Genomic DNA, 140169 nt, shown 5'->3' on the forward strand with positions numbered 1-140169 from the left:
ATTTATCTTATCCTGGAGGTTGCAATCAGTGGTGGTTCTTTCTCAGGGATCTGTACTTGGACCAGTGCTCTTTAATATCTTTGTTAGTGACATTGCAAATGGTATTGAAGGGAAAGTATGCCTTTTTGCAGATGACACAAAGATATGCAACAGAGTAGACACACCAGGAGGGGTAAATCAAATGACTGATGATCTAAGTAAACTTGAGAATTGGTCAAGAGAATGGCAACTACAGTTTAATGCTAAAAAATGCAAAATTATGCACTTGGGACTCAAAAAACCAAAAGCTCAATATAGTATCAAGGGTACTATAATGGAAACTACTGAGGAGGAAATGGGTCTAGGAGTCACTATTTCAAGTGACTTAAAGGCAGGAAAGCAATGTAGCAAAGCAATGAGGAAGGCTCAGAAAAAAAAGAAGTAATAATGCCACTTTATAGGTCATTGGTGCGGCCTCATCCGGAATACTGTGTCCAGTTCTGGAGACCATATCTTCAGAAGGATATAAATACATTAGAGACTGTACAAAGAAGGGCAACTAAAATGTATAGTTTGGAGCAGAGAAGGGAAAGGGGGGACATGATAGAAATCTTCAAATATATGAAGGATTTTAACATAGTACAGGAGGGAAAGAAGTAATAGAACACGAGGACATGCACTGAAACTGGAGGGAGGTAGGTTCAGGGGAAATGTTAGAAAAAATTTCTTCACAGAAAGGGTAGTGGATAAGTGGAATAGCCTCCCATCAGAGGTGGTAGAGGCTTTGATAGTAGAACAATGTAAACATGCTTGGGATAGGCATATTGTTGTCCTTTCAAAGAAATAAGGATCAAAAAGGGTTGAGATTACCTGAAGGGTAAAAAAGGGGCAGACTAGATGGGCCAAATGGTTCTCATCTGCCGTCACATTCTATGTTTCTATGTAAGGGTGATGCCGCTGACCACGATGCTCGCTCCCCCTCTTCACTGCTGCCTCTGCTGGTCCCCGCCGCCCGCCGGTCTCCACCGCCGCCACCGGTGCCTGCTCATACCTCCCAACATGACCCATTCCAGGAGGGACAAGATGCTCTGTTTCTGGACATCCATGTCAGTGGCAGTTGCAGAGTTACAGGGCTGCAGCACAGTCCTATATTCAGATAGGGGAGACCCACCAACTGACACCTCAAACACCTCAGTCCGGACTCACTGGCAGGTGTAGCTCCCCTATTTGAACTTGCGACAGTGGTGCAGTCCCACCTCTGTAACTACCACTGGCAAGGAAGTCCAGGAGCAGAGCATTTTGTCCCTCCTGGAATGGGTCATGTTGGGAGGTATGCCTGCTGGTCCCCGCTGCCGGACCTGACCCCCCCATCGCGGGACCGGCACATGCGCAGTAGCTTCTTTGGTACTACGCATGCGCTAGCTCCCAGTCTCCATGAGCTGATTCGGCAGAAGTCCATAGAAGTTTATTCATGGATCCAGGACCAGCGCATACACAGGAGGGAATGACTTCCAATGGGGACTGCCTTGAGTGACTGGCAGGTCGGACTTCCAGTAGGAAGTCACTCCCAGTTACAGTGAAGCCAGTGCAGTGTCACAGACTGCATCTGGCTTCACACAGTTATGGATTTCACCTAGGGCAGCTGCAGTCCTGCAGCCCATAGGTAAAAACCGCCACTGGTTGCAGTGGTTTCAGCTGTTCCAGTGCCCTCACCATTTGGGATAGGAAACCAGGCCATTTGGTGGTGTATGCTGCCTTGAAAGGAGAAGTGGAATCCAAATCCTCTTCAACAGAATGTAGATAGGCCGTACACATGCGCAGTCTAGCAATAATCACCAGTACAATCAAATCTGAATTAGGCCCATACTGTGATATATTTACCTTGAGATTTGGGATTTTAATGATCAGAAAAGTGGGCTACAGTCACATAAGACCAGTTTATGTTAAACTGATATATGTTTGCATGAATGTCGTCTTTGCCTGTGGTTTTGAATGATGCCCTCATTTAGAGCTACCACGAATGCAAAATAAAACCCAAAACTTTGGTTAGCATTGAACCTCCAGCTTCACATTAAGATTGTAAGTACTTTACCGCTTAACCAAAGCCACATCCTTACCAGGTCTGTGTAGTGTATTAAAAATGAAACTGTTAATATGGACGTCGAAATGACTTAACTACGCAGCATGGACTAAAGCTCCGTACACACTAGACTATATACCATTAACTATATGAATGATTAAGATATTGATATATCAATCATATCATCCAGTTGTTAACGATGCGCGCTCCCGCTGATTGTTAATGACATTTAATGCTGTCTGTGCATACAGGTCTCTGTTGACTATATCATCAATGACCGATGTTCAAGCGGATGCCGGGTGATGTCACTGAATTATATCGTTCAGTGTGTAGGAGGCTCAATATCGCTTGCAGTGCATGTCGTCCAATATGTAGGAGGCTTTATTGAGATCAGCCTCTCCTAATGCATTTTCTGCATTTCTGTCAGTAGCCGTATTCATACCTCTCAATCAGTGGCGGTTTTTGCCTATGGGCTGCAGGGCTGCAGCCCCCCCAGGTGAAATCCGCCACGGTAGTGAAGTCAGATGCTGTCTGTTAGACTGTACTGGCTTCACTGTGACTGGCAGTGACTTCCTATTGGAAGTCCGACCTGCCAGGCACCGAAGGCAGTCCCATTGGGAGGTGTTCCCTCCCTACGGGATGCCTCTCTATGGGCTGCTGAGCAGCTGCCTATAAAATCCGGTGTCTGCATAGGAGCAGTACCTACGTCGGTACTGGGCATGCGCTGGTCTCGGTGCCTGTCATCTGTATTGGACATTGATTTCCCTTGTCTGGGCTGCAGCCGAAGCAGCCTATAGAAGTTAGGGTCCAGCGCATGCGCAGTACAGAGGTCGATACTGCACATGTGCTGGTGCCTGTCATCAGGCGAGTGCCGTGACCGTATGGGGGGGGGGGCAGGGACTGCCTGGGAACATCGGCGGCATGGATTGCCCAGAAGCTGCAGCGGTGTGGATCGCCAGGAGCAACAGCAGCGGTGGCAGGGGGGGCATCATGGCTGCCCTCCTCCTACTATAAGGTAGGAGCTGCCACTGCTCCCAACTGTCCCGATTTTCATGGTACCATCCTGTTTTTTGAGGGGCCGGCCCCACATCCTGCCCGGGGCCGGCTGTGTCCCCCAGAGGGGGAGGAGGGGAATCCCCCTGCTTTCCACTGCTCTTCTTAGCAGAGCAGCGGGAAATAGATGCTGTGCGCATGCAAGTGCCCCCATTCTTTAGGCCACATCCCCAAAATTTTGGGCATGCACAGACGTCCCTCCTTCCGTTAAGGCAGGGGTTCCCAATCTTTTTTGAATCACGGCACCCTAGAGTATCAAAATTTTTTCACGGCACCCCTAGGCCAAAAATACATTTATTAGATTGGGTTTATATGTGATTCTTTGGGTCAGGTATGTGGTAAAGGACAGGATTTTCTTCTGTTTGTACACATTTTATTAATGGCAGCCACCAGCATTGCTTTTGCTTATAAATAATTAACCATTAATAATTTGAGTTGGTCCTGGACTACCAACCCAGGGCACCCCTGCATGTGTCCCGAGGCACCCCAGGGAGCCACGGCACACAGTTTGGGAACCACTGCGTTAAGGCAAAGTTGGGCGGTATGTTATTGTATACATAATTCTGAAAGGTTCACTTTTTGACCCTAGGTGCTACTATCGTGTGCAGATTGCAATGACACCTACGCATGATTGTAACTTTGTGGTATTTCTATATATATATATATATATGTGTGTGTGTGTACACCATAACTCCCAACTTTTGCGTCATTTAAATACATATATATAATATATATATACTTGGTGGATTTGGCCGAGCACAGCTGCCCTTGGTGCTTTGCTGGTCGGGTGCCTCGTCGAAGAGTATGTAGACTGTTGTAGGGGTAGACGTAGCACTCCAGACACATGGATAATCCAAAATAGAAAAACTTTATTGAAGACAAGCAACGTTTCAATACTTGCGTATTTTCGTCAGGCTCCTGACGAAAATACGCAAGTATTGAAACGTTGCTTGGTGCTTTATATATATCTATTTGGGATGGTGCGGGCGGCACTCTCGGACTTAAATACGGCAATGGCTGTAACAAATTGAGCCGATTGCCAGATTGTGATACAACGTTTCGATTTTAATATAGTCTTCGTGTACCTGAAGACGATATTAAAATCGAAACGTTGTATCACAATCTGGCAGTCGGCTCAATTTGTTACAGCCAACACCGTATTTAAGTCTGAGAGTGCCGCCCGCACCATCCCAAATATCCATCCTAAACCAGGAGAAGGCACCCGGCAACATACAAGAAATTACATCTCAGTACCTGGAGTGCCGAGTCTCCATCTAAATATATATATATATATATATATATATATATATATATATATATATATATATCCAAACAATGAATGGGCACTCAGGGACTCCATAGATGCTGGTGAAAACACGGACCAAAATTTATTCCATATGTGGTCTCACAGGCGTCAACGTTTTCGGGGGCCGGACCCCCGTCGTCAGGACAAAATGCAGACAAAGTATAATACAGAATAAAGTGCAAGTGCAGTGATATATATAGGACATAGAAGATGAAACGCTAACTTACCCCCTCCCTGTAGCCGTCCCCCACGAGTGTCCACGGGCCGGTTTCCGGAGTCCTGCGCACAGCAGTGACGTCACCAGGTTCGTCGGCGTCCAGCTGAGAGCGCGTCATCGCGGCCGTCATCCCGCGGTCACGTGGGAGGGCTGTGAAGAGGCATGCAGCTCACATTAGTGTGCCTATTTTTATGCTCGTTTTCACTTCTGCATCCTCCGATGAATGTACTGATTATGGATGCCTTATTGTTATATGACTTTTTGTATTGCACTGTTTTTATGCTAAATGTGAGCTGCATGCCTCTTCACAGCCCTCCCACGTGACCGCGGGATGACGGCCGCGATGACGTGCTCTTAGCTGGACGCCGCCGAACGTGGTGACGTCACTGCTGTGCGCAGGACTCCGGAAACCGGCCTGTGGACACTCGTGGGGGACGGCTACAGGGAGGGGGTAAGTTAGCGCTTCATCTTCTATGTCCTATATATATCACTGCACTTGCACTTTATTCTGTATTATACTTTGTCTGCATTTTGTCCTGACGACGGGGGTCCGGCCCCCGAAACGTTGACGCCTGTGAGACCACATATGAAATAAATTTTGGTCCGTGTTTTCACCAGCATCTTTGGAGTCCCTGAGTGCCCATTCATTGTTTGGTTATATACTGTGGGCAGTACCACGCTGCTGCCTTCTGTTAGCTGGCACCGGGGCAAGCTATTATTTATTGCAGCTCATTTTAGTCCTGAGTGACGGCCCTTCCTGCTCTCTCTCTCTCTCTCTCTCTCTCTTTCTCTCTCTATCTCTATATATAATATACACAATACCCTTAACCGCGGTGAATAAAACGATACAGCTTATTTCTACTCAGAAGCTCATGGGATAAGTATTGATTAGTATTAGTATTAGTATTGATTAGTATTCATAGGTCTCCATCTTTCTCGAGGTTTAACTCCTAGACATAGCCAGTCCAAGCATTATTTCAATTAGATTAATTTCTATCTGCTCGGGAGAAAAATGAACAAGGGAGATAATTAATTCCATACTTGGGCCAAACCTTTGAACCTGTATTCATTTCAGGGTGTGTTTGTGCGTTTTCAAAGATATGTCCCTGATGAAGTCTCTATGGGACGAAACGTGTCCGGTTATGTTGTATGCAGGTGACCCCTAATTCATAAGGGGGTGAAGATTTCCTATATTTTTTTAATAAAATTGTAAAGATTTGACATTTATTTGATTTCAATACATTACTGGTGTATCATATATATATATAGATATATATATATATATATAGATATATATATATATATATCTATATATATCTATACATATATGTTTTACACACATACACACGGTACAACTTTAGGATTTCCACATTAAACCATGTAAATGGCCGGGCACAATCAACCCCGGAACGCTTTAGTGGTTGCCCGGGGAAGGGGGAAGTATATGTTGGCCGGACCGTTGCTATGGGGACGCGGTTCTCTCTCGACCCTCTCTCGCTTCCGTGCTGCCGGTAATATGGTGGGCAAAATAAAGCGTGCTCGGCAGAAACTGCATCATGCAGCTGTCCGAGTCCCTTCCCCGGCGGAGAATGCGCTCAGTACCCCGGATTGCAGGGCGCCGAGCCCCGTGGATCTGCCGGGATCCATGGCGTGGACCAAGCCGCTGGGTGGGAAGGTGAGTGAGAGCAAGCCGGGCCGTAGCGATGTCTTTGTCTGTGCCAGTACCAGGGTATATGGAGCATATGGTGTGTATGGGCATACCCCCTGCCACAGCCACCCGTGTCCAGGCTGTGCCCTCTTACCTGCAATGTACTGAGCCCATGATGCAGCCTAAGTGCCCCCAGCCTGGGCTCCCATATGCAAGCAATCAGGGTACACCTGAGCAGTAACACAGAAATGGAATGTCGTCCACAAGTTGCTATGAACCCCGGACGTCTCCTCCGGCCCCTAGCTCTGTCCTGCTTTAAGCTCAGATTTTTGCCGCAATTACAGAGGAGTCTGAGACCAATAGATGAAGCAATGATCACAAAAAAAATGTGTCGTTCTTAAGCCCCATACACACTATGCGATGCTGGTCATGGCCGATATCGATGCGGGTCTCTGAGTATACACACTGAACGATATTGGTAAACAATGTTGTTCAGAGACGTCACTGATACCTGCTGAATATGCAGGTTATTGGCTACATAGCCAAATTGACCTGCATATTCAGTAGATGGGAGGCGTAGGTTTGATCTTCTGCATATTAAACCAAGCAACATCGCTAGCAACACCATGCATGTTATTAAGGGACGGAACCGTGATCATTCCGGCCTTCATTAGCATCGTTCCAGTATGCACGGGTGATCTGGGATGCCGTGGATGTCTGATCAACTCCCCATCGCTCCAGTGTCTACCCGAGTTTCTATCGCTATGATATACACACACACATACACACACAGTTTACATACAAAATGTTGATGTTCACTCTGGTTGTAGTGGGTAAAAGGAACATTGCAGCTTGCCTGTTCACACGTTCAGTGAACTGGACCGCTGCAAACAAATACTAAAAGTATAAAAAATAAAGAGAAAGTATTATAGAGTAACATTGTTATTTTTATTATCATTATTTAATAGGATTGGACGTTTTCATCCTCTGATATATTCGCCTCAACAAATATTGACCCTAAAGTTTTAACACAGAAATTGGAAGTGGACACACAAAGTTCGGTGTCTGTTAAAAAAGGTATGTGATCTACTAAACTCAGTATAAGTTGTTCTAATGAACATTATATATGTGTGTGTGTATAAATAGAGAGGCATAAAAGTATTGGATGATTTTGGAAATGTTGGTACTTAAATTATTTACTATATGGAAATACGTTTTTACAAGCAACTGGTCGGGGACAGCGATGGGCTCGAATCTCGCACCGGCATATGCTAACATTTACATGCATCAATATGAGACGACATATATACTTTCTAAATTTGAAGCAGATATATTAAAATACTATAGACTTATAGACAATGTATTTGTATTGTGGTGTGGCACAGAGATTAAATTCTGGGAGATGGTATCCTACTTAACCTGGAAACACAAGTTAAGTTTACATCAAAGATTGAGAAAGAAATCATCTGGATGTAACAGTGTACAAAAAAGATGATACACTACAGACAACACTTAACAGAAAGACAACAGACCGCAACACTTTATTATATACCAGTCACCGTCCACCAACTCTGAAATCAAGTAATCCGATTCATTTGAGTACTAAGTCAATAGTGATCCTGAAATGGCAGAGCAGCAGATCGATGAAATAAGAAATCGTTTCAGTGAATGTGGGTACAGTCGTCATAAATTGAAAATTGCTTATCTAAAGCCAGAAAAAGGGTAATACAACAGTCTGCATCTACAAAAGAGAAAAACAGAATAATCTATACCAGCTGCTGTGATGACAAAGCGGCAGTCGTTAAGCGGTCATATCAGTGCAGTTGGCCTATTATAGCCACCGACCATAAATTGAAGAATGTGGTACATCATGTACCAATGATGGCTTATCATCGTAGTCCCAACTTACAATAAAACCTTATGCGTCCTTTGTGGATGCCTATTGAACAGACACAAACCAAGAATACTTACAACACGAGAAAAGGCTGTTTTAAATGTAGCAACTGTATGACTTGCCGGTCAATGATTACAGGGGCACAATTTCCCCATCCACATAGTGGAAAACCGATTACAATACCTCTTTATTTACATTGTCAAATGGATTTCGTGATCTACTTGGTAACCTGCCCTTGTGGACTGGCATACTGTATGTTGGGTTTACTAAGCGCAACTTCAGAGACGGGATGGCTAACCACAAAAGTTCAATACGTGCTGCCATTGAAACCGGGGGTTCAGACAAACCAGTGGATAGACACTAGCAACAAGCAGGACATAACCTGTCAATGTTGAGACGTAGACTAATTGATTGGATACTGCTATTGAATCGAGGTGGCAATATAGAATTATCACTTCATTGGAAAGAGGCTGAATGGATTTTTAGCTTGGATACGGCCTTGCCTAGTGGCCTAAGTACAACACATTGAAATATTTTTTTGGGCTAAGTGATACATGACGCACTACACCATATATGGTTTATATTTAGTCGTCTTGTATGTTTGTATAGTCTTCTGTTTTTATTCCTATTTAGTGTCTTATGGTGTTTAATATTAGGGATAATGGTTCTTTAAATGCTGTGTACTTTGCACATATATACAAAAAAAATTGTAAAAACTTTTTGAAAGGTGTTCTCCTGTGACACAGGGGGGTTCCCTTGGTATGTAAAAAAAAACAATAAAAAAAAAAAGAAAATAAATCATATATAGGTATACAAAGTATTATAAATGTCTAATTTAATATCTGGAAGGTAATACACTGATTGATGACACTGGGTGGTCCTTGTGTACAGGGCAATATGGCTCCCAAGCCGCCAATAACACTTTATATTAATATCTATACTCAAACTTATTATAACAATTAAATATATAGCTAAAGTAAGACTAAGTATTTTGTAGATACAGATAATAATTGGGTAGAACTCCTATGTGCGTTCCAGTTGCCATTATCAGTAGCGAGGCCGCTGGACCACAAGTTACTGAGTGGAAGGAGGAAGTATGACATTTTCCGGCTATGTGTTCCACGGCTGTTAAACGCACGCCGTACATATGCGCGCTTTGGGAACGCTGTGCTGATACTTAAGGGCCGCCTGGGGGACATGTCATGTACAGCCTGTGATGGTAATTCTTCTGCACTGATGACCGTGGAGCAGTATGTCATTTAAAAATTCTGGCTTGACGAAGTTCTTAAAGCCCAAAACGTTGCTGCTAATTGTGAATACTGTACCCAATCACTGTTCTGATTTAAACCATTGATGAACTTCTTTTAAAGTTGTGTCTACTTCTATGAAATTTTTATGCATATAAATATATATTTTTATAATTGATCCCCTCTAGTTCTACCTTCTGTTGTAGTTTTTCGGATATTGTAGGAGTATTTTGCACTAACATTGCGTTCCTTATTCTACATTTAATAATTCTTGCACAAACCCTACAGGCTTGTGTAATCACAACTCTATACTTGCAAGTCCTTGTGGGACCCCTTTATGTGGACATGATTAGTGTGAGACTGATCTAATTGATGTGTGCTCAGAGTGTAGTAATAATTGTGGTCCTTGGATCTTCGCAGGGCAAAAAAACCCCAAAAATATAATCTATAGCAGGTGGGGGCAGATGTAGCATGTGCAGAGAGAGTAAGTTTTGAGTGAGTTATTTTGTTTCTGTGCAGGGTAAATACTGGCGCATCGAGCCCGCAAGGGGTGCGATCCACGCCCCCCCCCAACCCCCTTGTAGGGATTTCGGCGGCTGGGATTTAGTACCAATCCCCCTTATTTCTGTTCCCACTTTTAAATTGTTTTGTGCACTTTTTACGCTTGTTTTGAATGTTAACCATTTACATTTGAAGAACAAGTGAGATGTTGTCATTGATTCATTCTCTGTTCCTGTGAAACTGTGGATGGAAGTTATTTGTTCTGCTTCTGTAAATATATGTTGCCCACTGTTTCACACTCCTATTTTTGATACGCCTTAAAACACAGTAAGAGATAAATATCAATGTACAAAAAGGGTTACACTGTTGGTCTGTAGATTACAAAAACTAAATAGGTTACTGGTGTCATGAAGTGACTTTGATCTGCGAGACGCTGGTTTTGACAGAGGTTGTTGTGCAGAAAGGATACAGCAAGGCCAAAAGAAGAGGTCATCATCTTTGTATCCAAAAACGTAATAGACTACAGATTTTAATTGTTTGTTCAAAATTGTCGGAAGATTGGTGAATAATGGAAAGTAATTAGAAATATCCCACACAGCAGAATGGCCAGTGGCTGTTTGTCAGAATCCCTGGCCATTTTCGCTCCACTCGACAAGCGGAATTCAATGTTCCGCCTGTCGAGTGTCAAAGTGAACGTTTTAGTGAAAACGACCACAGATTGATGCAAAACGGCCGTGAATTCAACAATATGCTCCCGTTTCCGACAAAACAGGTCCGACTTGTTTTTTAAAGTCAAATCTGTTTTGAATCGGATCTGTTTTGTCGGAATCCGCCTTCAATGCTGTCTGAAACGGAATAGGTGGCGGTGCTGTTTCCCCAGGCGGAAATAGCAGTCTAGATTGAATACCCTCCCTTATGCTGTATAACATATGTGGGTTACATGCAAATGCAGCCAGTATTCACCCTGCACAGAACCAAAATAACCCACCCAAATCTAAATCTCTCACACCTCTGGCATTCTCTGACCTATTACATTTCCCTGAAAGGAAGTGATCACTGGAAGAGCGATAAGAATAGATTGGATACCTTGAGAAGTTCTAGACTCAGAAGATAACGTGTCAGCCCAACCTGCTTGCTTTCTATTATGTACTACGCATAACTGAATTCTTTGCTGTCCCTTTACCTTGTGTAAACTTTTTATAACCTTCAGTATGAATTAGATGTTCTTTTATACAGTGCTATAAAAATCAGGAGCACAACATAAATACTGCTGATCACATGAACAATAGGTATTGTGGGTGCCACAATTCTCGGATCCCTTAAATCCAAATTCAAAGAAAAGGAGACCAAAATGTTTACACTGGTTTTGTGAATCATTAAATCAGTGAATACAGTTTAGAAATCTATTCTGTATATACAACAGTTTGCTCTTAAATACAGAAAGCAATAATAAATAGACAGAAATTAAAGTACCAAGGATGTGCTAACTGCTGCAAAATGCAAATTAAATGACTCTTCATAACCACTGTATGGGTATATTAGTGTTATAGGTGAATGCAAAACAAACTTAACGAGCTGGCAGTGGGGCCACACTCTGACACTAATCAGTAAATCTGTATGCAGACAAGTACTTGGCACGGTGAGTTCTCACCGTCAGCATTAACCCTTCATGGCATATTTTGATTAATATGGAGCCAAGTTTACTAGGTGCTGAATAGGACATGCAGCAGTCAGGCTTTTGGCAAATGGGACTAAAGCAAAGTTTTTGGCTTATGCAGAAACGAGTGATCTAGGATATTTGTAGGTGCAGGATGGAAGTTTGTTTTCTAAAACTCCCAGACCTGGCACGAATCCACCCATCCGAGAATCTCCAATCCAATTTAAACTGCTTGTTGGGGGTATTTGCATCAAGAGTGTGGGACTAGTCTGCTGAAGTGGATGAAAATGTGGGGAGACCTTCCTAGACACCCCCCCCAAAAAAAAAAAAAAACCCTTTCCGCTTGCAAAGGTATACTGTAGGCTTTTAGTGTACATGAAGACAGTACGGAAGGTCTTTTAAATGGTGTTTAAATGGCTGAATTCTGTGGTTGTTTTTTTTCTGTATCTGTTTCTATAACTTTCATGCGGGAAGAAAAAATAAAGAAAAAGGAGGAAAAATATTTTTGGGGGGTAAAACAGAAAATAAAAAGCGGTACTTTGTGTATTATCACGGCGCCCACGATATTAAGTCGCACGACATATCATCGCATCACATGCCATACACCCAATGCACAGCGATGCGATTTTTAATTGTATAAGCACCCTAATGGGGGCTTACAATGTTAAATGCACCCCCACGCCACCCCCACTATGAACGCCAACCCGAAGCGTGGCGAGCACAGCGGCACGCATCCTCCGACCTTTTCATACCCCACTCTCCACGTCGGCGTGGAGTTGATTTTATATAGTGTGGCGAGCGCAGCGAGCCACCGAGCCCGAAGCGTGGCGAGCGGTTGTGTATCGCTTTAATGTATTCTGCGTCCCCTCACGGGGCTCGCTGTGCTCGCCATGCTTCGGGCTCGGAGGCTCGCTGCGCTCGCCACACTATATAGAATAAACTCCACGCCGACGTGGATAGTGGGGGTATGAAAAGGTTGGAGGACGCGTACCGCTGCCCCACACGGGCTCGCTGCGCTCGCCACGCTTCGGGTTGGCGTTGATAGTGGGGGTGCCGTTGGGTGTTCTTTTAACATACTAAACACCCATCACGTTTAATTATGTTATAGGGGGCACTTTTAACATTGAGAAACCCATTAGGGTGCTTATACAATTTTAAATAACATACCATTGTATGGTAACATACAATGCGATGGTATACGATTTAAAATTGTATAACATCGCCTGCCATCGTATGCCTTATGGTCTGCGATGCGATGGGCGCCGTGCTAGTACACAAGTACCTAAAAGGCAATTTAAAGCAAAAAATAATCTAAGTAATTTAGGGTGAATAAAACAATGAAAAAGTTGCTCTTTGAGGCCGTTTCTTAAATCCACAAAAATTACCTTTTAATTATTAGTATAATTAAGCCGTTTGGAGACTTCCAATTGCCTATTTAGTCAATGGGTGGCTGGGGGGTTAGGCGGGGGTTTCAATGGGTTATGCTTGGTGTTCTGACTTTTTAACCTTTTTAAAACAACGTCTTTCCCTACCATTTCTCACACCGAACAGGTAAAGGCACGATACCCAGTCTGGTTCAGTGTGAGGTTCCAATTTAAATTGCAAAATGAATTCATAAATCACATAGTTGGCTTGACCCCCTGTATCTGATGCAGTTCGGAATGATTGAGTGTCATTTTGGAAGAAGCTTCTAGAGATGTCATACACTCCAGAATGTTTCTGTTCCATGAATACTGTTTCCCTTTTTTTGAGTCTTATCTGCAGTTCTTGAGCATTTTATAGACCTTAAAACCATGGTTTTGTCTTTTTAAAAATGGTTAAAATGTTCTTTATTGATATGCCTGAGTATTGGTTGGTCCAGGAGACTGAGATACGGGTTTCTCTCCAGGGATTCGCAGGGCAGCGGCATCCTGTTACATGGTATCTGTGTGTGCAGTATGGATGTGTGATTTCCTAGCTCCTCTGGGAGACAGAAGCAGATCCGTATCTTCCCTTGTGCTGCAGTCTGTCATTTCTCATTTCCCACAGAAGGGCTGAATATTGCTGGTCAGACTGGCTTCTGTGTTCGCAGGCAAAATTGTCTTTATACATGCCTACATTTTATGATTTAATTTACAACCTTTCTCGGCAAACCTGAAGTGGCCGGTATATCTCATTGATTGTCGTTGTATCATTATAGGGTTTGTGGTCTTCCCCTGACGTAAGGTAACGTAAATAAAAAAAAAGAAGTAATATAATATAAATGAATGCTCTCTGACTTGTATTTACTTACTGGAGAGATGTGGTGACACCACTAGAACCTTAGTGGGGCCCAGTGTAATGTTTAATACTTGGTTTCAGCGGTGTTCCGAAAGTTATATTGGTCAGTTGGAACCGGAAGTGGGGATATTGGATTTCACATTTCCTTTTACCTCCACCTGAAAACTGATTTTATTGATTATGTGCATCTGATGTTGGCTAACGCAGAGCTGCACAATAAATACTCAAAATATTACAAGACAAACATCAAGGTTATAGTGTTCATTCTAGCACCCACTATCTTTGAAAACCCATGCAGTTCCCCTTCCCTGCCTGGGGTGTCGCTGTCTGCTGTAGTGCTTCTAGCCCAGTGTGGTCTGTTATATCAGCACTGATATGCAAACCATACCTGTGCTAGAAACACCACCAGACGACACCACAGGCAGGGAAGAGGGACTGCATGGGTTTTCAAAGATAGCGGGTGCTAGAATGAACACTAAAGCCCCGTACACACGAGGGGAGATATATTGCTTGCAATATATTGCTCAGTGTCTCCTTTTCATCAGCGACCAGAGATGGTCGCTGATGAAAAGGAACCTCTGCTGGGGGAGCCACAGAGGTAATTAGCTGGTCGCAGGACCAGCGATTACAATGGGGCAGAAAACGGGAGCGTGCCGGGGCACACTTCTATCACTGGCAATATGGTCTCCTGCGACCATATTCCCAGCGATTAAAGCCCCTATCGCCCCCGTGTGTACACAGCTTTAGTTCTACATAAATAGCACTAGACTATTTCGAATTTTTCATAACGACCAGTCGATATCAACAAATGTAGTTAAATTGTCTAATGCAGTGGTCGCCAACCCGTTGCTCGCCTGAGCAAAACGGGTGGCTCGACCACTATTGCCCGCCTGCGCCTCCCGTCTGGCCGCCCCTGTGTCCAGCACCCGATGGGCCGTGGCATGCAGAGGGGTATGGCAGCGCAGGGTCGGGTAGCGCTGGCGGGCAGGGGGTCCCTGCAGCATATGGAAGATGCCATCAGCAGCAGGCTGAAGGTCCCCGCAGCGTGTTGGGCATTGCGGTGTGGCATAATGCATTCCTTCCAACTGTATCGATTTTTGCGTGATATCCCAAAAAATGTCGGCGCCTGCTGCTTTATCTACTTTTAACGTTGGGAGGTATGCATTAGGTGTGAGGGGCATTGCAATGTGTGGCATAATGTGGCGGGCATTACAGTGTGCAGCATATTGCGCAGAGGCAGTACGGTGTGGGGCATAGTATCAGGGGCATTGATCAAATTTTTGTAGCTCTCCGGGAGGTTTTTTTGTCGCGAGAAGCTCTCGCTCCTCAATTAAGGTTGGAGACCACTGTTCTAATGTGTACCCGGCTTTAATGGTTTTTATTTTTATAATGGATCATTGTGGTTAAAAAAAAAGGTTTTAAGCCCAACCTGCTCATTTTAAATGGTGTATGCCGTGTGGATTATTTTACATTCTTCAAGTATCGGCATTCAAATCTGGTTTCAAAATACAGGAACATTTTAGGAAGAGTGGGCCGAGCAGAGGAAGACTTGTGCTGTAACTACAGAAAGCCCTGATACCCGATCCTTGTCTTTCCTCTGAAAGTCGCTCGCTATTGCTTGCAGGAGGCTCTATTAGTTTGTTGGGAAGGTGGTAGATCTAAGTGATAGTAACAGGATCTCCGTCCCAAACGTGATACCGTTAAAGAAAACAATCAATGCTTGAAGGTCGTGTTGGTTTGGAAAGCTAACCTATGTGACTTCGGAATCGATGAGATGAATTTCATAAGGTTAATGGGCCAAAACCATTTATTAATTATTCATGGAGTGTGCAGCTCACATTTTGCACATGGTAAGCGCACTGGAATGCTGTGTGTGTACCTCTCTGTATGTGGTATCGTTTTAAAATGGGTTATTTTGTGTTTTTTTCCTGGACGTTGGCCAATCTGGGCTGGATCACATACTACATAATGGGTTAGTAATGGAAAAGTATAGTATTGTAAGTTTTTTTTTTTTTTTATATTTACATGATTTAACCCTTTGGTCCTATCTCTGTTATGTTTTATGCCTGTAACCAAACTATTCTATGGGCGGAACGCTGGACCTTCCTAGATACAAGAACAGGAGGCTTCCAAACCTTTCTTGATGGTAGATGGTTCAATCAATTAATTCAGTTTTTTTTGCCAGTACACTCCAAGCCATAGAGAAAGTCAGATGTCCTACTATAGGTGTGAAAGATGCTTAGTACCACGTTCCGATGATTGCTCACCCACCCTTCAGTCCTCATGCGTGACCACCACTGGTTTCCGTGTCTCCCATTTGGAACACTGTTTTGTGGCCACTCTCACGAAACCGGGAATGATGGACTTATTTGAAGGATGTTTTGATAACCTTAAAGCCTGACTATATAGCCAAATGGGGGACACACGATATGATGGTGGGGATTGCGACACTAATGCTGGGTACACACCAGGACGACTAGGGCCCGATCCCCACAATCTAGATCCAATTCCGATCAATTGGATGTAGATTGTGTGCTGATTGGGCCCTTTTCTGACCTGGTGTGGACCGATACCGATCCGATGCGCGGTCCCGCGGGTCGGTCGGTCGTTATTGAGATCCAACCTGCTGCAGGTAGGATCTCAATGACGACCATACAGCCGGGTGCGGGTCGCCATCGGATCGGACCCGCTCACGGTGCACATCGTGAGCGGGTCGTGCCCCCCCACGTCACCGTGAGCGGGTCGGACGAGACACTGACGACCCGCTCACGATGTGCATCGTGAGCGGGTCGTCCTGGTGTGTACCCTACATAACTGTCACATTTCCCAGATCACCTTGCTGGTGCACAGCTGTAACCATTACTAACTGTCACATTCCCCAGATCACCTAGCTGGTGCACAGCTGTAGTCATTACTAACTGTCACATTCCCCAGATCACCTAGCTGGTGCACAGCTGTAGTCATTACTAACTGTCACATTTCCCAGATCACCTAGCTGGTGCACAGCTGTAGTCATTACTAGCTGTCACATTTCCCAGACCACCTAGCTGGTGCACAGCTGTAGTCATTACTAACTCACATTTCCCAGATCACCTAGCTGGTGCACAGCTGTAGTCATTACTAGCTGTCACATTTCCCAGACCACCTAGCTGGTGCACAGCTGTAGTCATTACTAACTCACATTTCCCAGATCACCTAGCTGGTGCACAGCTGTAGTCATTACTAACTGTTACATTTCCCCGATCACCTAGCTGGTGCACAGCTGTAGTCATTACTAACTGTCACATTCCCCAGACCACCTAGCTGGTGCACAGCTGTAGTCATTACTTGCTGTCACATTCCCCAGATCGCCTAGCTGGTGCACAGCTGTAGTCATTACTAACTGTCACATTCCCCAGATCATCTAGCTGATGCACAGCTGTAGTCATTACTAACTGTCACATTCCCCAGATCACCTAGGTGGTGCACAGTTGTAGTCATTACTAACTGTCACATTTTCATACCTGCTGCAGTCATTCCTACTATAGATCCACAGGTGGCCTGAGACACATGAACTGTTGGTAGATCATGAGGACAGGTTTGGCCACCGCTGACCTAGGTTATGTTCCATAGTTTCCTCTCTTTGACCACGATTTATGGAGGTAGATGTTTTTCCAGATCTTTCAGATTTTTTGCACCATGGTCTAATTTTGTATCCAAACCCAATGATCTTGCCTATGAGAATGCGGAGGCTGAGTTATGTGTATGACAAGGGACAAAGGATAGAAAATACTTTATTAAAAGCTTTGCTAAATATTTATTTTGTCATGCAAACCGGCTTTTTCTACTTTTCCATACTTTCCGGAGTTTTCTTCTGGATACAGGATCTTTCTCTTCCTTCCATGAAAAGCCAATTCTCTGGAATTGATGGATCCTTAATAGCATGATTTTTTTGGGAAACCTGAATCTAGCCATGTTCATTCCAAACACAATCCCTCCTGTGTACTTTTGGATAGATTTATTCCTCTTGTATTTGGGAATGTTGAGGACACTGTTTGTTTTGGACTGCAGTGAAGGCCAAAAGGTCATTTCCCTTCCTCACCATGAATTCCCTGGGCGTTCTCTGAGGTCATTTCGCCAGGCTCCCGTTATTACGCCTGCATCTGTGTAATGATTAGTTTTCCCCGGAGCTTCTTCTACTGCTGCGTCCTGACACTTTGTGTCATCTCTCGCTGTACTCAGCCCTGTCCTGGGTTTTCAAATACATATACATATTTTTTTTTTTTTTTACTTGATGTCATTAACAGGAAAAATCAATTAAGAATTGATTATTTATGTAGTCTGCTCATGGCACCATCAGAGCAAAACTAATGTAGCTTTCCATTTAGGCATGTCCTCTAATGACTCCGCATATGTCGCGTGCATCTCTATCCGCAGTGTGTGTATTATTATTTATATAACCGGTGTATCAAACTCTCTACGTGCTGGAATGAGCACTGCTGAATATATGGCTGACTTCCATTGGCCGCAGAATTTCAGCTGAAAAAAATGGTGGCTATTGCGCACGGTTTTCAATTAACGTTGGTAGGTGTGGTCCCAATAACTGTGTTTTTTATTCTTTTCCTAAAAAAAATCAGAGACCGACATTTTTACCACTGAATTCTATGGAATAAAAAATAAATTAAAAAATCTGACCAGGTAGATCATTATTAAACCATTCGGCAGGCTGGAATCAAGGGCATTAAGCATCTCCCGTTTTGGCAGGAGACTGTTTCTTCCGGCTGTGCCACTGTCCCATGGTCGCCCATACCTAGATGATGGACCGGCAGCTGAGAAGCTTCCCCCGGTCCCTCCCTACAGCCAGGCCTGCTTTATGATGTGTTGAGGTGTACGGTTACCCACCTCGCGTTTACATCAATGGGTGAAGCCCATTCTCCAGACCGCATCATCCTGCGGTCAGTATGGAGGTTAGACGTGGGAGGACACAGCCTCCGCTGCTGTACTGTGCAGGCAGCGGTGGAGGCAGGAAGGAGGTCAATGGATGCCGGTGTGCAGCATTCATTAACCTTGCAGATGGGGGCTGGGGGGTGCACGGGGGCTGGGCGCAGCACAGCAGCTTACTTGGTGCTGGGCTTGCCCCTAATGTGGCGATCGGTGGTCCCGGCGCTTGGAGATTGTCATCTTCAAGCATCACCTCCGTCTACACTGCAGATAGGTACCGCAGTGTAAACCGTGCAAATCCCGGATCCGACCTGGCTTGGATCCGTGTTCCAAATGCCGGGTGGGATCTGGGATCTTTGGTGGAAAAGGGGTATAAGTCACTTTGATTTAACCCTCTGTGCTCATTTGTGACTTTACTTAAAACCTGGACTGTTTAATGTGTCTTAAGGACGGAGTTGGAGAAGCGCCGGCCTGACTGACTGTAAACTAATTCACATAGCTGTGTAGAGAGGTGTGAGCAACCGTACCAAAGGGAGACAGCATGTCAGCCTGGATATACACATTCATTTACAGTATACAGTAGAACATGACAGCATAGAGGAGAGGGTGACCAAGACATATAGATCAGTGACTGACACTTTACAGAGCTTTTCTAACTCTTCCCCACCTTCTACCATTTATTAGGAAAAAGTGGTAAGGATTTATTACATCATATTTACCTCTCTGTCCGCATGCTTAGATCATACCTATGGTGGGTTTATTTTATTTTTTGTGCATATGAAATTTTTATTAAGTGTTATACATATTACATCAAGTAAGCATAGAATAAACCTAAGAGACATTCACCTCCCTTTATACAATTCACCTTAACATAAAATCTATCATCGTGAAAAAGCTAAAGAAAGGACAAGCGAAAAATGGGAGAATCTGACGTGAAACTGGCATCATCATAGAATAATTAGCAGGATGTAATATAAGTGAAATAGAAAGGAGAGATGGAAATAGGGAAAGAAAGAGGGATACAAAAAGGGGTATACAGAGCGGAAATATAGGAAGAGATAAGAATAGGGAAAGAGTCTTACACCCATAGAGATAAAGAGTATAGGGGCCTATAGCATAGGGAGGGAAGAAATCCCTAACATGCTCATCGTATTGTTTTATGATGTTCAGCGTTTTTAAAATTTATCCAAGGGAGCCGAATAGCTGCCATTTTATTTCCTTCTATCCGCCAATGAGGTGGAAAGATCATCCATGTGAAAAGTCTTCAAGTAAATCGGTATCAAAACCTTAGAAGAACTTAGGGGGGTATTCAATCTTGGGCCACGGCTGTCGAGATGGCCCAACAGCCCTGTCCTGAGAATTTGCACGGGGTTCAATGTCCCGCCTGTCGCAGGACGAGAAGTGGGCGTGGCTGAGAATCGGCGAGCTGCAGCCTGGAGTTTGTCAGTTCTCAGCAGAACGACCCCGATTGCTTGTGAAGTTGGGCTCGTTCTGCCAAGTTCCCCTGTTCAATGCTGTCAGGGAAGACCGCATTGAATAGGGCTCTGCAGCCATCTCCTAAGTCGGGAGATGGCTGCGGGAGATTGAAAACCCCCTAAGAATTTGTCTAAAAAGTGACTTCTTAAAATGAGATTGAGGTCGTTTCAAGAAATTAAGTAGCCAATAGCCAGGGCAGAATGGTAATTCCTCTCCTAGTATGAGACTAACCGTCTCCTTATCCCTCCGCCAGTAGGGAGCTATTAGCGAGCAGTTCCACCATATGTGTAGGGGTGTTACCACCCCCCCCTCACACCTCCAGCAGGTATCTGGTACCCTTGCAAGCCATGCAGGACAACGGGATCATACCTATGGTTATCCTATGTACAGTATATTCAACAGAGCTAAACGCTACACTAGGGATTTAATAAGGTTTGTTTGGATATACTGCGTTATTTATGTAAAGTATATATGGCATTAGCTTAATTTCCATTGACCCCTTTTTTTTTTTTTTTAAATTGATCGTTAGATTTAAAACTGACTCTATGGCAATAGGGGGGGGGGGGATGTCCACGTGTATCGCACAAGTTTACACTTTGGCTGTCAAAGTTTTGCCTACCAAGGGCTAATCGTGATATTTGCTATTAGGGAATTCGACCCCCGTCCCCGATGGTTTGGGTCTGCACGTAGTTGTGCATGCGCAAAGCCCAGGAGTGAACGTCTTCGGAGAGTTTCTCACTCGCTGAAGACATTCGCTATATGATGGGCGACCATCTAATAATGCGAGCGAATGTGTAAGCGTACACATCTGCTCACATGGTAGCGCGGGAGGGGGAGATTCAAAATAAGTTCAGAATCCTGATGTGCAGGTCACGCGTGGCTGGATTCACATGACCAGAATAGTGTACAGATAGACCACACCCCACCCCACCCCACCCCACATGATCAGGCCACTGTGTCCAAGCCACCCGGGTCGCTATGGGGGTTAATTTACGAATCCATACAATTTTTTTTTTTTTTTTTGATCCACACCAAGTGCACATTACTCTCTTGTAATGGTGGGAAGGGGCGGTTTCAGTGTGTCCTGAAATAAAGGGGTGTGGGTAGGGTTCCGACAGTCATTAGCCCGACGTCGGGATCCCGACATGCCTGACGGCATGGCGAGCGCAACAAAGCCCCTTGCAAGCACAGTGTCTCGCTACGTTCGGCACCTATTCTATTCTCCTTCTATGGGAGTCGTGGACCCCACGAGGGAGCATAGCCAGTGGCCGTCGGGAACCAGTCTGTCGGTGTTTTAACAGTCGGGATCCCGAAGTCTGGTAAATGACTGTTGGGACCCCGTCCGGCACCCAAATAAAGAATAGTACGTTTAGACCTCATCTACCACTTTTTCTGGTGTCTCCTTTAATAGAAATGACCTTTTACCATGATTGACAAATAGTCATGTGTAATGTAATGTGTATCTTTGTCATTTGGAAACCACGCTCCGCCTTACTCCCACTGTGGTGACTAAACGTTCGCAAATGACCACAGTATCTGCATAGCCGCAGTGCATGCACTCACATACTAGGGCGTAGTATGATTCCGCTGCACATGGTAAAGGATGTGAGAACTGTTCTAAATGTCTGTGTATTTATCTCTGATTGCACATCAGCCCAGGTTAATTCCTCTTTTTGTATGTAATTGTGAGCGCATGTTGAACACCGTGAGGAACCTTCAGTGTTTTCTTGTTGGAATCTGGCGCCAGTGTTTCCACCATACTTATCATGCGGTGCGGTCACGACCTTTGACCTTACAAGTGTCACACGTAGCCGCGACGGAGCGCGGCGGGTACAGTACTCACCCGTCCGCGCCCGCCGCCGGCTAGCGTGTGCAGGCTCCGGTCTGCGGTGTGCGGGTAGCGGCAGCTCTGGGTAGGGATGGCAGCAGTAGTGGTGCCGGGAGGCCGGCGTCGCCATCTTGGTTGAGGGCAGGAGACAGATTGGCCCAGAGTGGAGGTTCCCTCCTCATCCTGTGCTGACAGCCAATGGCAGCCATCCCCTGGGGATATAGGGGATCTGCCTAGGCTGTTCAGTGTCAGTGCAATGAGTCTTTGGAGTCATTCACAACTCCTAGCTGATTCCCGGATCCTGGCTCTTTCTCTCCTGACTCTGGTGCCTTGCTCCCTGCATCTTGCTACAAGGAAGTTTTCTCCTGACACCAATGCTGCAAGTCCTACCTAGTGCTTGTTCCTGCTTGTGTCCCAGAATTACCCTGCACAGCTTTCCGCTGTCCTCCTTCATACAACTCATTCATTCCATCATCTTTCAGTCATCCGGATCCATTTCTTCTGTCATCAAATCAACCTCCTTCCGGATCCTCATCTATGTACTCTGGCTCACCAAGTATACGTTTCCAGATTTCCCTGCCCGTTATTAGTATTGTGCTGGACTCTATTTAATTTATTCCAACTGTCACTTAAAGAAGTATTTGAGTGAAGTTTATCATTTATGAAATCAGTTATTAAACCTGCACGTTTCAATCCTACTCCTCCTGGTCCGTCTCCGGTTCCTGTGCACCGCACGACTCCATCCAGCCCTTTAGCCGTGACAGTTTGCACTGACCCGATGGAATCGGGTGAAGCACAGGCCTCCATGACGGATGTTCTTCAAGGCATCATGGCTCGATTGGAACAAGTAGAGACTACCCAGCGTCAAGTGGCTCAATTTCTCCAGACCTTGTCATCACCTCAGGTGGCTCCCTCAGTTTCAGCAGCACCAACCTCCGGAGCTTCGGCCTCTGCTGCTCCCCCTGGGCCAGCTGCTCCTCACCATCTACACCTGTCAACCCCCAGTAAATATGACGGGTCCCCGAGGGGGTGTCGAGGATTCCTGAATCAATGTGACGTCCATTTTACCCTCCAGCCTTCCAATTTCCCCTCTCCCAAGACTCGGGTGGCTTACATCGTGTCCCTACTGGCGGGTCCAGCCCTGGAGTGGGTGTCCCCCCTTTGGGAGCGTGCGGATCCCATCCTCAATAACTATGAAGAGTTTGTGGCCTCCTTCCGTCGCATCTTCGACGAGCCTGGCAGAGTGTCCTCCGCAGCCACAGAGATCCTAAGGATTCGTCAGGGCAGTCGCCCAGTGGGACAATATGTCGTACAATTTCAAACCCTGGCTTCCGAACTCAGATGGAACGAAGAGGCTCTCGTTTCTGCCTTCTGGAACGGCCTAGCCGGGCGCATCAAGGACGAGTTAGCAACTCGCGATTCTCCTTCCACCCTGGCTGAACTCATTTCATTATGTAACAAAGTCGATCTGCGACTCCAAGAACGCCAACTTGAGAGGAATCGCTCCGATCGCCTTCGCCCTCGATTTCCTTCCAATGTCGCACCAGCCTCCAAACCAACCCCGCCTCCTGCGGTGTCAACAGATGAGCCCATGCAAATCAACCGCTCCCGTCTCTCTCTCGAAGAGAAGTCCCGAAGACGGCGAGAGAATCTATGCATGTACTGTGGCTCCTCAGCTCACTTATTGGCTTCCTGCCCGCTGCGGCCGGGAAACGACCGCTCCTAATCTCCCCGAGGGAGGTCCGATTAGGAGTCTTGCTTCCATCTCCCTCTTCTTCTGATTCCACCATTCCGGTTACCCTTGTGTGTCCCCAAGGGAGAAAAAGAGTTCAGGCCCTATTGGACTCTGGAGCAGCGGGAAACTTCCTTTCTTCTTCTTTAATCACCCATCAGACCACCCCGGTGACACTGCTCATAGGAGCTCTACATCAAGAGACCCTCGAATTCTTCATTCTTCCACAGTCCTCACACCAAATGGTCCTGGGCCTTCCCTGGCTCTCCAAACATAACCCACACATCGATTGGACCAATATGGAGGTCAAGGCCTGGGGAACAGATTGCCAGTCTACTTGCATTCCTCAGATCCTTCCGGTCTACCAGACCCATCCACAACGTGAGGGTAACTATCCTTCATCCTCTTCAGCTCCACCCTTGTCGATACCCGCACCATATCGTTCATTTACAGATGTATTCAGTAAAGGTGGTGCCGACACCCTGCCTCCTCACCGTCCTTGGGACTGCCCGATAGAGCTGGTGGCCGGGAAATTCCCTCCTCGTGGCCGCATCTATCCCCTGTCGCTACCTGAGACTGAGGCCATGTCCTCGTACATTCAAGAGAACTTAAACAAAGGTTTCATTCGACCATCTACTTCTCCGGCCGGGGCCGGGTTTTTCTTTGTGAAAAAGAAGGATGGCGGTCTTCGGCCATGTATCGACTATAGGGGCCTGAACGACATCACCATTAAAAACCGCTATCCCTTACCCCTTATCGCAGAACTATTCGACAAGATCAGAGGGGCAGCAATCTTTACTAAATTGGACCTGCGAGGGGCCTACAATTTGATCCGGATCCGTCCAGGTGACGAGTGGAAGACGGCTTTTAACACGCGCGACGGCCACTATGAATACCTGGTGATGCCCTTCGGCCTTTGTAACGCCCCCGCCGTCTTCCAACAGTTTGTAAATGATATCTTTCGGGACTTGCTGTACCACTCCATCGTAGTCTATCTAGACGATATACTCATCTTCTCTCCAAATCTTCAACTTCACAGACAGACAGTGTCCGAAGTCCTACGACGTCTTCGCCAAAATCAACTGTTCTGCAAGTTGGAGAAGTGCGTTTTTGAGGTCACGTCCATTCCATTCTTGGGTCACATTCTCTCCGCCACTGGGATAGAAATGGACCCAGAGAAGGTGAGAGCCATCCAAGACTGGGCAGCCCCCACAACACTCAAAGGAATTCAGAGATTCCTAGGGTTCTCAAACTATTACCGGCGATTTATCCGGAACTTCTCTACTATCGCTGCTCCCCTCACTGCTCTCACTTGCAAGGGAGCTGATCCAAGCCGATGGTCGCCAGAAGCATCCTCTGCCTTCCAGCAGTTAAAGAGAGCATTCATAACGGCACCAATCCTCCTCCAACCAGACCTCGACAGGCCCTTCATTCTCGAGGTGGACGCATCCTCGGAAGGGATCGGGGCCATCTTGTCACAAAAAGGTGAGGATCAAGAATTACACCCTTGTGCCTTCCTCTCCAAAAAATTCCTCCCGGCAGAGAAGAATTACCCCATCGGGGAACAGGAGTTGCTTGCAGTCAAAACTGCGTTAGAGGAGTGGCGATACCTTCTGGAGGGGGCACGGCATAAGATCACCGTGTATTCAGACCACAAAAATCTGTCCTTTCTTAAACAGGCTCAGTGCCTTACTGCCCGCCAAGCCCGTTGGGCCATGTTTTTTGAACGCTTTGACTTCCAAATTAAATTCCGACCTGGAACCACGAATACTAAGGCAGACGCTCTATCCCGCTCCTTTGAGACGACCTCTGACCTAGAGACACCTCCTCGTCCAATCCTCGATCCGCTGGTCTTCGCCCAAGTAACCGTACAGCCATCTCCTCCTCCAGGTAAAACGTTCGTTCCCCCCGAACTCCGCAAGAAAATATTGTCATGGGCACATTCTTCCCGCTTCGCAGGGCACGCAGGAGCACAAAAGACCTTGATGTTCCTGTCACGTTCTTATTGGTGGCCAACCATCCGCCACGACGTAACCAACTTCGTCGCTTCTTGTGTAAGATGTGCTCAGCATAAGGTGCCCAGAACAACTCCCGCTGGTCCTCTCCGCCCTCTAACCATTCCCACAGAACCATGGACCCATCTGTCAATGGACTTCATTTGCGAACTACCTCCCTCAAAAGGTCATACCGCAATCTGGGTAGTGGTCGACCGATTCTCGAAAATGGTCCATTTTTTCCCACTAAAAGGTCTCCCCTCTGCTCCAGTACTGGCTCAGCTATTTATCTCAACCATTTTTAAACTTCACGGACTGCCCAAAGAGATTGTATCCGACCGCGGAGTACAGTTCGTTGCAAAGTTCTGGAGAGCTCTCTGTGCCGCGGTACAGGTCAAACTCAAGTTTTCCACTGCCTTTCATCCCCAGACCAATGGCCAGACAGAACGGGTGAATCAAGACTTGGAGGCCTTTATCCGACTGTTTGTCTCGTCGTCCCAAGATGACTGGGTGGATCTTCTCCCGTGGGCAGAATATATGCATAACAACTCCTATCACTCTTCCTCCGGAACCACCCCCTTCTTTACAGTATTCGGCAAACATCCACGATCTCCGGATTTCTCAGAATTATCCTCTTCCGAAGTTCCTGCAGCAACCACTTCATTACAACGCTTTGCTAAAATCTGGTCGGATGTCCACACCGCTCTTCTTAAATCTTCCGCCCGATACAAGAGGATGGCAGACAGGAAAAGAAGGGCAGCGCCCAGATTGAAAGTCGGAGACCGGGTATGGCTGTCTACCCGCCATATACGCCTCCGTCTGCCCTCTATGAAGCTGGCTCCCCGGTTCATTGGGCCATACCCTATCATCCAAGTCATTAATCCTGTCGCTTATAGACTTCAACTTCCTCCTTCCCTAAGGATTTCGAATTCCTTCCATGTATCCCTCCTCAAGCCTTTAAGGTTGAACTCTTATCAAAAGAAGATTCCCAAACCGCCCAAGATTAACTCCGAAAGTGGGTCTGAATTCGAGGTAAGACGCATTATAGACTCTCGTTGCCGCAATTCTCGTACCCAGTATCTGGTGGAATGGGTTGGGTTTGGTCCCGAAGAGAACTCTTGGGTGGATTCCATTGATTTGCACGCTCCAAAACTGGTAAAGCAATTTCTCCAGAGAAATCCGCACAAGGCCCATAGGCGCCCTGGGGTCACCCTGAAAAGGGGGGGTACTGTCACACGTAGCCGCGACGGAGCGCGGCGGGTACAGTACTCACCCGTCCGCGCCCGCCGCCGGCTAGCGTGTGCAGGCTCCGGTCTGCGGTGTGCGGGTAGCGGCAGCTCTGGGTAGGGATGGCAGCAGTAGTGGTGCCGGGAGGCCGGCGTCGCCATCTTGGTTGAGGGCAGGAGACAGATTGGCCCAGAGTGGAGGTTCCCTCCTCATCCTGTGCTGACAGCCAATGGCAGCCATCCCCTGGGGATATAGGGGATCTGCCTAGGCTGTTCAGTGTCAGTGCAATGAGTCTTTGGAGTCATTCACAACTCCTAGCTGATTCCCGGATCCTGGCTCTTTCTCTCCTGACTCTGGTGCCTTGCTCCCTGCATCTTGCTACAAGGAAGTTTTCTCCTGACACCAATGCTGCAAGTCCTACCTAGTGCTTGTTCCTGCTTGTGTCCCAGAATTACCCTGCACAGCTTTCCGCTGTCCTCCTTCATACAACTCATTCATTCCATCATCTTTCAGTCATCCGGATCCATTTCTTCTGTCATCAAATCAACCTCCTTCCGGATCCTCATCTATGTACTCTGGCTCACCAAGTATACGTTTCCAGATTTCCCTGCCCGTTATTAGTATTGTGCTGGACTCTATTTAATTTATTCCAACTGTCACTTAAAGAAGTATTTGAGTGAAGTTTATCATTTATGAAATCAGTTATTAAACCTGCACGTTTCAATCCTACTCCTCCTGGTCCGTCTCCGGTTCCTGTGCACCGCACGACTCCATCCAGCCCTTTAGCCGTGACAACAAGTTGTTACTTGGGGGTGCGGAGAATTCACATTCTGCATGTAGAACGTCTTGTTACCCTTATACATATTGCTGTACGCCACCGGTGCTACAATGGAAATAACTTAAAACACTTCTGTACGTTTGAGCATATTAGGAGGTGTTTGAGGTTTGGGAGGGGAAACCATTGTGTGTGTACGCTTGCCGATCACTTCTGCTATCTGTGGTAAGGACGGCTGATCTCAGAATATGCGCCGAGCATGTTCTTGAACACTTGCAGGAAGTATCTTCACGTATATCTCCCATCACCTGGGTAACTGTGGATTAGCTAGGTGCACATTCGGGTGTAATGAGGCGCACTTGCTGTACATGACTGGGAATAAAGCCTCTTGTGTACAGACCTGGGTTCCCTATTTGTGCTCAGGAAACAGATTGTGTATTTACCACTCTTTGAAGTTGGGGTTAGGCTGCGGGAGGGGTGTGGTAAGGCAGGCTTATCTTATGCTGCAGCAGGAGGAAGGATTAGGGTTAGACAGTAATGAGGTTAGGTTGGGCTACGAGAGCTGGTGGTCGGATAGGCAGTAAAGGGGAAGGGTTAGGCTGCGGGGAGGAGGTTAGTGTACATACCTAACAGATGTCTGGATCCTGACCATTGGGATGCTGCAGTTGATCTTCTGATTGCCGACATTCCAATCACCGGGATCCCAGGACCCGATTGATCATTTCAGTAGTCTATAATAGTGTTCATTCTAGCACCCGCCATCTTTGAAAACCCATGCAGTTCCTGTTCCCTGCCTGGGGTGTCGCTGTCTGCTGGGGTGTTTGCAGCACAGGCCTGGTTTGCATATCAGCGCTGATATACAGAGCACACTATGCTAGAAGCACTACAGCAGACAGCGACACCCCAGGCAGGGAAGAGGAACTGCATGGGTTTTCAAAGATACAGTAGGGGGTGCTAGAATGAACACTGTATAATGAATTTTTATAATAAATATCTTACAACTTAAGAGGTACTGCCTGTCCATGTTTTAAATAAATATTATCATGTAATCTCTTTTATTTTATGTTACCCTGAGAAGCGTATGCACACATCTTAGCTATTTATTTTTGGTCCTGCTACGGCCACTACGTCCACAAGTAGGTGGATAACTTTTTAGTTAATCTGGTCATTTTAGCTCTACCTAATGCTAACTTGCCTCTGCATAATCTTAAACTGCCGCCCCCAGACCCGCGATTATACATGCGAGCAGGGACTTAGCCCCGCCCCCATGTGTTTCCGCCAGATCACAGGTGTGTCTTTGGCGCCCTAATAATAACCGCGATATCTGGATGTTTTTATTTGGCGAGAATAGGCCACATCTGTATTTATTGGGTCACCAGAAGACTAATTATTTGTGCCACAGTTTTGCTTGTGTGTGTGTGTGTGGATGTGCCATTTTCAGGTAGTGGTTTCTATGTTTTGGCAAACTTATTAGACCACATTTCAGTTACTTAAGCCTACATAACCCTGGGTGCTTTGTATCCTACTGTGTGTACGCTGATGCATGAGGTAGATATGGGGGTTCATGACTAGAATAAATGTAGGTTATAGGAAATGTAAGTAGAGCAAGCGGCCTTAATGTCCTGTGTAAAGCCTTTTTATTTCAGTGGCTAGATGGAAGATCACAATGACACTATGATGTACGGTGGTGTTGGGGGGGGGGGGGGGGATACATGTTTTACTTCTAAAACAAATAAACAAAAATGTTGACCCTTTTATGGGCTGCAAGCTGGACATAAATGATTAAGCAGGGGAGGTTATTTTTTTGTCTGTAATGTATAAATAAGGGCCAAATGTATGTAAAAACAACTATATTGTGGGGACTAACATCGTTTTCCTTTCGAGAGAGAAAGAGAGAGAATCGGTTGATCAAAAAGTCTAAATCTGTGACAGTGCTTCGTTGCTATTCAATACTGTGACTTGCGTACACAGTGACCCCTAGTCTCATCCATATGTACCCGCCACACTCACCTGTAAGAATACCCATCCTACAGCATACTAGGACAATATTGTCTATTATTTCTTTAATATGCATAATCCCTCTACATATTAACCCCATACCGTAGAGCGCACCACTATATATAATGTGTATGGAGAGTGACTTCGAGGCTTGGCAGAGAGAACATCACTGGTTACTTTGAGGTCTGTTTCATTGGAGAAAGGCAAGAAAGGGATTGGACGAGAATTTAATTAGTTATTTACAAGATTTAGCTCGGAGGTCAAAATAAAAAAATTGTTGTCGAAGAGAGAGTGGTTCAAGAGTGTTTGTTTTTTATTTCTTTTTGAGATTCTGTATAAGAAGCATGGTGAAAGATGATGGTGATGGACTATTTTAAGAGGTAGCCTAGGTGCGGACTTTGGGAGTACAGAAGAGAAGGTGTGAAGGGATGGCATCAAGGGCTTGGCTACACGGGGTAAAACGATGGAAGCGTGTTATCGACCTTGTCCTTGGACAGCGGTTCCCAAATTTTTCTCTCCTGTACCCCGTTTAGGCCACTGCTCATGAGTCTATGTAAAGACGGAGCCGTAATGCCGTTGGCCGAGAATGAGACAGTCCTGACTTTTGTGTTCACAATATTCAGCATCGTCTATGTGAACTGCAGGCCGCAGTTATTATTTGCCTAGGACACTACACGACCCATTTGCTTGTATTGTACAGTACAGTTGGAGCCGCAGCGATGTTCACAGGAATGAGGTGCACGAGTGTCTCATACGTACTCTGTAGTAAGCTCACCCCACTTGGCGAATGGTGTGGTACCATCAGTATATCAATACGCAATAGATTGATGGAGCATTAACCACCCAGCGGTGGTAATATGTACTGCATGGATATTGTATGGCGTGCATACACGCACCTTGGCGCAGAAGAAAAGTGGATCGCCAAAACCTTAGCCATGGAGAGCTGACGGAAACAATGAGAGCTACTCCATCTGTATATGTGTGTGTGTACCGAATATTATTAGTCACCTACAGTATGTTAGGAAACTGCCTACATGGATTGATGATGTCACTTTGCATTTCTGCATGAAGTACACAATAAAGGGCGTTACATATTGAGTGATGTCATTGAATGAGTAAAGCGATTTAGCTATAACGTGTGTGTCTCCCCCTCCCACTGGCATAAGGGATATATAACGGAATGTTTGGGCGTAAGCTTAGAAGCATTGGCCGTAGTGTAGAAGAATGACTCGCATCTCTCACGGGGCCATTGGTGCTCTGTTGCTATAGTAACCCTTTTAAATATTACCAAACCATGAAAGGCTTCCCCTGACTTTGCAGCGCTGTGATCTTCTTTCTACCTCGGCATTATCCTCCTTGTTTCCCACTCCACTCATATTAGTCTGGCATCCACCGTACACAGCCAATCTGCAATTCATTAGTGGGAAACGGCAATCCATTACTGTCGGCAGCTGATAGCGTGTTATTTTCAGAAAACGAGCCAGGAATGACCGAAGCCTGTTTTACGTTAGCTGTGCCCCGGGCAGATCATTGCAAGCAGCACACCAGTGGGAGAGCGCTTGCCTTTTGTGTTCACATGCCGGTATATTACCCAAAAATGGAGTTTATTCATTGGGATCACTGGCATGCAGCCTGGGCTGTAATACGGTTTGTGGTTACAGCAGCCCCAATGTTCTTACAGGGATGTGGTGGACAGATCCTGTGCTCTGTGTGGTCATGAATGCATCCTCCTGCGATGTGCGCTGATTAAGCACCACTGGAGACCTGCAGGAGCCGCAGTGCTTGCTGATAACGGCTCATGGGTTTGGACAAACTATGAAACATTCCCAGGGAAATGCTGAATGACAGCTCGTTTCGTGTTTGTAGCTCCGCAAATAAAGGCGAATTCTGCTCTCCCGAGGCTTCTCTCTCTGGATTTCTTGTTGTCCTCTGCCAGCAATAACTCTGCTGTATACGTTACGCGCACACCTGCATCTTACCAGCAGAGCACAGCTGCCCCAAGGCATCACATAAGTGACAGTTAGCAGCGTAGGTGACATAAGTCTTGCCTAGGTGAAAGGCAACAATTAAAGTGTTACAAAGTGTGACATTAATAAAAATCCCATTTTGGGGGGGGGGGGGGGATTCAATCGTTCAGATGTCAGCAGTTGGAGCCCTATTAATTTGTTGCACTGCTTGGGTGCAATTGGCTTTTTGAGCTGGCATTTAAGCCCCAACCAGGGGGTGGCAAGCTAAAATAAGTGAAAAGTTACCCATTTGATCGCTCATACAGGATTTTGTGTCATGCCTAATAAGATTTAGTCAGGTTTAGTTGCCATAACCGCCAGCCCCCTTCCGACAGAGATGCCCGACTCTTCCCCACAGTTCCCCGTCGATCGCCACCTCCCTACACCCCCCCCCCCCCCCTCTAACCCTGCCTGTCTCCCTGAAGCGGAGATGGGCAGGGTTCACGTACGCTACCACCCGGAAACTGGGACGCACATGCGTGAGAGAAGCTCGGACGTAGCAGTTCAATGGAGCACCTCTCCACCGGCGCTCCCCAGTGGGGGGCATTCTGGCGAGCCCCGGCGCTGACTGAGAGGCGCTCTATCTGTAGTTGGAAGAACCGGGGTGAGTTAACCCTTTCAGGTCCAATGTCTAGTCAGGTTCAACAGCCCTAGCAGATCCAATGGTGAGGAACATTAAAATAAGAACATTAACATTGTTCGACATTCAATGTAGACCATTTTTTAATAAAAAAAATCAAAAATTAATTAATTGAATTGGAAAAAAATTTGGATGCAGGGAGTATGGATTTTAGCGGGCGGGTGCAAGAGGGTGTCTCGCTAGGAACAAAATTGGCTGCATCATTGGTGTAAAGACACTTATAATTAAGGATTTATAATTGTCCATGCACTAGGGTGATTTAACAGTTAATTGGACACTTTTCATCCGGTCCGTTGAAAAGTGACAAAATCGCATGTCGTTGGCATCAAGTTTAATGCGTGGTCCCGTGAGCATCATATCGGAGCCTGGAGGTCGCACTTTTTATCACATCACCAGTCCTCCAGCAGGCTTGGCTGGGATCGCATACGATACATCGTATGCACTCCTGTCGCCCTATTTTGAGGCCACCCTTGTGTATGGCCTCTTGCCATGTTCCTTTACTACGAATGTAGCAAATGTTCAGGAAGGTTCGCAAGCGTGTTAGCGTCTCTGATGTCCTCACAAACAATGTGGTTTCAATTATCTGAAATTGTTATAAAATATTAATATGCATTCCGCACTAATGACTGAAAATTAATTTTCCAAACCGGAAAGTTCTCTGCATAATATGCTCTTAAGTTTAAGAATTCCCATCATTACAGCAAGCAAGCTGAAAACCATTAGTCGTCTGGCATGTAAAATATTTTTCAGCACGGATGGTGTAATGGTTAGCATTACTGCCTCACAGCGCTGAGGTCATGGGTTCTATCACCACCATGTGTTATATATACGGGGCAGTACGGACGGTGTAATGGTTATAGCATTACTGCCTCACAGCACTGAGGTCATGGGTCCTATCCCCACCATGTGTTATATATACGGGGCAGTACGGATGGTGTAATGGTTAGCATTACTGCCTCACAGCGCTGAGGTCATGGGTTCTATCCCCACCATGTGTTATATATATATATACGGGGCAGAACGGATGGTGTAATGGTTAGCATTACTGCCTCACAGCGCTGAGGTCATGGGTTCTATCCCCACCATGTGTTATATATACGGGGCAGTACGGACGGTGTAATGGTTATAGCATTACTGCCTCACAGCGCTGAGGTCATGGGTTCTATCCCCACCATGTGTTATATATACGGGGCAGTATGGACGGTGTAATGGTTAGCATTACTGCCTCACAGCGCTGAGGTCATGGGTTCTATCCCCACCATGTGTTATATATACGGGGCAGTACGGACGTGTAATGGTTAGCATTACTGCCTCACAGTGGGGTCTATTCCCACCATGGCCCTAACTGTGCAGAGTTTGTATGTTCTCCCTGTGTTTGCGTGGGTTTCCTCCGGGCACTCTGGTTTCCTCCCACAATCCAAAAATATACAGGTAGGCTAATTGGCTCCTGACAAATTAACCCTTGAATGTCTGTGTGTGCGTGTACACGTGGTAGGGAATATAGATTGTAAGCTCCACTGGGGCAGGGACTGATGCGAATGTTCAATTTATGTATTTAGCCCACAAACTCTCCAACCTACCCCACCCTCTATCTACACCTACCTACAATCTGTCTTCACAGCTCCCTCCTCTCCTTTTCCAGCAAGTATGATACAGATATGTGTCCCTGCAGAACTTACTTTCACTTTCTGCTATGATGCTTGGTTTTAGACTTTTTGAAGAGGTGGGATTCATGGATATAATCATATTAACATCCCGATCCATTTCGTCATGGAGTCTGCAGGTCTCCTCCCTCAATGTGTTAAACCCGTCTCTGCCTTCTTAAGAAACTCCTTGGAACTCCCCCTCCTACATTTTCCCTCTACCTTTTTATACACCCCCCTCCATTCTCCTGCCCCAGCCTGTTCCCATGTGACTCACCGCTCCTCATCTCATCTCCTATTCAATATACTGAACCCGATCAGTGCTGTTCCAGATGATATTTTCCCTCCAACTTTTTTTGCGCTGTTGCACTTCAGTTTTGTTATTTCATGGTTCCTCATGCCTGCCTGCTTTTGTCTGCTATTGATCTGTTCCACACATTAGCCGAGGGGTGTCCAACATTTAAATCAGAGTTTGCGTCCTTCTGAAAATCAATTAAAACTCGGTATTCTGTCACACGCAGGTTTATAAAAAATGTTTTCTAAATTAGCTTACAGATGTCGTGCACGTGTACGGGTATAGCAACCCAGTCCTTACTATAATACATCAAGGGTTCAGATTTGCTTACATTTTTTAATTATTATTTTTGTATTCTCGTATGATAAATATATCCAAAATATCAGCCCAAATCCAGAGGCTTCTCCTTCTGTGTTTATAACTTGTTGGTTACTTCGCAACCGTGGGCCTCATTCAGACTTGGCTGCAAATTCGCACGCTGAGCAATTATCGATTGTTCGTAGTATAAGGTCGATATGGGCTTTTGGGGATTTTTTATTAAATTTTTTAGAATTTGTGGTACGTTGTCATTATAGACAGGGATTATATGCTCATAAAAAGCCTGAAATATTCATGCAAATATGCATAAAAAATACTTCAAATATGCATGAAAAGCGTTAAAATATGCTACATTAAATAATATATATTTTTTTTTCACTTATTTATTTAAAAATCAGCATACAATTAGTTGCAAATAAACCTCAAAACTAGACCCACAGCATCTGCAGATGTCTAGTGCTGTACACAGGACTTTTTTTCTTCCGGGCTGCTACAGCATACTGTCCAAAAGCTCTTCTTGCATCAACTACACGAACCCTCATCTCCAGCGCCAATGGATCAAATGTCAGCATAGCGTGTGAGGGCGGCGCAGTGGAAGGCTTCCTCCCTGCGCCGCATACTCACTGTGAAACGGCATATCCTCCGTGCCCCGTGATATCACAACCGTTCTGCTGCAGAAGTCTGTCTCTTGGTGTAAAGTCCCAGGCCAGGGGCAGGCAAAGGTTCAGGAGCTTCGTAATGGCATCTGCCCCGACTGACTTTTATCAACATGGATTGGCAGCCTAGAGCAGTGTCAGACATAGCGTACATCCAAGGTTCCCCACACTGCGCACATATTGCCCCAGCCTGCACAGTCTACCACTACCTGGCCAGCAGCAGCAGGGCAAAACAGTGCTGTAACTCGCGGGTGGTAAAAGGACAGGGCCTAAAATATGCACCATGACTAGATTTTAGGTAAAATATGCAATAACCAGTGACAATGGGCAAAATATGCAAATGCATATAATCCTGTCTCTAGTTGTCATACTTTACCATCCACGTGAACTTTGATAAGGAAAGTCAAAATGTGTTGAGCGCAGCGAGCTCCTTGCAAAATGTGTTGAGCGAAGCGGGTCACTAATTCGCACAGTTCACCTGCTTAGCTGTTAACATTGACACAAAAAAGTGACAAACTTGTCTCGAGCTGTTAAATGTTTCCTTTCTGCCTGCGTCGACTTATTATACCACACCCCTTTTCAACAATCTCCGTTGTTTAAGGTTTCAAACTTTTGCCTAATAATCAAGTTTATAATTCTTGAGCACAAACGTTATTTCCACACTGCTTTTAGTTAGTGCATATTTTTTACACAACAGTTTTTATTTGAATTTTATATAACAAATGTGAGGGACGCTGCCATTTTTAGTGGATATTTTGCACATCTCTCACAGAGATCCTCAAAATAGCCACAATATTTAACTACAATTCATTGACTCGGCCGTATTTTGTATTTAATTATACTAAAAAAACAGTCTCCGTGAGCGGCGCTGGCATTCATAGCGGATATTTTGAGGAACTCGAACAACAACGTTGGCACTCAAAATGGTTAATAAACTAGTCCCATTTCTAATAAAAGCTCACCACATTAACGTCAATATCGAGAAGTGTAGAGTGTCGCTCTAAACAAAGAGTGCAAGGTAATTGTATAGGCAGTATCTCCAGTCTAAGAGGAGACCGGACAATCCAATTAGTAATGATCAACTTTTTAAATTTGCCCATATTTACAATTTAAAACCTTTTTTATGATGCTTCCATAAAGCTCGGACCAAGAACAATGGCTTGACTGTAAAAATGCTAGTTAGAGGGCAGTATTCAATGAGAAAGTTCTCCGTGCATGGAGAGCGTTTTATTTCGCTCTCCATGCACTCTCCGTGTTTTAGCGGAGATTCTCCCTGTTCCGGAGCCTCCTGCTCCCACTATTCAATGTATTTAAGACTCGCCGCCACTCGCGGCGAGTCTTAACCCCTGCAGCGGACGAGCGTCCGCGGCAGAGAGCTTTCAGGGAGCCGGGGGACGGAAGCAGCCAGAGAGATTAAAGTCTCCCTGGCTGCTCCAGAGGAATGTGGAGGGTAGGGGGGCTCCCCTGGACCCAGGCAGCACAGGCTGCCCCCCCCCCCCTATAGCCAGCGGGGAACCCAGTATTCACTGCACCCGATCGTGCATATTAACGATCGGGTGCAGTGAATATATGAATATCTAATGAGCGGCTCGAGCGCTCCGGCCCCCTGCTGGCTGCACTGTGTAAAAAAAAAAAAAAAAAAAATTTAAAAAAATATATTTTTTTACATTTTATATATATTCATATGATATAAGCACATGAATAAAAATAACATGCCCCTTCACAGAAAAAAAAAACCTGATTTTTTTACACCAAAATTAAAAAAAAAACCCTTTTAGTTTAAAAGTTCACATTCCAGATCTCCATCAAAAGATGGAGAATTTCTACACGGAGAGAGACGGAGAAAATCACTTAGAAAGACGGAGAATATTTCACATTGAATAGGGTTGCTCGCTTTTGGAGAGCAAAATGCTCCGTCCAAGGCGAACAAAGCACAAATTCTCCATAAAACACAGAGAATTTTTCTCATTGAATACTGCCCAAAGAATGAAAGGCTTTTCCTCTTCCGAAATGGCAGCCAGTAAATGCACAGGCGGTACACCATATACACAAGGTGCTTACTGGGAATCCTGACTCTGGACAGCAGTGTAGAGCGAGTCCTTCACTGTCCTTCCATCGGTAGTAGCTGCTTGGGCCAGTTCCAGCGAAAGGTGCCCTAGATGCCGGTTATATTTGAAAGCCGTAACTGCTGGGCCTTTTTTTTTCTAAATGGCGCTTTATTTTATTTGTGATTGCTTCAGGGCCGATGCTCTGGGCTCGCAGGAAAGATACCGCTATGACCAAGAAATGCTGACCCCTTTGTTTTACTGAGCTGTGTTGCTGAATTGATGGCGACTCCGTGCGAGTTCCCTCCATGACGATTGTACTCAAATAGAACTCGGAATATGGGTGTCAGTGGCGAGGTGCCACAAATTCTTGCACAAAGCGGGTTTTTACTTTGTTATCCGCTCGATCAGTTCTAAAAGGTGCCAACGGGTGACGAAAGAGGCCTCCAAGAAATGTCAGGATGGACTGACGTGTACACTACCACATATCTGAGGCTTGGGGCCCTCTGCAGTGCTTTTCTGTGTGATACTGGATATAAGAATTCTACTTTATACCCAGAGAGATTAATTACTAAAGAATAACACAATTGTTATATAATCAATTTGAATATTTCTAACTGTCCGGTGTTGACCTTTCGATCCTGTCGAATGTTTGACTGCATCATCATTCCGCTTGTTGACCTTTTGGATTCAACCTATTGACTGTCTTATTACTGTAGATCTATTAAACCACGTTCTCCATGATGCCGGTCTCTATATCCATATGACCAGCCCAACTTCGTGCTGGTTGCAACGTTTGTACCAGTGTGCATCATGAGGTCGGCACTGGAAGAAGTTCGACACAAACAAAAGGTTGACATGAGCTTTTTACTTCTTTTTATGACCATGTCGATATCTGAGAATGTGGATCCCCAATTAATGTACCACTGCGCTCTGCACGTTTTACCATCAACGTGGACTCTTGATTTGGGAATAGCAAAGTGTGAAAATCAAAATCTTAAAAAAATTCACGTTGACCTTTGGGACCTTTTTGTCAAACTCAACCTTGTGCTTATTGTGTGGCAGATTGCCACTATGGGCAGTTACATGGTGCAGCGCAGTAAAATGACGACGCGCCAGCAGACTGATGCTCTCTAACTCTGTAGCCGCTATAAAGTCACTCTCCTGAAAGCAGAAGTTGCACAAGTCTTTGCACTGGGTACATGAACCTCTTTGACATTACAAGCTCTGTGTTGCCCAATGATGCTGGCATCCTATATCCGACTTCTCCGCATGTGGCCTATCTGAGGTTAGGAATCAGGGGATACTCTGCTACAATTATGGTCCTGATTTCAGCAACGCTTGATCCCTGGCGTACTCACATCGGGGACCGATGTCTCATATGTGCGGACGTCTTCTGCCACTTGCACTGTCGCCGAGCCATACACACAGGAAGGGTTTGGAGGTGGGCAGGGGGCTGTCACTTGTGGATGCCCAGCGTTTCCTGGGTGTACCCACAAACATGGTGGGTGCGCCCAGGAAAACACTGGGCATCCCCAATGCGAACGGAGGCGGGCCGATGGCTTCTGGGGGTGGGTGGCTGACATTACATCATGTCACCACCCGCCCCTTTCTCTGAGCCGGACACTGCGAAAATAGGTCAGTCAAGACCGACTTATATTTGCGAATGGGAAAAATCATTCGATGGTCAGCAACCATGGTCGCTCGCGTGTGAATGGATGTTAACGCTAAACATCCATTTGCAATGTGGTGGAGATGTTCGCGCGGGGGAGGGCATAAGCTTGCTAATGTGAACGAATGCACCCATTCATACGGATTTGAGCTTCATCACGGACGGGACCTGGGGCTCGGCAAATTTACAAACCGCTGGATTTAGCTTATTTGCAATTTGTTAGAACGGCAAGCTCAGCCGCATTTGGCTGTACGTAGGAAATAGACCATTGGTAGAACTCGGCCTCAAATGGCTAAAGAGTTCTATGAGATCGTCATTCGTATGGCTGAATTCGTTGATGAATTCTGCACCAGATACAATTGGAAAACGGACAATCTCCTCCATTCGTGTTTGATCAAGCCGGCACGGATCAGTGAGATCCGTTTATGCTGCTCTGTGTAAAAAAATAGAATGAATGAAAACAAAAATGCGTGGGGTTCCTGCCCCCCAAGAGTATAACCAGCCCGGGCTATTTGAGCCAGTCCTGGTTCTAGAAATACAGGGACAAAATAACTTTTGTCCCCCTGTATTTACGAAACAAGCACCGGCCTCTTGGACCAGTCCTGGTTACAAAAATGTAGGGGACAAAAAAACTATCAACGGAACCCCTAGGCGGTGAATGCCGGATTGATAGCAGTTAAATCGTAAAGTTAAAGAATTAAAAAGTATTGGGTTCTGCTGTGGAACAAAAAGTTTCAGCGAGCCTCCCCGCATGCAGGAAACCACAAACATTAATGGGCCTACTGTGACTTATAAAAACACCCACACCCACACCATGTAAAAAGTCTGAACATACATGTACACACCATACATACACACTCACCTATTTTGACCCTATATGTGCAGTCCTCTTCTCCAGTAGAATCCATTTTGGACCTGAGAAAAAAAAAATTCTTACGACCTCCAGTATAGATCGCTCCTCTTCGATCCAAAGTAGGCAATCCTGGGGTTAAAAATAATCCACAACAAAGTACCCGGAATGAGCAGACTACTTTGTGGTTGACCCAATTGACTTTGTGGGCAGGTTCATTTGCCGGTTCCCACCATAGACGTCTATGTTAAAGTCTTACCATAGATGTCTATGGTGAGAACTTACCATAGATGTCTATGGTGAGAACTTTCCATAGACGCATATGTTAAATTCATAACATGCGCATCTATGAGGAGCGCACAACCTATCAGGCGTAGAGCTCCACTGGAGCTTGCTCCTGATAGTAGGCTGAGGGAAGTCCCGTTGACTGACGTCATTGGGATTCCCCTCAATCTTGGGTTAGAGCTGCAGCTCCACAGGTCCACTGGTTATGGATACTTTTTATATTTTTTTATTTAGTATTGGTACGGTTAAGGTTCCTAGCAACTCTTTACTCCTCAACAGGGTTCACAAAATCATACGAATTGAAGTGTTACCGCGGTATTTTTCTATTGCAACTTAAGCCCACACTGACTTTTTTGAAATACTAGTTAAAAAGCAATATCCAATGTGTAAGATAAATGCCAGCGGGCAATGATCTGTGACTGTACGCATTTGATAGTAGAATGTCCGAAGGCAAACTACAGATTCTGTGCCAATTCTAAATGTGATCACCCCTGGCAAGTCCTAGGGAGAGAGTGGAACAGTAAGCACCTGTAAATGTAAATACTAGATTCATCGCGCATTGTCTGCCTGGCACACAATGCGTGGGGCTCCCGCGAAAGCCGAGATGTCTGACATCAATACCCGCTGTCCGACTAGATAGTGAGCCAGTTCGGGAAGACATAAGAAAGGCGGATATCAATAATGCAGACGTGACTGTCTACATCTTCTGATGCCAAGTCTGGCTGATGACGGGAAAGCTTTGTGCCTTATCACAATACTCCGGGCACACACCAGTTTGATTGATGTTCCCATGTCTTATTTATCTGTTACCAGTGCACGTTTGGAATTTGGAAGATGAGCGTACTTCTATAAATGTATACCTACTGCCACGTAGGTTTGCTCTAAACTCGTAGAACTTTCAAGTTTTTTATTCTATCCATAAACTTGTTTCCTCCCCCCCCCCCCCACTATATTTTAGTAAGCCTGAGCCTCAGATAAGACATTGGACTGCTTACATTACGTCAACTTAACAAATATTTGCACGCTGTTGCTTGGAGACCTGATAGGGTCTGTGAGATGATCACATCTCTGGTCTCCCAGCTACTGTGGAATGGCAAAAAGAGCAACATAATAAAAAAAACAAAAAAAAAGACAATTAGAATTCAGATTGTCTTGGTGGTTGAGCTGAATTAGATTTATGGGCATGTTTAGATCCAGCTATAGAAGGGCTCAGTGTAAGCTTATGTTTTTGGAGGTTGGGAGAATATGCTCGGTTGAAGGTGAAGTCTTTTCCTTTTGGAGGGATGCAGGTGGGGAGGTTTAAGGGGAGAGGGTTGGGATAATTACCTGCGAGGTGTCTGGATCCTCATCAGGATGCGGCGGCCTTTTTTCTGAATGATGGCATCCTAAGTACCGGTATCCCATATCCAACCCTTTTGAAAAAGGTGAGACCATTTACGAAGTGTCGTTTTTACAAAATATCCAGGATTTTGAAAGTCTGGATGCCTCTTGTCAGCCTTCTGACCCTCAGGATACCCTACCCAACCCATAGTAACTAATGCTAAACCAGGCTGATTACCAACAATTACTGTTGCCCTTCGTAAACACGATGGAGGATAAACCCCAAGGTGTTTGTTGTCCTAGACCGGCGGTTCCCGAACTTATGTCCTCCGGGACCTCCAACAGTGCATGCTCTCCAGGTCTCGTCACAGAATCACAAGTGAAATAAATTTGCTCCACCTGTGGATCTTTAAAATGTGTCAGTGGTTAATGAGTGCACCTGTTTACCTGCCAGGTGACCTGTTGGAAACCACTGTCCTAGACTATTAGGTCTGGATGTCATTCAAAGGTAATAAAAATAAAATGACCCCATACAATTTTTGTATTTTTTTGCTTTGTTTCGGGTTGTCAGACGCATACCGAGCTTAAAGGGTGTTGATCATTCGGTCTACCACAGGAAGGTCGGCATGTGTTAGGCCAACAGGCCTAAAATTGACATGGCTTTAGGTCGACAGAGTCATTAGTTCGACACGAGCGTAAGGTCGACATGAGTTCATGTTTTTTTGTCCCGAATGTCAACTTAGTCGATATGGGCACCGTATTGATGCTCACTGATCTTGCCATGCTTTGGGCACACTATGCTTTTTCCCCTCCATGCCCTAGTGGATAGTAGGGCATGAAATGCCACCTGTCGGTGAAAAATAAAAAACATGCGAAAAACCCATGTTTGACTGTCAGCCTTCACAATGTCGACCTAATGCTTGTCGCCCTAAAGCCATGTGTCGACCTTCAGTGGTCGACTTAATGCATGTTGACCTAGTGATCGTATACCGAGTTTAAAACCGTAGGGTTCATAGCAAGTGTACGTCTTATCTTCTGTCTTTCTATAGTGTGCGTAGTGCAGCATTGTGTCGGTACGTAGTGTACATGAGTAGATTCTGTGGTTGGGAGATAAGCAGAAGGGGAAGTGTAGAATTAGGGAAATGAGTCTCTTACATACATTACAGTCCACTCCTTCTGTAATGTATGTTCCAGGAAAGTGTGCAGTGGGGCTCAGACTGTTGGGTGCGCACACAAGCACAGCGTATGCTGCTCAGTGATGTCACACTAGGGCTTATTCCGCTTGTGCTGGTTCTCCTCCTATTAGAATGCGGAATCGCTCCAGTGATGTAGGGAGATGAACATCATTCGGATGACATCAGCATTGCTGCCGTCATGCGCTTGCTTATATGTGTGTACAATAGTGACTTTACGTGACATTTAATATACAAAATGCAAATAGCCTAGCACGACTGAGACTTTCCCATCGCTTTTTTTCTTATGTATTACATCCTAGTCGCATCACAGACACTGAGAGCACAAAGCGATCCAGGGATGCTAGGCTGTGACTGACTACACAGGAATTGCTATCATACACATACTAAGGGGTAGATGTATGAAGCAGTGATACAGGAGGAGTGGCCCATGGCAACCAATCAGCTGCTCTGTATAATTTTATATTCTTCTGTAAATTATAGATGTTACTTCAGTGCTGATTGGTTGCCATGGGCCTCTGGCTCACTCCTCCTCTTCCTCCTCCTCCTTTATCACTGCTTCATAATATACTGCTCTGTCACCAATAAAGCATATGGGAACTTGTGTGTCTGCCTATTGTCAATGCCAATCTTGTGGTCTAATTGAACCAGGGATGAGGGATCCTTTGGCCCTCTAGCTGTTTTTGAACTACACATCCCAGAATGCCCTGCACATCCCAGAATGCCCTGCTACAGTCTTTGCATGATCAAATTGTAAAACTGTAGCAGGGCATGCTGGGATGTGTAGTTCAACAACAGCTGGAGATCCGAAGGTTCCCCATCCCTGGTCTAGGACACGCACTAGGTCAAAAGTGACAATTTTTTTGTGTTAATGTCGACTCCTGACCACGTGGAACTCTAATGAGTGTACACTCACCCGCAATGCTTTGAGCCAATCGGCATCCATGTGGATGGAAAAGCATGAAAAAAGCGTGAAAAACATGTTGACCATTTGCTTTTGAGGACCTATTGACTGTCAACCTAGACCAGCGATGGACGACTTTGGCCCTACAGCTGTTGTTGAACTACACATCCCAGCATGCACTGCTACAGTTTTGCTCTTTGGCCATGCTGAAACTGTTGCAGGGCATGCTGGGATGTGTAGCTGCACAACAGCTGGAGGGCCAAGGTTCCCTGTTCCTGACCTAGACATTGTCTGTTAGCCATCCGGATACTCTATGGTAAGGAGACGCTGCTGGGGGTTTTTGAGTGCAGCTTTATGTTAAATTTAGATTTCTGTATAAAATAAACTATTGAGTCCCAGGCAAAGAAATGTTGGTTTTTCTGCAATTGCGTAATTGCCTCAGTGAAGTAATACTCCTCCCGATGGCCCTTGCATCACCCTCCGCTGTGTTATCCGGAACTGGGACTATTGCACAGTGCTGATCTGAAGGTCACATCGGTCATGCCAGCATGCCAGGTTCTCTTGTGTGTTTTTTATTTTACAAATATCCTGTTGCTGCATTAGACCGAAGCACGGTTTACGCCACATCGGCCCATCGCCGCCATTAGTACAGCCACAGGGCTGACCAAGGGCACAATGCCTAATCCTTTCATCTCAACGGTCTATTAATGCTCACTGCTACCCCTTCTGTGTCACTCCAGTCTGTCTTACCCTCCCCTTTAGAATTAGGCTCTCACGAGCAGGGCCCTCTCTCCTCATGTGCCTTTCTTAGAATATATAAACCTCTGCCACCCTGATGATTGCTTCAGTGTCCTGTCCCCTGATGCAACTATCCGTATTAACCATGCACTTGTCCTAAACTGTCTTGTACTGTAATTCGTTATTTGATTTTTGCTCATTTATGTATTGTTAGGCGCTGTGGAAACCTTATGGCGCCATATAAATAAACAATAATAATTCTAATAATAATAACAATGCCGGCTTTCCAGAGAGCGGTTTCCAATCTCCTGATTGAGGAACAAACAGAAAACAACAACTTGCAGCATCGATTTGTAACAGATCCTTTTTCTTTTCTACTAAAATGACTATATATACATTTACGTGCAGCTGACTCGCACAACGCTTCTTCATAGCTTTAAGATGCTGTCTAATGGCAAGATGGAACTGTAGCAGGGAATTCAATTGGGCACGAGGTAAAAAATGCGTGCATGCCTTGTTCCGTTTTAGATTACCGTAGGTATGCGTGGTGTCCAATCAAAAAAATTATATTTGGTATCAGGGATTTCGGCGCTGAAACCTGCAGGGGTGGGTTGGTGGGGTGCTGCTGGGTGGTGTTACGGTCAACAGTAAAAAGGATGACAGTCATTAGGTCGACCACTATTGGTCGACATAGACAAAAAAGTTGACATGCGTTTTTTTCCCTTTTTTTTTTTCAAAAGGATTTGTTCGTACTTTACCATCCCAGTGAATGTGGAGGGGGAATATAAAAGTGCTTACATGGTGTCCATGTCAACATTTGTCGACAGACACTCTCCCCCAAAATACCATGCCAACCTTTTTTCGTGTCAACCTAATGCCCCCATTGGCGCTGATGCCCTAGTGAATGTTTCTGCGTTTACTTCTACACTTATGAGTGAGTTGGCGGATCTGTCCCACTTTTGAATATGGAGTATCAGTGAAACGGCGGGTTGTATAGCACTGAACATAAGCAGATAAACACCAGTTTCCAGGCCCAAGTATAGGCCACGGGCAGATGCTCACTGATAATGCTAAAAATAGGTGCGTGACATGGCAAGATGCCTTCAGCTGCGTATATATCTTTCCTTTACACATAGTACAGCAGCATATACCGGATTATGGTCAGCGCTGCGTTAGGCCCATTGTGTTTAACTGTTCACAGGAAAATTAGGGAACGCAGGGCAGTGTGAAATATAGAAATAGTTTTTAATATACTTCCCAATGTTAAATGAGGCAGGCGAGACTGAACATGGGAAAGCAGAATACTCGTGATACAAATGGATCTCTGCATTAGAGATGTAGACGCAAGGACGGGGAGCAGGCAGTGGGAGAGTACGTGGGTGTAAAAGTATTTTTAGCTGGTTGAAGGAAGTTTTCTATTTCCTTGACATAGGTCAGTGAGTCAAGAACCATGCTAAAGTATGACTAGTGTGCCCCCCCCCCGCACGTCTTGAAAATCCAGGTGCTCTTCCCAATCCATCCCCAGTGTCCTGATGGAAGAGGGCGTCCAGCAACTTAGTCACTGTGGCAGCTTCACTGTTCGCTTGGGATATCCAATTGGTTCAGATTAAACATTGAGAGTGAAAAAGTATTTTTCCCAATGTTTAACCAATTATTATTTTTTTTTACAGACTCTATTAGGATTGCTTGTTAAAAAGTAAAAGTCCAGTGAAACCTGTGTGTTTGGGCTGCTCTTGGGGATTTGATGCAGCACTCACTGGCTTATCTGGTCTATTTGGATAGCCGCTTCCCCCCCCCCCCCCCCCCCCCCCAGCAAGACCATTACTCGCGGTTAATGGCTGTAGGTAATTGGATATCCCCCCAGCGAGACCATTACCCCACGGTCAATGACTGTAGGTCAGTGGTTCCCAAACTGTGTGCCGTGGCTCCCTGGGTGCCTCGGGACACTGTCAGGGGTGCCCTGGGTTGGTGGTCCAGGACCAATTCAAAATATTTATGGTTAATTATTTTTGGGCAAAACCAGTGCTGGTGGCTGGCAATCATAAAATGTGTACAAACAGAAGCAAATCCTGCCCTTTACCACATAACTGACCCTAGGGATCACATATAAACCCAATCGAATTTCATTTTTTGGGCCTAGGGGTGCCGTGAAATTTTTCTGATACTCTAGGGTGCTGTGATTCAAAAAAGATTGGGAACCCCTGTTCTAGGTAATTGGATGCCCCTCTCAGACCTTTACTCAGGTGTAGATTGCCGGTATGGAGGGCCGAGCATAGAAACCTAATTTGACGGCAGATGAGAACCACTTGGACCATCTAGTCTACCCTATTAATAGACAAGGGAAGCAATAGCAAAATTCTGGCAGTGACTTTAAACCCCGTACACGCTAGATGATCTGCGCAGCAACCGATATTGTCAACGATATTGGCCACGGGTGAACGAGTTAAGCATACACACTGAACGATGTTGGTGAACTATATTGTTCAGTGTTGTCACCGGGACCCACTGAACATGCAGGTCGTTGGCTATATAACCAAAATTGAGCTTCGTGTGCATGTTCAGCCGACGCAGTGTACGTATGGGGTCAGATATTGCTCAGACGGTCCCCATGTGCTTAAAGGGCATATTTACTGAAGGTCGATTTTCATTGATCTGAAAATCTATATCAATTGATATTGTTTAAGATTCTATTACACACATACCAACATTTCATAAGTCATATAGATAAAAAAATACCACCTGTTAGTAAATGCTTCATGTAGTTCCTGAAACACAATATCCGTCTAACATCACTTAAAAAATGTAGAGAGAAGAAGTAACTTCGGCATGAAAAAAAGGATGTAGTGTGCCCCCTACCTCTTGTGCCTGGTAAGGTTTCGAAACCCTTTGTTGGTTGATACTATGCATACGTATAAAGTCTCATTAACATGACATGGGAGGGGGGGGTGCATCTTTACATTACACAAAGCTCCGAGGGGTGTTCCATAGACTTTCTGCTCACTATTTCATGTGTTGTGTGACTGTGGTTGCCGTGGTACACACTATGCAGAATTATAAATCATTGATTTATCCAAAATCCAAGAGACAAGGTTAACCTATTGAAGATTTATTTTTCTTCACCTTCATTCAGTTAGTTATTTACACAGAAGGTTATGGGTCCAGAATCTAGTCTTCCAAGAACTTGTAGTAGGGACTAATTAAATCGTGCATGGGACTGACATCAATTTTTGATTTTGGTATATATTTTTCAGTGGGTATTCAATCTGTGCAGGATTTTTGGCCAGACAAAAAAAAAATCGTAAATTTTCGCCCGTCTTTAGGGTCAATTAGATTGGGCAAAAACAGATTAAAACATCAGTGATTGAATACTGATTGTGAGTCATTGCTGTTTTTTTTAACCTGGCACAAAAAAGGGCAAATATTGAATTATCCCTCTTAAGTTTAAGGGGAAGAAAGCCCTTTTTCCCCCTCCAATGACAGACGGAATGGACCGTAAAGCAAAAATGAAAATATTTCCTGAATCTTCTAGCTCAGCCAATCAGAGGGCTGCCCAGTATTTAAATAATTCTGCCGCCACCGCTAACTGACCCCCGCTGCCCGCTAGCGCTACAGTTACAACGCCACCCTCTACCCGCAATCACCCACACCGCCAGCTGTCCCTCTGGTCCCCTCTCCCCATCCCCACGCCGCTGAAAAAGCGTTCCCTCCGCCCCCCCACCAGCGAATTGCATTCAAGCATCGATAAATATTATGTGCAACACATAAGATCTTGAGACCCGACATTCGACTGGCGTGCACGCGCATTGCGTTGAATGTCCCCTTAAAAATGCATACAATCATTCGATTTATCGGCCAGATGTGGTCGAATTCGAATGATGCATGCAATATCTCACAATTGTACGGGCAGCATAAAGCTGGCCATACATCTGGACGACCAGCATCAGATCCGAGTCATCTAACGTTTTCCCTGGCAGCTTCCCAGACATGCGAGAGATCTTATGTGTGTAATTTGATATAACATCTATCGCATACCGGTCATTAGAGGCATCTTCAGATCTTACATGCAGCACATAAGATCTGAGTATCGATCTCACGACCCTCAGACCTGCACATCGTACCAAAACAACTCACGATGTTCACTCAAAACACACACACCACGCATCGCACAACCCGTCAAAATCGCACTTTCAGCCTGAATTCGTTCTGAGATATGGTCAGCTTAAGGCTACGCGTCTATCCCAGGATCCGGTCTTTTAAACTCTACGTATCACAGAATGCAGCTTCCATACAGAGATCACTCTGAGCTCTTCTGAATTGATTTAATTAAACTGATCACTTAAATTGGAATTTCCATGACCGATGCTTTCATTAAAATTAGCCATGACTGACAGGCCTGGGGAACTATACAGAGCTGGGGAAGTAGTGTGCACATGGGCGAATCATCTTCTCCCATGAAATCTGCATCTTTGCCACTGGTTAAGTCCATATTCGTGGAACGGCGTTACTAGAAAAGTCTCCAAGCCCCCTATTCGCATCCCCTATACATTGCCGCCAGTCGTTAGTGTTTTTTTTAACAAAAGATTGCCGCTTTAAAAAAAAAAAGTTTGAGGTTGTCGGTCATAAAGATGAACTCTTTTAAAAGCTGCTATTTTTTTTACTTGCATTAGGGATTCCATTTTACAGGTTTAATAACTTAAGCACACTATGGGGGGTATTCAATGTCAGGGGCACGGGCACGGCTGTCGAGCTAGCCCCTGTCCCGTTCTCGTTTTGCTCGCCTGGAGCTCAGCAGTCGGGATTCAATGTCCCGGCCGCCGAGCGGCGAGAAGGGGGCGTGGCCGCGAGCTGAGGACGGAAATAGACGAGCTCCGGCCAGGAGCTCGCCTATTTCCGGCTCGTTCTGCGGTGAAACCCTGTTCAATGCTGTCTGGGAAGACCGCATTGAATAGGGCCCCGCAGCCATCTCCCCCATCGGGAGATGGCTGCGGGAGCACGACACCCATTGAATACCCCCCTATGTAGCACTCCCTACTTTTGCCTAAAGGCAGAACAAAACGCTATTACGAGCTATTGACCCAACTGATAAATGATGTAAGATGCTGGAAGACTTGCTAAATAAACTGTTCCCAATGTAACCAATTTTCAGTATATTTCGCCATTGAAATCTACAGTACCTTGACGTTGCTTCAGAGAAAAGCCTTAAGACCCGCTGAGGAAATACATTCTGTTCCCGTCTTAGAAGAATTAAGGCACACCCGTCGGTGTCTTGTGCAAATCGTAGCATCGCCATCGTGCTCTCCTTAGAGCTTGTCAATGGTTTTCATTTATTTTTATGGTTGTGCTTTTGTTTTTAACACCATATGCTTTTAATAAATATTATAGAAAATAATTTATTTATCTTTTTATTTAATAAAGAAGGGCAATAGGTTACACTGTATAGCAAATTGGCGTATCTTCTGAAAAATATCACAATTTTGGCATCAAGACAGCAACATCTCAGCGGTGACATTGACTTGCCAAAATATGAAATTAATTGAACTTTAGGTGGAACAATATTTTACAAAGTCCTTGACACTCGCAGCTACTTACTCACGTATCACCCGATGCAAATTCCTCAGTTTCGTATATTCCAGATGTTCCAGATGTTTTGGAATAATTTATAGGATTAGCCACTCCCTACTGTAAAGGTAAAAGGTTTAGTAGAAATGTGCAAGGACTTAGTGACTATCAGTCTTTCCCCGGCCGCTTCACCCCACTCCGCTGTTCTGACTGTTTTGGCATTCTGCTCCCCACGGACTCTGCTCCATCCAAACCCCCCTGGCTCCCTTTGACACACCTCTGCCCTGTTCTTTCCCTGATTTCTATACTTCCAGACCACCTCCATTCTCCTGCCGCACTAGGGACCTGATTGAAGACCTGCTCGGTACACTGCAGGCCACACGCCTCCCAGTGTGCATTTCTATGGGCCAATAAAAGGTGGGGTGTCCACCCCGGCATGCCCTCTGCTTGCCAATCATGCAGCGAGCACCCCGGCAAATGAAAAATTGCCTACATTTCCGCTGTGGCCTCCTAGAACAATGGGGTCTATTTCCGAACTGATATGCTGACCAGACCTGTACTAAAGAAGCACCACAGCAGACAGCGACACCCCAGGCAGGCAAGAGGAACTGCAGCAAATGTAAAAGATGCAGAGAGACAGAATGATAACTAAATACTTCCATTAGCAGTGCTATAAAATGCAACATGCATTGTTCACTAATGGGCTAGGATCCAGCAACTAGCTGTGCGAGGATGGGGTGGTTGAATAAAGGGACTTCCATTGGCTGCGATGCAACATTTTCCATTGTCAGATCTTTTCTGTGTTATAGTTATTAATTGTAAGGTCCTAATTAAGCCGTTTAGACTGTTTCCTGGGGCCGTTTCCTCTTGTTGCAATTTGTCCCCTATTGCTTCAAAATAGCTAAACCCTCCGGGGCTTGTGCTGTAACCACAGCACTAAAATCATTTCTGATGTTCACAAAGTTATTTCTGGCTCCAGAACTTTGTGGTTTTACTCCCTCCTATAATCCTTCACCAGGCATCTCCGCAGCCTCTGCCCAAACTACAGCTCCACTCATCACACACAAGGGCTCTGCTGCGTAGCCTCTTCTTATTTCACAGTCTGTGTGACCTCGACACTCCTTTCATTGAGGCCTACAACAGTGTTTTTATAGGTCAGCAGACCCATGCAGCAGATGTCACAGGCTGGGCCATGTAAGCATAGGATGGTTGGAGACAGATCCCAGATGTCTGCGATTTCCCAAAAGGTCCCCATATCTGTGTGATTAGTTCCACCAACGCTGTTGGTGCCATCTGTAAACAGTATCAGCAGGTTATGCACAATTTTTACATACATGTGCCATTTTTACATGCGATTTATCACATGCGGTAAATCGTATGTAAAAGGACTCCCGGGGGAGTTCAAGGGCAATTTGATGCGGTATATCTCTGGTGCTAAAAAGCACCCACAACGTGCATTGACTTCTGCACATACGATTTATCTTCCGATCCAATCCGATGCACACAGGACCACCATCGGATGGGATGTCTAGTCAAACACATGCGATTTCGGACGATTTCACCTGATTTCACAGGTTGATCCGTCGGAATCGGATGAAATTTGCTCAAATCGCAGTGTACGGGCACCTTAACTCTCTCTGCACACGTTAAATCTGCCCCACCTGCAGTGCAGCATGGTTTTACTTATTTTAAGAACAAATTTGTCTTGCAATAATTAGGCTGACTAATTAGGCTGGGCTCATTATTTTGCTAACCTTCAGAATCTATCTAGTCTGTGTGTGTTTTGATATTAATTAAAAACCCAGACTGATGGCGCCTCTTAATGGTCAGAATAATCCATCCAACTGTTTGAGCTTTAGTGACCGATCATCCTTGGGTCTCGTTCTGCAAAGTCAAGCAGCAGCTACTGTACCATGGGGGTGAGGGCGTTGTGCTGCAGCTCTGTCTGATGTGGATGAGCTCTGTTATACTAGGAAAGAATATAGCGGTTATGTGTATGCAGGATCTGTTGGCTCCTCCGCTGTTCTGCATAGACATATTGGGCCTATTAAGTATGCACCGTTTTCCCCCATAGAGCGACTCCCACGTACCTTTTTATAAAAATAAATTTCTCCATATGGTTGCAGCATTTCACCAGCGCAATAGAATTTTCTACATGATTCGCAATATGATGCATGGAAACTTGACGTAACTAATATGTTATAAGGTGTGTGTGTGTGTGTGTGTGTGTGTGCTATGAACAGGAAGTAGCTCTTTGTTTTAAGTTCACTGTTTTCTGTTACTATGTGAATTCCTGACTCCTACCTTGTGGCTCCCTTCCTTTGTTCCTATTAGGTCAATAAGAGGCCAATTCAGACCTGCTAGTTGAGCAGTGAATTCGGCCCCATCCCCGATAGTGGCGGCACTGCGCATGCGTATTAATGCAAATGCACATGTGTCGATTGAAAGGCAGGGGGCGTTCCGGGGTAGACGGCAGGCGTTTCATGGGCGTGCCCACAAAAACAGTGGCCGCACCCATAGAAATGCTGGGCGGACACCTGTGAATGCAGACGTTCCCCTGCCAATTCACAGAAGAGTTAAGTCCTGGGCTACTTCTCTGCTGCGAACATAGGAGAAACCATTGGGTGGTAAGTAACCATCTGTGTGGACGCATGCGAGTGGATGTGTAAGCGCACATATCTGCTCGCAGCGTAGCAAGGGGATCCGGACAATGTGGCGGGCATGCGTTTGAAGTAACGGCAATAACCTGCTCGCTAGGCTTCCTAATATATGCAGCCCATCGCACCGGACTGAATCGGGCCCTAAGTGGGAAGGTCTTTGACGTATACTCTTCGTGACTGCTAATGGGTTCCACATGCATTTTAAGGGTCCTGCAGACATCCCCGTGACGTGGGACCGTGCATCCTCCTGCAGTGTGTTTGTCCTGGTTTCCCAACCTATAACAATGGAATACAAATGTTTTTTTATCTGACATTTCAGGACGTGATCCTATATCATCTGGATCTGCCATAATGGCTACTAATAGTTCTAGGTTATGCTGAAGGCCCATACATGTTAGGAACATGGGTAGTAACCTAGTGTTCCTTCTAGCACCATGCACATTTCCTTGCAGTTCTGTTTTTTTAGCCTGTGGTGTCGCTCTTTGCTTTGGTGCTTCTAGTACAGTCTGGTCTGTATTGAGATACAAACCAAACTGTGCTAGAAAACACACAGCAGACAGTGGCACAGCAGACAGTGGCACCACAGGCAGGAAATAGGAACTGCACAGGCTTTAAAAGGTGCTCTGATAAACACATACTTTTCATAGTCATTTTAGCGATTTGCTTTTCTTCCATTGCATGATACTATACTGATGGTGCACTGTAATATATGAGCTGGTACGGCCTACTGCACTGGGCCAAGTATTGCAGTAACTGCTTCTCCCACTAGTTTGGTACGGAGTAGCAGACCGGGAGAGGTGACAAGCCAGTGCGATGGAGTGGGCCCATACAGTACCTCCGATGTTGGGCTGTGTTATGACTCTTAAACAGTCGACGGTCATTAATCTGACATTGGAATTGCGTCTGCCGGTACTTCGACAGCAAGGTGAGCGCAAAGAAGGCTCTGTGGCTCACCAAGTGTTCTATTCTCCCTCTCTATGGGGTTCCTTGGCCCCTGCCGAGGAAGAATAGCCCCGTCAGTCAGGAGGGATGCAGTCAAAATCCCGACATTTAAAATCCCGACAGGGTCAAAATCCCGACAGGGTCAAAATCCCGACAGGGTCAAAATCCCGTCATATAGAATGTACAGGTGAAACAGTCTACATGACATTCGGTCGACAAGTGCGAGGTCGACATGGTTTTTTTCACTGTTTTTTGAACCGACATGTGCCGACAGGCGGTATTTCATGCCCTACCATCCACTACGGCGTGGTGGGAGAATAAAATAGTGTGCCGAGCGCAGCGAGGCACCGTGCCCGAAGCATTGCGAGCGAAGAGAGGGGCTGCGGTTCACTTGCAACTGTGTCCATGTCGACTGTGTCGACATTCGGGTAAAAAAAAACAGGGAAAAAACCCATGTCGACCTCGCACCTGTCGACGAAAAGTCATGTAGACTGTTTCACCTGTACATTCTATATGTTGGGATTTTGACCCTGTCAGGATTTTAAATGTCGGGATTTTTAATGTCTGGATTTTTAATGTCGGGATTTTGACCCTGTCGGGATGTCATATCGAATCCAGTCAGGATCCTGACTGTCGGGCATTTAACAGTCGGGATCCGTTGGAATTCCGACTGTCGGTGCCTCATCCGGCACCCCCGATGTTGTGCAGTCATTGCTGATTTATACGGAACATTCTGTTTGCACAGTAGATGTGCGACACTGACACTTGGAATGCAGAGTACAAGCGTATTCCACTCCGTAGCGTGTCAGCATTACAGATATGCGCTTGAAAAATCATTCTCTTAAGTCTGTTTATAAAGCACAAACATTCTGCTCCGTCCAGCTGGGCTCTTAAAGTGTTTATTTGGCAGGAAATTCAGTTTTTTTCCCTTAATAACCTGTATGTTTTGGAAAACTTGCTCACATTTCTGGCAACCTATGTCACATTAATAAAACCCGTATCATATTGTTTGTCACATTGTTACATTACAACACTAAATCACTGGCCATAATCTATAATGCAGCCATTTGGCCTCCGATTACAGGTTTTTGAAACCAACGCAAATGCCAACCTGGTCTCGTCTATAAAGTAATTGGGACTTTAAAACTATCACGCTGTTATTACGATTACTGCAAATATCAGGCTATTGCATTTGGTCATTTACCCAATACTAAAATATATATTTGCCATATTCTGGGTTTGCTGGGACAATGTCTTTTTGTTTGGTTATTTTATTATTGGATTACAGAGTATACACAGTATACGATTTGTGTTAACGATATGTATTATACAGATATTGTTAACGATATTATCGTGCATATCGTTCAGTGTGTACCGACTATATCGTTAACTTTTCTCGCTCCCGCGTATCGTTAACATTAACTAATTTTCAAGCTAGGCTGTTTTTTTGCCACGCCCTGCCTGTGTTTTTTAAAGGCAAAGCACGCCATGCCCCTTTAGCAGTGCCCGGCTTGGCTTAAGTCTAAAACCTCCTGGGTCCGCCCTCCAACAGTGACATCGCCGGCTGGGCCCGCCCACATTAGTGACCTCTGCGAGCCCGGCCAACCACACTCTTGCTACCAATTAAACCAAATAAAAATCCTCCCCCACCCGGTGCCTTAGGTATTCAATTCTAGAAAAAGGCCTTACATGAAGCTTCACTTTAGGGCATAATATCACTCTGAGGATAATTTGCCACCAGTTTATTTGACTATACCGATTCATTTACCGGCCATCTCTGTGTTTTTTTTTTTTGTTTTTTTTTTTAACGCCAACATTTGGTTGATACATTATTAAAATCTCTAAACTGCAATCTGGGCTGGTGGCTTGTGAATTAAAGGCATAATGCTCAGCAGTAATTTGAAACTGTTTTGTAATATATAATGCATGTTTGGTGTAATGGTTAGCCAGGGGTTAAAGTGGGCCGGAACGCACCGGAACTGAGTTCCGGCAGTTCAAATTGAAGCCGGAACTCAGTTCCGCCTCCTTCGCCCACCCAGCCTGCTGCTGCTGCCGCCCTGCCGAGAATCCATATGGATCTCTCAATGCGCGGGGACGGGACACGCCGATGTGGGTGCTAGTGCTACTGCTGCGGCTGCCGTGACTGTGTCTATGTGCACCGCTTGGCGCTCACAGTCACAGCCGCCTGTCACAATAGAGACTCTATTGAGTGACAGGCGGCTGTGACTATGAGCGCCGAGCGGTACACAGCGCCGGGCGGGGACTGACCTGACTGCCTCCCCCTCCTGCTGTTCGGATTGGCCACCAAGGGGGGACAGAGGAGGGACCTGCGCTTATGCGCAGGCTGTCACGGCTGCAAGCTCGAGCGTAGTGGACGCTGTGTAGCCTCGGTTCCAGCGCTTACCACACGCTGCCTCCGCTACTAGTAGCCCCCGCCAGGAGACATCATACATGTTGGACAAGTTGTTCAACTATATTACCCCCCCAACAAGTAAGTCTGTGCTTTTGGCTTCTGTGGGGAGGTGGGTGGGGGACGCGGAGGGATTGAGTTAGGGAGGGGGGGGGGGGGTGGCGTTGGCGGGCCTTTTCTCTGGCCTCGGCGCCATTTTCCATTTTACTGCGCAGTGCGCACTCAGTCTGCTTCTCCTCCACCTCCTGCTCCAGCCTCAGGCTCTGTGACCATTACCATTTTGTTGGTGAGTTAGTGTACAGTACACTAACTCACCAACAAAATGGTAATGGTCACAGAGCCTGAGGCTGTGTACTACTGACTGCACAGCTGTTATCTCAATGATGTGGGGCCTGGGGGAGCAGCAGTATGTCCAGATCAGTGCAGGCCAAAGCAGCGGAGAGAGCAGGAAAAAGATCAAGGTGAGGGGCCCTGTGCTGGCCATGACATCATTGGTTTTATAATTCTGTCACTTTAACACATGTGCCAATGTTGTATATGATGTCCTTATTCTGCAAATGATGTCATGTTGGGGTGTGATGCAGGGTATGTGACATGCGGCATGATGTAGGGAACGGAACCTTGCAGCATGGTGTGGGGTTGTGCAGTGTGATTTAGGGGATGGAGATGTATTGCGTGATGCATGGGGTTGGAGATGTGTGGCGTGATGTACTGTAGGTGACAGGGACATGCAGTGTTATGTAGGCGGTGAGATGTAGAGTACATAGACTTGCAGTGTGATGTAGGGTACAGGGATGTGCAGCGTGATGTAGGGTACAGGAATGTGCAGCATGATGTAGGGAATGGGGATGGGCAGCGTGATGTGGGAGACTCGGACGTGCGGTGTTATGTAGGCGGTGTAATGTAGATGTGCAGTATGTAATGGCTATTACGGTGTGCATAATCCCCATGTTCCACAAAGCCATGCCCTAAATTTTTCAGCGCGCCTACGGCGCGCATTGTTATGGTTCTTACTTTTTTGGGGCTTGTTTGCCACTTTTCACCATAATTTCAATTAGAGGTGGCATTATGTGCCCCACATGATTCTATTCATGGGTGTGTGTATGATAGACCAGAAATGTAAAGCTTGTAGGGTGGCGCTAACACCCTAGCACCCATCCTGGCTGTGACATATATTGTTGGGGGGGCGCGAATGGCAGCAAAGGTGAGTTCCACCACCTCCCCTGGACCACTTTAAGCACTGTGGTTAGCATTACTGCATCACAGCACTGAGGTCTTAGGTTCAATTCCCACCGTGGCCCTCAATGTGCGGAGTTTGAATATTCTCTGTGCTTGTGTGTCCCCCCGGGTGTTCTGGTTTCCTCCATAAATATACAGTTGGGTTAAATGGCTACTAACATAACTTAACCCTAGTGTGTGTGTGTGTGTGTGTGTGTGTGTGTGTGTGTGTATGTGTCTTCGTGCTGTTTGGAGCATAAATTGTAATTTCCACTAGAGTAGGGACTGAATTACAGTGAGTAAGCTTCAATCCAATAGGCACTCCGGTACTGCTTTCCTAGCACGGCGCCCGTCTCATTGATTGTATGCCTTAAGTTTAAGGTACTTAAGGCATACAATCAACGCGATGGACCCGATTTTTTAATCTCATGGATCTTATGCATCCATAAGATAAAAAATCGTGAGCCCCCAATAACCATTGTTAACGCCACCAGCACGATCAACGCCAACCCGAAGCGTGGTGAGTGGCGGCGGTATGCGTCCTCCGACCTTTTCATACCTCCACTATCCACGTCGGCATGGAGTTGATTTTATATAGTGTGGCAAGCGCAGCGAGCCACCGAGCCCGAAGCGTGGCGAGCGGACGCGGACTACTTTGCATGTATTCCGCGTCCCCTCGTGGGGCTCTCTGCACTCGCCACGCTTCGGGCTCGGTGGCTCGCTGCTTTCGCCACACTATATAAAATCAACTCCACGCCGACGTGGATAGTGGGGGTATAAAAAAGGTCGGAGGACGCGTACCGCCGCCAAGCTTCGGGTTGGCGTCAATAGTGGGGTGGCGTTAACAATGGGGGGGGTCATTTCACCCATGAGGGGGGGTTAGCAATTAAAATTGGGGTTTTGGGGGCTTTTTACATTGATTCCAATGTAAAAATCTTGTCGATCGCGTCGATTGCATCTCATGCATCTTATGCCGCACAAACACATAAGATGCATGAGATGCTTGAGATATCAGCCCCACACATACAATCTAGATCGTGGGCGCCGTGCTAGGAATGCAGTACCGGCACTTCTATAATGGGTGTGATGCGTGTGTTGAACACGGGTCCATACTGCTCCCATGTTTTGTTACTTACCTTTCCGGATCCCTGCACTAGAGCTAAATTTGCAGCAAACAATCGCCAGCAAAATGACTGCTGCACATGTGCGGTAGCAATTTTGTCCCCAGAACATGGCAAGCGCCATATTTCCAGAGACAGGTGAATGGTCAGTAGGCTCTAGCACGATGCATAAATAAGAGGAGCCGGCCTACCCTCCTTTTTGTTAAAACATCCCTATGCGGGCCATTAATAGCCCATATATGTATATTTACCCGCAGGTTTGACATTTGTTCCAATCAGAAGCCCTCAATCCTAAATAAACCACTAGATCTCGTCATTAATTAATTTTTTTTTGGTCGGGTGGAGAAACACAAATTTAGGAGTCCTGTAGTATCGAATGGACACCCTTACAAAAAGAGAAAGAATTCTTTAAACCCGAGCATATAAAGCAATGGGGAATTTGTCGTAAAATATTGTTGGGGATGCGTTTCCTGGCTGATCCTTTTCTGTTTAACCCTCGTGGAGCTCTACTGTATAACACGTTCCCTTCTTAAATCAATAATTGCGACAAGACCAGCATGGATCCAGCATTGGAGCTTCCAAATGTTTCTAAATATTTCATCAAAAATAAGAATATCATCCTAATACAAACAGTCCCCTTATTACTTTTAGGATGCGGTAATTTGTGGCTTCTACCACAAACCCTAAACATTGTTGGAATTGTATTTTGCATGCATGTAGCCTGTTTATCGATAGACCAGGTTTTGCTCCTGATTCTTGCTGGACAAAGGTTCCCTTCCGGCTATGATGGGGCCACCATGGGACAATACTTACCAATTCTTTCTCTCTCTCGTTCCAGAAGAGAAGATCTTACTGCCCAAGAAAGAAAAGGCCAAGCAGAGACGGGAGCGTTGGCTGCAGAGTGAGTTCTCCTTCCTGTGCGGTTTTCTTGTCCAAATAAATATATGTAAAAAATAAAAAACAAATGTATTATTCATAATGATTTTTTTTTAAAAATCATTACAATTTTGTAAAACCTGGGTACGCACCAGACTTTATTTGGAACGATTTTGCCGATTCAGACAGGCCAGAATGACCAAATGGTCATTTCAGCGACATCACCCATCGTGCAACTGGGACCGTTGCAATGAAGGACCATGCTGCAAAAAAATGGCATGGCAACTGCTCCTTCACTGCTGGTATCTGCAACTGTGTACACCCACTGAGATGTCGCTGGGTACTCATAGGCCCTTATTCTGGTTCACTCTCTTTGGCAAATTCCTTCTCAAATGGACAAAACCATGTGCACTGCGGGGGGGGGGGGGGGGGCTGCAGATGTAAAATGTGCAGAGCGCTTGGCTTAAGTCTAGCACCTCCTGGGTCCGCCCCCCAACAGTGACATCGCCGGCTGGGCCCGCCCACATTCTTGACCTCTGTGGGCCCTGGCAACCGCACTCTTACTACTGCTTTCTCCCTGCGCCCCTTCCCTGATCCTCAATGATCCCTGTCATCTGAGCATGCAGTTAGATCTGACAATATAGTCGGTGACTGCATGTTCAGCGGGGGACCCGGTGATGTCACTGGATGTTATCGTTCAGTGTTTGACCCACAGATCATTCGCAGCACCACCGATATAGTTATCGAGACTTAGACAGGCTTTTGACAGGTTTTTAACTATTTTTATATATAATAAAGTCATACGGAAATAATTTTTAGATTTTTGGGGGGAGGGGGGACTGTGTATAAATGTGGCATTTCTATAGCCCTAGCTAGTGTAAATGATATCAAACAATATTGGCTTTTATTACTCAAACCATTTTCAATTAAAGTTGTTTTTGAGATTTGCTGAATTCTCCAGAACTCCTGGGCTGAGTTCTGGAGAGGTCCCGTTGTGGAAATGGCATTATCGCAACAAAATACTTTTAGTGTGGATGCCAGCAGCTCTCCTCACTTTGTTCTGGTTACCATAAAAGGGAACAAAACACAAATATTCCATTTTCATTTTGGAACAAACTGAAGCAATACGGATAGATTTGAAGGACTGTTACTGGAATGTGGTAATAAATTAAGATAGAGGATACCCCTGGGCAAACTAGCCAAGCTGGCACAGAGAAACACAAGTGATTGAGAGCAAATATTTTTGGAATTAAATGAAGCTAAAATTACTATATATATTTTTTTTATAATTCATTAGTGAAATAAAAAAAACACATTTTTAGGATTCTTATGGAGCATTCCATCACTGCATTGCATTTTTGCACCTTTACTTTCTAATAAAACTGAAATTATTTTCAGCACGACCTATTGATCTTGTCCACATCGCAATTTTTTTTGTCTTTTTTTTTTTTCAAGAGAAAACGAGCCTGATTTTTGCCACCTTTTTTTATTTTTATGTTTTAGAAATATTTGCTGCATTAAATTTCCTATCAAAAGTGGTTGTTGTTTTTTACACATCCTGTTAATCACATTTCCTCCTTCGTCCTCTAAAGTTTAGAGTCTAAACAGAGAGCAGGCTAGGTACTAAACCCTTAGGTGTTTAAATTCAATCTGAACTATATTTTTAGTATAGCAGAAAGAGTAACAGATCGGTCAAGCGTTTGCCCTCTGAAACCATCTTACCATCATATTGTGAATTATACAACGCGTTTCGTTGTTGGATGACCAAAACTTCAACAGAGGGTCTGTATTCTAAAGGTTGCGATGTCCATGGCTTTTCAAATACTTTGTGTACAATAGGCGGCTATCAGCACCTGTCTGTACTGCAGACTTGTCCGCTTATTTTATTCATATAGGTATACTTTTAAATGATCTAGAAAGACAATTGCTCCTTTAATAACCTGAAAGTCCTATTGAATACATGTAAATTAAATACATTTAAGACATTTGCACTACAAGTGAGGTTTTGGATATTTAGGGATAAAGTGACTAAGGTGCATGTTTACAAAAAGTGGAGGTGTTGGGGAGGTAGAAGGAGATGATAAAAATGGGGAGAGGATGGAGGAGGACAAAGAGGCAATAGAGAGATGTGGGGAAGACAGTGGTTGGCACTTAGAGGTGAGGCCTGGAAGGGATCATGAGCCTAGATATAGGCCAGTATTCAATGCGAGCGCAGGGGCAGCGTACGCTCACTGGGCTTTCCCACGGCGCTCACTGGGCTTTCCCTGTCAATTTGATTGGCCGCCTGCCCCGCCGTTCACAGCATTCAACGCCTAAGGGGCTCATTGCCCCTTATGGCAAAAGTACCCCAATAGGGTGACGCGGCGGCAGGCATGATGGATGGCGCTGCACAGCCAGGAGGGGTACAGGGCGGCCGCTGCGGAGGGACGGAGGACTGCAGTATAGAAATATTCATTGCAGGGAGGGCCAGGCAGCAGTCTGCGCTGAGCTGGTCCTGCTCAATGCATATGTAATGAGCGGGACCCAGCGCAGTGAATATCTAATGAGCGGGTCCCGTCACCCCCCCCCCCCGCACCCCCATATGTAATGAAAAAATAAATAGCGTTTTGTAGTAGTAGCGTTTGGCTGTTCATCACCCAGTTTTAAGCTTACTACATAGCTGTTTCTGTTTCAGTTATTGACTGTGTTTCAACTAATTTTTTTTAAATGATCAGATTGTAAGCTTGCAGCAGGGCCCTGTTACCTCCAGGTTTGTCTGTTGTTACCCAGTTTGTTTAATCACTGTCTACATTTGTAAAGCGCAATGGAATCTGCTGCGCTATATAAGACGCTGTAATGGAATCTGCTGAGCTATATAAGACGCTGTAATGGAATCTGCTGCGCTATATAAGACAGTGTAACGGAATCTGCTGCGCTATATAAGACAGTGTAACGGAATCTGCTGCGCTATATAAGACACTGTAACGGAATCTGCTGCGCTATATAAGACACTGTAACGGAATCTGCTGCGCTATATAAGACACTGTAACGGAATCTGCTGCACTATATAAGATACTGTAACGGAATCTGCTGCGATATATAAGATGCTGTAACGGAATCAGCTGCGCTATATAAGAACCTGTAACGGAATCTGCTGCGCTATATAAGACACTGTAACAGAATCTGCTGCGCTATATAAGATACTGTAACGGAATCTGCTGCACTATATAAGACACTGTAACGGAATCTGCTGCGCTATATAAGATACTGTAACGGAATCTGCTGCACTATATTAGACACTGTAACGGAATCTGATGCACTATATAAGACTCTGTAACGGAATCTGCTGCGCTATATAAGGCACTGTAACGGATACTGCTGCGCTATATAAGGCGCTGTAACGGAATCTGCTGCGCTATATAAGACGCTGTAGCGGAATCTGCTGCGCTATATAAGACGCTGTAACGGAATCTGCTGCGCTATATAAGACACTGTAACGGAATCTGCTGCGCTATATAAGAACCTGTAACGGAATCTGCTGCGCTATATAAGAACCTGTAAATAAATAAATTTATCTCCAGTTCAGTATGGCTGGTTTATCATACACCAGGTTCATCATACACCAGACTGTAATATTACAGGATCCCTTGCAAGTGTACCTCGAAGAATTCATGCTGTTTTGAAGGGACGGCGACACGAAATATGGATTTGATTTCGATTTCTCTTCTGTTCATTCGCTTTTGTTAATTGCTAACATAACCGCATGATTTCCACACCTGCCTAAACCTTTTTCACAGTACTGCATATATATATAAATTATGATGAACATTATAAAGCTGAGGCTTACTGGTACATGGCAGCAGCCGCTTACCCTTTCTCATCCATTTACCATCATGTTTACACGTAAATAAGGTGCCCATACATCTTCCGACCGGATGCATCAATCTTCGGCCTGCGATTATCGTTGATCTGTCGGAGGCTAATGCAAGTTAAACATGTAAAATAGTCACAGTATCGGGATTTTTATATGTTAAATATTCCCTTTTCCCCGACATGACAGTCAGAGAATTGGGGCATTACCCCAATACACCGCTGGTGTATGCTGTAGAAAAAGAGTAGAATTCAATTGCCAGCGAGGAGCTCGCTTTGCCAAGTTTGAGTGGCATTTGCTGAACTTTGTGCCTGCAAGATCTCGCTTACAAGTGACAATCCGCTGCTCGAGGGGGGGGGGGGGGGAGACAGACCGCCGTTGGTGATGTGTAAGTTCCATAGCAATTTGCGGCCTTCGCCTCAATTGAATTCCCATTATAGTGCGGAACGGGGACATTAACTTGAACACAAACTGAACGTGTTTAGGATAAGAGCCGGTTCATGAAATGTCACATAAGTGACACTGGAAAATTTAAATAATCTGTAGCCGTGCAACTTTTTGAGATTCCAACACAGGCTGACAATTTTAAAATATATCTATCCCCTAGGTGTTCATAACAAAATAAAACCATCTCTTAACACAAAGAGCATTGGCTAATTTGTTCGAGCTGCACAGTCTTGTGTCCATGCCCACGTAAGCAGACACATGAAGCAAGTGACGTGAGCAAGCCACTGCAGCTGGAGCAATAGAGGTGGGGGGGGGGGGGGGTGTAATTTACTATCTGTCAGCACCGTGTTTCGGTTGCAACTAAACATCTGTCTTCAATAGCTTTCTGGACCTGGCTTCCCTGCATGTGATTTCAGGCTGACCCATACTCAATTACATTTTAAATTTGATTTTCTTTTTTTTTTTCTTTATGCATTTATGTCCATTCCCAGATAGACTGTTCCCCTTACATAAAGGTCAGAGCTTTTACTGTTGTTGGGATTGCAATGGCGATTTTTCCTCCCAGATACGTTCTCCCGTTATCCCCTCTCCCGGATACTACTTTTACAAATAATTCATGGAGTCTCCGGCATATGGAGATGGATTGTGAAAGTGCGGTTACATAGATCAGGGATAGGTGTTACAAAGTTAATTGTTGGTTTATACGTTAGCACAGCGTTCTACAATGTGAATACAGCGACCGAGCCTGTTGTAAGGATGGGGTTTGGTAGCCATCCAAAAACAGATTATTGTAGGAATTCCAGGGTTTTGGCATGAATTGAGGTATTTAAATTGTATACATTTGTTTCTGTACAGAATGTACGTTATTTTCAATGTACTTGGTGGGATATCAAAGCAACTAACTTCAGACGGTTGAAAACCTTGTAAGGGGACATTCTGCCATAAGGTGGAGGACGTTAAACAGCTGTGTAAAGACTTATCAGGTGCGACGCTTGTAGCTGCGAAGTTTCACAATGCACTTTTGTGTAGGTTCAGTGGATATGGATTTGCTCACTCTGGCTCTGGGGTAACTCCCAGAGGCAATGGTTGCCTACCCCTGGGCTCCAAGTCTTGAAGTCTCCTGCATGTACAACAGCACCTGTGTGGTCACAGCGGGACTCAAGTGTGACCGCTGCTCTTCAAACAGAGCCCTCTTGCGCACCCAATGCTGCTGCATAGTTAATTGGCTCGGTGTGGGCTCCGGTCCGTTTTTTTTTAAGGGGTGGAGGAGGAGCACAAAACTCTAACTTTCCTCCAGGCGGCTGGGATGCACTTACGCCTCTGCGCTTTGGGGCGTTATATTCTTTTCCCACTTTCCCAGTTTTGTCTGTATGTATTTACAATATGAAACTTTGATTTTATTCATTAAAACTTCCTGTGTTCTAGAAATTGATTCCTTGATACTGGCTCAGCAGACCAAGAAGGCCCAGGCCAAGAGGAGAGCTACACCGGTTGTTGGGGACATGCAGCCGCTTGCCGACGCCCTACCTGATCTGTCAGAACTAACCTCTGTACGAAAGCCCAAAGCACCTAGGAAGCAACCTAAAGAGTAAGTGCCACTGATCGGAACGTGCAATCGTAGAGGGCAGTGTTGGTAATTGTAGTACCTTTGACAGTCATTCGTTGTGTTGTGACGTCCTTCCTGTGTCCATGTGGACACACAAAGCCATTTGCGTCCGGTGCCTCACTCGCTGTTTAGCAATAGAGTAGAAATTACAGAAGGTCATCCTTGCAGTAACATTGCCAAAAGAGCCAGGGCTGTGGGGGATTACCCCAATTTTTGAAGCCTCCCACATCTTCTGGGGAGGGTAGGCAAGTATGATTTACTCCCTGGTATCAGTACCATACTACTTCACCCACAAGACACCCATTAATGCCCTTTCCTTTAAGAAGACTATATCTTTCTTCTGACTGCCCCACCAAAGGGTGGACTTCCCCTCTTGTGTAATGTCCTACAGCCTATCATGTTAGGACCCAGTGCAGTAGGCTACTATTTGAGTCCTGGACATCCAACAATATCATTGAATGGTACTAAATTGTTAATCAACCCCCGATCTCCCATCTACAGTGACAGGAGATATTCAATTGATTCTGCATTCATTCATATTGCTCACCCATCGGGGGAGGGGGGCACGGTATGAGCTGAAATGCCGGAGCCGGCAGCCAATCATACTCAAATGGAGCAACAATTGAATAGCTCCTTTGGGTGACATCTGCTGGTTGTTGATGGTGAAAACAATTGAATTGACATAGGGAGATACTATAGGTTGAAATAATAAAGCACCAACATACCAGAGCTGGTATATGGCTACTCAGCTGCCAAGATTAAAGTGTAAAGAGTAAAAAAAAAAAAAAAGGAAATGTATTTGCGATATGGTATAAACTCCCTGTGAATAAAATATATAGAATGCCAGTGAGTGGCAGTTGTTGTGGCTCCTCTATTTGAATTTTGAACTGTACTGCAGCCCCACCCCTGGATCTGCCACTGTATGTTTGTATGTATGTATTTTGAAGAAAGTGTAAATAACCAAGCACCTATGTATAGGGGACAGGTGCGCACCAAGTGTATGCAGCATAATGGTGGTTGTGCATCCACTATTCACGGTTGCCCATTGAGCATTATATACGGTTTCATTTGTTTTTGTTTTTTTCATTGCCAAACTTTATTGACTGTATATATCACAACGCTTGTTACCTCCTCTCACCTTTTCCATTGCAAAAAAAAGAATCAACAATTGCTCCTGATGTGCCCATAGAGATAATAGAAGCTTACACATCCTCATTCATGTCGCTGCTGCATTGTGGCAAATTAATTCCGTGCTTCCTTGACAGCCCGGCCGCTTCCAAATGCTAAGCCTAAGGCAAATGAGATTGAAGCACCGGATACAGAGGGATCGGGCAAGTATTACAGATGATTACAGATGTACTATAAAGGTACATTTAAGGTCGTTGGCTTAATGACAGTTGTGTTTTATATGGGCATAGGAAGCAATCTGTTCATTCACAGCCTGCAATAGTATTGGGAAGCCCAGGTGAGGGGTTAGGGCTGCATTGTGACCCATCTATCTGCAGAGCTGGTGGCTTAAGGGGAAACAGATCATACCTAAATAGAACAATTGGAGGTGGTCCCCGTAGTCACCAATCAGATCGCAGTATACTGTATAAATGACATCTAGAAGCTGGTTGCTACGGGCAATATTACCACTTGGCCTCTCGGGAAGGTTTGATAAATCTCCCTGTCAAGTTCTATGGTAATGCCGGCAGGTGACCTAGAACTAGGTAGCAGCCATTCTCTGTAGGGGTTTGGACTGGAAACCATCAGAAAGGGACCCCTCTACCTTATCGTTATTTTCCGTCATTGCAAATTCTGCTTCCAATACGTGAGGCCGACACAACAACAGATAGCTCTGCGCTTGAAAGGTCGCTGTGCTAGACTTCTAGGGAAATGGTATATATTCGGATAATTTCCTTATTTATATGAACTTAATTTTTTATTAAAAAACTATAATGTCTTTCCTTCAGGCAGCAGTCCAATGTAGGTACTCTTACCGCATGAAGGACAAACAACATACAGTATATGACAGAGACTGTGCTAAAATGACATCTATTTTAAAATGATGAAAAGAAATAGAATCATTACCTTCAATGGCACCATTCAGGACAGACCTATAGACATTCTAAGAAATAACCAGATCACTGCAGGTAACGAGCTTCGTATAATGAATTGAATATGATAAGTTCTCTTTAAAGAATTAATTAATACAGGAGGCCTCTGTACTCTTGTGGATATTAGTTTGGTTAGTGGACACAATATTCTGTATCAGGGATGGGGAACCTTTGGCCCTCCAGATGTTGTTGAACTACACATCCCAGTGTGCCCTGCTACAGTGTTGCTATTTGGCCATGCTAAAACTATTGCAAAGCATGCTGGGATGTGTAGTTCAACAACAGCTGGAGGGCCGGAGGTTCCCCATCCCTGCTCTATATGGAGACCGTTCTCTTGCTTAATTAGTAGAAGACGACATGATGATTATGATATAAGCATAAATGTTCATATATACGGTACTCTTTACCTAGAAGGGCGCCCATCGTGGGCATCGCATGTACATCGCATGCCATTATAATGGCATGCGATGCGACCGATGCGATGCCCGCGATTTTACATAGAAAACCATGTTAAAATGTAAATCGCGTCGGTCGCATCGCATGCGACCAAAAAAATCGCATGCGATGCGACCGACGCGATTACCGCGATTTTACATAGGGAACAATGTTAAATGGCCCACAGACCCCAAATAGCCACCCTGGGCCCCCCCAATTGTTAACGCCACCCCAAGATCAATGTGAACCCGAAGCGTGGCGAGCGCAGCGGTACGCGTCCTCCGACCTTTTCATACCCCCACTATCCACGTCGGCATGGAGTTGAGAATAGATAGTGTGGCGAGCCACCGAGCCCGAAGCGTGGCGAGCGGACGCGGATACCTGTGAAGCCCACGAAGGGACGCGGATACCTGTGAAGGTATCCGCGTCCCCTCGCTGCGCTCGCCACACTATCTATTCTCAACTCCACGCCGACGTGGATAGTGGGGGTATGAAAAGGTCAGAGGACGCGTACCGCCGCCGCTCGCCACGATTCGGGTTCACGTTGATCGTGGGGTGGCGTTAACAATTGGGGGGGCACTGGGCTCTGTGGGCCATTTTACATTGTTCCCAATGTTAAATCGGGTCAATTGACCCATTTAACATTGTTCCCTATGTAAAATCGCGGTAATCGCGTCGATCGCATCGCATGCCATTTTTTGGTCGCATGCGATGCGACCGACGCAATTTTTTTACTTGCGATGCCCATGATCAAAATCGTGGGCGCCCTTCTAGGTAAAGAGTACCATATATACATTTATATTGCGGTGTGTGCAGCAGTATTGACTGATGACAAATCAGTTGGCCACCTCATTGATCTGACGGCTCCTCAGCTTGGTTAGCACTCCATAGCCAGGATTGGAGATCCGTTTTTGCAATAATAACCTCCAGTGGGGGGAGGTGCAGCAACTGGTACCAGGAAAGTCCCAGGAACGAGGCGGCTTCCTTTTATAGAGTGTGACTCAATCAATCCATCAATGAGGTGGCCACCTGCGCACTAATCAGTGCATTTGTTATAAGTCAGTACCACTGCACACACCGCAATATAAGTGGTGAATACATGTATGCTAATATCATAATCATCATGTCGTCTTCTACTAATTAAGCAAGAGAACGGTCTCCATATGGAATATTGTGTTGTCTAACCCACTAACCAAACTAATATCCACAAAAGTACAGAGGCCTCCTGTAATTATTCATTCTTTAAAGAGAACTTATCATATTCAATTCATTATACAAAGCTCGTTACCTGCAGTGATCTGGTGATACTTTACAATGTCTATAGGTCTGTCCTAAATGGTGTCATTGAAGGTAATGATTCAGTTTATTTTTATCATTATTCAATATGTCTTCATTTTAGTGCAGTCTCTGTCATATATGCAGTATATGAGGTGATGTAATGTGTGTGTTTCTGTGTGTGCACACCTAGTCAGTTACTGATGATTGCCGGTAGCAATGATCGCACTCATTAAGAGCAGTTGTGATGAGTGAATGCAGCTTATGGTGACAGGACAGACGTGTGTGCGTGAGAAGGGGAGAGACGGAGCTGGGAGAGTGATTTCGTGTAAGGGTGGGATGACGCACGATGGGACTTGCTCAGTGTTTGCCCCGGTACATATTGCTGCTTACAGGAAACATACAGCTTAGCACATTTATAGGCAGTATTCACATATTTTATGGGTCGTAGGGTCAACTCAATGAAGGTCAACATAAATTAGGTCGGCACATGACATAGGTTGACATGGCTAAGGTCAACAGAGTCAGAAGGTTGACAGCCAAAAGTTCGACATGAGTTTTTCACAGGGTTTTTTTTTTGGTCCCAAATGTCGACACAGTCGACATGGACACTGTCTGAGTGGACCACATCCTCTCGCGTGTCTCGCTGCACTCGCCATGCTTCGGGCACGGGGCCACGTTGCGCTCGGCACACATTATTCTAGTCTCCACCCATGCTGTAGTGGATGGTAGGGTATGTAATACTGCCTGTTGGCACATGTCTGCTGAAAGAAATTGTAAAAACCCCATGTTGACCTTTTTGACTGTCGACCTTTCAACCCTGTCGACCTAGTATTCGGCTAATGAAGGGTTTCCAAATATGACAGTCTAGGCTTTTTCATGTACAAATTAGGCTGCGGAGGGGGGGGATTTGGGTTCCTTTAAACCAGGCATGTCCAATGTTGGCCCTCCAGATGTTGTGAAACTACACATCCCAGCATGCTTTGCCACAGTTTTGCTAATTAGAGAATGCTAAAACTATTGCAAAGCATGCTGGGGTGTGTAGTTTCACAACATCTGGAGGGCCAACGTTGGACATGCCTGCTTTAAACAATTGTTATTATTCTCACATACTCCCATAAACTCATTATTTATATCTAGCGTTCCTTCTAGGAACTTCGGCGGGCAGGGCACCGCTTCAAAGGGGGCAGCGTGAAGGGGGCGGACCGGGCCCATCGACGTCACTCTTTTGGGCGGTCCCGGGCCACCGACATCACAAAAGGGGCGTGCCCAGGCTGCGCCGTCACAGAAATATTACATTTGGGTGGTACAGTAGTCTTTATTTTAATTTAAAAAAAAAGAGGATTATCTGTAACTCCTTTTGTAAATAAAGGGGGCTAAATCGCACACTGCAGGCCTGGCCAACCTGTAGCTCTCCAGATTTTGTGAAACTACAAATCCCAGCATGCCCTGCCACAGTTTTCCTATTAGGTAATTGTAAAGCTGGCAGGTCTTGCTGGGATGTGTAGTTTCACAGCAGACGAGTCACAAGTTGGTCAGGCTTGGTCTGCACTATTTTGGCCTACTATGTATAGCTCTGCAGATTACAGTAAGCACAGACAGGCGTTGCCTTCATTGGCCAACTCCTACCGCGCAACCACTGAAAGGGGCATGTCACACAAGGAAGAACATTGACTTTGTGTTTGTCTAAAGGTAGTCATTATACAAGAATTGTGATTGAATAGAACTGCATATATTAATTTCTCTTTTGCCTCATTTGTTCATTGTGGTCCTCAGATTAGTTCCGCTTGGTTTGGGTAATCCCGCGTTCTGTCCAGGGCGTGATCTACTTTCTGTATATTTTGGGATCATTAGTTTTGCTATTTTATTCTTTTTTTTTTTTTATGTTTTTTGTGGGAGTTTCATGTCACCGAGCCATCCAGCTAGTATAGAACTGCAGCATATCATGGCCGGACTCCTCAGGAGACGTTAATTACATTTCTACAGCTGCTTCGTAAGACGCAGAACATTTGCGCAGGGGGTAACTAGCTGTCTGGTAAGGAGCACGCGCTTCTGTAACACAGTGGTTCATCGTTAATTATACAGAAATACTGAAACGGTTTGGCTGCAATTATCAGGGGAGAAAGCGGCCCATTTCTGAGAGCGTTTCTGGGTCACGCTGAGAGCCCACAGCCTGCAGATAGACTGGAGGAAACAGAAAGACTTTGACACACACTGTACCCAGTAATGTAATGCAAGAGTGAAAACCACTTCTGGAGATTCACGGCCAACATTAAAGCTTCCCCCAGGGACGTCCTGAGCGATGCTGAAAACTTTGTGCAGATCTCATGCACTCATGAATTCTACCAATAACCTTCCTGCCTTGTCAATGCCGACTGTTACTTTTGTCAGACCAATAAAGCTACTTTTGATTTGATTTAATTTGACTCACAGCAAGTGTGCATACGGATAGGGAATAAACAAACTTCCTGTTTCGGTTAATAGTACCATCCGTCACACACATACCATGTGCCCCACTGTAATTACAGTTGGACAAAAGTTCTAAATCTAATACCCAAAATACCTGGAAAAGGAGCCATAGTGAGACTTATAGGATTTAATTAGACAGCTGTGTTGGATTGGAGATCAGAATGTTTGATCACAGTGCAATAGTAATGGTAATTGGGTAATGAACTGTGTAGATGGGTAATCTAGAATGGGAAGGTTACAATGATGGATTGGGAATGCATTTAATTCGCCTGTGGAGGAAACCATTCATCTGTCCTTGATTGTCACTGCCTGCTAAATTGGGAATGCTAAAACTATGGCAAAGCATGCTGGGATGTGTAGTTTCACAACAGCTGGAGGGCCATAGTTTGGGCATGCCTGCTGTATAAGTCTTTTTTTGCCAGCCGTGCCATGAGTTGGGCAAATTATCAGCTTGACAGCACTGTATGATGGCTGCTGTATGGAACTGGAACCACAATTGTGGGGCAAAAGTACCCACTAGCACTACACTTGCCCACCAGCTCACAAGTAAAGCACTGGACTGCGGTGTGGCAAAGTGCTTGTTAAAACCTGGAGGAAGAAGCGCTGGGTCTAGTAATCCTATATCATCTCTACAATAGTCTGCCTGGGGTATCATATGGAACTGGGAGATGATTGGTCACTAACAGGCCTATACTTAGGACACGCGGGCATGTACTGAGGCTCACGGAAAATAAATTCCCTACTGAATTAAGAAGAGGATTCTTCACCATTAGAGCAGTAACATTCTGGAACTCATTGCCGGTGGGGGTGGTTACAGCAAATACTGTTACTGAATTTAAATCAAAACTGGATACATTTGTGGCCACTAAGGGAATCCTATAGATATGATTTACGTCAGTAGTTACAAGTCAGATAGTTTGAACTTGATGGATTAACGTCTTGTTTCAGCCTTAATTACTATGTTACTATGTTAGTGTTGGCACATGTGCCTACAGATACTGTATCAGGTGCATTCATTGGGGTACACTTTCCTAGCCCAAACCAGCAGTAAGCGCTTATTTGCTACCACTGCGGACTATAGAAGTACCAGAGTGAATTACAGTTGCAAAATAACAGGCTTAGTTCATTTGGTTGGGAAAAAAATCCCCCAAAACCTATATTGATATTTTCATGTGTCAACCATAACTATGTCGACTTGTGTTGACCTTTTCGTCATGAAGACAATATGGTGTCGGACTATTGACTGTTGATCTAGACCAGTGGTTCCGGACCTAGGTTACAGACTTCTGGGTTGCAGACTGGTGGTACTTGAAAATTATATTGGAAACGGCGGAAGAAGTAATAGTTTCCTGATGGCGGTAGAAGTCTCCTATTACCGTGCATATGATCCACGTTGCGTCACTTCCGGTTCCGTCTGCAGCATCATCAGCGTCTACTCGTGATTTTGCATCAGCGCTCATCTGCCCCGCACTGACACAGGTGGAGGAAGCAGCGGCATTAATCCTACAGAGTTAGCGGGAACCCCGGAGACAGTACACAGCCATCGGCCAGACAGAGAGGGACCCAATTCCTGACCGCACACTCCTCCGCTATCGGACAGTACACAGCCATCGGCCAGACAGAGAGGGACCCAATTCCTGACCGCACACTACTCCTCCGCTATCGGACAGTACACAGCCAGCGGCCAGACACACAGGGACCCGATTCCTGACCGCACACTACTCCTCCGCTACCGGAGACCGTACACAGCCAGCGGCCAGACACAGAGGGACCCGATTCCTGACCGCACACTACTCCTCCGCTACCGGAGACAGTACACAGCCAGCGGCCAGACACACAGGGACCCGATTCCTGACCGCACACTACTCCTCCGCTATCGGACAGTACACAGCCAGCGGCCAGACACACAGGGACCCGATTCCTGACCGCACACTACTCCTCCGCTACCGGAGACAGTACACAGCCAGCGGCCAGACACACAGGGACCCGATTCCTGACCGCACACTACTCCTCCGCTACCGGAGACAGTACACAGCCAGCGGCCAGACACACAGGGACCCGATTCCTGACCGCACACTACTCCTCCGCTACCGGAGACAGTACACAGCCAGCGGCCAGACACACAGGGACCCGATTCCTGACCGCACACTACTCCTCCGCTATCGGACAGTACACAGCCAGCGGCCAGACACACAGGGACCCAATTCCTGACCGCACACTATTGCTCCGCTACCGGAGACAGTACACAGCCAGCGGCCAGACACAGAGGGACCCGATTCCTGACCGCACACTACTCCTCCACTACCGGAGACAGTACACAGCCAGCGGCCAGAGACAGAGGGACCCGATTCCTGACCGCACGCTACTCCGCCGCTACCGGAGACAGTGCACCGCCAGCGGCCAGACACAGAGGGACCCGATTCCTGACCGCACACTACTCCTCGGCTATCGGACAGTACACAGCCAGCGGCCAGACACACAGGGACCCAATTCCTGACCGCACACTACTCCTCCGCTATCGGACAGTACACAGCCAGCAGCCAGACACACAGGGACCCAATTCCTGACCGCACACTACTCCTCCGCTACCGGAGACAGTACACAGCCAGCAGCCAGACACACAGGGACCCAATTTCTGACCGCACACTACTCCTCCGCTATCGGACAGTACACAGCCAGCGGCCAGACACACAGGGACCCAATTCCTGACCGCACACTACTCCTCCGCTACCGGAGACAGTACACAGCCAGCGGCCAGACAGAGAGGGACCTAATTCCTGACCGCACACTACTCCTCCGCTATCGGACCGTACACAGCCAGCGGCCAGACACACAGGGACCTGATTCCTGACCGCACACTACTCCTCCGCTATCGGACAGTACACAGCCAGCGGCCAGACACACAGGGACCTGATTCCTGACCGCACACTACTCCTCCGCTATCGGACAGTACACAGCCAGCGGCCAGACAGAGAGGGACCCAATTCCTGACCGCACACTACTCCTCCGCTATCGGACAGTACACAGCCAGTGGCCAGACACACATGGACCCGATTCCTGACCGCACACTACTCCTCCGCTATCGGACAGTACACAGCCAGCGGCCAGACACAGAGGGGCCTGATTCCTGACCGCACACTTCTCCTCCGCTACTACTTAATATAAGGACACGCATACTGCTAGTTTCCACTCTACTCGTAAGCGCTGTGGATATGTCACACTGAGAAGAAGGGTACTCATGAATGAAAAGCCTAACCAAGGGGTACAGGACAGAAAACCGGTTGGGAACCACTGATCTAGACACTGTCTATCAGCCACCCAGATACCCATAATACCCAGCGTTGTATCTCACTGAATGATTGTGTATACTAGTACTGTAGCTACTGAGCACAGACTGAGCTGGATGCTGAGAATTCCTTACTTCACAGCTGTGTGTATCTTCGCTACTGACAACCCGGAAGGTGGACAGATGTTCTACCACGACAATGGATTAAATCCTACAGTGACGTTTACAGGATATTGTTTATATCAGGTTTGTTTTTTAATCCATGTCAGGCATGCAAAGATTTACGAGGTCATTAGCGGTTTGTTAATCCAGCGCCCCGGCTTAATATTCACTTGCCTGCTGCTAGATTACATTGCGTGGACTTCTGTTCTATCGTGCAACTCTGACCCCCGTAATGTAATAGGACAATTATTAATAGTCTGAATCCTTGGGTCCCGGCAATTACTTAGTTGCACATTGGAGGTAAAGACTCCCGTCTAGCAGCAATCACAGATTATAGGATTATTTCCTTTCCCTTTTTTAAAAACCATCTAGTATTGCCCATACATTGCAGACTGGTTTCCTTGGGTTACAGTCAGTAGATCCACAACAATTAGGTCGACATAGGAAAGGTCAACAGCCAAAAGATCGACATGTGGTTTTTTCACTTTTTTGGAGCCGACAGGCGGTATTTCATGCCCTACCATCCACTAGGGCGTGGCGGGAGAATAAAATTGTGTGTCGAGCATAGCGAGGCACCGTGCCCTCACGTGGCGTGCCATGTGAGGGGACACTGCACTTTTTAGTGTCCATGTCGCCGTTCGCGACAAAAAAAAAGTGAAAAATGGGTAATTATGTATTATCACGGCGCCCGGTTGGATTGATTGTATGCCTTAACTTAAGGCATACAATCATATGCGATGGACGCGATTTTTGCGGTAAAATCGCGTCTATCGCATGCGACCAAATCGCGCATGCGATGCGATCGACGCAATTTCCCCATAGGAATCAATGTTAAATGGTTCCAAATGGTCCCTGACACCCGATTTCACTTTAGGGGCAATGTTAAATGCCCCCCCATTGGGTGTATTAGCCCAAATGCCCCCCGCATTGTTAATGCCACCCCACCATCAACGCCAACCCGAAGCGTGGCGAGCCCGCGAGGGGCGGCAGTACGCGTCCTCCGACCTTTTCATACCCCCACTATCCACGTCGGCGCGGAGTTGATTTTGAGGGGGCATACACCTAATGGGGGGCCTGGGGGGCATTTAACATTGCCTCTAATGTGAAATGGGGTGTCAGGGAACATTTGGAACCATTTAACATTGATTCCTATGGAAAAATCGCGTCCATCGCATGCGCGATTTGGTCGCATGCGATTCGATCAATGCGATTTTTCCGACCCGATGGAAAAATCGGGCGACGTGATAATACCTAAGTACCGAAAAATGCAAATGAAAGTGCCCAACCTCAGTGTATTGTCATTAGTCACATGTAACTAATTTACATAATGGGAGGTGCTACTACCTGCTACTCCCCTATTACCCCTGAACTTAATGTCCTCACACCACCACCACCACCACAAAGATTTTAAGCCGATTTTTAAGAAAACACTGGAAATTCTAGACTTGTCCAGTTTCGTATTTAGGGGTCAATCATATTAGCCAAGATGAACTTGTGGGTGCGAATCATCGCATCAGCGGGTGCACTTCACGGCAGCCCAGATTTGCTCAAAAGTCCTCATTGCTCCATAGGGTTCCCAGGAATTTTGTACAATACCCCTTATTATTCTATGACTACAGCTGTGCAGACAGGTTGTAGCCCTATGAGTGGGACAGACCGTACCTTCAGGTATAAATACAGTGTGTATAGGCTCAGGAGGGAAATAGCAGCTCATATACCTCTGTGTCCCTCTTCAATCATCCAATCATGTCTCTTGAAACATCACACAGTCCATGTTTTCTAGGTCACCTGTGAATTTTACAAAATGTGACAGTTGGTGATATACAGCGCTCCTGCCAGGTGACCTGAAAAAACGTGACGTGTGGGGTCCTTGAAGACAGTGTTTCAGAACCCCTGTTTTTTGTTTTTTTCTTTGTGTTTGTTTAGAGATTTTGAAATGTACTCCCACGTGGTAGACAGCATAGCGGCAGGGAAGGCCCCTCTTCACCCTGGGCCCCATAGCAGCACTGAAAGGGAAGGTGGGCCCCACTTAACTGTGGTCCCCATAGCAGCTACACTTCTTGCACCAATGTTAGCTACGCCCTTCTATATAGCACACTTAACTGTGACAGGAAAGGAGGCCCCTCTCAGCTCTGGGCCCCATAGCAGCTGCATTCCCTGCACCTATGGTAGTTACACCCCTGTATATAACACATGTAACTGTGACAGGGAAGGTGGCCCCTCTCAGCTCTGGGCCCCATAGCAGCTGCATTCCCTGCACCTATGGTAGCTACACCCTGTATATAACACATGTAACTGTGACAGGGAAGGTGGCCCCTCTCAGCTCTGGCCCCATAGCAGCTGCACTCCCTGCAGCTATGGTAGCTACACCCTGTATATAACACATGTAACTGTGACAGGGAAGGTGGCCCCTCTCAGCTCTGGGCCCCATAGCAGCTGCATTCCCTGCACCTATGGTAGTTACACCCCTGTATATAACACATGTAACTGTGACAGGGAAGGTGGCCCCTCTCAGCTCTGGGCCCCATAGCAGCTGCATTCCCTGCACCTATGGTAGCTACACCCTGTATATAACACATGTAACTGTGACAGGGAAGGTGGCCCCTCTCAGCTCTGGCCCCATAGCAGCTGCACTCCCTGCAGCTATGGTAGCTACACCCTGTATATAACACATGTAACTGTGACAGGGAAGGTGGCCCCTCTCAGCTCTGGGCCCCATAGCAGCTGCATTCCCTGCACCTATGGTAGCTACACCCTGTATATAACACATGTAACTGTGACAGGGAAGGTGGCCACTCTCAGCTCTGGGCCCCATAGCAGCTGCACTCCCTGCACCTATGATAGCTACACCCCTGTATATAACACATGTAACTGTGACAGGGAAGGTGGCCCCTCTCAGCTCTGGGCCCCATAGCAGCTGCACTCCCTGCACCTATGGTAGCTACACCCCTGTATATAACACATGTAACTGTGACAGGGAAGGTGGCCCCTCTCAGCTCTGGGCCCCATAGCAGCTGCACTCCCTGCACCTATGGTAGCTACACCCCTGTATATAACACATGTAACTGTGACAGGGAATGTGGCCCCTCTCAGCTCTGGGCCCCATAGCAGCTGCACTCCCTGCACCTATGGTAGCTACACCCCTGTATATAACACATGTAACTGTGACAGGGAAGGTGGCCCCTCTCAGCTCTGGCCACATAGCACCTGCACTCCCTGCACCTATGGTAGCTACACCCCAGTATATAACACAGGTAACTGTGACAGGGAAGGTGGCCCCTCTCAGCTCTGGGTCCCATAGCAGCTGCACCCCCTGCACCTATGGTAGTTACACCCTTGTATATAACACATGTAACTGTGACAGGGAATGTGGCCCCTCTCAGCTCTCGCTCCAAAGCAGCTGCTCTCCCTGCACCTATGGTAGCTACACCCCTGTATATAACACATGTAACTGTGACAGGGAAGGCTGCCCCCCTCAGCTCTGGGCCCCATAGCAGCAGCACCCCCTGCACATATGGTAGCTACACCCCTGTATATAACACATGTGACTGTGACAGGGAAGGTGGCCCCTCTCAGCTCTGGGCCCCATAGCAGCAGCATCCCCTGCACATATGGTAGCTACACCCCTGTATATAACACATGTAACTGTGACAGGGAAGGTGGCCCCTCTCAGCTCTGGGCCCCATCGCAGCTGCACCCCCTGCACCTATGGTAGCTACACCCCTGTATATAACACATATAACTGTGACAGGTAAGGTGGCCCCTCTCAGCTCTGGGCCCCATCGCAGCTGCACTCCCTGTACCTATGGTAGCTACACCCTGTATGTAACACATGTAACTGTGACAGGAAAGGTGGCCCCTCTCAGCTCTGGGCCCCATAGCAGCTGCACCCCCTGCACCTATGGTAGCTACACCCCTGTATATAACACATGTAACTGTGACAGGGAAGGTGGCTCCTCTCAGCTCTGGGCCCCATAGCAGCTGCACCCCCTGCACCTATGGTAGCTACACCCCTGTATATAACATGGCTTCATTCCCTGCATGTACTGTAGCGACACCCTTGGATCTTAGTCCTGTGTCCTGCACGCTTCACACCATATATACATATATATATATATATATATATAATTAATTCCCTGCATTTGCGTGTCCACAGGGAAATAATGGAGATGTTCCTTTATTTATAGCCATCAGCCACCCACTGTTTGCACGTTGTCAGCAGTGCTGCGGTATTGGAGTTGGGGGAGTATTGGATGTGTGTTGTGCTGTCAAATACAAGCATTAGTCAGTGTAAGCAAAGCCGGTTAGGAGTAGTTGTTCCCACAGCTGGGAATATGGGCCGGGGAACGAGACACGACGCATAGGAAAGCATTTCGAACTTAAACTAAATTTCCTCCGGGGTATATTGCTCGGGTGTGGTATGATTCACCGACAGTCGGGATCCCGACAGTCATTATCCCGACGTCGGGATCCCGACTGCCTGGTCTCAGACAGCGTGGCCAGCGCAACAAAGCCCCTTGCGGGCATGGTGGCGAGCTACGCTACGCTCGCCACCTATTCTATTCTCCCTCTATGGGGGTCGTGGACCCCACGAGGGAAAATAGCCGACGGCCGTCGGGAACCCGGCCGTCAGTGTTTTAACAGTCGGGATCCCGACGTCGGGTTAATGACTGTCGGGATCCCGTCCGGCAGCCTATTGCTCAGTTGCCCCTACTCCTCCAATTGCCTGCATGGATACTTCTCATCCACATACTAGCTTTTGGAGCTGGAGGTCAAGCTGGTGTCTTTGGCAGATCCAGCTGGTAGATTTAAAGAGGCAATAATATTGAAGTACAAATATCAGACCTGTTTTGTTTAATATTATTGCCCCTTTAAATCAAACAAAGGCAGATGCGGCAAATTTAAAATAGTCAACCAAGGAAATTTAGCCAATTTAAAATATTTTTGTCTACTTCAATTTTAAGACAATCACCTGGCGTTTCTCCTAAAATCTGCAGCCTCCGCTTGGTCCTAAATTAATCAGAAGTGACAGGAGATGAGTCAGCATGGTTACACAGCTGTATATCCCACACTGGGCCAGATGTGGAAGCAAAGCAACTGTGCACCTGGGCAATACCATTCTGTACTGCAGGTGGGGCAGGTGTACAGAGAGTTGGATAAGGATGAGGCGTGTCTCCTCATATCTAAATCTATGCATATATCTAGGGGAGATGTCCCCTGGATATCTTTCAAACAGGTATTTAACTCTGTCCCACAGCTGACACACATGAGGTTAATGGACCTTCCTGGTCCTGACTCTCTGACACTAACCACCATTCCCAGCCTATTGCCTGACCAGCTTGTCCAGCATCAGAAGCCCTTGCTTCCACCAGACGTTTGAGCCAAGCTCTTAGGTCAGGCATGTCCAAACTATGGCCCTCCAGCCTTTGTGAAATTACAAGTCCCATCATGCCTTGCTACAGTTTGGCTATTAGGGAATGCTTAAACTATGGCAAGGCAGCTGGAGGGCCATAGTTAAGACATGCCTGTCTTAGGTGCAAGAAGTGAACGGGACCCGTGTTGCTCGATCCGAGTTACCCATTCACACAACCCAGCAACCTGGGAATAACACTGCTTTTATTCTGGGTCGAATTGTCGGGTTATTTTGGTGTGAAAGGGGTATTAGAAACCAGCCATATCTGTGAACAAGTGTATGTTTTGTATAGGAGACTCCTATCTTTCAGAGCAGGGCCGGAATGGGTGAGAGGCCTCATACGTTTCCAAAGTGCTGTACAAGGGATTTACATAGTAATAGTGTAACTACAAATAAGTAATATAGTGTGAATCAACTTATAACTGTAAAATGACAATATAGGACAAAGGTACGGGGCTAGGACAGGGTCATTCGGGGCTGCCAACTGGGGTGAATGCTGGGACTCCAGTCCCGGACAGAAAGGGGGCCCGTAAATGGAGTCCAAGTGTAATTTGTCCTGAATAAAGTTTATATATCACTTGAAGCCATGTAGAGGTATTGTGGCCAGTGCTTTATATACTGGAGGTCTCAGGCATGCTGGTGGTTTCAGAAAAGAAGGGAGCACCACTTATTTTGACTGTCTCAGGCCCCCCAATTTCTGATGGCAGACCTGGAGCCACTGGCTATCTTGTAGGGAAAGTTGCAAGGGGGGTAGGTGGTCGGGCGGCAGGTGGGATAGGCGATCTGGCGGCGGGGGTAGGCTGTCTGGCAGCAGGTGGGATAGGCGCTTTGGCGGCAGGTGTAGGCTGTCAGGTGGGATAGGCGATCTGGCGGCGGGGGTAGGCTGTGAGGCGGCAGGTGGGATAGGCGATCTGGTGGCGGGGGTAGGCTGTGAGGTGGCAGGTGGGATAGGCGATCTGGCGGCAGGGGTAGGCTGTGAGGCAGCAGGTGGGATAGGCGATCTGGCGGGGGGGTAGGCTGTCAGGCGGCAGGTGGGATAGGCGATCTGGCGGCGGGGGTAGGCTGTGAGGCGGCAGGTGGGATAGGCGATCTGGCGGGGGGGTAGGCTGTCTGGCAGCAGGTGGGATTTGCGATCTGGCAGCGGGGGGGTAGGCTGGCAGGTGGGATGCGCAATCTGGCGGTGGGGGTAGGCTGTCAGGCGGCAGGTGGGGTAGGCTGTCAGGCGGCAGGTGGGATAGGCGATCTGGCGGCGGGGGTAGGCTGGCAGGCAGCAGGTGGGATAGGCGATCTGGCGGCGGGGGGTAGGCTGGCAGGCGGCAGGTGGGATAGGCGATCTGGCAGCGGGGGTAGGCTGTCTTGCGGCAGGTGGGATAGGCGATCTGGCGGCGGGGGGTAGGCTGTCAGGCGGCAGGTGGGATAGGCGATCTGGCGGGGGGGGGGGTAGGCTGTCAGGCGGCAGATGGGATAGGCGATCTGACACTGAGGCTGTATACAAGATGATGTGAGTGCACAGCATCAGAGACTGTGACCGGACTTGGAGACCAAACAAAGGCATTGCTAGGGCTTGTTGATGAATAGGCGCCTCTGAGAGCTGGCGTAGTGCGTTGCGCTGCCCCATAATTCTGGAGCTGCATGTACGAGAGTGCTACGAATTGTCTGCTAAAGAACGCTCAATCTATGCTCTAGCTGGCGCAAACCCCATGGAACTGGTGCAGCAGAGAACCATCAGGAACAAACCGCGAATGGCAGCATTTTATTTTATAGTTCTATTCTCTGAAGACTCGAACAGTGAAAGCCAATTCAGTGTTGGAATTCTGCCATGTCAGAGACATCTGCATAGCAATGTGGAAGGTGTGGTGGGCATTACAGACTGCTTACTGCTGGCACTCGTTCCTGATAATTGAGGATAGAACGAGCCGAGTCTTGTCTGCTTCCCTCACCTGTATTACTGATAGATTCCTCTTCTTCCTCTAGTTTTATTACACTTTTTTGGGTTTACTGTTTAGTTTATTGTTCGGGTGGAGTAGGGGGGGGGGGGGGGGGTGTAACCATATTGTGGTACTGTGGTAGCGTGCATGAGAATACAGTCACACGCCAGCATGCCACCCTCTACCCCCTTACTCTCCCTTACCATCAGTCTGCTGCCCTCTACTCTGTCCGGGATACGGTCATTGGGTCACCAGCAAGTTGTTAGACAGTCATTAGGTCGACACCATTAGGTCAAAATGCATTTAGGTCGACATGTGTCTAGGTCGACATGCAGTAAGGTCAACATGAGTCTAGGCCGACAGGATCATTAGGTCGACCGTCAAAAGGTCAACATGGGGTTTTTCACTGTTTGTTGAGCTGACGTGCCGACAGGCGGTATTTCATGCCCTACCATCCACTATGGCGTGGTGGGAGAATAAAATAGTGTGCCGAGCGTGAAGCATGGTGAGCGGACGCGGTGCACTTTAACCTGTAAAACATTTGGGTAAAAATCCAGTGAAAAACCCCATGTCGACCGTTTGACTGTCGACCTAATGACCATGTCGACCTTCCTGCATGTCGACCTAATGATTGGCTAACAATTTGCTGGTGACCAACTGACCGTATGGACCCTAGGTGGCCCCACAGACACCTTGACCCACTGAAAGTCTTCCCTGTGACTTCTATTGCCAATGCACCCATGCGTATGGGCAATTCCATAGGTAACACAACTCCCATAATACAGCTGCACTCACTAATGTGAGGAAATCATCGGAACCCAACAGCCCACCATAAAACACTAGCAAAATAGCTTAAGTGCAATCTTGTGTAAATTCTCCATGATAAATGAGTCTGTAATCTATTAGGCAAGGAGCATGGTAAACTGAGGTCATGATTTAGGGGTGGTATTCAATGTCGGGGCACGATTATTGGGCTGGCCCAACAGCCGTGCCCCTGTCCCATTCTCGGTCTGCTCGACTGAGATTTTGCAGCCCGAATTAAATGTCCCGCCTTCTGCAGGACTAGAAGGGGGCGTGGCTGAGAAGTGGGTGGGAATCTGTGAGCTGCGCCCGGGAGCTAGTCACTTCCCGGCCTTTCTCGGCAGAACGAGCCCGGCTTCAACCTGGATAATTTGACCGGTTGAAATCCTGGGTCTGGCATCCCGGGTCAGACCATTCACACCGTCCGGGTTTTTTGCACACTCCCATTCAAAAACCCAGGTTATTAGGGCTTGTGTAAAAGGGGGTATAACCATACAGCTGTGTGTATATTTCGTATTTGTTGGTGTAATGCTGGGTACACACCAGGACAACGAGGGTCCGAACCCATCAATCTAGATCCAATTCCAACCGATTGGATGTAGATTGTGTGGTGATTGGACCCTGTTCTGTTCCGATCCAATCTCGATCGGATGCGCGGTCCCGCTGGTCGTCGTTATTCAGATCCTACCTGCAGCAGGGTGCGGGTCCCGATCGTACCGTGAGTGGGTTATCCTGGTGTGTACCGGGCATTACTCTCTACATTTGTGGACACAGAATATTACATCAATTACTACTCCGCCGTATAAGAAGTGTCCCTCTTTATTCAGTACATAATTCACTAGGGCTGCACATGAGAAGGGACTTATGGAACATACTGGAGGATTACTGAAAGTCCAGAGGAATTCGAGTTCCCTGCGTGTCAGGATTTCTGCAAATATTTGGGATTTGTTCCTTATTAAACACTTCTGAAACACAAATAGAGGGATGTGCTGAATGGGGTATGGCCGGATGGAGCATGCACGCACCCATTTATCTGGGATGTTATCAGGGAGAGGGAAAGGCTGGTTTCACACACTCCAGCTCCTGCCGGACGGTGAAATCCCGCACGGCCAGGGAGCCGTGCCGCACACACTAGTTTATCATGGAAGGGATGGCCACAGCCCGGCAGTCGTCCCTTCCAGTGGCGGGATCCGGCTGCAACCGTGCGGCCGGGTTGTGGCCGTCCCGTGTGAATGGACACAATAGTGTCCATTCACAACTAATGTGTGCGGCACGGCTCCCTGGCCGTGAGGGATTTCACCGTCCGGCAGGAGCCGGAGTGTGTGAAACCAGCCAAAACGGTGAGCTGGGCTGAATACTGGGATGCCACACCCCCAATCTGTGAGGTCATGCCCTGTTTCTCTGACGTGAGAACAACGTTTCCACCCACACCGTTGATAGGGACGCAGCTGCAAGCCATTATGTATACAGCAGATCTATTATATCACACAGCCCAACAAAAATGACGTATGTTATCTTCTAGAAGGTGATCAATAAATAAGAAGTAGAATCTTGTTGGTTGCTATGGACAACATCCAATCTTTAATAGAACACCCATCTAAGTAAGTTTGCCTCTTATACCCCTTTCACATCGCAAATGCCGGGTCACACATGGTATTTGGACACTGGTCCTTTCTCAGAGTGACCCTGCATTTGCAATAAGCCGTGTCGCTGATGTCAGACAGGGGAAGGAATGTGCGGCGGAGGCGCGTCATTGGGGGCGGGGGAAAAGGGCAGCACCTGGAGCGGACTCCCTGTCCAAGTGCTGCCTCCTTCATAGCGTGAACGGAACCTGGGTTGCTGGACCCGGGTTACGCGTTCACACTGCACAGCAACTAACCCAGGATTAACCCTTCTTTTAACCCGGGTCGGAATGCCGGGTTGCTGGACACGGGAAATTTAAAAGGCTCTTTCAGATACCACCTTATTCTGGGATAATTTTGCCATGTGAAAGGGAAGGAGGGTTTTCCAGTCACCTGGAAACCCCGGCGCCCTCCTCCCCTTTTGTTGCATACAGTATATGCATGGGGATTTTAATATCGGTAGGGTTCTGTACCAGAGCTTGGGAAGAAGTGACGCCAGCAGTGCAGTCCACCTTGTGCTGCTGCTGATAGATGTCTCGCTATATTTATTTTCCCACTGCGATAATCCGCTCCACAAGCCCATTAATTGCACATGTGCCGGTAATATCTTGTTACCCGGTGATTTAATAAAGCGTTTTCTCGTTCTCCTTTCAGCTCTCTGAGGAAGAAGAAGCCGGAGCAAACCGATTACAGGAAAATGAATCCGGCCCAGAAGCGGAAATTAATGTGAGTATAGAACTACATTAAGCACCTGAGAAATGGCCCCCTTGGGTTTGCCGGTATCAATTGGGGCGGGATGAATGCATACTGATTCGGGATGCCAATCCCGGGGCATTTTTTCAATCCCGGAAATCGGGATTGAAAAATGCCCAATCCCGGGATTGGCTTCCCTAATACAAAAACCCACCCCAGCCGCCCGCATATTTACTTACAGGTGCGGTGCGGCCGGGCGGGTGATGGAGCTGGGCGGATACAGCCGGTGCGTGTTTGCGGGAGGATGCAGCCTTTGGTTGTCGGACGATGGTACGGGGGTCCGGGACAGGTAGAGGCGAATGCAGGCTGGGTGGGAGGGTGGGCGGAGGAAGGTCAGCGGCAGTGCGGTGCGCACAGGATGTCGGATGAGGCTGCTGTTTTGTGGCCTGCGCAGCTTGACTTCTGACGTCGTCACCCTGCGCAGAGCCGCACTGCCTGGGACGGGAGAAGCCGGGCAGTGTCTGAACACAAGCTCAGACGCTGCCCGGCATTAGACTGCTCATGCGCAGTCTAATCCTGAAATCCCGGGATTGGAAACTCCAATCCCGGGTTTGAAATCCTGGCGTTTTAGGGGCCAAATCCCGGGAATACTGATAACTTTGTTACAACACCTGGGTTAGTAAGTGAAGTTGGCTCCGTGTCCGTAGAGTTCCCTTGTTTCTGTTCTCCCCATACCCCTCCTATCTCATACCTTTATCTTCTCCTAGGGCTTGTTCATTTATGCTGCTTTCAGACCGCATAACTGGCTTTGACCCTGTATTTGAAAACGTTTCCAAAAACGGGTCTGCCAGGTAAAACCCCTTAAACACTGCATCTCTTAAACGGTATATTACCGGTTAAGTGCCATTTTTTTTTACATAATCGCAGATCAGTGTACCTGGCAGACGTTTCAAATACAGGGTCAAAGCCAGTGCGGTCTTAGGCAGCGCTAGTTCCCATCCGCCGCAGGGACCCCGCTGCACATTTCACATTCCCCGAAGGGACCCTGCGCTGTTTGGCACTGGGGAAACTGAAGGAGTGCCTGCCCCCTGCAGCCCGTATCATCAACCCCATACCGGGGTCTCGTCTCCCCTGCTGCAGCATCTGATCTCGGCTCCCCTGTCCACAGCGAGGGGGGGGGGGGGCTGCCTTGGACCAAGCTGCCCAGGTACCAGGGGAGGGGGGGGGGGACCAGTGTGGGGTCCTAAATACCGGTTCAGACCTAAAAAAAAAAACGGGTCTGAAACGGGTAGGACCCTGCTTTTTTTACCGTTTCCAAAAAACTTTTTTTGGAAACGGTAAAATCACTCTGCACTTTTCAGACCGCACAGATTACCATTTTAAAACTGTTAAAAATCTGCAAAATGCTAGTTTTTTTAGTGCGGTCTGAAAGGGGCATTAGGTGCGAGGTCGGTTTCTTCCCAGGATAACCCGCCTGCGATTAGTCTGCAAGGTCCTGATGTAAACTATAATAATTATATCTTACCCCATTATATCACACCGACCAACACCAGTGCCAAAACCATCATCAGGCCATAGTAGGCGAAAGAGATACATCCGGCACAACCTCTCCTACCCCGTACGCACGACACTCCTGCCACAAACTTTTCATACACACTCAGGGCATTTGCACAAGATGAAGCGGAACCGTCCCCTTGCATTGTATCGGACCAGCTTCTCAGGGCGACTGGATGAGTTCCGTTTAAGTAGGACGTATGGAGCAGAGAAGAGAGATGTGTCCTCACTGTGACGGTCCCTATGAGGGGATAGAACCTGCAGGTGCAGTAAGCTATGAGCTAAGCTGTGAGTGGCTCATGGTGACCTCATGGAATCCGGACCAGCTGGCCGATCTGATAGTCACTTTGGGCTGTGGCATCGCTGCGTTAGGGTCACCTAGAAAGAAATTGAATAGTTTACATGAAAGTTGTTCAGCATTCTGACACACAAAGCGGATGTCCGTCATCTAGGTAGTGTTCACATCACTCTACGTGTGTGTGATTTATTTTTGCCTGTCCCTATCTTTTTATATCGAGATTGTCTATCTCCAGGGACATTGCAGTTATATAACAATGGCATCATCCCTGCCTAGTGTCCTACATATGGGCTCAGACTGCACTATTCCGAATCATCTGTTCCGTGCGGTCCCCAGTGACCCTATCTGCAGGCTGGCTTGTGCGTGTGCTGCTTCCTTCTGTCCCATTGGAGCTGCATCAGCTGTTAGCAGCCCGACATCTGACGCGTCTCGCAGTCTTGCCAGCCTGGAAACCATCCAGATAACCTGCCCATACATCAGTGGCGACCAGGCCAGACAGACAGACGGCCGTTCTAATGCTGCAGGTCTAGGTTGGAAGCGCTAAATGTTTTCTTTTTCATGGATGTCATCTACATACAAACCCAGGAGGGAAGGTCGTCATGAGTTTTCACATTTTATCGGCACATGTAAGTGCCGACATCTCACTGTCAGGGTTTTCTATGAATCCTCACCACTCGCCATTTGCCTACTCACCTGTTCCCTGAGGCGAGGTGGAAACAGCAAGTGTGGCCATTAAAACGGCGGGGCTCGCTTCAAAATGCGGCTGACTCGTTGCATTTGCAGGGAACCTCGCCGTAAGGGGCCAACGAGGATCCCCTTAAATGGCGAGGTTCGCCACATTTAATACGGTGAGGATGGCTTGTTTTCGGCGAGGAAAATCTATCCTCCCCGTACAAACCCGTCTAGTACGTAAGGGGTCATTGCATTGCGTCTTCTAGTGTGTGAGGGGTCACTGCATTGCGTCGTCTTGTGTGTGAGGGGTCACTGCATTGCGTATTCTAGTGTGTGTGTGTGAGGGGTCACTGCATTGCGTCTTCTAGTGTGTAAGGGGTCACTGCATTGCGTCTTCTAGTACGTGAGGGGTCACTGCATTGCATCTTCTAGTACGTGAAGGGTCACTGCATTGCGCCTTCTAGTGTGTGAGGGGTCACTGCATTGCGTCTTCTAGTGTGTAAGGGGTCACTGCATTGCGTCTTCTAGTGTGTGTGTGAGGGGTCACTACATTGCGTCTTCTAGTGTGTGTGAGGGGTCACTGCATTGCGTCGTCTTGTGTGTGAGGGGTCACTGCATTGCGTCTTCTAGTGTGTGTGTGAGGGGTCACTGCATTGCGTCTTCTAGTGTGTAAGGGGCCACTGCATTGCGTCTTCTAGTGTGTGTGAGGGGTCACTGCATTGCGTCTTCTAGTGTGTAAGGGGTCACTGCATTGCGTCTTCTAGTGTGTGTGTGAGGGGTCACTGCATTGCGTCTTCTAGTGTGTGTGAGGGGTCACTGCATTGCGTCTTCTAGTGTGTGTGAGGGGTCACTGCATTGCGTCTTCTAGTGTGTAAGGGGTCACTGCATTGCGTCTTCTAGTACGTGAGGGGTCACTGCATTGTGTCTTCTAGTGTGTGAGGGGTCACTGCATTGCGTCTTCTAGTACGTGAGAAGTCACTGCATTGCGCCTTCTAGTGTGTGATGGGTCACTGCATTGCGCCTCCTAGTGTGTAAGGGGTCACTGCATTGCGTCTTCTAGTGTGTGAGGGGTCACTGCATTGCATCTTCTAGTGTGTGAGGGGTCACTGCATTGCATCTTCTGGTGTGTGAGGGGTCACTGCATTGCGTCTTCTGGTGTGTGAGGGGTCACTGCATTGCATCTTCTAGTGTGGGAGGGGTCACTGCATTGCATCTTCTAGTGTGTGAGGGGTCACTGCATTGCGTCTTCTAGTGTGTAAGGGGTCACTGCATTGCGTCTTCTAGTACGTGAGGGGTCACTGCATTGCATCTTCTAGTACGTGAAGGGTCACTGCATTGCGCCTTCTAGTGTGTGAGGGGTCACTGCATTGCGTCTTCTAGTGTGTAAGGGGTCACTGCATTGCGTCTTCTAGTGTGTGTGTGAGGGGTCACTACATTGCGTCTTCTAGTGTGTGTGAGGGGTCACTGCATTGCGTCGTCTTGTGTGTGAGGGGTCACTGCATTGCGTCTTCTAGTGTGTGTGTGAGGGGTCACTGCATTGCGTCTTCTAGTGTGTAAGGGGCCACTGCATTGCGTCTTCTAGTGTGTGTGAGGGGTCACTGCATTGCGTCTTCTAGTGTGTAAGGGGTCACTGCATTGCGTCTTCTAGTGTGTGTGTGAGGGGTCACTGCATTGCGTCTTCTAGTGTGTGTGAGGGGTCACTGCATTGCGTCTTCTAGTGTGTGTGAGGGGTCACTGCATTGCGTCTTCTAGTGTGTAAGGGGTCACTGCATTGCGTCTTCTAGTACGTGAGGGGTCACTGCATTGTGTCTTCTAGTGTGTGAGGGGTCACTGCATTGCGTCTTCTAGTACGTGAGAAGTCACTGCATTGCGCCTTCTAGTGTGTGATGGGTCACTGCATTGCGCCTCCTAGTGTGTAAGGGGTCACTGCATTGCGTCTTCTAGTGTGTGAGGGGTCACTGCATTGCATCTTCTAGTGTGTGAGGGGTCACTGCATTGCATCTTCTAGTGTGTGAGGGGTCACTGCATTGCATCTTCTAGTGTGTGAGGGGTCACTGCATTGCGTCTTCTAGTGTGTGAGGGGTCACTGCATTGCATCTTCTAGTGTGTGAGGGGTCACTGCATTGCATCTTCTAGTGTGTGAGGGGTCACTGCATTGCGTCTTCTAGTGTGTGAGGGGTCACTGCATTGCATCTTCTAGTGTGTGTGAGGGGTCACTGCATTGCATCTTCTAGTGTGTGTGAGGGGTCACTGCATTGCGTCTTCTAGTACGTGAGGGGTCACTGCATTGTGTCTTCTAGTACGTGAGGGGTCACTGCATTGTGTCTTCTAGTACGTGAGGGGTCACTGCATTGCGCCTTCAGTACGTGAGGGGTCACTGCATTGTGTCTTCTAGTACGTGAGGGGTCACTGCATTGTGTCTTCTAGTACGTGAGGGGTCACTGCATTGCGCCTTCTAGTGTTTGATGGGTCACTGCATTGCGCCTTCTAGTATGTGAGGGGTCACTGCATTGCGTCTTCTAGTGTGTGAGGGGTCACTGCATTGCATCTTCTAGTGTGTGAGGGGTCACTGCATTGCATCTTCTAGTACGTGAGGGGTCACTGCATTGCGTCTTCTAGTACGTGAGGGGTCACTGCATTGCGCCTTCTAGTGTGTGATGGGTCACTGCATTGCGCCTCCTAGTGTGTGATGGGTCACTGCATTGCGCCTCCTAGTGTGTAAGGGGTCACTGCATTGCGTCTTCTAGTGTGTGAGGGGTCACTGCATTGCATCTTCTAGTGTGTGAGGGGTCACTGCATTGCGTCTTCTAGTGTGTGAGGGGTCACTGCATTGCGTCTTCTAGTGTGTGAGGGGTCATTGCATTGCGTCTTCTAGTGTGTGAGGGGTCATTGCATTGCGTCTTCTAGTGTGTGAGGGGTCACTACATTGCGTCTTCTAGTGTGTGAGGGGTCACTGCATTGCGCCTTCTAGTGTGTGAGGGGTCACTGCATTGCGCCTTCTAGTGTGTGAGGGGTCACTGCATTGCGCCTTCTAGTGTGTGAGGGGTCACTGCATTGCGCCTTCTAGTGTGTGAGGGGTCACTGCATTGCGCCTTCTAGTGTGTGAGGGGTCACTGCATTGCGCCTTCTAGTGTGTGAGGGGTCACTGCATTGCATCTTCTAGTGTGTGAGGGGTCACTGCATTGCATCTTCTAGTGTGTGAGGGGTCACTGCATTGCGTCTTCTAGTGTGTGAGGGGTCACTGCATTGCGTCTTCTAGTATGTGATGGGTCACTGCATTGCACCCATCGCTTTTTTCCATATTTTATTTTCATTTCTACACAGTCCATTAACCTTACGGAGTGAAGTCGTCAGTCCAGGAGGGTGAACAACGCAATTTGTCCTGAATTGTATAATTGTGCTTTCTTACCCCCAAGCCAACCAATTTGCTATATTAGCTTTGGATTTGAACAATGGGGGGGCAGGCCACGTGGATGGGATTGCTGTGCCACGCCCCCATGCACCTCCCATCTCGCTGTTTAGTGGACAACCTGTCTACGAGTTTTGCATACTGTATATGGTATGTCCATGCTTCTGGGTACCTGTGAGTGTCATGGAAAACGTAAAATTTACTAATAGACTAAAAGTTTACACCCCTCTTTATTATATCTGAGGGTCTATTTGGGAGGTTTCAGCATGTCACATCTGTCCATGGCAGTTTCTGCCAGTTGCTTTCAAATAATCTGAGATATTAGCATTCCCTCTACTTGCTAAATCAGGGCCGAGGTCTGATCATTTTCTAAAATATTGTTACCTTACTTCAGTCGTTTTTAAGTTTTTCTTTAATTCATTTTTTTGCCATTTGATCTTCACGATGAAGCTCTTTCTTTTTTAAAAAAATGCAATAAACAACTTTCATATATACCCTGTATAATAATATGGGGGGAGGGGGGGGGCTTTACAGGAGAGTTCTTGTCATTTTGTGAAGAACACCAATGTTAGAAAGAGTATAGTGATTTATTTTATTTATTTATTTTGTATTCAATATTGTATTTAGGGCTATTACGTGGTAAGAATTTAATAAATTATCTTGGAGTCCCTCATGCTGGAAAATCTATGAAATCTGCCTAAAGGGACAGTATTTGGTATAGCCGCTGTAGAGAAGTAGAAGTGCTTTATATTACCAGTTCCTATTAAAGGAGTCTGCTAGGAAGGCCCTAAAGCAGTCACAGGCAAGTGAGTCATATCTGTTCACTCCGTATGGAATATGTATCCAGAGCGAATATGAAACGGAAGCAGCGTTAACTCATAAGGTGGTTAATGATTTCCCTGCTTCCTCCCCAGTTTATTATCGCTGGCGTGCAGCCCGATAATGACCCATTTAATGGGATCTGCGTCTCTATTCTGACGTCCAGCTTTGATAACATTTGTATATAAAATATACCATGAATCACATTTACCTCCATCCGTGCCGTTCGCTTTGGATCACACGTTCTTTTCCCTGGCATGCAGCCTCTGCTTTTTACTGACATTTGCACGCCAGACCCTAGGGAACGATTGCCACTTCTCAGACAGACATAGCTGCTGATGTACAGGGAGAACTGGCCCAGCTTGTACCATTTGGAAAGGGTGGGCAAGTGCAGGGAGCATTGCACATTGTGAGCCTGTGATAGCCGCGAGTCCTAGCATCATACAGTGGGGGGCAGGGACCCAAAAGTCAATCTGTTGCTGAACAGGTTAGAATTGGACCATGTTAGGAGTTTGGGACCAGGTTATCTGATGACCGTGTCTCTAGTGTAAGGCGCATTCGAGTCTGCAATACAGTTAACCTACCGGTATGTTTTGGGAGTGTGTAAGGAAACCCACACAAACATACACACTCCACACAGATTGGTCTTGGTCAGCAATTGATCTCGTGACCTCAGTGCTGTTCCATAGCAATGCTAACCACTTCACCATCACGCTTCCCATATATTTTTATACTTTTATTTTATTGTGTAATATATAATAATTACATACAGGCTGTTAAAATTACGAGACAATTTTACAGTAATGTGCATGCCGTTGTAACACTTGAATTGCACAGTCGGGTTCCATCTAGTGGCCGCTGGTGCGCACAACACTTAAATATCCCCCCCCCCATAGAGGTAAGGAGCAGAGTTAACTTTTTTCATTCTATAGGATGTTGTTTATTGGTCCCACAAGGGTTCCGCAGCGCCAAACAATACATGAATGAGCAAAAACAAGAAAATAACTATTTATCATGTACTTGACCTAAATTGCCTTGTATTGTAATTCAAGACGGTTGCATCCGAGGACAGGACACAGGGCAATTAGCAGGGTGGCAGAGAAGCACATGAGAAGAGAGGGCCCTGTTTGTGAGAGCTTACGTTATAAAGTCTATGGTTTACTGTATTGGCATTCTCTGCCAATGAAAGAAAAATATTCAGCTCCAGCATCAACTTCTATTGAGTTGACCTTGAAATACCTGTGATCGAATACTCTGTCACCTAGCCCTCCCCTCTCTCCACCGCCTAGCCCTCCCCTCTCTCCACCTCCTAGCCCTCCCCTCTCTCCACCGCCTAGCCCTCCCCTCTCTCCACCGCCTAGCCCTCCCCTCTCTCCGCCGCCTAGCCCTCCCCTCTCTCCGCCGCCAAACCCTCCCCTCCCCTCTCTCTGCCGCCTAACCCTCCCCGCAGCCTAGCCCTCCCTCTCCCTTTTATTGTAGATCTATTTCCATAAATCTCCTTTTCTTATGTTTTTTGTTACAGGGAGGAAGAAGTGTCTCGGGTCCAGGAATTGATTAAAACACCTTCCTACAAAGTCAGCCCACTGTCTGCGGTAGCGGCACACCTGCTAAAACGTATGAAAGCAGAGCAAGCGGACCTGCACTAACCCCGGACCGGGATATATACTGTACAGTGCGCCTGTAGCTGGAGCACCAGATAAAGACTCTTCGTCACCCTGCGATTCCAGGGGATAAACAAAACGGCGGGTGACACTTACCAGTGAGATCTTATACCAACAATGTACTACAATAGTTCTCGGACACTGGGGACTTTGGTTGTATCCGGCACTGTTGATCAGGATTGTGAAAAACACAATAAAATGATAAAAATACTGCAGTAGACGTATTCTGTCCATTGGCGCATCCATGGTATACGCAGGGAGACCAGCGCGCGCACATGGAACTGAAATCATGGGAAGATGTCGTGGATGCGTGACGCGTCGTACCAGATAAGTCACTTCTGGCCACCAGGGTCAGTCCACGTCTTTCATTAGTGTCCACATGATAAATGCAGACGAATTGGTGAAGCGGCCATTGTGGTTTGCTCCCCATAGAGAACCTCACAGGGGTTCCCAACACATATCTTTGGTAGAAGCACATATATGTATATATGTTGCTGCCGTGTGCCATTGTGAACATCTTGGCACAGTTACTTTATTTAGCATGTTGTCTCTGTACCACAGGTGGCATTCTCCGTATCGTGTAGGGATGGGTCTGATTCATAGCTGGGAGACATACAATTGGGATTTTCTGCCAATTTCCTATGTGACCTGGTTGGCAGGTAAATCACACCTGACTGGCGGGCGCACGAGTGAAAAATCCTTCAGTGGTCGCCGACCATCATAAGATGTCACCCTGAGCGGTCATCGGCCCACCTTCGTACCCTAGGTAATGCCCATAAACGCTGGGCGTTCCCCTGCCCGCCCCCTTTTCTTCCCTGCAAGTGCAAATGGAAACGGGGCCCATTGGGCCTGAATCGGGCCCATTAATCAAAGCCTTTACAGGAAGTATGGTGCTTCATCAGGAGTCACGCCAACTACTTCCACTGACTGATAACTGATAAGGGCTGTTCTATATGACGGTGGTTCAGTAAGTGAGGTAACAAGACCTGTCACATGTGTAATGTTGTCTATGTCGGAATTACTTATTCCCACCCGTTACCATCCTGGGATCTCCATCACTGTTCACAATTTGACAATCCACCCTACCCAACAAGCAGGGGCGAATTTAGGGGTCAGGCCACCCCATGGCACAACATTTTTGCCCCCCCCCTCCTCCCTCATTTTAACATTCATTATTAGAGAAAGCCATGTATGTAAATGTTTTTATTTAAAAAAAAAATTGTATGAAAAAAAAAACCAGCAATAGATAAACTGCATATTAATATGACCAATATTAACCTCCTGCTGTCGTGTGTGATGAGGGCGGAAACAATAAAGTTGTGTTATCCCACTAAGAGCGCTGGGAAAGAAAGTGCCTCCGCTGCTGCCGTATTCCTAAGGTAGTGCTCGAAGTGGGGGTATGGAAAACTGAGTATAATGGCTGGGAGTTTGAGATACAATTTGAACCCCTGAAGCCTTAAGCTAGCCATAAACTATGCCACTTCTCCAATGGGAGAAGTCACACGATAACCCCCTTGAACCACCTGGCAGTTTCCTGGGCGGCAGGATTGCATACGATACACTGTATGTGGTCTTTGTTGCATAAGATGTATCGTATGCGATCCCAGCCAGGCCGGTCTGCAGCATGTGCAAATCACATGTATATCGCTATAGTGTTTAGGGGGGTTAATGACGTGAAATTAATTTTAGATACTTTTTAACACTAGATAGTAAAAAATAAACTAGTCATGCAACTTAAGTTCCATAGTTCTCTTGAATCCATCCACCTCCATTTTATTTACCTTTCTGTAATGTCTCAAGTCACGGCTATTCGCCTTTCATAGCCATTATTCCTTTCTCCATCTCTCACTCTATGTACCTCTCCCTCCTTTGCTCAGTGCACCTCTCACACCCTGCTTCCTTTGTCAGTCCTACTCCTCTCCTTACCTCCCTCACTCACCCTATGTACTTCTCCCTCCCTCTTTCTGCAATACACCTCTCCTTCCCTCCCTCTCTCACTCACTCGATTATGTTCCTATCCCTCTCTCTGATAGCTATATATCTCGGGTGTGGTATGCGACTCCGACAGTCGGGATCCCGACTGCCCGGAGTCAGACAGCATGGCGAGCGCAAAAAAGCCCCTGGCGGGCTCGCTGCGCTGCGGGCGCAGTGGCTCGCTATGCAAGACACCTATTCTATTCTCCCTCTATGGGGGTCGTGGACCCCCACGAGGGAAAATAGAGGGTGGCCGTCGGGCACCCGGCTGTCAGCGTTTTGACAGTCGGGATCCCGACTGTCGGGAACCCGTCCGGCACCCATATATCTCCCCTTCCCTCATTCACCCCACGTAGCTCTCCCACTTCCTGATAGCCATGTGTCTCTCCATCCCTCCCTCTCTCATACTATGTACCTCTCCCTATCTGACAGTCATACACCTATTCCTCCCTCCCTCTATATCCTTCTGACAGCCATATATCTCCATCTCCATTCCTCTCTCTCTCTCTCTCTCTGATAGCCCTACCCCTCTCTTTCCTTTACTATGTCATCCTAAGTACCTCTCACCTATCAAAACTGCACCTTTCACTAGACTGTACCTTACTTCCTGCAGAGCATGGAACAGCTAGAAGAGGCAGCACAGGATGATGGAAGAGGTGCACTCATTTTCATTAGGGGGGGGTGTTTGTGCAGGCCGGCAACAGATGCTCGGTGTCCAGTACCTGGTATTCATATTCCGGGCGCCTCCAGGGGTGGTTTGGGCGGCGGACGCATGTACAGAGGCATCAGCAGGTGCTCAGTTCACAATTACAATATAGATTCTGGGCTCCAACGCTCCCCTAGGGGGGAAAGGAGGATGGTGGGGCAGCGGGTGCTCAGTCCCCAGTGTCAGCGGGGAGCGGTCAGCAGCAGTCCAGCTCCTGTGATGTGCACCGCACAAGCCCCGGTGTTTGGTGTGCCTGTAACACTGCCATGGAGATTGCATGCCATCAGAGTCCGACTCAGCACGTCGGACAGTAACACTGCTACAGCTAGCTGGGATGCCCGGGGGCTGCCGATTTTCAGGGAGGGTGCCGGGCAGACAGGTTAGTCACTATTCATATGCGGCTGACAGCAGCAGGAGGCAGGGTGAGAGCCGCGGCGCCAAGTCCGATGCTAGATCAGAAGTTGCCGCACGTTTCGTTGGGGAACTTGCTCACGTGATAATTGTCCCTGAGTGACCAGGCAGCAGTAGGCGTCTGGCAGCTGCTGCACCTAATAGGTGCCGCCCCTAGGCCCGTACCGCACGGGCCTAATGACAAATCCGGCCCTGCCAACAAGCTCGTTGCCTAGGGGTTATCCTCAACACTGAACTGTCCTTTGTTCCTCACATTCAATCTGTCACCAAATCATGTTACATGCATCTAAAAAACATATCTAAAATACGACCGTATCTCACACAAGACACTACTAAATCTCTTATCCATGCACTCATTATATCCCGCATTGATTATTGCAATAGTCTCCTAACTGGTCTTCCCAAGAACAGACTCTCACCACGGCAATCCATACTAAATGCTGCTGCTAGGCTGATCTTCCTAGCAAGACGCTCATCGTCTGCTGATCCGCTCTGCCAGTCTCTCCATTGGTTGCCTGTATATTACCGTATTCAATATAAAACACTTCTACTCGCATATAAAGCTATTAACCATACTGCACCAGCATATATCTCTGCACTTCTCACAAAATATCTCCCATCTCGACCATTCCGCTCTGCACAAGATCTGCGTCTCTCTTCTGCACGGATCACCAGCTCCCATTCACTATTACAGGACTTTCATCGGGCTGCTCCCATCCTATGGAATGCCCTTCCACGCACAATAAGACTCTCCGCTAGCCTCCAAACTTTCAAGTGTTCCCTGAAAACTCACCTCTTCAGGCAAGCCTATCATATTTATATACCACACACATAACCCTCTGAGGCACTTATGTACTATATAGCTTCCCTTCTGTAACTTGGTGGGACTGCTATCCTATTACTGGTGCCTGTCCTTGTGTTTCCCTCCTATGTTCCTATAGATCAGGGGTGTCCAAACTTTTTGCGACGAGGGCCAGATTTGGTGAGGTGAAAATGTGTGGGGGCCGACCATTCAGCCTGACATTCTTTGAACCCTTAATCACATCAAAATGGTCCCCCACTCTGCCCCCATTCACTTTGTCCCCCAGCCTTCCCCTTCACTGTATATTCTCCTGCCTGCCCCCATTCGCTGTATGTCCTCCACTCTGCCCCCTTCACATTATATTCCCCTGCCTGACCATCCTTCTCTGTATGGCCCCCTGCCTGACCATCCTTCTCTGTATGTCCCCCAGCCTGCCCCTCCTTCACTTTATGCCCCCCATTCACTGTATGTTCCCCACTTTGCACCCATTCACTCTATCCCATAGCTTGCCCCCTTCTCAATGTCCAGGGGTTGGACGCACACTCACCCGAAAGTCGCCAAACACATCTCACTGTGGCGGCCGGCACCTCCTCACTGCTGCAGACAGCAAGGTAAAGGCGCGCTCACCGGGACACCACCTTTAGTGTCCTGTGCTGTGCATCCTGCATCTGGTGCTCCACCCGCTTCTGGCTGGAGGCTGCGGGCACTTGAAATGATGGCACGGGCCGCAATTGGTCCCCGGGCCTGACTTTGGACATGCCTGCTATAGATTGTAAGCTTGCAGTAGGGCCCTCAAACCTTTATGGTTGTTCTTTCAGTGTTGTCATCATTTGTAAAGCGCAACGGAATCTGTAAATAAACATTATGAAATTTCGCACCCTATTACATTTCACCCCAGGGGCCAAATGTAATAGGGTCTGACAATAAGAGAGATTTTAGGAGTGTTTTCCCATTTATTTATTGTTTAAAGTGGCAATTACATGGCAAAATCAACCTGGTTTAAAAAAAAGGAAACTCTCCCAAAATCTCTCTCTGATTCTCGCACACTATTACATTTGTTCCCAGGACTGAATCGGGCCCTTAGTGTGGGTTACTGGTTGTGCCGACATTAATACAAGGGGATATGCTTACACGTCTGTGCAGACTTCTGCTGCCAGCTTTCCTGCACATGTAGTACACCCTGCATTATTTTGCCATTGGAATAGATGTGCGGGGCTGGTGCTAGCTCACATCTGTGAATCGCCTACAAATTCCGTTACGGCAACGCTTCCATAAACTACACTGGAAGACAAACGAAATAGCACAATGTGTCCCAGTCTTCCTATTGTCATGCATTGTGCGTCTCCGTAACTGGTGTCAGCCCTCAATTTGTCACAAATGCATTTAATTCGCTTTCCTCTACGATAACCAGGGTCCTGCAGAAATCATTTGAAATGAAAAAAAAAAAAAAAAGTGCGAGTCGTGGATCAGACATGGCTGCCAGAAGATTTCCTCTTCCCAAAGGCAAGAATGGATCAATTCCACTAATGAGACGATGAAGGACGTGCAGCTTGGAGATTGCTGTGCGATCACCTTTCCTCCCTAGTGATTTGGTGCTGCAGAGGAAATGTGCGCTGCCCCTGTATTGCCATCACGCCGCTGTGACCATTTATAGAGGGAATGTATGGGATAGATTCCATGTACTGATATAACTTGCCGCTACAATCAGTGCATGGTATATACAGCCATCTGCATTCCTGCACGTACTGATGTCAGACCCTGCTCTGGGTCTCACCACAACATACAGAGGAGTGATCACAAGAACATAGTCATCTAGGGTACAGCGGATGTGAAACCACGGACCCGGACTATGGGGTTCTTCTGGTTGGTTCACTCGGATGTGAATTTGCATCCTTGCGAGTCAACCTAACCCCCGCCTGGCAAATGGTGGTACACCAGCCCACCATTCGCAAGGTGCGTATGTTACCACTGGCTGCGAATGGATGTTTTACATAAACATGGGGGGTAACAGCTACATCATTAGGGCAGTACGGACGGTGTAATGGTTATAGCATTACTGCCTCACAGCACTGAGGTCATGGGTTCTATCCCCACCATATGTTATATATACGGGGCAGTACGGATGGTGTAATGGTTACATTACTGCCTCACAGCACTGAGGTCATGGGTTCTATCCCCACCATGTGTTATATATACGGGGCAGTACGGATGGTGTAATGGTTACATTACTGCCTCACAGCACTGAGGTCATGGGTTCTATCCCCACCATGTGTTATATATACGAGGCAGTACGGACGGTGTAATGGTTACATTACTGCCTCACAGCGCTGAGGTCATGGGTTCTATCCCCACCATGTGTTATATATACGGGGCAGTACGGATGGTGTAATGGTTACATTACTGCCTCACAGCGCTGAGGTCATGGGTTCTATTCCCACCATGTGTTATATATACGGGGCAGTACGGATGGTGTAATGGCTACATTACTGCCTCACAGCACTGAGGTCATGGGTTCTATCCCCACCATGTGTTATATATACAGGGCAGTACAGATGGTGTAATGGCTACATTACTGCCTCAGAGCACTGAGGTCATGGGTTCTATCCCCACCATGTGTTATATATACGGGGCAGTACGGATGGTGTAATGGCTACATTACTGCCTCAGAGCACTGAGGTCATGGGTTCTATCCCCACCATGTGTTATATATACGGGGCAGTACGGATGGTGTAATGGTTACATTACTGCACTGAGGTCATGGGTTCTATCCCCACCATGTGTTATATATACGGGGCAGTACGGATGGTGTAATGGTTACATTACTGCCTCACAGCACTGAGGTCATGGGTTCTATCCCCACCATGTGTTATATTTACGGGGCAGTACGGATGGTGTAATGGTTACATTACTGACACACAGCGCTGAGGTCATGTGTTCTATCCCCACCATGTGTTATATATACGGGGCAGTACGGATGGTGTAATGGTTAGCACTACTGCCTCACAGCACTGAGGTCATGGGTTCTATCCCCACCATGTTTAATATACACAGGGCAGTACGGATGGTGTAATGGTTATAGCATTACTGCCTCACAGCGCTGAGGTCATGGGTTCTATCCCCACCATGTGTTATATATACGGGGCAGTACGGATGGTGTAATGGTTACATTACTGCCTCACAGCGCTGAGGTCATGGGTTCTATCCCCACCATGTGTTATATATACGGGGTAGTACGGATGGTGTAATGGTTAGCATTACTGCCTCACAGCGCTGAGGCCATGGGTTCTATCCCCACCATGTGTTATATATACGGGGTAGTACGGATGGTGTAATGGTTACATTACTGCCTCACAGCGCTGAGGTCATGGGTTCTATCCCCACCATGTGTTATATATACGGGGCAGTATGGACGGTGTAATGGTTAGCATTACTGCCTCACAGCGCTGAGGTCATGGGTTCTATCCCCACCATGTGTTATATATACAGGGCAGTACGGATGGTGTAATGGTTAGCATTACTGCCTCACAGCACTGAGGTCATGGGTTCTATTCCCACCATGTGTTATATATACGGGGCAGTACAGACGGTGTAATGGTTAGCATTACTGCCTCACAGCACTGAGGTCATGGGTTCTATCCCCACCATGTGTTATATATACGGGGCAGTATGGACGGTGTAATGGTTAGCATTACTGCCTCACAGCATTGAGGTCATGGGTTCTATCCCCACCATGTGTTATATGTACGGGGCAGTACGGACAGTGTAATGGTTAGCATTACTGCCTCACAGTGCTGAGGTCATGGGTTCTATCCCCACCATGTGTTATATATACGGGGCAGTACGGATGGTGTAATGGTTAGCATTACTGCCTCACAGCACTGAGGTCATGGGTTCTATCCACACCATGTGTTATATATACAGGGCAGTACGGATGGTGGAATGGTTACATTACTGCCTCACAGCGCTGAGGTCATGGGTTCTATCCCCACCATGTGTTATATATATACGGGGCAGTACAGACGGTGTAATGGTTACATTACTGCCTCACAGCGCTGAGGTCATGGGTTCTATCCCCACCATGTGTTATATATACGGGGCAGTATGGATGGTGTAATGGTTAGCATTACTGCCTCACAGCACTGAGGTCATGGGTTCTATCCCCACCATGTGTTATATATACGGGGCAGTACGGATGGTGTAATGGTTACAGTACTGCCTCACTGCACTGAGGTCATGGGTTCTATCCCTGCCATGTGTTATATATACGGGGCAGTACTGACGGTGTAATGGTTACATTACTGCCTCACAGCACTGAGGTCATGGGTTCTATTCCCACCATGTGTTATATATACAGGGCGGTACAGACGGTGTAATGGTTAGCATTACTGCCTCACACCGCTGAGGTCATGGGTTCTATTCCCACCATGTGTTATATATACAGGGCAGTACAGACGGTGTAATGGTTAGCATTACTGCCTTACACCGCTGAGGTCATGGGTTCTATTCCCACCATGTGTTATATATACAGGGCAGTACAGACGGTGTAATGTTAGCATTACTGCCTCACAGCACTGAGGTCATGGGTTCTATCCCGACCATGTGTTATATATATACAGGGCAGTACGGACGGTGTAATGGTTATAGCATTACTGCCTCACAGCACCGAGGTCATGGGTTCTATCCCCACCATGTGTTATATATACAGGGCAGTACGGATGGTGTAATGGTTATAGCATTACTGCCTCACAGCACCGAGGTCATGGGTTCTATCCCCACCATGTGTTATATATACGGGGCAGTACGGATGGTGTAATGGTTAGCATTACTGCCTCACAGCGCTGAGGCCATGGGTTTTATCTCCACCATGTGTTATATATACAGGGCAGTACGGACGGTGTAATGGTTAGCATTACTGCCTCACAGCACTGAGGTCATGGGTTCTATCCCCACCATGTGTTATATATACGGGGCAGTACGGACGGTGTAATGGTTAGCATTACTGCCTCACAGCACTGAGGTCATGGGTTCTATCCCCACCATGTGTTATATATACGGGGCAGTATGGACGGTGTAATGGTTAGCATTACTGCCTCACAGCACTGAGGTCATGGGTTCTATCCCCACCATGTGTTATATATACGGGGCAGTACGGATGGTGTAATGGTTAGCATTACTGCCTCACAGCACTGAGGTCATGTGTTCTATCCCCACCATGTGTTATATATACAGGGCAATACGGACAGTGTAATGGTTAGCATTACTGCCTCACAGCGCTGAGGTCATGGGTTCTATTCCCACCATGTGTTATATATACGGGGCAGTAAGGACGGTGTAATGGTTAGCATTACTGCCTCACAGCACTGAGGTCATGGGTTCTATTCCCACCATGTGTTATATATACGGGGCAGTACAGATGGTGTAATGGTTACCATTACTTCCTCACAGCGCTGAGGTCATGGGTCTGAATCCCACCATGTGTTATATATACGGGGCAGTACGGATAGTGTAATGGTTACATTACTGCCTCACAGCACTGAGGTCATGGGTTCTATCCCCACCATGTGTTATATATACGGGGCAGTACGGACGGTGTAATGGTTATCATTACTGCCTCACAGCGCTGAGGTCATGGGTTCTATCCTCACCATGTGTTATATATACAGGGCAGTACGGATGGTGTAATGGTTAGCATTACTGCCTCACAGCACTGATGTCATGGGTTCTATCCCCACCATGTGTTATATATACGGGGCAGTACAGATGGTGTAATGGTTAGCATTACTGACTCACAGCACTGAGGTCATGGGTTCTATCTCCCACCATGTGTTATATATAGGGGGCAGCACGGACGGTGTAATGGTTAGCATTACTGCCTCACAGTGCTGAGGTCATGGGTTCCCACCATGTGTTATATATACGGGGCAGTACGGATGGTGTAATGGTTACATTACTGCCTCACAGCACTGAGGTCATGGGTTCTATCCCCACCATGTGTTATATATACGGGGCAGTACGGATGGTGTAATGGTTACATTACTGCCACACAGTGCTGAGGTCATGGGTTCTATCCCCACCATGTGTTATATATACGGGGCAGTACGGATGGTGTAATGGTTACATTACTGCCTCACAGCACTGAGGTCATGGGTTCTATCCCCACCATGTGTTATATATACGGGGCAGTACGGATGGCGTAATGGTTACATTACTGCCTCACAGCACTGAGGTCATGGGTTCTATCCCCACCATGTGTTATATATACGGGGCAGTACGGATGGTGTAATGGTTACATTACTGCCTCACAGCACTGAGGTCATGGGTTCTATCCCCACCATGTGTTATATATACGGGGCAGTACGGATGGTGTAATGGTTACATTACTGCCACACAGTGCTGAGGTCATGGGTTCTATTCCCACCATGTGTTATATATACGGGGCAGTAAGGACGGTGTAATGGTTAGCATTACTGCCTCACAGCACTGAGGTCATGGGTTCTATTCCCACCATGTGTTATATATACGGGGCAGTACAGATGGTGTAATGGTTACCATTACTTCCTCACAGCGCTGAGGTCATGGGTCTGAATCCCACCATGTGTTATATATACGGGGCAGTACGGATAGTGTAATGGTTACATTACTGCCTCACAGCACTGAGGTCATGGGTTCTATCCCCACCATGTGTTATATATACGGGGCAGTACGGACGGTGTAATGGTTATCATTACTGCCTCACAGCGCTGAGGTCATGGGTTCTATCCTCACCATGTGTTATATATACAGGGCAGTACGGATGGTGTAATGGTTAGCATTACTGCCTCACAGCACTGATGTCATGGGTTCTATCCCCACCATGTGTTATATATACGGGGCAGTACAGATGGTGTAATGGTTAGCATTACTGACTCACAGCACTGAGGTCATGGGTTCTATCTCCCACCATGTGTTATATATATAGGGGGCAGCACGGACGGTGTAATGGTTAGCATTACTGCCTCACAGTGCTGAGGTCATGGGTTCCCACCATGTGTTATATATACGGGGCAGTACGGATGGTGTAATGGTTACATTACTGCCTCACAGCACTGAGGTCATGGGTTCTATCCCCACCATGTGTTATATATACGGGGCAGTACGGATGGTGTAATGGTTACATTACTGCCACACAGTGCTGAGGTCATGGGTTCTATCCCCACCATGTGTTATATATACGGGGCAGTACGGATGGTGTAATGGTTACATTACTGCCTCACAGCACTGAGGTCATGGGTTCTATCCCCACCATGTGTTATATATACGGGGCAGTACGGATGGTGTAATGGTTACATTACTGCCACACAGTGCTGAGGTCATGGGTTCTATCCCCACCATGTGTTATATATACGGGGCAGTACGGATGGTGTAATGGTTACATTACTGCCTCACAGCACTGAGGTCATGGGCTCTATCCCCACCATGTGTTATATATACAGGGCAGTACGGATGGTGTAATGGTTAGCATTACTGCCTCACAGCACTGAGGTCATGGGTTCTATCCCCACCATGTGTTATATATACGGGGCAGTACGGATGGTGTAATGGTTAGTATTACTGCCTCACAGCACTGAGGTCATGGGTTCTATCCCCACCATGTGTTATATATACGGGGCAGTACGGATGGTGTAATGGTTACATTACTGCCACACAGTGCTGAGGTCATGGGTTCTATCCCCACCATGTGTTATATATACGGGGCAGTACGGATGGTGTAATGGTTAGCATTACTGCCTCACAGCGCTGAGGTCATGGGTTCTATCCCCACCATGTGTTATATATACGGGGCACTTTATCTCGCTCCACTTTTTCAATCTCCAAGGTTTAGTTCATCTGCCCTGCTCCTTGTTCCCTTTAGCATATTTTCCATATATCCATATATAGTTACTCATACCCCCACTATGCATGTCCGCGTGGAGTTGATTTTATATAGTGTGTCGAGCGCAGCGAGCCACTGAGCCCGAAGCGTGGTGAGCCCCGCGAGGGGAGGCGGAAAACTAAGCAAATATATCCACACTAAAAAATGAACACAAAGACACCTGACTTGGCTGGGATAAGGATTTTGGGGTAGTTCCCCCACCAGTAAAATTGTCAAATTGATATACTGGCAGTGCCATTACAAAATATAATGTGAAAATATGCCCAGTACCCCATGGCGACCTAGACCGATGTCGACCTAATGACTGTCAACCATCATGCTGTAGACCAAATGATCCCAACCCCTGAAAACAATAGAATTTCTAAAGTAATTCAAACATAGGAGCATTTTCAGAAAATGATATAAATGAGTCATTGTGCGGTATTTCCTCTCCATATCTCTCTACCAGTATCTCTGAGCCACTCTTCCCGTTCCCTTCCTAAAAATGCGGTCACTGCGGGACATGCACAGGGCAAAATCACTCTCATGAAAATCACATTGATTCAGATGCAAATTTACATGTGACAGGACGGTCCATAGGGTTCAACATCACAGACATTGGGCGGCAGATTTTAAAATGTATCAATGTAACTAGAAACAGCAGGTACCCAAGTGCCTATCATTAATGCACAATGAGCTGGCACTATAGATAAAGATTAATGAGAAGCATCCAAGGAAACACCGTGTGAGGCAGTAACGCTAACCATTACACCGTCCGTACTGCCCCGTATATATAACACATGGTGGAAATAGAACCCATGACCTCAGTACTGTGAGGCAGTAATGCTAACCATTACACCGTCCGTACTGCCCCGTATATATAACACATGGTGGAAATAGAACCCATGACCTCAGTACTGTGAGGCAGTAATGCTAACCATTACACCGTCCGTACTGCCCCGTATATATAACACATGGTGGGGATAGAACCCATGACCTCAGCGCTGTGAGGCAGTAATGTAACCATTACACCGTCCGTACTGCCCCGTATATATAACACATGGTGGGGATAGAACCCATGACCTCAGCGCTGTGAGGCAGTAATGCTAACCATTACACCGTCCGTACTGCCCCGTATATATAACACATGGTGGGGATAGAACCCATGACCTCAGCGCTGTGAGGCAGTAATGCTATAACCATTACACCGTCCGTACTGCCCTGTGTATATAACACATGGTGGGGATAGAACCCATGACCTCAGCGCTGTGAGGCAGTAATGCTAACCATTACACCGTCCGTACTGCCCCGTATATATAACACATGGTGGGGATAGAACCCATGACCTCAGCGCTGTGAGGCAGTAATGCTATAACCATTACACCGTCCGTACTGCCCTGTATATATAACACATGGTGGGGATAGAACCCATGCCCTCAGCGCTGTGAGGCAGTAATGCTAACCATTACACCGTCCGTACTGCCCCGTATATATAACACATGGTGGGGATAGAACCCATGACCTCAGTGCTGTGAGGCAGTAATGCTATAACCATTACACCGTCCGTACTGCCCTGTGTATATAACACATGGTGGGGATAGAACCCATGACCTCAGCGCTGTGAGGCAGTAATGCTAACCATTACACCGTCCGTACTGCCCCGTATATATAACACATGGTGGGGATAGAACCCATGACCTCAGTGCTGTGAGGCAGTAATGCTAACCATTACACCATCCGTACTGCCCCGTATATATAACACATGGTGGGGATAGAACCCATGACCTCAGCGCTGTGAGGCAGTAATGCTATAACCATTACACCGTCCGTACTGCCCTGTATATATAACACATGGTGGGGATAGAACCCATGACCTCAGTGCTGTGAGGCAGTAATGTAACCATTACACCGTCCGTACTGCCCAGTATATATAACACATGGTGGGAATAGAACCCATGATCTCAGTGCTGTGAGGCAGTAACGCTAACCATTACACCATCCGTACTGCCCCGTATATATAACACATGGTGGGGATAGAACCCATGACCTCAGCGCTGTGAGGCAGTAATGCTAACCATTACACCATCCGTACTGCCCCGTATATATAACACATGGTGGGGATAGAACCCATGACCTCAGTGCTGTGAGGCAGTAATGCTATAACCATTACACCGTCCATACTGCCCCGTATATATAACACATGGTGGGGATAGAACCCATGACCTCAGCGCTGTGAGGCAGTAATGTAACCATTACACCGTCCATACTGCCCCGTATATATAACACATGGTGGGGATAGAACCCATGACCTCAGCGCTGTGAGGCAGTAATGTAACCATTACACCGTCCGTACTGCCCCGTATATATAACACATGGTGGGGATAGAACCCATGTCCTCAGCGCTGTGAGGCAGTAGCGCTAACCATTACACCGTCCGTACTGCCCCGTATATATAACACATGGTGGGGATAGAACCCATGACCTCAGTGCTGTGAGGCAGTAATGCTAACCATTACACCGTCCGTACTGCCCCGTATATATAACACATGGTGGGGATAGAACCCATGACCTCAGTGCTGTGAGGCAGTAATGCTAACCATTACACCATCCGTACTGCCCCGTATATATAACACATGGTGGGGATAGAACCCATGACCTCAGCGCTGTGAGGCAGTAATGCTATAACCATTACACCGTCCGTACTGCCCTGTATATATAACACATGGTGGGGATAGAACCCATGACGTCAGTACTGTGAGGCAGTAATGCTAACCATTACACCGTCCGTACTGCCCCGTATATATAACACATGGTGGAAATAGAACCCATGACCTCAGTACTGTGAGGCAGTAATGCTAACCATTACACCGTCCGTACTGCCTCGTATATATAACACATGGTGGGGATAGAACCCATGACCTCAGTGCTGTGAGGCAGTAATGCTAACCATTACACCATCCGTACTGCCCCGTATATATAACACATGGTGGGGATAGAACCCATGACCTCAGCGCTGTGAGGCAGTAATGCTATAACCATTACACCGTCCGTACTGCCCCGTATATATAACACATGGTGGGGATAGAACCCATGACCTCAGTACTGTGAGGCAGTAATGCTAACCATTACACCGTCCGTACTGCCCCGTATATATAACACATGGTGGAAATAGAACCCATGACCTCAGTACTGTGAGGCAGTAATGCTAACCATTACACCGTCCGTACTGCCCCGTATATATAACACATGGTGGAAATAGAACCCATGACCTCAGTACTGTGAGGCAGTAATGCTAACCATTACACCGTCCGTACTGCCCCGTATATATAACACATGGTGGGGATAGAACCCATGACCTCAGCGCTGTGAGGCAGTAATGTAACCATTACACCGTCCGTACTGCCCCGTATATATAACACATGGTGGGGATAGAACCCATGACCTCAGCGCTGTGAGGCAGTAATGCTAACCATTACACCGTCCGTACTGCCCCGTATATATAACACATGGTGGGGATAGAACCCATGACCTCAGCGCTGTGAGGCAGTAATGCTATAACCATTACACCGTCCGTACTGCCCTGTGTATATAACACATGGTGGGGATAGAACCCATGACCTCAGCGCTGTGAGGCAGTAATGCTAACCATTACACCGTCCGTACTGCCCCGTATATATAACACATGGTGGGGATAGAACCCATGACCTCAGCGCTGTGAGGCAGTAATGCTATAACCATTACACCGTCCGTACTGCCCTGTATATATAACACATGGTGGGGATAGAACCCATGCCCTCAGCGCTGTGAGGCAGTAATGCTAACCATTACACCGTCCGTACTGCCCCGTATATATAACACATGGTGGGGATAGAACCCATGACCTCAGTGCTGTGAGGCAGTAATGCTATAACCATTACACCGTCCGTACTGCCCTGTGTATATAACACATGGTGGGGATAGAACCCATGACCTCAGCGCTGTGAGGCAGTAATGCTAACCATTACACCGTCCGTACTGCCCCGTATATATAACACATGGTGGGGATAGAACCCATGACCTCAGTGCTGTGAGGCAGTAATGCTAACCATTACACCATCCATACTGCCCCGTATATATAACACATGGTGGGGATAGAACCCATGACCTCAGCGCTGTGAGGCAGTAATGCTATAACCATTACACCGTCCGTACTGCCCTGTATATATAACACATGGTGGGGATAGAACCCATGACCTCAGTGCTGTGAGGCAGTAATGTAACCATTACACCGTCCGTACTGCCCAGTATATATAACACATGGTGGGAATAGAACCCATGATCTCAGTGCTGTGAGGCAGTAACGCTAACCATTACACCATCCGTACTGCCCCGTATATATAACACATGGTGGGGATAGAACCCATGACCTCAGCGCTGTGAGGCAGTAATGCTAACCATTACACCATCCGTACTGCCCCGTATATATAACACATGGTGGGGATAGAACCCATGACCTCAGTGCTGTGAGGCAGTAATGCTATAACCATTACACCGTCCATACTGCCCCGTATATATAACACATGGTGGGGATAGAACCCATGACCTCAGCGCTGAGAGGCAGTAATGTAACCATTACACCGTCCGTACTGCCCCGTATATATAACACATGGTGGGGATAGAACCCATGACCTCAGCGCTGTGAGGCAGTAATGTAACCATTACACCGTCCGTACTGCCCCGTATATATAACACATGGTGGGGATAGAACCCATGTCCTCAGCGCTGTGAGGCAGTAGCGCTAACCATTACACCATCCGTGCTGCCCTGTATATATAACACATGGTGGGGATAGAACCCATGCCCTCAGCGCTGTGAGGCAGTAATGCTAACCATTACACCGTCCGTACTGCCCCGTATATATAACACATGGTGGGGATAGAACCCATGACCTCAGTGCTGTGAGGCAGTAATGCTATAACCATTACACCGTCCGTACTGCCCTGTGTATATAACACATGGTGGGGATAGAACCCATGACCTCAGCGCTGTGAGGCAGTAATGCTAACCATTACACCGTCCGTACTGCCCCGTATATATAACACATGGTGGGGATAGAACCCATGACCTCAGTGCTGTGAGGCAGTAATGCTAACCATTACACCATCCGTACTGCCCCGTATATATAACACATGGTGGGGATAGAACCCATGACCTCAGCGCTGTGAGGCAGTAATGCTATAACCATTACACCGTCCGTACTGCCCTGTATATATAACACATGGTGGGGATAGAACCCATGACCTCAGTGCTGTGAGGCAGTAATGTAACCATTACACCGTCCGTACTGCCCAGTATATATAACACATGGTGGGGATAGAACCCATGACCTCAGCGCTGTGAGGCAGTAATGCTAACCATTACACCATCCGTACTGCCCCGTATATATAACACATGGTGGGGATAGAACCCATGACCTCAGTGCTGTGAGGCAGTAATGCTAACCATTACACCATCCGTACTGTCCCGTATATATAACACATGGTGGGGATAGAATCCATGACCTCAGCGCTGTGAGGCAGTAATGCTATAACCATTACACCGTCCGTACTGCCCCGTATATATAACACATGGTGGGAATAGAACCCATGACCTCAGTGCTGTGAGGCAGTAGCGCTAACCATTACACCATCCGTGCTGCCCTGTATATATAACACATGGTGGGGATAGAACCCATGTCCTCAGCGCTGTGAGGCAGTAGCGCTAACCATTACACCATCCGTACTGCCCCATATATATAACACATGGTGGGGATAGAACCCATGACCTAAGCTCCACTGGTGCAGGGACTGATGTGAGTGTTCAAATATTCTCTGTGCAGCGCTGTGGAATATATGTGCGCTATATAAGAAACTGCTAATAAATAATAATTTCATGGTTGGTGTCCATCGAATGATGTGGAACGTGCACGCATATGTAATATGAGTGCATGTTCTGAAGGAATTGAGCGGGCAGCTGACATCTGGTGATACCAGCTGGCCGCACCCGCGTTACGGCCTCATTAGCATGAGAACGCCCAGTGTTCTCATGGGAACGCCCATGAAACACTGGGCGTTCCCATAGGCTAATGAGGCCGCCTCATGCCCCTCTCTGCCCCCCCCCCCCTCATCCGCACACAGACTGTTCGCATTGAAGTAAGAACTGATTGGTCCCGGTCTGAAGGAAGGTCTACTGCAAACTGACCTGAATAAGGTCCTATGTACTGTCCCACTCTAGAAATATGGTGACTTGGTCCATTGACGTTTATTCAATTGAGTGTCCCGCTACACCAGGGCTGGGCAACACCGGCCCACCAGATGTTGATGAACTACACATCCCAGCATGCCTTGCATCAGTTTCAGCATGGCCACATAGCAAAACTAATGCAAAGAATCCTGGGATGTGTAGTTCATTAACATCTGGAGAGCCTGTGTTGCCCAGCCCTGCGCTACACAGTCTCCTGTATATTCATGCTTCAAAAAAAGCTGAGAAGGCACCAGGGCAAGCTATATTAATCCAGCATGGAGTGCCGGTCCATCTGCTTGAAAGATCAAGAAATTCGTACAGGAAACATTCATTATTAACAATAGTCAATACATGGACTTCGGCCTGTAACATCTCCATCTCGTTAGCTCCTTATATGGTCATTATGTTTCCTTGGACGCTTCTCATTAATCTTTATCTATAGTGCCAGCTCATTGTGCATTAATGATAGGCACTTGGGTACCTGCTGTTTCTAGTTACATTGATACATTTTAAAATCTGCCGCCCAATGTCTGTGATGTTGAACCCTACGGACCGTCCTGTCACATGTAAATTTGCATCTGAATCAATGTGATTTTCATGAGAGTGATTTTGCCCTGTGCATGTCCCGCAGTGACCGCATTTTTAGGAAGGGAACGGGAAGAGTGGCTCAGAGATACTGGTAGAGAGATATGGAGAGGAAATACCGCACAATGACTCATTTATATCATTTTCTGAAAATGCTCCTATGTTTGAATTACTTTAGAAATTCTATTGTTTTCAGGGGTTGGGATCATTTGGTCTACAGCATGATGGTTGACAGTCATTAGGTCGACATCGGTCTAGGTCGCCATGGGGTACTGGGCATATTTTCACATTATATTTTGTAATGGCACTGCCAGTATATCAATTTGACAATTTTACTGGTGGGGGAACTACCCCAAAATCCTTATCCCAGCCAAGTCAGGTGTCTTTGTGTTCATTTTTTAGTGTGGATATATTTGCTTAGTTTTCCGCCTCCCCTCGCGGGGCTCACCACGCTTCGGGCTCAGTGGCTCGCTGCGCTCGACACACTATATAAAATCAACTCCACGCGGACATGCATAGTGGGGGTATGAGTAACTATAGTGGGTGCCCAACTAACATATAAGTACCGTTTAGGGTTTGATTTTTCAATTCGCACCCAATTACATTTGCCATTCTTATGTTTTCTATGAGAAAACATCTGGATGTGATTTTGAACGTGCCATTTTTTTGGGCAAGGCAAAGCGTGCGATTATTTCCACATATCACCCATTACTACATGTGTGATTTTCATGAAATGTGAGACTTGGGAAATTTTTAACCACAAAAAATCGCACATTTCTAAAAATCACACCCTATTACATTTCACCCTTGGTTGCTCTGGGCAATTTCTTCACTTGTTCCCTTTAGAATATTTTCCATATGGATATATGGAAAATATTCTAAAGGGAACAAGGAGCAGGGCAGATGAACTAAGCCTTGGAGATTGAAAAAGTGGAGCGAGATAAAGTACCAATCAGCTGTATGCAGACTATTTTTAAAAAAAAGTTAGAGCTAATTGGTTGGGAATTTGTGGCTTAGAAAGTCTGCCCCTGCAGAAGGGACGATATCGATGTTTGTAATCTCCGCAACAAAAAGGTGACCTTTAATGATGTCGACATGGTTAAATGTTGTTATAAATGATGACAGAATGTTGACTTTGCAGCTATGCGCAATGCAGAAAAAGCCACAGTACTCTTTACCTAGAACGGCGCCCATTGCGACCATCGCATGCACTAAAAAACGGGTGCGATGCGATGCCCGCGATGGCCGCGATTTCCCATAGGGATCAATGTTAAAAGTGTGATTGGACGCGATTTTAGTGTTCAATGGCCGCGATTTTTCCATAGGAAACAATGTTAAATGGGCCACAGAGCCCAAATAGTCACCCTAAAGTCAGAAATGGCCCCCACAATTGTTAACGCCACCCCACGATCAACGTCAACCCGAAGCGTGGCGAGCGCATCGAGCCCGCGAGGGGCGGCGGTACGCGTCCTCCGACCTTTTCATACCCCCACTATCCACGTCGGCGTGGAGTGGAGAATAGAATAGTGTGGCGAGCGCAGCGAGCCGACACTGATACCTTCACAGGTATCCGCTGCGCTCGCCACGCTTTTCTATTCTCAACTCCACGCCGACGTGGATAGTGGGGGTATGAAAAGGTCGGAGGACGCGTACCGCCGCCCCTCGCGGGCTCGATGCGCTCGCCACGCTTCGGGTTCACGTTGATCGTGGGGTGGCGTTAAAAATTGTGGGGGCCATTTAAGACTTCAGGGGGACTATTAGGGCTCTGTGGCCCATTTAACATTGTTTCCTATGGAAAAATCGCGGGCATTGAGGCATTTAACACTAAAATCGCGTCCAATCACACTTTTAACATTGATCCCTATGGGAAAATCGCGGGCATCGCGTCGCACCCGTTTTTGAAGTGCATGCGATGCCCGCGATTTTTTACCCCCGATGACCGCGATGGACATCGTGGGCGCCGTTCTAGGTAAAGAGTACCAAAGCCACTCATAAGATCCATGAGCCCATCTATAGTTGGTGCAAGGGCTGTCTTTGCTATGGGGCCCAGAGACTCAGAAATTGGGTCAGGCCATTTGCCAGTAGAGCTGGTTGGTTCCTACCCAGTGTGGCATAATGTGTTCTGGAATCACTACAATGTGGCATATTGTTAGCGGGGGGGCAATTCAATTTGGCATTACATGAACTGGTGGCACTGCGCGGTATAATGTGAACTAGTGCACTTCTGTGTGGCATAAAATGAACTAGCTTAAGGCACTACTACTGTATGCTGCCTAAAATGAACTAAGGCAATATAATGGGGCGTACAATGAATAACCACAGAGGAGAGAGATGTCTCTCTAGAGGCGATGGACAAGGGCCCCTTCAAAAGGTCGGTATGGGGCCCACAAAGTTCTGACTCCTGTACGCCCTTGACAAAATCCCGCCCCAGCACTGCCACCCCAATACGGGTTATCTGAAGTTGGCATTAGCCCTCGTTGGTATTGTTACATATCGCCAACTCTAGGGAATTGATAGTATGGGGGTGGCCGCTGCACAGAAACCAGATCTCTGATTATCTCCGGCTTTCTGTATTGGTACATAGGAGGGATACTTAGATCTGGCCTTGAATGTGAGAAGACAGCAGCAGGAGAAAGACACTGTAAGCCGTCTGCGGTGGCCGGGAACTCCGTTATCAGTGCAGATAATCTGTTTACGGAGGGATGGAGTCAGTAAAGTGCATGGTGTCATATTGATCAGAAGCAAACATCCACATGAAACATGAGCCTCGCGGCCTGTGATCATAGTTACGATAAGCCGTAATGGTTGAGAAGATGCCGCCATTAAATTCCCAGTCACGCTTGATCTGCTCGCAATGGACCCGCGTGCATTAGCAGGAAAAACAGAAATGTTTCTCTTTCCTAAAGGGCTGTGTACAGCACATCGGATACCTGGGAAACGATGTTCCCAGCCATAAAAACATTGCAATGCTGTAATACCGCAGGAGACTGGCAGCGTGCCTATTATACCACGGTGCTAACGCAATGTACATCGTATTATGGAGACTCATCGTAATAACAGCAGCAGTATTATATCTCTCACTGACTACAGAAACTCAATGCCACCTTATACATTTAATGGTATCAAGGGGGTCATTCTTATTCATTCGGTCCCCGGCGAACTCGCAATAGCGACTGATGTTTAGCTTATGCGCATGTGCAGGGTCCCTGCGTGACTTGCATAGTCACCGAGTCGTTCGCAGGGATCGGGGTGACGGCCGGGATTCCCATCCAGCGTCAACATGAAAATGCTGTCCGTTCCCATGGCGATGCAGGCGGGCCAATGTGCATCGGGGGCCTGCGGCTAACGTCACAGGAAGTCAGAAAGAGGGGGCTCTCTTTAGGTGTCACCGGAAGTCAGTCAGCAGCCCGCCCTGTCTTTGTCCCGGCGGCCACAAATAAGTCTGTTCCACTGACTTTTATTTGTGAGTCCGGGAGAAAACATTCGATGATCTGCGCCGTTTGAATGATTTCTCCTGCAGTGGCGGCATGCAAGGGTATGTGTCTTTGGTACGAGGGGACTCGGCAGCGGATTTTTCGGCGGGGTGGAGGGGCGGGCTCTCTGGCGCTTGGTAAGCTGCGATGTTCGCAGTCGAGTCAACCAGAATCAGGCCGCAGGTACTGGGCCTGAATCTGATTTGTGTATCACGTGATCCCCGTGCGGCAACTCATTTTTACTGGCCACTGGTGCTGACCAATCAGAAGCCTCAGATCATCCTTCCATGTGTAACAGTGTTTGCATAGTATCATAAACTGGTGTGAAACGGCGAATGCGACAGGGAAGCAAGGGTGAGAGTTAGCGAAAGAGGACAAGTGGCGCTGTTTCCCATAGCAACATATCAAATTCTATCATTTTAAAGAATGTTATACTGTATCTCAATGATAGCAAGAGTCTGATGAATTGTCCTAATTATAAAAAGGATTGTATGAGGGGTGTGCAATAATTTTCTGGATTAACAAAAAGTATTCTATTTACAAAATTAACATTGGGCGACTCTGGTCTCTGGGTCAGAAGTTTAGATCCAGGATTCATCACCACTGAGTTTGAGTAACCACCATCTAACCTGGACAGCATGTTGCATCACCAAGTCACTTGAACTGCCGTCAGTGTGCCGAAACCTTGCTTAGGCCAAGCTTTTTGTGGAGTATCAAGCATATGGCCCTCCTCCTCTAAGTGCACCACATCCACCCTGGCACTCATCGTTACTACGGTCCGCATGGCACCAATGCTGTCCTCGGTGATGGTGGACACAGGTCGGCCCGCAGTGCTCATCATTTCCAAGGGGCTGACTCCTGTGCTGCAATTCACTTAAGCACGGTGGTTCCGGGCGGTGCTTCCTCCGTAAAAAAAAAGTTCAGAGTCTGTCTAAGTCCTCCTGCTGTTGCAGACCATTCTCGTGGTTGTGAAGATAATGGTTCTCCGGTGGCATCTTAGTTCCTTAACGGTCCTTTGCGGCATTTTTTCAGTGCTCTGCGCGTGCGTAAAAGAGGTGTCGTCAGCACTGGCGCCATGTTCCTGGAGACCTGTGCACATGCAGTAGACTCGGGTGCAATGCCAGAGTTAACTACACCGTTGGAGAGGAGGGGGCCCAATTGGAGCCTGCAAACGGGACCTATCCTCTCTTAAAGCGCCGCTGCACTGCACATCCGGAAATCTACACCTACAGTATATATCTAAATAACAGGTGTATTGTTTTATTTGATATTTCTATACAGTGTTGGCTCCAGAGGTGGGGCTACAGCACAGTTCAAAATTCATGAAAGGAAGCCCCACCCACTGTGAGTGAGGCAGGTTGGAATGGCTGTTGGTGGCAGTGGGTGTGGCTCCCCTATTTGAATCTTGAACTGGACTGAGCCCCTTACGCCACCGTATATGTGTGTGTGTATATATGTATGTATGTATGTATATATGTATGTATATATATATATATATATATATATATATATATATAGTTCGAAGGAATGACCGCACTCTCACTCAGGTAATTTAAGTATCTCAGGGGTGCGCATAGAAGGAACAAACAAAGTCCGTGCCTTTAAATATAGAAAAGTTCTCCCGGTTGGGAATGTGCACTCGCCAGTATCACAAAAACTTGCTCAGGTAAAATTCAAAATTGGTCTTTATTTTCATAAGGAGATATCCATATCTTTTGCCACAATATAGCCCCGACGTTTCGGTCCTACATCTGGACCTTTATCAAGGAGCCTGAAATATCATAACATATAGTGTATCACTAGTATGTGAATATAACAATAATGTTCTAACACTAGAACAAGCATAAAAAACAAAGGGTAAACCCCATGTACTTACATAGGCAGAAGTATTCAGAAAGCATACAAGGGTATCATAGACGCAGATCAGCATGGTTCAGGAACGCCAACCATGTCTGAAGGCTGCCCAGGCCCGGACTTATATACCAGAAAGCAGGAAGTCACATGTGTACAAAATTCCCGCCAATCTGCGGGTATTGCCGTGAAAACGGAAGTCCATCAGCGGAAGTGCGTCACCGGATATCCGGTGTATGGAACGCAAGCCTCCGCATATTGGCTTGGTAACTGAGCTATACATAGAGGTGGACCGCATCGCTGTGCGTATCAAATAGCCGGAAGTCCGCTCTGACTGTCGATGAGGTGAAGGCTCAGCTGGCGCAATAGATGTCGCAGCGCATGCGCTTGGACTTAGAAAAATTTTTTTTGAAGAAAACTTCAATTTAAGATAGAGTGACTTTATCATTTCTGGTAACGCCGGGGACCTGCTGTCAACCAACTCAGATTTATCGATAGCGGGGTTTATCATAATCATTAAAGACACAGAGTTCAAAACGGTCAATGTCTAAAGCATAAATAGAATATATCGATAATATGTCTCTGAGGAAGTTTTTGCAGGACAATTTTGTGTGGAACAAGTGATAACACATAAATACATAAAAATACAAATACAAAATAGGAAAAGGGAAATAGCACACATTAACCTGCGTGCTAAGATAAAAAGCATAAACAATAAAAAAATGAAAAAATTATAAAAAATGAAAAATGAAAAAATCCACAAAACAGTTTCATCATATAAATATATTCCTTGCGGCTGGACACCAAATTGCTAGTCTAAGATGTCGCCTTATAGATTGGGTCCCCCCTCCACAGAGGGGAGGAGACAGAGCTCTCCAACTAAGGAAAAAAGAGAGCAAATGGATTCACCGATTGGGCACACTAGCCCCAAGGGGCTTGAACGAGAACAACCCGTTGAACATCTTCTTGCGTTGAGAAATGACCATCTATTATCCTTCCATATTTCATACTTAAGATGTGTAATGAATCCCTAAGTTAGACCCCCATGTGATTCCCCACATGATATAGGCTTGTTGGCTATTTCTGCTATATTATTACTCTAGCCCACCCATAGCTATAATGGGTCATTTTCACCTGAAAAAATTTATATGATGAAACTGTTTTGTGGATTTTTTCATTTTTCATTTTTTATAATTTTTTCATTTTTTTTATTGTTTATGCTTTTTATCTTAGCACGCAGGTTAATGTGTGCTATTTCCCTTTTCCTATTTTGTATTTGTATTTTTATGTATTTATGTGTTATCACTTGTTCCACACAAAATTGTCCTGCAAAAACTTCCTCAGAGACATATTATCGATATATTCTATTTATGCTTTAGACATTGACCGTTTTGAACTCTGTGTCTTTAATGATTATGATAAACCCCGCTATCGATAAATCTGAGTTGGTTGACAGCAGGTCCCCGGCGTTACCAGAAATGATAAAGTCACTCTATCTTAAATTGAAGTTTTCTTCAAAAAAAAATTTTCTAAGTCCAAGCGCATGCGCTGCGACATCTATTGCGCCAGCTGAGCCTTCACCTCATCGACAGTCAGACCGGACTTCCGGCTATTTGATACGCACAGCGATGCGGTCCACCTCTATGTATAGCTCAGTTACCAAGCCAATATGCGGAGGCTTGCGTTCCATACACCGGATATCCGGTGACGCACTTCCGCTGATGGACTTCCGTTTTCACGGCAATACCCGCAGATTGGCGGGAATTTTGTACACATGTGACTTCCTGCTTTCTGGTATATAAGTCCGGGCCTGGGCAGCCTTCAGACATGGTTGGCATTCCTGAACCATGCTGATCTGCGTCTATGATACCCTTGTATGCTTTCTGAATACTTCTGCCTATGTAAGTACATGGGGTTTACCCTTTGTTTTTTATGCTTGTTCTAGTGTTAGAACATTATTGTTATATTCACATACTAGTGATACACTATATGTTATGATATTTCAGGCTCCTTGATAAAGGTCCAGATGTAGGACCGAAACGTCGGGGCTATATTGTGGCAAAAGATATGGATATCTCCTTATGAAAATAAAGACCAATTTTGAATTTTACCTGAGCAAGTTTTTGTGATACTGGCGAGTGCACATTCCCAACCGGGAGAACTTTTATATATATATATATATATATATATATATATATATATATATATATATATATATATATATATATATATATATATATATATATATATATATATATATAGTGTTATGCTGCCACACAAAAAAAATAAATGTAGGGAAAGGTTGAAAATATTTAATGGTTCGGTGGTTTTATGTTGATTGGTTACAAATCCCATTAGAAATCCCCCCCCCCCCCCCCCCACCACCACCACACCAACGTAAAACAGATAAGCACATGGTAGTTTAAAAATCGGCCCTTGGAAACCGGAGATATCTGACTTCAAAGCAGTGGTCCCCATCCAAGCCTGTTGATTGCTCTTCCCAGTCAGATATTTCAGGTTCTGTCTGACTTAGAGTTTTTCTGAGGGTAGATTCCAAAAGCTGGGACTCTCCCCCTTTGATGGACACTAGTAGCTTGTCTCTACTGTTCCCAGAACCAGATATACCAGCCTTTTATATACTCATTGGTAGATTGCTCTGCCTCTTGAACTCTGATCCCCTAGTCCCCAATACCATTTGGTAGGTGGGATTCTCTAGTTTTCAATGCCATTAAAATCTAAGAAATCTATTTCTGGGAACTGGAGATATCTGCAGTCAAGCCATCTGTCCTCCCACCAGAAAATTATGAATAATAAGCCCAATATACACCCCTCCTCTGCATATTAAACATCCTCTACCACCCTGGAAGTTATGTATCAGGGCCCCTTCATTCGGCCCAATGCCCCTTTCTCCCACCCCATCTTCCACCATCTGTGCAGTAAAGGGGTAATTAGTGGAAATTACTGATCCAGGCCCTACATGCTGAGCGGTTGATATAATACCCCCTACCACCCGTGGGACATCAAAGCTTCCCCTACCGCTGGAGGATCAGTAGGTGCCCCAATACATTGCTATGCCCAGGGGTCTACACTGCTATTGACGCCCCTGTGTGTGTGTGTGTATATATATATATATATATATATATATATATATATATATATATATATATATATATATATATATATATATTATTAATATTATTATTATTTATATACATTTGGTCTATCTATAATACTTTAACTGACCCGGCATATACTGGGTCACCTAAGTGTCCAACGCCGTGCTTTGCTCCGCCCCTCTGGAAACCCCCTTCTGAAAATCCTGCGTTTGCCACTGGAAACCGTCCTGTAACTTGGCAGTTAGGAGCTGATTGTCCGGTGATCAAGTACCAGAAAATGTATCACTTCAGTGAGCTTATTTAATCTGCCACAATGTACCAGCCACTCAGCTCCTAACTGCCGTGTTACAGGCTGCGTTTGTAAAAATGACAGGAGCTGACTGTGACATGACATCAGCAAAGGAATGCATGTATATGACACACATGTATATAGCCGGCACACAGGTGACCCACATTTTGTGTGCGTTGTACACTGTAAATATGTGCAGTACTCCTTATGTCTGCCCCGGAGGAAGCTGCCCAATGGCGGACTTGGCTGCTACCACAGAGGTTGAGCAGCAGCTGCAGCACAATCTGTTCTCCGGAGAGTAGAAGGTGTGAGGGCTTCTCCTATCATCGGCTCGGCCTCTGTTCTTCTGCCTGTCTAGCCGCTCAGAATCTAAAAATACTTACTGCTTTTCCTTTCCTGTAGCGTTATCCATCATTTTAATGAGCTTTCAGGGCTGACCCTTCCATGGGGAAAGATTGCATGTCATAGCAGCCAGGGAAATTAAATATGCTCAATCAATGCGTGTCGCCTCTTACATCACGTGGGAATGGGAACGCTGCTCTGTAAAACTGCTTCTCTAGGTTCTGCGCAAGCTGCTGGTTCTGTCAGCGACTGATCTGTGATTCATCCTGGGCTCGGTATGCAGGCAAACCAAGAGATTTAACATTGCTTTGCTTCTGCGGGCCTGCGTAGCTAACATGAGAATACGCATATGCCAGAACACCGTTCCTCTTCTAGGTCACCAGGTGGGCCAGTACCATCGATGAACATGGGTGCTTCATTTGTTTCTATGGAAACGACACCAAGATTTGACCGCCTGACACTCAAAGTTAGCAGCCAGGTTAACAGAGCTTAAGAAAATAGCATATAAAATACAACATATTGCGGACTATGGGACTGGGATTCAGAAGCACGGGGGGCGCGGGCATTTGGCCAGGCGGCATCTTAGCCCTTACATACATGAGCCCTTCCCAGCCAATCTGCTGCAGCCTGCGCCTTGTGTAATTGGTCAGCCAATCCTCACATTGCTCTCGGATTCCAGCTCCTGTGACTGCGCTCCACCTTAAAGAGACCAGCACCACTTACTGCTCCGTGTGCCACCTGACTCCTGATGATGTCCCAGCATCATTCTCCCAGCTTCTCTGTGATGTGCTACCATCGTTCAGCATACTAACCTTCAAGTATCGATTGTTCATCTCAACAACGATTCTTCATTCTCACCATCAATTGTTCACCTCAACATCGATTTTTAATTCTCACCATCGATTGTTTGTCTCAACTTCCATTGTCCAACTCGTCAATTATCATCATCCGTCCTCCACACTCCAAGCAGTACTCTCTCTGCATACCAAGTCATCTTTTGCTGCATCTCTGGTCCATTGTAAACCATTGTGCTATTGCCACCAACGATGACATAATATCGTCTCCACCCCTACATGTGCAGAGCTATTGTTTCAGAGACTCTCCTTCATTTCTATATGGATGTTTATTATTGAGGTCACTACCAACTGCCACTGTTGGCACCTCCCGAGCTTAAATAAAAGAGACATCTACTTACCTTGTCGTCCTGGTCACGCCTTCTGGTTCAGTAGTAGTGGTCGTGCATGTCTAGGAACCCTATATGGGCCCCCAGATTTATATACACTCCTTGTCTTACACCTGAGTCTCCCCACGGTCAGCCCATAGGTAAAAACCGCCACTGGATATCAACTGTACATATGCAGAATATCTGCTAAGATAATGATAGAATTAAATTGTACCTTTTCTAAGCAGGTTATTCCTCACACAGGCCAACAGCCAGCAATGCCAGTGACACTGATGATTTACTCGCTGTGATCATGTCAGCAAAAACGCCACCTAAATATACGTCAGTAAATATTATAATACACAAGTAGCATGTTCGCTGCTGACAGCGGGGTAAGCAGAAGAATGCAGCCCATGGAAATTAATGTTATTGGGCAGTGTGTATAGATGATTTTTATATATGTATATATATATATATATATATATATATATATCTGATTGTGTGTCTCTGAAACACTGCCATCTGTTGGCAGCGAGTAAAACGACATCTCTTTCTCGCTCACAAACACAGAGGCAATCACAAGGTAGCAGAGTAGCATTTGCTTCGAGCGGACATACTAGTGTATCTGTATGTATGTATGTGTGTGTATATATTTATACACACACACACACACAAATTCGCTAAGATGGCAGTTTGATTGAAAATTGGGTGTTGCCCATAGCAACAAACCAGATTCTAATTTAATTAGCACCTTCCAGAACAGGTATAGGGATCCTTAGGCCCTCCAGCTGTTGTTGAACTACACATCCCAGCATGCCCTGCTACAGCTTTGTTCTTTGACCATGCTAAAACTGTTGCAGGGAATGCTGGGATGCATAGCTCAAAAACAGCTGGAGGGCCAAAGGATTCCCCCATGCCTGTTCTAAAAAATTAGTTGATAGATTGGTTGCCAATAGCATACCCTCCAACATGGCCCATTCCATTAGGTACAAAATGCTCTGTTCCTGGACTTCCTTATCAGTGGCAGTTACAGATGTGAGCCTGCAGAACAGTTCAATATTCAAAAAGGGGAGCCACACCTACTGCCACCCCAAACATCACTGTCCTGGACTCACTGACAGTTTATGTGACCCCCCCTCTTTGAATTTTGGACTGTGCTGGAGTCCCACCTCTGTAACTGCCACTGGCAGCTAAGTCCAGGAACAGAGCATTTTGTACCTAATGGAATGGGTCATGTTGGAGGGTATGCAATAGCAACATCTTAGAAAATAATACCTCACAGCTAAATTTCCATTTTATATACATATTCTGTCGCCGTTCTATTGCCGACACTGTTGTTTCGTCGCTGTCAGAAATGTGACCCAATCCCGGAATAATGTATCCGACGAGTCAGTAATAAATGGTCTGTAGAGTCCCCTTAGTATGACTGATTAGAGAAAGGGGTAGCTACAGCTTTCGGGCAGAGGATCACGTTGTCAATCTGACCCGTTATTATTATTAACGAGCAGAGCTAGGGGCTTGCGGTCTGTAGATACTGGGCACTAAATGGACAATTAATTATAGCGGTGTAATGGAGACGCGAGCCAAGCCTGTTTCCAGCTGGATGAGGGCGAGCCGTCTGTGAACTCTATGACCGGTGACTAGTCTTCTACGGAAGGTCAGCAGAAGGTTATTCATTGAGAGAGGCCGGGGAAGGTTCACCCCGCAGCCAGGCAACAGCATAATATTGTTCCTGGCATTGCATAACATTGGATAATACATCTAGTGTTTGCTGGCAGGATGGCAGGGAAATGCCTGGCTTTGTGTGCCCGCTTCATCAGGCGTCTTCCTTAATTGTGCAAGAACACAGGCAATTTGTTTCCAGAAGAGAAAACAAAATATGTCTTCATCATTTCCATTAACTCCTCCAGTAACGAGGGACGTGGTCCTGCTCATCCATCCGGGTCATCACGTCAGGTTCGGCATGATTTGCCCACATTCAAAATAGCGACGGCCAAAATACTGACGTGTTCAAAATGCCGACATTCATTATGCCAATATGGTTAATGATGACACGGACAAATTGTGTATGTAACCACCCAGGCAATAAATCAAGAAACCCCTGGCAATGAGCATGTAATCCTGGCAACGAGCATCTGTAACCCCAGGCAATGAGCAAATAACATGTAACTGGCAATGAGCATGTAACCCCTGGCAACGAGCAAGAAACCCCTATCAATGAGCATGTAATCCTGGCAACGAGCATCTGTAACCCCAGGCAATGAGCAAATAACATGTAACACTGGCAATGAGCAAGTAACCCCTGGCAAGGAGCAAGTAGGTAAGATAAAGTATAATGAATGCATTGGGCAGGGGGCGGACACTTCTGCATTAGCCTGTGGCGGCTGGAACCCGCAGTCAGTCCCTGATCCCATCCTTACAGTTGTCACCTGCTGCTTTTGTTGCCAAAATGATTATTTATTTATGTGGCAGAAATATGAACTATTGTAAATCAGCATAAAATACAACGTTGAACCCTTTGTGTGAGAGATGTGCAAAATATCCGCAAAAAATTCCAGCATTGCTCACATTTGTTACAGAAATTCAAATAAGAAACAAAAAGATTATATTTCCTATATAAGGTAAACACTAAGGGTGAAATTTGGTAAGAAATCTCCATATTTTGTTTTGTTTGTTTAAAGCGGCAATCATTTACACTACAAAACCAGTTTGATTTTGACATGTAAATGATTGCCGCTTTAAAAAAAATATGATTTCTTACCAAATCTCTCACTTTCTGAATCTCTCATCCTATTAAGTTTCACCCTAAGTTTCCCGCAAGTAAAATTTCACATGCGAATGGGCCAAAAGTACATTTTTAAGTTTGATTTTTAAACAAACAATACAATGTGCAATTCTAAATTAACAAATCGTCAGAAGCGGAGAATTTAATCTGTAAAATGCAACCTCATTTATCGATTTTGGTTAATTTAGAAGGGAGAAATAGGGATCATCACCAAAAATCACCTTCTAGAAATAATATATATGATTACAGGTCATTATGATGAATAAAAATGTTTGCTTGGCAATTTTCACACCTATTTAGAAAAAGTCACTTGGCACTCAAAGGGTTAAATGTGGATTGTGGATAATTCGCGTGTGTCAACTGTGATCATACACAGGTCAAAACACCAATATTTTGTTGGTCTATGGGCGGTACAGACGCAGGTCCTGGCGCCCTGGAGACAAGTCGCTGTGCAGCAAGTTAGCTTTAGTACAGCTTTGCTCCCCAAGATCAATGATTTCATTATGATTCCACCATTAAAACATGTCTGGCAACAAGTGGAAACAGCTCCAGAGCCTCCCGGGAAAGCGGATGGAAGACGCATTAATGCATCTCTTTAAAAAGGGATTTTCTCTATCACTTTTATGTGAAGGGTTTATTGGAATGCAAACCAACAAGTATTGACTGGAATTGTGTTCTGTCCATGGGCTGGTAGATCAGAGTGATTTACATGCCAATAGTTACCCACGCATGCCCTTATTACATGCCACACGCCTGTCTCATACCCTCCAACATGACCCATTCCATTAGGTACAAAATGCTCTGTTCCTGGACTTCCTTACCAGTGGCAATTACAGAGGTGGGACTCCAGCACAGTCCAAAATTCAAAGAGGGGGGGTCACATCAACTGTCAGTGAGTCCAGGACAGTGATGTTTGGGGTGGCAGTAGGTGTGGCTCCCCTCTTTGAATATTGGACTGTGCTGCAGGCTCACATCTGCAACTGCCACTGGTAAGGAAGTCCAGGAACAGAGAATTTTGTACCTAATTTAATGGGTCATGTTGGAGGGTATGCTGTCTCTAAATGATCTCTGCTATCCCATGTCTTGGAGATTTACATGCAGAACGCAGCCTGGAATGGAGCCTGTTTGTCACTGCGTCACGCATGCAGTCCCTCTGTCACTACTGGTCCTCAAACCGAAATATGTCCGTTAACGTAACAGAAAATAGGGTCTTCCCTAGCCACCGGTACCTGGGTGAAGGGGATTCCCTCTCCCTCCAGCCACCATCACCTGGGACTGTCAAGTCTGCCCCCATTAACAATGTCCCTCCTAAAATGGCCGCTGCCTCCTCTAACATCCATATCAACTGTCTTCTTGGAACTTATATGTTAGTTGGGCGCCCACTTTACATACGTACGCATGCGGAAGAAAATTGCATCGCATGTTCCGTTTTAGTGCAGTGCGATGCGATCCCAGTGCTTTATATGCATATAAATGCCTATAAATTACCATAACTATGGTTACGGTAACTAAGTTACTATGGTAACTATGAATACACTAAAGTTAAGTAAATGTGAATGTGTTCCTAAAAGCACAGCACTATCCATGCCAGCCCGAAACGTGGCGAGCGGCGGCGGAACGCGTCCTCCCGACCTTTTCATATTCCCACTATCCACGTTGGCATTGAGTCGATTTTATAAAGTGTGGCGAGCCACTGAGCCTGAAGCGTGGCGAGCGCAGGGAGCCACGTGGATTAGTCTACATGTTTTCCGCGGCCCCTCGCGGGGCTCGCCACACTTCGGGCTTGGTGGCTCGCTGCGCTCGCCACACTATATAAAATCATCTCCACGCCGTCGTGGAAAGTGGGGGTATGAAAAGGTCGGGAGGACGCGTTCCGCCGCCCTTCGCGGGGCTTGCTGCAGTCGCCACGCTTCGGGGTGGTGTGGATAGTGGGGCAACGCTGCGCTATGGGGTAGTGTGGATATTGGGGGGGTTACTATGGGGTGGTGTGGATAATAGGGGGGGTACCTACAATTGTCACTATCGCATCGTACAATGCAATGCGATGCAATAATGCCTTAAAAAATAGCAGGGAATCAATTATTTAGTAATATCGCACAGTGTGACAGTGGACATGCGATGCGATTTCTTATGCAGAATAGCCCACTAAGCAAATAGCTTAGTGGGCGCCCAACTAACATACAGTATAAGTACCGTCTTCTTTGATGTGCTCGCCATTTTGAGAGGCCCACTTTCATTGCTGGCAGGAGTAACAGGATCCCAGCGGCAGCGGTGGTAAGAGGGGAATCCCCTGACAATGAGCAGATACCAGGCAGTGTTAACAATAGCCCCTGCAGATCCCTACCACTCACAGGCCACCCAGCACCACCAAGCCCCTGCACAGTTTGTGGTGGCTATTGCTATGCCACTGAGTGTATCAAATATACAGGACAATTGGAGCATACTTCAGGTGCACTCCCAGCCACCTGGAAAATAGGGCAAGACTGCTAGAGATGACGCCCATCACCTGGCTGCCTGCTTTCCAAGTAAAGTGAGCGGTACAAGTGGCTGATGACGCTGCTCGTGTTGATACCCATCATGCAAGTGCCGCACCACACCCCCAGCACCACCCCCTTCTGCCGCACTACACACCCCTAGTTGCCAATATGGCTGCCTCCTCCCACCCAAAGGCCAATCAGAGTGTAGCTGTCATTTCAAAAAATGTACTAGAGGTAAATGAAGCTGAATTTTATTATACATTTTGCTACGGTGGTAAATAGATCTTCTACTAAATGTATTATAGGTTTGAATTAAGAAACCCGTGGCTCTTCAGGAACTACAAAAACCAGGATGCTGCAGCCTGATTCTGCCAGCCACATGTCGCTGCGGCCTAAATCTGTCCCCCACACGTCACTGTGGTCTGAATCTGTCCCCCACACATCGCTGCAGCCTCAATCTGTCCCCCACACATCACTGTGGCCTGAATCTGTCCCCCACACGTCACTGTGGCCTCAATCTGTCCCCCACAAGTCACTTTGGCCTGAATCTGTCCCCCACACGTCTTTGCGGCCTGAATCTGTCCCCCACACGTCGCTGCCGCCTGAATCTGTCCCCCACACGTCACTGTGGTCTGAATCTGTCCCCCACACATCGCTGCAGCCTCAATCTGTCCCCCACACGTCACTGCGGCCTGAATCTGTCCCCCCCCCCACGTCACTGTGGCCTGAATCTGTCCCCCACACGTCACTGTGGCCTGAATCTGTCCCCCCCACATCACTGTGGCCTGAATCTATCCCCCACACGTCACTGTGGTCTGAATCTGTCCCCCACACGTCACTGTGGCCTGAAACTTTCCCCCACACGTCACTGCGGCCTGAATCTGTCCCCCACACGTCTTTGCGGCCTGAATCTGTCCCCCACACGTCGCTGCCGCCTGAATCTGTCCCCCACACATCGCTGCGGCCTGAATCTGTCCCCCACACGTCACTGTGGTCTGAATCTGTCCCCCACACATCGCTGCAGCCTCAATCTGTCCCCCACACGTCACTGTGGCCTGAATCTGTCCCCCACACGTCACTGTGGCCTCAATCTGTCCCCCACAAGTCACTGTGGCCTCAATCTGTCCCCCACAAGTCACTGTGGCCTGAATCTGTCCCCCACACGTCTTTGCGGCCTGAATCTGTCCCCCACACGTCGCTGCCGCCTGAATCTGTCCCCCACACATCGCTGCGGCCTGAATCTGTCCCCCACACGTCACTGTGGTCTGAATCTGTCCCCCACACATCGCTGCAGCCTCAATCTGTCCCCCACACGTCACTGCGGCCTGAATCTGTCCCCCACACTTCACTGTGGCCTCAATCTGTCCCCCACAAGTCACTGTGGCCTGAATCTGTCCCCCACGCATCGCTGCAGCCTCAATCTGGCAGTCATGCGTCGCTGCGGCCTGAATATGTCCCCCACACATCGCTGCGGCCTGAATATGTCCCCCACACATCGCTGCGGCCTGAATCTGTCCCCCACAAATCGCTGCGGCCTGAATCTGTCCCCCACACATAGCTGCAGCCTGAATCTGTCACCCACACATCGCTGCGGCCTGAATCTGTCCCCCACACGTCGCTGCGGCCTGAATCTGCTAGCCACACATCGCTGAGGCCTGAATCTGTCCCCCACACATCGCTGCGGCCTGAATCTGTCCCCCCACACATCGCTGCAGCCTCAATCTGCTAGTTACACATTGCTGCGGCCTGAATCTGCCAGCCACACGTCGCTGTGATCTGAATCTGTCAGCCACACGTCGCTGCGGCCTGAATCTGCCAGCCACACATTTCTGCGGCCTGAATCTGCCAGCCACACGTTGCTGCGGCCTGAATCAGCCAGCCACACGTCGCTGTGATCTGAATCTGCCAGCCACACATCGCTGCGGCCTGAATCTGCCAGCCACACATCTCTGCGGCCTGAATCTGCCAGCCACACATCTCTGCGGCCTGAATCTGCCAGCCACATGTCGCTGCGGCCTGAATCTGCCAGCCACATGTCGCTGCGACCTGAATCTGCCAGCCACACGTCGCTGCGGCCTGAATCTGCCAGCCACACGTCGCTGCGGCCTGAATCTGCCAGCCACACGTCGCTGCGGCCTGAATCTGCCAGCCACACGACTCTGTGGCCTGAATCGGCCAGCCACACATAATTTCGGCCTGAATCTGCCAGCCACACATTGCTGCGGCCTGAATCTGCCAGCCACACGTCGCTGCGGGCTGAATCTGCCAGCCACACATCTCCTGTTACCTGAATCGACCAGCCACACATAGCTGCAGCCTGAATCTGCCACACGTCGCTGCCGTAGACGCCCACCCTAAGGCACTTTCTTGCATAAGCAGATGCCACCTTGCCTCCTCACCCCAAAAACCTTTAAGGGGCTGAAATATTGACATTGTATTTATTTCTTTATCTTGGCCTTATGCCATATCCTTTGGCGTATCTGAAATGATTACAATATGATCCAAAAGGAGCGGCTAGTAACATGTCGTCTTCATTAGGAATTCATATCCTAGAAGCATTTTGTGCAGTCTTTGTTTTAAACGTCCTCTGAACTTTACTTTGCCATTAATTATGTATAACCTAATTCTGACATCAAATGGAGCTGGAAATTTCTCTGACAGTTTCCCCTCTTACACTCTGAAACTGAGCTGTTTTCTGCGCTGTTCCTTTCATTATCCCAACAATGGGCAGGTAACAGAGAACAATAACGGGATTCTATGCCATCACTGGCATTTATGAGGGCGGTTGCTCGAGTTTCACATGCACTGAATGAAACAGAGGACAAAGGTATATTTATAGCAATGGGCAAATCACATCGCAGGTAGGAGAATGCCACCTGTGATCACTGGGCACCATAGAGGCACACCTGTGCTAATATGAGGCAGCTGTCTAGGGAGCTGGCACCTGGGGGCATCGCTGAGGCTGCCTAGTGCTAAAATCAAGGCTCATCATCCTTATGCTGCTTAATAATGATAGATTAGAACTTGCAGAACAAGTGGGCACTTAAATAAAAAACACATACATTGATCAGTATATTTCAGTAATGTGGTCACATGACCCTTTGCACCCAATCCGGGGAATGGTGAGTACAATGAATGCAGATGATTGGTGTTTCCGCATTACACCCGGTTCGGTGGGGTTCTGGAACCGGACCCATTGAGCACCTGTACTTGGAGTCTGTTCCGCCCAGCTGGAAATGACAATGCAACTTCCAGGACATGGGGGCCAGCGTGGAACTTGGGGGATACCTTTTGGACACTCTCCCTTGGAAATCCAATTCTTTGTCAGTGAGCAGCAGTGGAACCTGGACCGCACTCTGCATCTAGACATTACTGTATCTGGACTGCAGCCTTGCCAGCCAGGATGGGATAAGATTTAGGCCCTTATTCTGATCACTTCGTTCCTCTGCAGATTAGCGATGTAGAGCGACTGCACATGTGCGGCCGACTGGTGCGAGAGGGTGCGGCGAACTGCTTGTTCGCTGTCCCGTTCACACCTAACAGTGGGGTGGCAGCGACGGGCGCCCATGTGTCATAGGCGTTCCCATGAAAAAGCTGGGTGTTGCCATGTAAATGGGCCAGTGACAAGGGTGTGGGGGGTGCATCAGCGGCTGTCATGGGCCGGTCGTTCGGGTGGTGTTAAAATGACACGCAAAGCTGCAAATTTTGCAGCTTTGCATGCCAGCCAGAATTACCTCCCTAGTGTGAGGGTCTGCAGAGGATAAAGGGTGGTATGATGTATCACGAGTCAAGGCTGAAGAGCACTTACCTAATGGACAAGTCCCGGGCTGTGCTGTATACACTATTATCACCTGACAGCTTCTCATAATCTTCATAATTCACTTTCAGAAAGATCTGAATAACAGGCTGGAAGTGGAGCACAATGAGAATATGACACTGAAGCATTAGCGCGTTAGCAGCTACAGTATGTAAGCAGATAATTATTTCTCTCATCTACAAAGTGGCCTGTTGACCTTTTGACCCTGTCAACCTTTTAACTGTCAACCTTATGACTGTAGACCTAGACATCGTAGATATAAAATACCATAACCCTTGGACACCCTCTGTAACTGCTCTATACAATCATTCACATCAGTCCCTGCTCCATTGGAGCTTACAGACTAAGGGCTACATTTAATAGTATGAGTTTTTAGAAGCCAGAAATGTTTCCCCTAGCTACCAGTCAGATTATACTTATTTATCTAGCACCTTCTAGAGGATAATAACTAGAATTTGATTGGTTGCTATGGGCAACATCTCTCACTTCTAAAAACTCACACTTTAGTAAATGTGCCCCTAAATATCTTACCCCTCGCACAAATACACACAAGTGTGCTCGGCTTCCAGCGGACGGGATCCCCGAGTATGCAGAAGAATCAGTTGCAGATGCAGGGAGCGCCCGGACAGAGCCGGCCCTAGCCTAAATTATGCCCTAGGCAAGATTTTGACTGTTGCCCCCTAGCACCGCCACTAGTTCCGTCTCTAACCCTGCTCCCCTTTCTTAGCATCATCAACCCTCATCATAGCAGTCATCATTTTGGTGCTCCTACCCGCAATATTTTAAATAGAAACAGCGCACCCATTCGGTGCGGAGCCCAAACAGGGGTGTGTTCTTGCTGGGAAGGGGCATGGCCATACAATAGTACCCCCAATTCAAATTATGCCACACAGTAGTGCAACTTTATTCACATTATATCATGCGATGGTGTCCCTTATTCACGTTACATCACACAGTAGTACCACTTTACCTTATGTACATTACTCCTCATATTATTCACATTATACCCTTAGAAAAAAATCCTGAGAAAATATTGTATTTTAAGCACCTCCATGGCCACACTGAAACCCAGCACAAAGCAGTGTGTGCTGGATAGAGGAGAAGAGCTGCAGCTGCTGCTGTCACTTAAGGGGACGGGGCCTGGGGCCGCCACTGGACCCTTTCATCAGACTTTGGCCTGAGTAATTTGTACCCCCTACCCCATTCTCTAGGCACCCCTGATAATACCACACAGTAATGCCCCTTACACATGACACACATTATTAATGTGCTTATACCCATAATGCCCCTTATACATTATGCCAACCTTTATTAATGCCCTTCATACACATAATGACACAAATAATGGCCCTTACACATATGTCACACATTATTAATGCCCTTATACACATGACACACATTATGCCCTTACACATGTCACACATTATTAATGCATTTATACATGACACACATAATGCCCCTTACACATATGCCGAACACTATTGTACAACCCACCCACCCACCCACCCACAGACAGGACTCGCACAGCCGCTAACAGCCTCACTCACACACACAAAATAGGCATGCTGCATATCATTTTAATCAGCAGAAGCTGCTGATGCCCCTAGGCATTCCAAATGCCTAAGGCCGGCTCTGCGCCCGGAGGAGGCCGCACGGACACAAAGTAGGAGGAGTCAAGTCTGTCTGGGGAAGTCACTGATTGGGCTGGACACAGGGCGGTTATGGCAGTGATGCCGGGCAGAGGGTATATATGCAAATGACACAGATGCCTGGATTTCTGTCATCTTCCATCTACGGTGTAATACCCATTGGTGCTTCATTCGATACCACCTTCGGTTGCGCAATTGCAACCTACACCTGCCCCAGGGGCAAACTCAGGGTTTTTCTGGGAAAATATTTATTTTATTTTAATGATACTACTAAGTCCTGCCCCCTCGCGTCATTTGATTTGTGGATCTAGGAAGGGGCTAAAATTACATGATTCTAATAGAATCTCTTCATATTGGCTTTTTAATATAATTCTACTTTCCCTTCTGTTGGAGAGGGGGGGTCTGGGTATTCAGAAACCCCCCCTGTGTGCGCTACTGAGCCCTACGGAAGGGGCAATAACTTTCACCAACTGTGATACTCCCAGAACAACCCTATAATATGGCCCATTAGGGATGGCCATCGACCATCGATGATTCAAAATTATCGATGGTTCATGGCCGATGTCGAATACTTTTGCCATCCATGGGGGAGAACCAGATGGTTTCCCTCCATCGTTGGAATAGCAAAACAATGTTTTGCTTTTTTTTTGGGGGGGGGGGGGGGGAGGGGGGCAAAGTGCCTAGACACGGAGCATAGGCCAATCAATCAAACACAACGGATGACCATCGATATGTAAAAATATCGATGGTCATCCATTGCATAGTTAAACACTATCGATGGCCAGTTGCAGAATTGCCATCGATGGCAATGTCAACGGTGGCCATCCCTATGTCCCATCGCTGGAGCTCCAGGTATACAACTCAGTGTGGAGCGTAGACTCCTAGCAGATTTTCAGCCTGTAGGTAAATACCTCCGCCTACAATAAACAATATGACTCCCCTGTCATTTCCCTGCTTACAGCTGCAGGGGAAGGGAAGTGTTAATACTGGCGGTTTGGGTTTGCTGGGGCCAATCCCTAATATATTGCAGTTCAGTAATTCAGTAATTGGCTCCGTCAGCAGATATGATTTTGTGATGACAGAAATCTGACTTCAAACACTAAGGAAGGTAGAGGTTATGGAAACATACAGAGCCTGATTCAGAATTAGGAGCAGTGGGGGCAAATAGGCATCATGGCAAAACCATGCTGCACTGCAGGTGGTCAGATGTAACATCTGCAGAGAGTTTTAGAGTTGGGAGGCAGTGGCGGAACTTGTGTGTTGTGGGCCCAGGGGCAAATATATAATCTGGGCCTCCTCCTCCACCCCAACCCAGGTTCACAATAACTCATTGATGGTTTTATGCAGCAGTGGGCCCCTTAGTTGTAAGGGGCCCCGGTGCAATGCACCTGCTGCACCAATGGTAGTTCCGCCTCTGTTGGGAGAAGTTTTAGAGTTCCAGGTGAAAAAAAATGAACCCCCAAAAACAGATGTATTTGTACCCCTGATATTGCGCCAATTTGCTCCATTTTGTTTTAGCTTTGCTCCTAACTCTGATTCAGTGAAAAGTGGACTGTGTCAGTAATTGGATGTGGTATTCACTTGTTGACAGTCATCACAACGACATAAGAAAGCCGACAGGGATTCTGTCGACATTCATCGTGTTTACCTAGATGTTATGACGACATGAACTGTCAACAGACTTTTTCTTGTGGTCTTTCCTTCTCCCAACGGCCGCTGAAGTGTCTTCTACCAGGTGAGTAGGATCAGGGCTCAGATGGGACGATCAGACACATGGTATTTGGGGCGATTTCACCCGATTTTTCATCCCGATCCACCTGCATCGGGTGCAATCGGGCCCAATTTACATTGTGTATGGGGGCCTTAACCCTAACCCTCTTGGATCGTTCTAACCCTCTGCATCCTCTGAATGTAGACATTTCACATGCCAACATTTCAGATAAACCTGTCGACAGTTTGAGGATTCCATCTAGTGCCTGTCAACAGTTTGAACCATGTTGACATTCTGATGCCAACATTGTGGTGTCATCCTTAGAAACGGGTATGGGTCATAGAGTCGACAATAATAATGTCGACAGTCAATAGGGCAACCACTATTGGTCGACAGGCCATAGGTTGACACATGGAAAGGTTCGAAATTACGAGGTTTTTCAGGGTCAAAAGGTCGACACAAGCAATAGGTTAACAAAACAAAAAGGTTGACATGAGTTTTTCCAGGTTTTTTGGTGTTTATGTCGACATGGACACCGTATAAATGTACCACGTACCCTTGCAAGGTTCGCGCTTTGCTCCCCATGCTTTGGGGAGCAACTATTATAATCACTATTAGAATTTACCTCTAATCTGTGACCACTTGGATAGTAAAGTATAACAAAAACACCTGTTTTGGGGAAAAATGGGAAAAACTCATGTCGACCTTTTTTCAAGTCGACCTTTCCTATGTTGACCTATTGCGCGAATCGATCTACTGAGCATGTCGACCTAAAGTATTGTGACCTTTTTCATCATACGTTGACCTATGGCCTCTCGACGGTCGACATTATTACTGTCGACCGCATGCCCCACTGACCACCCACAGTGAGGTATATTGATGAATGTGAATCTCTCAGAATCACATCATAGTTGTCAAAGTGGTGACGTTTCATTGCCTCGCTTTGTAGTTGCCAGTGGTGATGTGTACGGATCATATGGTGGTGAGAGCAGCTCGCACCAGGCACATGGTATGACATGTAGTTACCAAGAGGCTTCTCTCTCTCTCTCCTCTCTCTAACCCCCTCTCTCCCATCTCTTTCAGACCGCACTAAAAAAACTGTATTTTGCCGATTTTTAACCGTTTTAAAACTGTAATATGTGCGGTCTGAAAGGGGCAGAGTGATTTTACCGTTTCCAAAAACAACGGGTTTTGGAAACGGTAAAAAAGCAGGGTCCTACCCGTTTTTTTGGGTGTCACAACGGGTCTGAAACGGGATTCCTCTCCCCCCGCCCACCTCTGGGCAGCGTTGCGCAGGGCATAATCGCACTGGGGGCAGGGGGTCCCTGCAGTGTATGTTAGATCAGTGCCGGGGTCCCTGCAGCGGATGGGAAGTAGTAGCTGCAGGGACCCCGCCACTGATCATACACTGCAGGGACCCCCTGCCCCCAGTGCGACTATTTCCTGCCCTGCGCTGCCCAGATAGGATCCGGGCTGTCTGCTGCTCCCCGTGTCCCTACCTCCAGGCTCCAGCGTCTGGATAGCCGGCTCCTGCACCCAGCAGCCTGCTCCGTTGGCCACGCAGCGCTCCCCCTCAGGTCACGCTCCCCCTCAGGTCACGCTCCCCCTCAGGTCACGCTCCCCCTCAGGACACACTCCCCTGTGCTATTTGGCCGGGTCCGGGGGGGGGGGGGGGGGAATCAAGGCTCTATCTCACGGGGACGGAACTCCCCAGTCCCCTGGGCCAGCAGGACATCAACCCCAGCATGCAGCCCAGCAGGGAGGAGCTGCACAGCGGCCGCCGGCACTGTGCAGCACCAGGGCAGGGGTCCCCATCTGGTGCACCCGGCACACGAGGACCACCACCTCCGCTCACATGCCCAGCATGGCATCCACCAACAGCCAGGGGCTCATCCTCTAAGCGCAGCCCTCCTTCATGGTAAATTAATGGAATGATCAACCCGGGCACCGGGGGAGGGGTCTGCCCAGCGGTCCTCCTGGCAAACTGATTCATGGGGGGGGGGGGGGGCACAGTGAAGCCCTCACTAATGTTAAGATGTCCCTGGGGAGGGGAAGCTGCCCAGACCATACCGCTTTCACTATTGAAAGGGTTCAAACTTGCTCTGACCCGTTTTAAAAAACGTTTTAAATACCTGGTCTAAGCAGGTTTTGCAGTGTGAAAGCAGCATAACTCTCTTTCTCCTCTCTCTCTTCTCTCTCTCCTCTCCACCTCATCTCTTCCCCCCTCACTCCCTCTTCCTCTCACCCCCTCTCTCTCCTCCCTCTATCTCTCTCTCCCTCTCTATCCCCCCTCTCTCTCCTCTCCCCCTCCCTTTCTTCCCTCTCCCCCTGTCTCTCCCCTTCCCTCTCTCCTCTCCACCTCATCTCTTCCTACTCTCTCTTTCCCCTCTCTCTCTCCTCTCTCCCCCTCCTCTTTTCCTCTCTCCCCTCTCTCTCTCTCTCCACACTCTACCCTCTCCATCTCCTCTCTTCCTACTCTCTCTCCTCTCACTCTCTCTCTCTATTTCTCCTCTCTCCCCCTCCTCTTTTCCTCTCTCTCTCTCCTCTCCCCCCTCTTTCTCTCTATCTCTCTTCCTCTCTCTTTCCCCTTCTCTCTCCCTCTCTCCCTCCCTCTCTCTTCTCTCTCTTCTCTCTCTCTCTCGGACAGTGCACAAAGCTAGGACACAGAAACATCCAGCCACAAAAAAGAAAATAATGGTCCTAATTATTGTGTAATTAGACTATGACATGATCGACCACTGCTTCACATCTAGGGGATTTATCGATGGAAAAAAACAGCTTTCAATGCTTAAGTTGTTTGTTTCTTGCGTGTAATGATGGGAAATATTTATGTGCTTAATGACGCAGCTAATGGTTTTTCCATTCACAACAGATTATTTTCTTTTTTTTATTTAGTCTTTTACCTTTATTGTAACAAGTATTTCATACAAAAAGTATTTCATCCGTCACAAATTGTGTGCACATAGGCCCTTATTCAGATCTGATCGCAGTACAAATTTGTTCGGAAAATGGGCAAAACCATGTGCACTGCAGGTGGGGCAGATGTAACATGTGCAGAGAGAGTTAAATTTGGGTGGGGTGTGTTGAAACTGAAATCTGAATTGCAGTGTAAAAATAATGCAGCCAGTGTTTACCCTGCACAGAAACAAAATAACTCACACAAATCTAACTCTCTCCATAGATGTTACATCTGCCCCACCTGCAGTGCACATGGTTTTGCCCATTTTCAGAACAAATTTGTACTGCGATCAGATCTGAATAAGGGCCATAGTCTTCACGTCCCCTAGTTCTGATTACTAAATGTATTAAAGATTCTAACGAATAATAGAGACGTTACCTATCTCAACCTATCAGACTGTTGCAATAATTATTTAGAATGCACATTGAGGGTTACTAATTACCCAGCCTAGGCTTGCTGTGCAGGGGGAATAATGCACAGATACATGGAAACATAGAATGTGACGGCAGATAAGAACCACTTGGCCCATCTAGTCTGCCCCTTTTTTAAACATACACACAGTAGTACAAACGTTTTCAATCACTATAGAGGAGTGGTCACGTCTCTAAAATTTGGGATCCCGGTGGTCAGTATGCCGACATCAGAATCCCATGCGCCCGTCACTCCGCCTGGGGGGGGGGGGGGGGGTAAGCGCAAAAAAATCCCCTTGCAGGATTGCTGTTTTTGCCATGCTGCAGGCTTAGAGGCTGACTGCACTCGCCACAAGTTCTATTTCCCTCTATGGGGGTCGGGACCCCCACAAGAGAGAATAGTCCTTTTGGTTGGGATCCCGACTGTTAGACAGTCATCCAGTATACCCCCTCTTAGCCATGGCTGCATCCAATCCAGTACCATGTACACCGCAGTGTAAAGTTCAAATGCTTTCATTTTCCAGTTTGAATATTGGGTCCAGACCCCAACAGCTTTATTTTATCAGACAAGGACATGTTGAGTAGTAGATTACAGCAGCATCCGTGTACTCAGGACAAGCAGCATTTGTACAGAGTATATGGGTGACATTCTATGGTATGCGGTAAAATCCACATTTTTTTTATCGCACCTAATCGCACTTTTGAAAATCGCAAGATTGGGCCGTTTTTCGCATATTTAATGAGATGCGAAAAACGGGCCAAATAGTGCGATTAGGTGCGATTTGATGCGATTTCTTTAGTCCTGAAAATGTGCGATTTTCAGGTCTGAAAATCGCACGTTTGCAGGAAATCGCAATTTAAAATAAAAAAAAAAACAGCGCGGGGTCCCCCGCCAGAGCATAACCAGCCCCGGGCTCATTGACCCGGTGCTGGTGACATAAAATCACGGTCCCCGACAAATAGGGGTCCCCTTGATTTAATGAAACCAGCACCAGGCTAAAGGTCCGGCGCTGGTTCCCGAAATACGGTAGACAAAATGACTAGGGGTCCCCCGCATTTCAAGAACCAGCACCAGACCCAACCAGCCAGCAGGGTAATGCCACAGCCGGGGGGACACTTATTATATAAGGTCAAAGCATTATCCCCGTGGCTGGCCAGCATGGGCAGGGGTCCTGGGGAAGTGGGGACCCCCCCAATGAAGGGGTCCCCCCCCTCCAGGACTTACCAGCCCATGCTGAAAGTCCGGGGCTGTCCCCGATGCCCCTGGGTGGTGGGCATCGGGCTGATGCAAAGTGTAAAAAAAAGAAAAAAAACTAATGTCTTCTACTGTAGAACTATGAGTCCCAGCAAGCCTACCCCACATGCTGGGACTTGGAGAACTTCAAGTCCCAGCATGCGGGGCATTAAAGGGCCCGCTGGCACTCGTAGTTCTACAGTACAAAAAATAGTTAAATAAAACACACTGACACCCTGAAAAATAAAAGTTTAATACATACATAACACACACATACTGATACTTACCTACCTTGAGCCCGTAGGTCGGTCCCTGGGTCCGGAGCTCCAGGGCAGAAGAGTCCGGTTCCGGGGCCTTGGTCCTGGTTCCGGGGTCCTGGGCTGATGTCTCCGGGGTCCAGGATCCGAAGTAGTCCAAAAGGGGTACCTAAGGAAGGAAATCCTACTCACCTGGTCCCCGGCGACGACCCCGGCATCGGCAGACGCGCTGCTCCCGGCTGGTACCCGCTCACGGACTGGAGAGGCGCAGAGATGTTTCTTCCGCGCCTCTCCTCAGAATGATTCTATTGGCCGCCTAGCGGCCAATCAGGAGCCGAGAAAGTTGGCTCCTGATTGGCCGCTAGG

General features: G+C 46.9%; 1 protein-coding gene across 1 annotated transcript; it reads left to right on the plus strand.

Moving 5' to 3' along the window:
• Nucleotides 1-6087: 6087 nt before the first annotated feature.
• SLX9 (SLX9 ribosome biogenesis factor) lies at nucleotides 6088-93851 on the plus strand. Its single transcript, XM_083154420.1, has 6 exons — nucleotides 6088-6310; nucleotides 7252-7360; nucleotides 59105-59167; nucleotides 64865-65027; nucleotides 85190-85261; nucleotides 93503-93851. The coding sequence occupies exons 1-6, from the start codon at nucleotides 6152-6154 to the stop codon at nucleotides 93624-93626; spliced, it is 690 nt and encodes a 229-aa protein (XP_083010546.1). The 5' UTR covers nucleotides 6088-6151; the 3' UTR covers nucleotides 93627-93851.
• Nucleotides 93852-140169: the final 46318 nt, after the last annotated feature.

Source organism: Crinia signifera, chromosome 7, assembly GCF_055691185.1.
Source record: "Crinia signifera chromosome 7, ASM5569118v1, whole genome shotgun sequence".
Lineage (NCBI taxonomy): Eukaryota > Metazoa > Chordata > Amphibia > Anura > Myobatrachidae > Crinia > Crinia signifera.

Coding starts and splice junctions, on each gene's coding strand:
- SLX9 (XM_083154420.1), top strand. CDS start 6,152: ATGGTGGGCAAAATAAAGCGTGCTCGGCAGAAACTGCATCATGCAGCT. Junction 59,168..64,864: donor ACGGGAGCGTTGGCTGCAGA/GTGAGTTCTCCT, acceptor CCTGTGTTCTAG/AAATTGATTCCTTGATACTG. Junction 65,028..85,189: donor CCTAGGAAGCAACCTAAAGA/GTAAGTGCCACT, acceptor TTCTCCTTTCAG/CTCTCTGAGGAAGAAGAAGC.